The sequence below is a fragment of the Callospermophilus lateralis genome, chromosome 2, assembly GCF_048772815.1.
Source record: "Callospermophilus lateralis isolate mCalLat2 chromosome 2, mCalLat2.hap1, whole genome shotgun sequence".
NCBI lineage: Eukaryota > Metazoa > Chordata > Mammalia > Rodentia > Sciuridae > Callospermophilus > Callospermophilus lateralis.
In genome coordinates, this window is record NC_135306.1 from 21,673,224 (window position 1) to 21,808,529 (window position 135,306).

At 35.3% G+C, this 135,306-nt stretch overlaps 4 protein-coding genes, 1 non-coding gene and 1 pseudogene across 6 annotated transcripts; 3 read left to right on the plus strand and 3 right to left on the minus strand.

Annotated features, from left to right (window-relative positions):
- The first annotated feature begins 25,887 nt into the window (after positions 1-25,887).
- Positions 25,888-88,446, plus strand: Shoc1 (shortage in chiasmata 1). Its single transcript, XM_076843185.1, has 27 exons — positions 25,888-25,932; positions 28,928-29,048; positions 32,985-33,072; positions 35,656-35,840; positions 45,262-45,427; positions 45,781-45,892; positions 47,416-47,569; positions 51,615-51,716; positions 52,768-52,876; positions 57,091-57,185; positions 58,422-58,664; positions 59,637-60,053; positions 62,481-62,600; positions 63,537-63,710; positions 68,387-68,491; positions 70,930-71,105; positions 72,598-72,670; positions 75,661-75,730; positions 77,557-77,735; positions 78,441-78,558; positions 79,703-79,814; positions 81,264-81,385; positions 83,979-84,072; positions 85,144-85,275; positions 85,478-85,627; positions 86,280-87,243; positions 88,346-88,446. The coding sequence occupies exons 1-27, from the start codon at positions 25,888-25,890 to the stop codon at positions 88,444-88,446; spliced, it is 4,527 nt and encodes a 1,508-aa protein (XP_076699300.1).
- Positions 88,447-92,420: 3,974 nt separating this feature from the next.
- Gng10 (G protein subunit gamma 10) lies at positions 92,421-97,296 on the minus strand. Of its 2 annotated transcripts, XR_013090355.1 has the most exons (4): positions 97,190-97,296; positions 94,328-94,459; positions 93,486-93,642; positions 92,421-93,007 (listed from the first exon to the last, which is right to left on the minus strand). XR_013090355.1 is itself a non-coding variant. In XM_076845682.1 (3 exons), exons 1-2 carry the CDS (start codon positions 97,268-97,270, stop codon positions 94,334-94,336), a joined length of 207 nt encoding a protein of 68 aa, XP_076701797.1. In that variant the 5' UTR covers positions 97,271-97,296; the 3' UTR covers positions 92,421-93,007; positions 94,328-94,333. The 2 variants fall into 2 exon arrangements, 1 of the variants encoding a protein (XP_076701797.1); XM_076845682.1 differs by lacking the exon at positions 93,486-93,642.
- A 5,148-nt stretch (positions 97,297-102,444) lies between these two features.
- Positions 102,445-121,630, minus strand: Dnajc25 (DnaJ heat shock protein family (Hsp40) member C25). The gene is made up of 4 exons (XM_076845681.1): positions 121,243-121,630; positions 107,893-108,045; positions 105,679-106,149; positions 102,445-103,678 (listed from the first exon to the last, which is right to left on the minus strand). Exons 1-4 carry the CDS (start codon positions 121,567-121,569, stop codon positions 103,556-103,558), a joined length of 1,074 nt encoding a protein of 357 aa, XP_076701796.1. The 5' UTR covers positions 121,570-121,630; the 3' UTR covers positions 102,445-103,555.
- Positions 121,631-124,801: 3,171 nt separating this feature from the next.
- Positions 124,802-126,003, minus strand: LOC143390764 (heme oxygenase 2-like). The gene is given in 3 exon segments (XM_076843186.1): positions 124,802-124,991; positions 124,994-125,597; positions 125,800-126,003. Coding segments are annotated over 3 exon segments (951 nt in total). The 5' UTR covers positions 125,958-126,003; the 3' UTR covers position 124,802.
- Positions 126,004-129,586: 3,583 nt separating this feature from the next.
- Positions 129,587-131,146, plus strand: LOC143385497 (cytoskeleton-associated protein 4 pseudogene; annotated as a pseudogene).
- Positions 131,147-132,386: 1,240 nt separating this feature from the next.
- Trnaa-ugc (transfer RNA alanine (anticodon UGC)) lies at positions 132,387-132,462 on the plus strand. The gene has a single exon. It is a non-coding gene; the product is annotated as a tRNA-Ala (tRNA).
- The last annotated feature ends 2,844 nt before the right edge of the window (positions 132,463-135,306 follow it).

The window sequence follows — 135,306 nt, forward strand, 5'->3', positions numbered from 1 at the left end:
CAAATCAGATTTATTTAAGGTCTTAGGAATTGCAATTCACAGGAGATGGGTTCAGATATTTCTGAAACAATATTCTGAGAAAGGCAAGAAAAGTAGGAAATTTTATGGGATATGGAGTGTTGAGTGTTGAGAAGGAATAGGGGCTACATAACTGATAAATGAATGTATAAATAAATTAGAAATGTCTAGAAAGCAATAGTCTATTAACTTCTTGATGTGCCCCTTGAACTTCTGGGCATAATGTAATTGTTCAGTTGTTCCAGTCATTTCAGGCGTCTACAATCTAAAGATGGAGGTGACCAAGGTTCACATTCCTTGGCAGCAGCTGGAATTGTGCATAAGTCCTCTTTCCTGCTGGATAGCTGAGTTAACAGGCAGGCACCACCATGCCTGACTCCTAAGTGCATTTTTTATATGCTCTTTCAATGCTATTTTCATCATAGCGCTCTCTCTCTCTCTCTCTCTCTCTCTCTCTCTCTCTCTCTCTCTCTCTCTCTCCTGTTAGGTATTGGGCATTGCACCCAGGGCCTCAAGCATGGTAGGCCAGTTCTCTACCACTTAACTATCCTCCACTTTTTTTTTTTTAATTTTGTTTGGAGACAGAATATCACTAAATTGCCAAGGCTGGTCTTAAATTTGTGCTCCTCCTGCCTCAGCCTCCAAAGTAGCTGAGATGATATGATATGATGTTTTTGCTTAGTTATCATTTTATTTTCACATTTGCCCCTTTTTATCACAATCTTTTTGATAAGAAATGTTGATGATCAGTCTCTGGGATGTGTGTTGATTTTTATAGGTCTGGTTCTTTGGATCTGGGAAGATTCATTACCAGGAAGTAGTGTCCCACAGAAGACAAAAAGAGGCATTGTGCATTCTACCTGTGACTATAGGTAGAAAGCTTAAAGCCCACATACGAGCAAGAAAGAGATGGTCAGGGAACAGAGCTTAGGCAATATCTTATTTTTTTTCCATTGGAGGGTGCCATGTAAGAATGATCAATTGCCTCAAGTCATTGTGTAATCATTACTTAACCAGTTAAACAGTGAGTTACACAACGTGTCAGGATCTTGTAGAAAATATAGACAACTAGGTTCGATCCTCAGCACTACATACAAAAATAAATAAATAAAACAAAGATATTTTAAAAAGTTAAAAAGATATTAGCAAGTATTCATAATACCATCATTAGTAAAAATTTTAACCAAAAACCACCTGTTTAATTAGTCTCCTAAACCCAGAATAGGATCACTTAAAGAATTAATGTATTTCTTCATATGATTTGCTAGGTGGATGATATTTGATGATTCATTAGGTACACAATATTCCAAAAGAGTAATAGCACAAATGCCACTTGGGAGGTGGTGACATTAAGTGCCATGTAGTTTTGTAAGACTACTTTTTCCACTAAGGACATTTCAGGATTTACCAAACTTAATGCTTGCCAGCTGTCAGTTAATTCTTGTTGGATAAATTGAGTTGATGCTTCTACATTGGTTATTACATTTTTGACCATAAATAAGGGGTGGACACATAAAGTAAATTATCATACCATTGAATCACTGATCTAACCCATCTATCCTTGAAAAATGGAAAACTAGAGGTAGGGCCATATCTAGAGGGGATCAAACATGTCCCTGTTCCTAGAGAAAACCCAAATGAAACATCTTACCCAACCTCGGGTGAGCCAGGACTCAGAGTCATTCAGTTCTATTAGAGGCTACCCAGTAAATGTAAGGTAATTTTGTTCCCAATTAATAGAATAGTCAAAGGTTTTAAAAGTTAATGTAGAGGCACAGGACTCAGATGGCAAGAGCTACCTGGTTAATTCATTTTAGTATAATTACATTACTACCAACAGAAGGGAGCCTTAGAACTCACGTATCCATAGCCAGATATAAATTACATAAATCCAGCTTTTAATTGGAGGATAAGATCACCTTAGGTTGTCTTTCAGTCCTTTTTGTTCTGGTACAGTTAAGGACAGATAAGGTTGCTCTTCTATCAATTGGGGCTCTAGCAACCTATTCCTAATTATTAAACCTCTGTTCCCCCAAAATGGTTTTGTGTTGGGAAAATCCAGTCATTACTTGGAGCAACCTCACTGAAGGTCAAAATTGAAACACATAAGGCAAAACTTGTTGAGAGCCACAGCCAAGTTGGGATGGCGCCTGGCATTTTGCCAGAAGGAGTGGTTGAGAGGTAAAGCCAGCGAGCCATTAAGATGATGATAATTAAGTTAAGCTGTGTATAATTGCTGTGACTGGATGATGCTGGATTGAAATAGGCTGCGTATTCAGCTGTATATAGACCCCTGCTGTCCGGCAATAGGGAGGCTCCTGCTGCCTCGGGCATGCTACTTTTGAGTTCTCGCAGAGTTCCCATTGAGTTCTTGGGGAGCCCGGTTGAGGGCTGAGAGAGTTCCCAGGGAGCGCATGTGGAGTGCCGGTGAGAGTTCGGGCAATAAAGTAGTTCCTGTTTGAACCTACAAGTGCCTCGTGGTTATTTGTGCCCAGCCAGACTGCGGCAAAAGCTGTTTATTAAAGCTCTTCTGTTGGCATTGGATATACACTGTAACTTTTTACAGTCCCTCTTTAAATGCCGAGTTTTTTGGTTTTTTTTTTTTTTGTTGTTGTTGTTGTTGTTAGGATAACAAACACCATTTGGAGAATTTGGTTTAGGAGATGATTGTTTCATCTGAAGCCTCAAGAGTTGAGCAATCTGAATTTGAGAATCCATACTTTTTGGTCATTTTGTTCCCTGTGATTTTTTCTTTAAATATTTGAACAGTAGTTTGGGACAATTGTTCAACTAGAGTAGCTAACTCGTGAAGCCTTTTTGAGTTCACATCAGGAAAAGTTTTTTTTTCTTTTTAAAAAATTTGTTCTAATTAGTTATAAATGACAGTAGACTGCATTTTGACACATTGTATACAAATGGAGCACAACTTCTCATTCCTCTGGTTGTACATGGTACAGAGTCACACCGGTGGTATAATCATACATGTATATGAGGTAATAATGTCCATCTCATTCCACCATGCTTCCCACCTCCACATCCTCTCCCCTCTCCTCACTCCCCCTGCCTAATCCAAAATTCCTCCATTCTTCCCTACCCCTTTCTCCATTATGGATCAGCATCTGCTTATCAGAGAAGACATTCATTATTTAAATTTTGGGGTTTGGCTTATCTTGATTAGCATGATATTCTCCAGCTCCATCCATTTACCTGCAAATGCCATAATTTCATTCCTTTTTATGGCTGAGTAATATTCCATTGTGTGTATATAACATATTTTAAAAATCCATTCATCTGTTGAAGGGTACCTAGGTTGGTTTCATAGTTCAGCTATCGTGAATTGAGCTGTTATAAACATTAATGTAGCTGCATAACTGTAGTTTGCTGATTTTAAGTCCTTTGTGTATAAACCAAGGAATGGGATAGCTGGATCAAATGATGGTTCCATTCCCAGTTTTCTGAGGACTCTCCATACTAGTGGTTGCACCAGTTTGTAGCCCCATCAGCAATGTACCGTTTCCCCCACATCCTTGCCAACACTTATTATTGCTTGTATTCTTGATAATTGCCATTCTGACTGGAGTGGGGGAAAATCTTAAGAGTAGTTTTGATTTGTACTTCTCTAATTGCTAGAGATGTTAAAGATTTTTCTACTAAGAAGTGTCTGTTCAGTTCCTTAGTCCATTTATTGATTTGTTGTTGTTGTTGTTGTTGTTGTTTTGTTTCTTTGGTGTTAAGTTTTTTGAGTTCTTTATATATCCTGAAGATAGTGGTCTATCTGAGGTGAGTGTGGTAAATGTTTTCTTCCATTCTATAGACTCTTCCTTATCTCATTTTTCCTTTGCTGAAAAGAAGCTTTTTAGTTTGAATCCATCTCATTTATTGATTCTTGATTTTACTTCTTGCACTTTATGAGTCTTGTTTGGAAGCAAGTCTTAAGCCAACATGGTGAAGATTTGGGCCTAATTTTTCTTCTATCAGGCACAGGGTCTCTGTTCTAGTGCTAAGTCTTAACTAAAGTGCTTAAATAATCCTGAAGACCAGCTGAGAAACTTGAATTGAACAGACTATTAGTTTTATCTTCCAGGTGTTTCATTCCAGAATTTTGAAAGAAGGTTGTCTCAAACCAGGCATAATAATTATAAATGGATTAATCTGGCAACTGAACACACTATTGGATAATGAGTCAGTCAAAGCATTTGGGAAACAGAGTAGGAATTTATTTATGAAAATCTTGGGTTAGTTTTTGAGCCTCCGCCTGACCTCTTGTACCTATTTTAGAAAAATCTCCAATAAGAGCATTTTAAAAAGGCATTGTACATTCATTCCCTGGCCATGACATCCTCAACAAGTAGGTGGATTAACTGATGTAAATCTAGAAAGGTAGGACAAAGGATTTAGGTAAAGATCAGATTGTCAGGCAAATTTAATAAATTCTTAACATTTGGAAAAATCTTTAGCAATAGCATAAAATTTAACCTTTGTCCAAGGGGTTCAAGAAATAGTTTTAGAATTACCCCCATTAGAGTTTTAAAGGGGTCATTAAAATATTCAAGGAGTCATAATTGGGTTTTTGAGGGGACTCAATTCTAGTACTATTTTAAAAAGGAAACTCAGAAGGATAGCAAAGAGGAAAACAAGTTAGGGGTAGTAATTAAGGAACAAGATAAAGTAGAAGGCAATGGAGAAAAAAAACTCTCAGAAACCTCAGAGAATTTTTACAATTTAGAAATTCTATAAGACAACTGTGAATTTTTTTCTCAAAGCAATAGTAGAATTATTATTATAGGGGCTGGGGATGTGGGCTCAAACTGTAGCGCGCTCGCCTGGCGTGCATGCGGCCCAGGTTCGATCCTCAGCACCACATACAAACAAAGATGTTGTGTCTGCCAAAAACTAAAAAATAAATATTAACCTTCTCTCTCTCTCTCTCTCTCTCTCTTTTAAAAAAAAGAATTATTATTATAGTTAGTGACCTCAAAATATCAACTAAGATATGCTTTTCACTTAAGTCTTTCAGTTTTATAAACTTTCTTCTAATTGAGTATGCAAATAAACTAATCCTGAAATAAAATATCAAAAGAAATATCAAAATATATCAACATAATTTCAAATATTATGAATAATTTTACCTCATCATGACATAAATTTGCAAAAGGAGGAGCCCAGAGGTTTTACCCCCAAAAGAAGCTGGAGTCCCAGTGATAGGTAGTTGTCTACCATTTGCATTCATAGAAAAAGAACTCCCCATCATTGCATGTATTCACAAGGAAAGCTTCTTTTATTCAAAATTGGGTACTCATCTAAATGGGGGATGTCCCTTCTAGGCCACCACCAACAAAAGGATGCTCACATAAAATTTCAGAACTTTGGCCACAGGAAAAGAAAGTTTGGAAATCAAGAGGACTTATCCTGATGACAGAAACTGTGAGGAAGACTATGGAGTACAAAAGAGCTTCCTTTACTTATAGACACCTTTACTTGTGTCCATAGTAGTGGAGGTACAGATCACTTTGAATCCCATAAAGGGACACACTATAATGTTGACCAATCCAAACTCAGAAACTGAATAAATGATTGTAGGTGGGGTGTTAGTAACTGCAGTACAGGAGTCATGGGTTCAGAAGAGACATATCTATCAATCAGTGTTTTGAGGCAGATAGGAAAAGTGGGAGCTAAAATAGACTATTGTATATGAGAGAAAACAGAGATACATAACTCATAGGAGAAAATGAAAAAGAATATATATCCAGGTATGGTGGTGAAGGCCTGCAAACCCAGCAACTTGGGATGTTGGAGCAGAAGGATTGCAAGTTCAAGGCCAGCTAGGCAACTTAGTGAGATCCTGTCTGAAAAAAAAAAAAATAGCTGGGGCTGCAGCTCAGTGGTAGAGCACCCCTGGGTTCAATCCCTGGTAAAGAAAGAGGGGGCGAAGGGAAGAGAGAAAAAGAGAAGTGGAAAGGAGGGAAGGAGAAGAGAGAGGAAGGAAGGAAGGAAGGAAGGAAGGAAGGAAGGAAGGAAGGAAGGAAGGAAGGAAGGAAGGAAGGAAGGAAGGAAGGAAGGATAGAGAAAGAAAAGAAGAGGAAAGAATATATAAACCAAATAGAAATGCAGGTAAACAAAGTGATAACCTCTTGAACCTCTGGGTACAATGTAATTGTTCATTGTTCTGGTTGTTCCTGATGCCTGTGGTCAAAGAGTAGAGGTAACCAAAGTTCACATTCCTAGGCAGAAGCAGGAATCTTTCAGAAGTCCTGTGTCCACAATGGCCTCCTGACTCCATTTTGAGAAGTTCTTTAATTGTTGTTTTCATTGTAATTTTCCATTTATTTTCTCAGTAGTTCACTGTTTGCAAAGAACTTTACTCAATAATATGTGTGTGTGTGTGTGTGTGTAAAATTTTAAAGTATAATTTGCTTTGTTTTTGTTAATTATGTTATACCAAGGAGTAACAATAATAAAGCCCACTTTCGAATCCCACAAGCACAACCACAGTAAAGAACCCTAAAATTACTGAAGGTTGACAAAAGTTTATTGGACAAGGCATTGTGATTTGAGATTTGAAGTTCATTGATTCTAGTCTTTAACCTTGCCCTTTAGCTGTAGCTTTGGCTAGGTCCTATAGTCTCCTGTGTTCATATTCCTTCTTTTGCTTCTATAGCATGTGTGAGGCACTGGGTTTGATCCTTAGCACCACATAAAAACAAATAAATAAAGTGAGGGTAATTTCCACTACACCTAAAAAAAAAAAAAAAAGATTAAAAAAATTAGTTTACCTACAAGGATCAGCCTCAAACTCAAAGCAATTTCCTGGTTTTACTCTAATTAGTAAGTCTTCTAGAATAGACTTATCAACATAAACAATCCACACTCCTTTGGTAATAATCAGAGCTGCGAATGTTGCAAAGTTTGAAGTTTTTGATAAAAGGAAACTATGTAGACACACTCTAAGGAGCACCAGTTCACAAGAAATAAATATGCGACTAAGTTCAGACTTCAGATACCTCTCCATGAAGGTCCTTCCAGGAAAATAAAATCTTAAATCTTAGGACTCTGAAATGTAAGGCAAATTAACTCTTAATGGATACTACATAATAAATAGTCTTTGACATTCTCATTATGTAACCTTTGGCTTTGATGAATCCTATCAAGCTCCTTGTTCCCACACTTCTCAATTTTGTAGAAAGCAGGTCATACAAAGGGGATTACTTTTTCCCAAACAAAAAGAGGTGCATGTATTCTTAAGGTTGACGAGCAACGGTGGCAAAGTCCCATGTTATATAATGTTAGAATGCCTACCTACTCAATTACCTTCAAACAATCTTCACCAAATATCAACTTGTGTCATCTAAAGCTCATAGAGGGGTTGTAGCTCAGTGGTAGAGTGCTTGCCCTCACATGTGAGGCACTGGGTTTGATCCTCAGCACCACATAAAAATAAATAAATAAAGTGAGGGTAATTTCCATCTTAAAAAGAAAGATTAAAAAACCCCAAAAAACCAAAGCTCATTGAGTGTCCAGCATAAGAGGAATGGGATCATTATGTGCCAATACCCTACTGGTGCTTGTGCATAACTGACCTAATCTATTTCTGCAACAACCCTAAGAGTATTTTACATTTGAAGAAACAATATTAGAGAAGTTTAAGAACCTTCTTCCTCATGACTACATAGCTGTAAAGTCAAAGAACCAGGACTCAGACTCAGGTCTACGTGACTCCAAGCCCAAATTTTCTTGAAATAATATAGAAAAGTACTCATACCAGTCCTTGATCCTTAGTAAATATTAGTAAATGTTGGCTTTAGATCATTATTATTATATTACAGTGTCTCTCGAGAGTGCTCTTTCTTCTGACAGTGATTCCCATGGGTCTGGAACAAATGTGGAGACATTACTTGAATATGACTTCATTCCCAGATCCCTTTTATATAGGAACTTAAGGACAGGTATTTTTCTAAATTGTGGGTAAAAACATGCTATTTTCCACTTTAAAAGTCAGTTTTCAAAAGTTATTTGAAAATATATCTTCCTCCCAACATTTGTCCTCCCTCTCACCTTTCTGTTGAGGGTATTTTCTTGAAGTCCCCCAGAGGGCACTGGACCAATTAAAGATCTGTCTCTTTCCTTAACCTTGTGGAGACATGATTTTGTCTTGTGATGTGCATGGTGTATGCATCTCAAGAATTCAGCATGGATCCACAAATTTATGAATAAGTAGACTTGTTCTACATTTGCTTCAGGGAGACAGGAGAAGCCATGTGAGTGCCACATAGGATAAAGAGGTTTATTGATTGAGAAGCTACCCTGCATAAAACCTCATTCAACTTATAAGTAATCTCCTAACACTTCTGACTTTAAACTCTAGAAAGGGGGCATAAAGTTCCTTCTCTAAAAGAAAATAGGGAATGCAGATAATATCTTTTACATAAATGCTGTACTTCCAGAAGCTATACTGTTAACTGCTCTGGAGTTCCACCAAAAATACACTCATTTTCCTGCCAAGTATAGATAGCAGCTAAAGTTCAAATATGTGTGAAACTAATTTTAGTATTTATTTTTATGTTGAATTCATCCCACATTCTAGTGGATAAAAATGAGGAATAAGTGGCTAAAGATATTGGAGGAGATTAGTAAACTCTAGGGGAATGAGGAAGAAAAGTGAGAAACTAGATGCTGATAAAGAAATTCTCCAGCATCCCTTCTCCTACCACTTAGGAAATCCTTTACTATGTTTTTTACAGGAAAGTAGGGAGTTGAACCTCCAAACCTTGGTTCTTGTATTCCACCAAAACGAAATTTAAATTCAGATACCAAAAGCCATGTAGGAGAATTTCATTATAGATAAAAATAAAGTAAAAGTGAGGTTTAAGCAGAGAGTGGACTGTCTCTGTGCAGAGAACATCAAAGGAGACAATACTGTTCCCAAATTCTATTTTGGGAACAATACTGTTTGATGTTTACAAGAAGAATTGGAGACCACCTTCTCTACTCTGCCAATTAGGTGTTCAAATCCTCCTTCATGTCTGGTGGTGAAGTTTTTGACCTTATTTGCTCCTTTCTGGAACTGTCATGGTGGCCATGGGGGCAAGGCTTCATCTATAAGTCAATCTCATGTTAATGTGAGTACTGAGGCTGATAACTAGTCAGAAGTTCCCATAGTGCACCTGCGCTGCTAAAGGAATCTTCCTTTCCAGACAATTGGAGACACTAATAGCTGTGATTCCTAGCTTTACATCAACCTCAGTGGAGTCTGTCAAGAGTTAGTCCCATTAATTCTTTTCTCTTGACGTGATTTCCAATTAGCTCCCTTGCTTCTGTTGATTTTCTACAAATTAAGTATCACCCTTTGCTTTCTTATCTACTTTGGAGGTTGCTTAAAGAAGACCTTAAAGTAATTTAAAGAACATTTGTGACCTTGCCTGCATTTTACTGCTCATTGCTAGCTACTACCTAACATGTTTACACAAACTTTCTGGATTTCAACTAGGGTAATTGTCCCCTGATTGGTCTGGGTCAGCCTCAGTTTATTCCTGCTTCTCTGGTGTGATTATTAATTTGCTTCCTTTATTCTCAAAAGTGCCAGTTACATAATTACCTAATTAATAATCTATTAACCCCCAAATTCTGGCTTCATGTCAATGTACTATTTTTTAACTATCAAATATTACATTTTATAAGTCAAAATTTTCATTTATACCAAAACTTCCTCACACCTAGGTGACAAGAGAAATATTGTTGACACTACTCTAAGTAGGTTCTGACAAGCATTCCAAAATTAACTTGAAAACTAAATAGAGTAGATTTTTTGAGATCATGTGCTGTTCCATCATGTAAAATGCTATGTTCTCTTAGCTTGTGATATGAAATTCAAAATCAGATTGTGAGGAGAGTTATTCCAAGAACTCCTAGCCTTGAGGATCTGGGTTGAGAGATCAGCTGAGATACAGATTGGTTTCCCTCTAAATGTTACCTCTCATTTTTTTCTGGAAGCCTTTAAAATTCTATCCTTTAATCCATGTTAGGCATTCTGCCTGATTCTTAATAATCTGTGTACCCAGGTGTTTGCACCTATGCATTAAAAGGAGTAACATCTCTTCCTATCTTTACAAACTGGTTTAGGCAGGTAAAGACATTTGGATCTTCAGGCAGACGGAATTGCCTCTGGGATCACAGTCAAGTGTGGGAGGAGCTAGGTCATGTGGTTACTGTTGGATCTACAGTGGTGCCTATGGCTGGAAGGCCTATTACTAGGACTCAAACAAGCATGAATCCTATCTGGTCCCGGGGTGGACAGGACTGCCTCCAGAACCTTGTTCAGAAGAGCTTCTACTATGAACAAGGGTCTGCTTTTGTATTTACAAGAAGGATTGCAGAAGATGAGACTTCTGCTGAGTCTCTAAAAGAGCTCATCTCAGGTCACTGAGTGGCTGATGTCACTCCTCACTAAACAACCAACTTTGTGTTTCATTTGTTTTCTCCATTGTTTTCCTTTTCTGTTTCATCAATTTCAGTTTTATTTCTTCTACTGCCTGATTTAGGTTTAGTCATTCTTCATTACCCAGTGTCTTGAAGTGGAAGGTTATTGGTTTGAGATTTTTTTAAATTGGCATTTTCAACTATAAAATTCCCTCAAAGTACTTGATATTTAAGGTACTTTTTAATTTTTCATTTTAAGATAAGATCTTCCTAGTTGCTTAGGGCCTCACTAAGTTGCTGAGGTTGGCATTGAACTTACAGTTCTCCTGCCTCAGCCTTTAGCAGTCTCTTTTTCCTGGCTTGCATTGGTTAACAAAAGGGCCTATTGTTTGGCTTTTTGCTCTAATGGAGCTACCAGTCTTCCCTTAATTGCTTACCATAAAAATATCCATTATTTTTGGGAGCATTTTTAGGCTTATACTTCTTACAATCAGTTTCAAAGAAGACAGTTCATTTGAAGAGAGCTTAATAGCTGTGCTCTTTGTTTTCCTAGGCAAAATCTCTGAGCCCCTGAGCTAGATATACAGATAAGAATCATGTCCTGGAGATGACATCCCTGCTTTTATGGATCTGAGTCCTGGGTGGAAGTGGCAGCCTTGAATCTCTGCAAATGGAATTTCTACCCTATGAGCAAGGTGGGGTAAGAGTAATCAGGATCCCAACTGAAATCTTTGCCTGCCGTGCTTGTGGTAGAGCCTCTACATGATGAATAGAAGCTTGGTGGAGGATAGGAACCACTAATATCTTGGCACATTTGCCAGAAATTTAGCCTGTACAACTCAAAACTTGGCAGGTGGGGAGAGGAGGCTGAAAAATGTTAGTTGCCTTCTCCTCATGATAATACTGTATCTCTTGATTGGGGGCTTTAGGAGAGGCAGCCCTATTTTTAAAAGTAGCCATAGACAATATATAAATAAATGGGCGTGATTGTGTTTTAGGAAAATTTTCATTATAAAAACTTATAAAAAACAAACAAAAAAATATACCTAGATTTGGCCCATGGGACATAGATTGCCAACTCTTGACTTAGATTAATAGAAGAAAATATAGATGGCAATGTTGATTTTAATACTATAATTATCAATGTTGCTCAAAGAAAACAAGATGTATAAATATTATATAATAATTTACTATTACACAAGTCTTTATTTTATTGTTCATCCAAATATCACTGGTCCAAAATAGAACACAGATGTATGCATTAATAATTAAGTTCAGCCATCTCTTATGTTATTGTTTGTCAGTTAAATAAAGTTCATAATTCCACCTATGTTTTCATTGTCATGATAAAGATATATTTTGACCTGATCTATTAAGAATATTTCTTAAGTGCCATATAATCTTTCTCTTTAATCCTCCCAGACTCTATAAAATTATTCACATTTAATCTATAAAAGGTGAATTATTTGTTTAAAAGCTACTTTGAAAGATTAAAGACAGCTTAGAGTAAAAGCACAGTTACTGTTAAGGACAAAGGCCATATTAATAGGGTTGGTCATCCAACCATTTATTAAAGCACACTATTGTGTGTGCAAGGCATCGAGAAAACAAATAAATTGAATCTTATCTCAAAGAGCTCAAAGTCTGGTGGGAGAACAAAACAAGTTAACTAGCAGTTACAAAACAATATGATAAGTGTTGTAATAAAGGTAAGCAAAAGGTACTATGGGCACTGAGAAGAGTAGCAAAAAAAATTCTCAGCCCCAACTGGAGAGGGGTCAGATAAGACCTAGAGCTGACACTTGATTACTCAGAGGTTACATGTTTTTTGAGTCATTTAAGGAGTTTGTTGGATGCATGAAAAAAGTAAAATGTGTTCTAGGCAGAGATGATTAAAGAAGCAATGTAAGCTAATATTAGGAGAAAAAATGATATAAAATGTTTAGATATCACTTAGCTACAAATCACAAGCAACTCTTAAAACACTGGATTATCTTTGTACTTCTGGAATAAAATCTATTTGTTCATGATGCATTAAATTTTTAAACTGTTATTGTATTTAATTTGCTAATGTTTTTGAATCTTTCCATTTATTTTCATTACTAAAATTGGTCTAAGGTTGTTTTCTTCTTGTATTTCTAATTTGTTTTCATGCTCATGTCTGCATTATAGAATGTTTTATAAAGTTTTCCACCTTTTTTAATGTTCTGTGAATAAAATTATCCTTAAAATTTTTCATAAAAATCAATGTTTCAAAGCATCTAGACCTGGTACTTTTTTCAGAGGTAGAATTTCAATAGCATTTCCCATTTCTTCTTCAGGTTTTTTTGCAGTTCCTATCAATATTCATATTTTAGATATAATATTTCATCAAAATTTCATATATTTTGTTAGTATTTTAAACTTTGAATATTATTTTTTATTTTGAATATTCTTATAAACTTAAAATTTTCTCCTTAGATGCTACATTCTTCTGTTGATTTAAATTTTTTCTTTTTTTTCTTTTTTTTTTTTTTTTTGCAGTTTTCACTTGTTTTTCATCAGTTTTGCAAGAGAACTGGTTGTTGGACCAGCTTTTGATTTTACTCATCATGTTTGACCTTTCAACAGCATCAGATACTCATTTTCCTTTTTATCATTTGGCTCTAAATAATAAAGGTCGTCTCCTCCTTCTTTTTCTTCTTCAGGGGGCTTTTAAAGATGTGATTCAAAGGCTACATTCCACATATTCTCTGTTGGAGTTATAATTCACTTGTTAATTTGGGAGATAGTTTCTAAATGATAAAATTCTTAGAAGAAAAAAAACAGTGGAAAGACAGTATTTCATGGGAATGGGGAGCCCTCTGGAGGCTAAAATATCAGTTTAGTTTTACTGAGATTATACTTCATAACAAGAGTCAATATAATAACAAACAATAATAGGAAAAATTTCATTTGTTAAAACAGCAAATAAGCCATTTAGAAATAATAAATTCTTGTGAAATGTGGAACATACATATGACATACACACATATAACAACAGGTAGTATATGTATGGCACTTACTATGTGCTACAGTTTTATAAACTGTTTTATAAACTTCACATAAATTAACTCATTTAGTCTTCACAGTAACTCTAGGAGGCACTACTATTTTCATCTCTCATATTACAGGAGGGAAAAATTGAAGCACTCAAAGGTGAAAGAACAAGATCACAGAGCAAGTAAATGGCAAGGCTGGGTTTAGACCCAGGTAGTTTGACTTTAGTATATACGTTCTATAACACTCTGCTAAAGTGTGCATACTTACACACACAAATACAAACATACATACACAGAAAACTGAAAAACTCCTGGGAGAAATGAGAAAAGAACTGAATAAATAGGCATCATATCAGGTCTTTTGATTTTGAAAACTCTATATTAAAATATGTCAATTCTCCAAATAAATCTATAACTTTTATTCCATCTCAATCAGAATAGCAGCAAAACAAATGTGGATGCTGACAAAGTATTTATGTATATTTTTAAGAATAAATCTTAGTAGTAGCCAGAAATTTTTTTAAAAGAAGTGAATGAGATTGCTGTACTAGAAACTAAAGTTTTAATAATATATAGTAGTATTAGCTCAGGAATAAACCATCAACAGAGCAAATTAAAAATCTGGAAATAGGGCTGGGGATGTGGCTCAAGCAGTAGCGTGCTTGCCTGGCATGCGTGCGGTCCAGGTTCGATCCTCAGCACCATATACAAAGAAAGATGTTGTGTCCGCCGAGAACTAAAAAAATAAATATTTTTAAAAAATTCTCTCTCTCTCTCTTAAAAAAAAAATCTGGAAATACACATGTACATATATTTGTGAATTTAGCATATGAGAGTATATGACAAAGATGTAATTTAAAATCAGGAGGAGAAATTAATAGTGTTAGGATAATTCACTAAACTAATATAAAAATTAAATTATAAATATATTCTATACTTTGTGCATGCGTGTGTGCACGTGCATGCACGCGCGCACACACACATTATCCTCATGGTTCTAGACATAAAAGATAACATGATTGAAACAGAAGAAAATATATTTGAATATTTATATAGTCTTTGGGATGGACATGTTTTTCCTGAACATGGCCCTAAAAGCAGAAACAGTAAGGAAGACAATGACTAATATATTTTTTTAGTTTTATTGATTTTATTTTTTTCTATACATGACAGTGGAATGTATTACAATTCTTATTACACTATAGAGTTCAATTTTTCATATTTTTGTATATAGAGTATGTTCACACCAATTCATGCCTTTATATATGTACTTTGGGTTTTTTTTGCATTACAATTCTTATTACATATATATACCACAATTTTTCATATATCTGTTTGTATGTAAAGTATGTAAGAATGGTGGAATGTGATGTACATCATTATCCAAAGTACATATATGAAGACTCAAATTGGATGTCAACATGCTAATTTTTTTAAAAAAACATTTTTTTAGTTGTAGGTGGACACAATACCTTTATTTTTTATTATTCATAAGTGGTGCTGAGGATCGAATCCAGCACCTCATGCACACTAGGCATGCACTCTATCGCTGAGCCACAACCCCAGTCCCAACAATGATTAATTTTACTACATAAAAATGAGAAATGAAAAATAGAAAAGTAGTCTTTCAACTTTCTTACTACCTACTGATTTAAATTGTTTGTTAAAGGTGTGTTCTTAAATGAATAATATAGACTTCAATATAATGTTGTTTAAGATATTTTATCATAATGGGAGGGTTTGTTTTCCTTCTCTCTAAATGAACAATAACTATTATGTGTAAGGATGAGTCATATCCTAGAGTACTCTTATTTTTGGTGACCAATAAATTTCTCATGATCTCAACCTGAAAGAATATATTCTTAACATACATTTAGTCACCAGTTCAATACTTATTCAATAACTACTAAGATCAAGATAAAGAGCTAGGATATGTGGGGGCGGGGGAGAGGGACAAAGCTCTGAAACCATAGGTAATATAACAGAAAGTATCTCAACTGAAGATAGAACTTGGAGTTTGGGTCAACTTGGAACAGTTGTGTCCCTGGGCAGGTCACTTAACTTCTTTGAGCCTCAGTTTCCTTATCTGTTAGTAAAGTATAATAATATCTTAGAGAGTTGTTATGAAGATTAGAACCAAGCAAGCAAACAAATACTTTTTGCCAGGTTCTAAACATATATGAAAGAGTGCAAAGTGCTATAAAAATGTTATTGTTGCATAGCAATTTTACTATTTTAAAGGAGGTAAGAGTGGAGGAAGAGCATAAAAGCATACATACATTTGAAAGTGAGAAAAGTCTGCCAGGAAAAAAAAATATGAAAGGATCAGAGAAAATCAGGGAATTCAGTTAATAAAATTGAGCTGAGTTTTGGAAGATAGGTTTTGAACTTATGTAGAAATGTGTGAAAAGGATCAATCATGTAGACAGAGTAATACATGAGAGGAATCAAAGAGAAGAAAAGAAAGCAAATAATGTACAGAGAAAACAACAATAATCTTATAAGAATGTGAGTTGAATGAAGTCAGAAGTAGCTGAAAAATTTGGAGCCAGATCACAATGCATTGTGAAGGGCAAGCTCAGGAGTGTGAGTTGGTTCCTTAAGGAATGAAGAGTTTTGTAACATGTATGATTTTTTGCATATGACTGATTCATGTTTGAATTCTGAATCCTCACTTCCTAGCTATACAGTTCTCAGTAAGTCACTTAAACCTGTTTTCTATAAACTGGACGTACTAGTACTAACTGAAGTACCAAATTTAGTAATTTGTAAATTAAAGATGCTTAATGTATCATAGCTATTATGCATATATTGGTTAACTACTAAAGTAATCTGAGAATAGTAGTAGACATTATCTAAATTCTACAGCACTAAGAAGACTAGATTAGAGGCTAGAAGAACAGCTCAGAGAAATTACAGTAGTATAGGCAAGGAGCAAAAGGATCAAAATGAGAGTTTTAGAGACTACTTTGGAATAGAATACAATAAAACACTTTTTAGGCACAGAGAAAAGCTGTTACTGCATATGGGAGAGAATCTGAAGATGTACATAAGAATAACTGATGACTAAATTGTGGAAGAGGTAAGTGGGGATGAGTCATTGAACTCAAGGGAGATGTACTCTTCGCTTGCTTCCTTACGTATATTTAGTACATAGTGGTGTTATATTATGGGGTTTATGGCCCAAACAGCTATATTTCCCCATAAGTGTCATTAATCTGGCAAAGTATGAATTATCTAATCAACTATTCTTTGGTATCTCTACAACTTATCTGTTAAAGTAACAAAGCATTATTTCCCCTCTTTATATTTCCATGACATTAACTTCCTCAGGAAGCATAGCTATAAAAGTCTTATTTTCCCTAACACATTGACAGAGTAGAATCCATTTGCTCTTCCCAACTGGTTTGTTCCTTGCACGTGATATTGTGCTTTTAAAAACTGATGAATAAGGGGCTGTGGTTGAGGCTCAGTGGTGAAACACTTGCCTAGCACGCGTGAGGCACTGGATTGAATCTTCAGCACCACATAAAAATAAATAAAATAAAGGTATTGTGTCCATATACAACTAAAAAAAAAATTTTTTTTTTAAACTGATGAATAGGCTGGTCACAGTGGAACATGCCTGTAATCCCAGTAACTCAGGAGGCCGAAGCAGGAGGATCACAAGCTTAAGGCCAGCCTGGGCAACTTAGAGCGACTCTGTCTCAAAATTTAAAATAAAGGGCTGTGGATTTAGTTCAGTGGTAGAGCATCCCTGGGTTCAATCCCCATACTACCATTAAAAAAAAAAATCAGTTTATGAATGACTATACTGGGTATTAGTCAAAAGACCTGAGTTCTAGATCTGCCTAGGTAATTTTGAGCAAATTACTTAACTTCACTGGACTATAAAATATGAGAGGTTTTAGGGTAAGTGTTATCCAGGGAAATGCTAAAATGTACAGTTAACCTTTTCATTTTCCAAAGAAAATGGTGATCCAATTATCATTACTTATTCCAACAATGGGCTCTTCTGAGTTATACAGTTAAGTGCAAACATGGGTAAAGTTTTTATCCTGGTCAGCATCTTAGTTTGTGTGAATTTCTCTATGTGTGTAAAAGACACCATACTGTGTGAGATGGCTTCTAATCAGAAAAATGTTGGGGAGCTGAACATGTAAAAGAAAATGAGTGTTTGCAGAGGCAAATGCTATAAAAATAGGATATAATGACATTTAGTTTCTTGCATTAAAAAAAAAAAAGGTAAATTACATGAATAGGAAATGTTAAAGTTTTCTTCTACACTTGCAAAATTTCTTTACATGCTGATGCTACCACAGCTCTTTGCCAGGGGCAATTACCAAGTTTAATTAGATTGAATATATTGTGCTGAAATGTTTGTTCTCAACACACTGATGCAAAACAAAACAATCCCTTCACAATGATCAGAAGATAGTATATGAAGCTACACCTACAAATTAGTACCCACAAGACAACAAATTACTTATGCAACACATTTGTGCAATACTGTTTTCATTCCATATATCTAGATTTTCTGCATGATCTGGCTTGAGCTAACCTGCAATTCTCAAGTTGATTATCTACTACACTTATGCCATGATCACTTTGGCATGCACATGTGCATGTTTGTGTAGTATTTTATAAGCATTGCTGTCCCTGCAAAAAAACAATGAAAACATACAATAGAAAAACGCAGGGGCTGGGGATGTGGCTCAAGTGGTAGTGCGCTCGCCTGGCAGGCGTGCAGCCGGGTTCGATCCTCAACATCACATACAAACAAAGATGTTGTGTTCGCCGAAAACTAAAAGATAAATATTAAAAAATTCTCTCTCTCTTTAAAAAAAAAAAGTAGTACTTCAAAATGACCTAGTGCCAGATTTTAAGAATATAATTAAAATAAATATTCATTTCAGTGCTTACTCTGAAGCACAATAATAAGGCATTGTGCTAGTTACTAAAGTACATAAAGATAATTAAGACGTGGTCCAAAGCCCATGACCTCAAGAAGATTAGAGTTTGGTAGGTAGGTAAGGCAGATGAGAATAAAACAATTATTGTGCAAAGTAAGAAAACTGGCCACAGCGGGATATTGAGAAAAACAGTGGGAATGACAACCAAGAACAATTAATTCTTATCAAAAGTATCAATAGGTGAAAACATTTAAATTGAATTTTATACAATAAAGTTTCAACGTATGATTGGAGTATAAAATAGCAGGAACAAAGACTTGGGAATGGGGGCTGGGGTTGTGGCTCAGTGGAAGAGGGCTTGCCTAGCATGTGGGAGGCCCTGGGTTTGATCCTCAGCACCACATAAAGATAAATAAGTAAAGGTATTGTGTCCAACTACAAATAAAAAAAAAAAAAAAGAGTTGGGAATGGGAGAATCAGAAATATTCAAAGAAAGGCCAATGGTACAGGGTTTCATGCTTTAGGGATATTCCATGCTAAGCATTTCTGATTTTATGCTTTAGGTGGTAAAGGGCTGAAAGAGTCTGAGCCAAGAAATTATATTTCCAATTACTTGTTTTTAAAATATTGTAGCAATAATGTTTAGAATTGTCTAAAGGGATGAAAAAGGAAAGCAACTTCAGACAAGAAGGTATGTGCCTCTTAAGAGTGAAGACTTATTTTCCTTATTTTTTTGCATCCTCTGTGCCTAGTATTGTATCTGTCACAAAATATATTCTCAGTAACATTAAACATTATCTTTGTGGCCTCAATAGCACATCATGTGAATATAACAATGAAGCCTAGTATCATTTTAAGAGATTTCCACAAATGCAAGGAATAGGTCTCGACAGTAGAGGGACTCCCTCCCTTTAATTATGTTTGCTCAGCTTTGTTTATACTCAAGTAATCTAAACTTGTTTAATTTCTATTTAGATTCAAAGTAACAATGGTATAAATAACGTGCATTAAAACTTACAGGGAAAATGAACTATTCTAAGATTCTCTTCATATGTAAAATTTTATAAATAATGATGCAGAAAAAGGATAATTTGGATATGGTAAAATTCCCTTTAGATATACAAAGAAAACTACCTTTAGAAACTTACAAAGACAAATAGGGAGAAAAATATTTGCAAAGTATATGGCAGATCAAAAGCAATATTCCTTTCAAAGAGTGTATGGCCTGGTTCAGAGTTTGGGCTCTAAGTCAAACTGCCTGTGTTTGCAATTCTGTCTCATACTCTCTACAAAATCTTGGGCAAGAGTTCTCAATGTCCCAGTTTTCTCATCATAAACTGGGCTTGTAATATCTGTAAACTGATCTAGTTTATAAGTTGTTGCAAAGTGTTTAGAATAGCATTTGGCACATGGTAAATGTTAAATAAAATTTAGCTTTTAGCAAAGTATTATCCTTGAGTTGGCGATGTTGCTTAATGGTAGAGTGCTTGCCTAGCATGATCAAGGTCCTGAGTTCAATCCTTAGCACCATGAAAATAAAAAATACAAACAGAAAAAATGAATTTTTTTAAAGTATTATCTTTAATGTGAGAGATTGCAATATATTTTGCAACATGTGTTCTTTTTTTTCTTATATTAGTAGAATCTTCAAGTTGTAACCATGCACATAATTGTTCAGAATAAACACTGCATCTTCTAGCCTTTATTGCAGCCATGCATGGCCATGTCACCAGGGATTGTCCAATGAGATGTAAGCAGAAGTATTATATGGGAGCTAATTCAAACTTTCCCTAAGAGACAACTGGACACCTACTGGACACCAAAATTTAAAAGTATTAAATTACTAAGGGTTGGTGAGGAGAAATAGCAATAGGAACTCTTAAACATTGGTGGTGGGAGTACAAATTGGTATAATCACTTTGGAAAGCAGTTTGGCATTTATTGAACAAATGCAAATATTTGCATATTCAATAATCCAAAAATTTTCCTAAATTTATGTTCTAGAGAGATATATATGGGTGTAATAGCCCCAAATTGTAATAATCTTAAGATCCATAGTGTCAGTCAGTTTTTTTATGACTTGAGCCATAAAACCAAAAACAAATCTATGCCATACAGATTATTTGAAAACAAATACCCAAGACAATAAACTTATAAAGAGGAAAGGTTTATTTTGGCCCATAGTTTTGGAGGTTTCAATCATTGGTTAGCCCAGTTGCTTTCGGACATATAGTGAGGTTCATAAACATCTAAAACATCATTGTGGGGAGCATGTGGTAGAGCAAAGTTCTTCACATTATAGCTGGGTACAAAAGAGAAAAGGAAGGGGTTACAATCCCAATATCTCCTTCAAGGGCAGACCCCCAATGACCTAACTTTCTCACATTAGGACCTACCTGTTGAACATTCCCCCATCTCCCAAGATATGCCATAGGTTGGGGGAACCAATACTATAACATGTGGGCCTTTGGGGATACTTCAGATTCAAACTATAGTATCCATCAACAGTAGAATAGATAAATATATTGAGGTATATTTATATAATAGAATACATTCAGCAATGAAATTGAAATATATATATATGTGTGTGTTTTTTTGTGTATATATATATATATATATATGTATATATGTGTGTGCATATATATCTTGCTTCTTCTATTGATAGGATGTTGAGATATATATGTATGTACATACATATACACACAATATATACATATACACATATATGTCTGTGTGTGTATATATATATATATATACACACACACACATCCACTGAATACAACAAGCAAGAACACAAACACAAAAATTCAAAAATAGGCAAACTAGGCAAACTGTGTCATTTAGAAACGCATACTTGGGTGGAACTCTTTACATAAAAGCAAGGCAATGATTACTATAAAGTCAGGATTATAGTAATCTCTAGGTCTAGAGGGAGATTTCCTCTAGGGAGAGTTGTGATTAGAAAAGGAATCACAGGGCTTCTGCAATTTTGCAATGTTCTGCTTTTTTACTGTAATGGAGGTTCCATAAGGATTTTTTAAAATAATTTTTAGAACTACACATTGACTTTATGCACTTTTCTATATGAACATTATATTTCATAATTTAAATTGCAGATACACAGAGAGACATAATACCTTTTAGTCTCTCCTCTTTTTCATCTTTTCCTCTATCTTGATGCTTGAAACATTCACCTAAGACTATAATAACAGAAGAAATGTTAGACTAATGATTTGGAAGGAAGATAAGTCCCTGAGAGTTCTGTGGGGTCAAGCTACCATATCAGTCCTGAACTTCTTACCTCTCAACTTTATTTACTTGAAAAAAAATAAATTTTACATTATTTTGAAGTGTTCTGTTACTTATACAGTCAAATCTGACATTAATGGATATGCCTATGTACAAAATTTTCAAAAAGACAACTCACCCAATAGAAAAACTGCCTGATCTTATAGACATAAATATACATAAATACATATATTTCTCCACATTCAAATGCACATATGTAAATAGGCAATTCATGGAAGAAGAAATCTAAAAAACTCATAAACATCTAAAACATTTAAGCAATAATCAGAGGAATAGATGTTAGAATGAAATAGTTTAATCAATATATTGGATCAGCAAAAATTTCTGAGAAGCAATATATTCAGTACTGTTGTATATTCAAGAAAATGATCCTGCTCATCATTATTAATGTAAACTGCTATACATTTCTGGAAAGTAAATTGGCAATATCTATTAAATTTGAGATGCTCTTATAACTTGATCCAGCAAACCAAAACCAAATCTATGCCATAAAGATTATTCAAAAACAAATATCCAAGAATTGTATGTGATATCTGTCAAGGTAAAAATCTGGAGATAATCTGTTAATTATTCATAGTGGAATATTTAGATAAATTATGGCACTTACTATGTGTGAAGTATTGTGTTATATTTAAAAAATGGGTTAGATCTATATAATCAGATAGTTGTTTAGTGAGGAAAGTAAGTTACTCATTTGAATATCACTGGCCAACTCTGTGTATGCCTATTTATACACGGGAGAAAATGTGAAAAGATATGAACATATAAGAAAGCATGAAAAAATACAAGTCAAATTATTAATATTGGTTACCTGGGAGTCAGGGTGGAAATAGAGATTACTTTTTCTGTATAAGTCTTTGGATGGTTTTATTGGTTACAGTGAGTATGTTACTTTTATAACTTTTACAAAATTGCTTATAATTAATAAAATATGTACATGTATATTTATGAATACAAAATAATTAATGTGTGTCAATGGCAGGTGAACATCTGTAAAACTGATTACTGCCAAATCAATACTAAGCAAACCTGTACAAAATAGAATGAAGTAGGCGACTTAAGAAAATAATGTGATTTCTGTGAATAACGTGATAACTGTAAATAGTAATGTTTTACAGTATTTCAGTGATCAACTAGAAAGGCAACTATTTGCTAGTAAAATAAATACATGCTACTTCCTGGGAAAGAACTCAATGCCAAGCCATGTCACGGAAAAGAAGTCAGGAATTAAAAAATACAGAGAAAAGGGCGGTTCTTCCTTGGCTAGGTCTAGTGACTTTAAATAAAGAGAATGTACGGTGAGGGTGGAGGGGTGGCTGCCTGTCAATCAAGGTGTAAAATCCACCTGTCCCAATTCAAACTTACTGTCTTTCTGTCCTTCCTTAAATGTTCTTCCGCCGTTAAGGCACAATCACCTAGCTAGATACCTTAAGCAAGCTGGCCTCCTCCCTTTTGCTCTCCTTTTCCCTGAATCCATTTTATTGCTAAATCCTCTCAATAATGCCCTTGGAAAGCTTCTGCCCTTGCCCTCCCTCTGGCCCTGCTGCGTTTAGCCAGGACTATTAATAACAAGCCGGGACTCTTGGGTCTTCTCGACTCTTCACACTAGGGTCCCTAGACTTTTCCAGCGTCACACTGGGCCTCCTGCCGTCAAGGTTTTCTCATTCACTAAGACGTTGGTAACAAGCGGAGGTTCCAATATCCTGTGAGCCCTAGCCTGTGGGCCTCCGCCGGAAGTCGAGAGGTGGGCTGCATCAGGGGCGGGGCCTGGCTTGGCCAATGGAAGCGCTGAGTTCAGCGCCAGAAGTCCTGTTCTGAGTGGCGGGAACTTTCCCTGGGGGAGAAAACCGTAGGAAGAGCTTTTACTTCAGGTAAAAGCCCTGAGTGACTGGTTTAGGAACAGGCCTGGCAGGGAAGATACTCCCTAGCCCAGAGTAAGAGGAGATCAGGACGGAGCTAAAAGAGGGCAGCCCAGAAATTTCTGGAAAACAAATTTGTGAGGCCTGGCTGATGTGGCCATGTGAGGACAAGAGACCAGAACCAGCGTCCACTTAAACTGTTTAGGCAAAGAAAGGGGGGTACAAAGGGCACTGCCAGAAAAGGCCAGTGGAATTTCAACCCACCGGCTAGAGGTTGCTTGGGTTAAACAACATGAGTAAGGAAATGAACCTCGCCTCTGTGATCTTACATTGTTAAATTGTGGTTTTTATGTGAGGGAGGAAGGGGAGAAAGTTGGAGATGCCTTAGAACGGTGGGAGTAGGAGAAAAGCCAGCTCGAAGATTCACTCGCCTCTATGTGATTGTAATTAATATTGGGAAAACTTACCTCCCCGGCCTTGAGCCTAAGAACCCAACCTAATTGTTGTATGCGTTTTCCATTTGGGCCCAGTAGAAACCAGTCAGCAGGTAGCACAAGAGAAAGCAAATCTTTAGGAATAGATAAGCCAAAAAAAAAAAAAAGGTGGGGGGTTATTGCTGCAATTCAATCGTTGATCATTTAAATGTACCTTCTCTCTAACCATGATTTTGCTTGTTTACTTCTTTGGTTTTAGAAAATAAGAACAATTTATGTTCTTCCCATTCACCCACTACTATAAGATAGGATCAAATATCTATAATTCAATGAAACACACTTAACAAATGAAATTCTAAGAATGCATGTAAGGTGTGATACCTTAAGAACTACATATTTAGCATGAATGTGAATGACTTCAATACAAACTTTTTTAAGGCAGTTGATGAGAGTGTTGAGTATGAAGTTGATAGAGATCATTGGCTTCACAAATCAGATGTAAATGCTAACATGAACTGAAAGGGTAAACTAATACTTATTTTTATTTTTTGAAACGACTTCTAGAATGGAACAATCAGATAAATTTTTGAGACAGTGTCATATCAAGTACTGGAAATTCTAGAATCAATATATATTTTGCTGATCAGTGATACACTGTATAGAAAAAGGCATAGAAAAGTGATGATGGGAAATATTCTCAGAGGTAATCAGTAATAAGATGTCATATTGGCATTGGTTAAGTAATGGTAACACTTATTGTCCCACACTAGCTCATACCACAGAATCTAACAGTATTAAAGTAATATTATAATATATTAATAATAAGTAACCTAGATAACTTACTGGACTCGGTTTAATTGGAAAGCTTTGTAATATCAAAAAATTACAAAAAATTTTGAGTCACTAATCAAATAATTGTGTTCTAGATTATTTTAGTTTATTCTTAGTTTTATAAATAACAATTGCATAATTTAAAATATTCACTTGATAATAACTGAAAACAGGTGTAGATTCCTTTAATATGAATGGTGCCTTCAGATCTTTTGGTTCAGTACATTTGCCACAGGTAAGGAAATAGATAATACCAAACACATTTAAAAATAATAGTGAAAGTAAAGCAAGACCATTTGAATTAAAATGACTATTTCATTAAATAAAATCTTCTGACAAACTACCATGTAGAAACTTTTTACTTACATTTGACTTACCCTAGACATTTTAAATTAACCAAATACTAAGAACTATTTGATAAAATGGCCTCTTTCATAGATTAAGTTGTAAGTGTAATTCCGTGAGTATTCACATAAATGAGAACCAGCCTGGACTAACTCTGACTAAATTTTACTTATTGCTTCATTAGATGTACTTGCTGATATACCACTAATGACCTATTGACCTTGTTGCCTTGCTGTATTATAGTTGCTTTATTACAAATAAGCTGTCTATTAAGGAATGCTAGCTTTAGGCTTTTCATTTTCTAAGTAAGAGCATGGAAATAATTTCCCAAATACTACTTTAGCCCTTCAGCACAGAGTTCGGCTGTTGGTTATGCAATTTCAAGACCTCTTGAAAAACATGGTTATCTTGAGAAAACTGCTCTGCCAGTCTTTGAAACTCCAGTCTCTTCTGCAACAAAATGATCACATTAACTGTATTTCAACCTATAAACAGCTATATGGTTAAGCAATATAGAAAAATGTATAAATAAGTTTATGGATATACACAATATTTTCATATTAGATTTAAAATCAATAATAAATGTTATTTTATAATTAACTTTTATCATCAGAACCATTTCTTTAATTGAGTGAAACAAAGTCTTGTGATTAAGAGAGATTTTCTCCTCTTGGCTTTGCTACTTACCAACATTTAATTTTGTATTTCCAGATGTTAAATTTGTATTGCTTTATCGAAACAAGATATGTTTCCAGCTTTGAAATATTGTGCAATAGACTATTTATATGAGGTAATGTTACTGGCTTACTATCTATTTACTAGGAATTATGTTCTAAAAATATTATCTACATTCAGTATATGATGGGTTACAGTAATCCTTACATTAATCCTCACTCTAATTATTTTTACTTTCATTTAAAATTACTTTCCACTTTAAACTTGTGCTTAAAATTCCATCTTGGAAGGAAATTGCTACATTAAAATAATTAAACAATTAAAATGAATTTAAAATTATTGGAAGAAAAAACAAAACTTGGCAAGTTGGGAGGATCTGTTAACACTCTACAGTTGAAAAATCAATCCTAGTTATCTTTATTATAAGATAATAGTAACAGCATGTATTAACCACTTATGATGGGCCAGATACTTTGCTCTTCTGTGAATTATATTCTTTGATCATTATAATTACTCCAACAGGTTTTACAATTTTACAGGTTAGGAAAGTGCTTTCCAGAGAAATTAAATAGTTTGTACAAATGTTGAAGGTGAGATTCAGTCCCAGGCACATTGTTTTTTATTGTTGTTTTGGTTTTATTTTGTTTTTTTGTTTGTTTGTTTTGTTTTGTTTTTTGGTACCAGGGATTGAACTCAGGGGCACTTAACCACATCTCTAGCCCTTTTTATATTTTATTTAGAGACTGGGTCTCGCTAAATTATTTGGGACTTTGCTAAGTTGCTGAAGCTGGCTTTTAACTCTCAATCCTCCTTCCTGCCTCAGCCTTCTTAGCCGCTGAGATTACAGCATGCTCCACTGCCCTCAGCCTCAGGCACATTATTAAGAAATTATTGGAGAAGTTGTCATACAACAGTTCATTGTTCTAATGATCTTAATTGACAAGTTAAATTTTCATTTCATTGAGCCTATCTGGCAGGGCAGAAATAAAATTACTCTAGTTAAACTAAAATTGTGCTATGTTTTACATGAAATAAGACATATAGCCATCTTCAGGCTTTATTATTTCCTCATAACTGAGGGAAGCAAATATGTAGTGTTATGAGATATACATGATAGGGAGTCAGATATCTTAACAACTTTATGAATATAGATCACTTGCAAAAGTAGTGTGTACTCAAACATCCTCAAACTTATCCTTGCCCATGGAATCTTAGTTTCTTGCTGGTATATTACACTCCCATGATATAATGCAAATATGAAACTAATCAATGGCAGAGGTTGTAAAAGATGCAAGACCTTGAAAAGTTTATTAAGACAATATTTAAGAACCAATTAAATAACAAATAAGACTATTATCAAATGAAGATCTTGCAAACTAGATCAGTACACAGACAAGAAGAAGAGAATGATTTGAACTATCCAAGGAATCAGAGATGCCTTGCCCCCTCAATTTTTTCTTTTGGAACTGGGGATTTAACCCAGGGAAGCTTAACTACTGAGCCACATCCATAGCCCTTTTTATTTTATTTTACTTACAAAAAGGGTCTCACTAAGTTGCTTAGGGCCTTAATAAATTACTGAGGCTGGCTTTGAACTAGTAATCCTTCTGCTTCAGTCTCCTAAGTCATTGAGATTACAAGCCTGTGCCACTGTGCCCACCTGCTCAAATATTTTCTAAAAATATCTTTTTTATGATCAAAGGTAAAGCAATGGTTAACATCATGCACATCATAATATTGTGAGAATATTATGATAGAAAGCAATTATAGGCTAGTTATAAACAAAATTTTGTTAAAGTTACCTTTTATAATTTCTTTTTTAGATAAAATGTTAAGCATTTTTCCTACTTACTATGAATCTTTGGTCTTCATTTTATAGAAATTAAGTTATATCTTCTCTATACCATTTATTCTTACATAATAATAACTTCCCATTTAACATAAAACCTTTGGCACACATAAAAATCTTTTGAAAATAATGTAAGAAAGTATCATTTGTCTAAATATGTAGAAAAATGAATTCTGTGTGAGGTTAGTACTGCTCACAATCTCAGCCCCCAGAAAGTAGTTTCAAAAGTGAGGGCAGGATGGGCAAGCTGACCAGATGGGTCCAGCTTCTAACACACAAAGGAGCCCGCATCTGTTTTATTTATATCTGAGAACATCAAAGACTTTCCATAGTTCTCCACCCAAAATAGGATAAAGGTGGGGGCAGTTGGCTACTCAGTTCCTAACAGGTTATGCACTTCTCTGATACTACTGCAAGGGACCTTTCTAACAGAGTGGAGGGAAAGGTCATGTACATTGGGCGGTCTGTCTCCGAGGGAGAACCATGGGAAGTTCCCAATGCCAGACCTATGCCCTTCCTGACTTCAATGCCAAGAATAGGTCCTCTTGCATTTCGTGGATGGCTTCCCACAAGTTAGAGTTACTAAGGGAAGGCTTCATAAAGGAGATATTATTTAAGATGGTCCTTGAAAGATGAGTAGGATTTTGATAGTGATAGTAGGGCACTCTTGGAAGCACACTGTAGACTGTTGTGTTGATGAGGGAGTAACTACTGAATGGCAAGGATAGGTAGAGAAGGAACTGGTCTATTAGGGAAAACAAGTAGAGTAATGGGAATTAATGTTGAAAAGTAAAGGTAAATCTAAATTAGAAATCTGATTGATTTACCAGTTTATTCAATTGTTTGAATATCCCTTTCAAAGAACAGTTTTAATTTTCTTCATTAGATATATTTTTTTAAATTAGAAACTAATTTTTTTAATTAGAAACATATTTGCTGGTTATAACAAATGAAAAAAAAGGACAGCTGCATTATACTAGTTAGTGATATATAAATTATATGATCCCATTTTTTGTCACACATACACACACACACACACACACATTTTAGCCTAATCTAGGGAAAAAAAACTTTGACAATACACAAACTATAAATGACTAGGGACTTTAACTTTCTCAATTATGTGGTTCTTTTTTATATATTTTACAACAAGCATGTATTACTTTTAAAGAAAAAATATGTTTAAAACAATAGAGATTTTACTATTCTGAATATTGATAGTGTGTGTTAAAAGATTTTATAATCTTACCTTCTTATACAGAGTGTAGTTAGAAAGAAGTTTTCCAGAGATGCTTTATTGCTTCGAATCCCTTCATGTTTCTCTCAAGGTGAAAATTATGCACGACTTACTGATGATAAATATAGGCGGCCATGGACAAGAGGTATGTTTTAAAAATTATTCAGTTTAGTGCAGTGGATTATTAAGAAAATGATATGACCAGGCATGGTGGTACTCACCTATAATCACAATTATTCAGGAGGCTGAGACAGAAGAATCACAATTCTAGGCCAGCCTGGGTGACCCAGGGAGATGCTGTCTCAAAATAAAATAAAAAGGGGTAGGGGATATAGCTCAGTGGTAGAGAGTTGACCTAGCATGAAGCATGTGAAAACCCCTCGATTCAATCCCTAACACCCCTCCACACACACACACCAAGAACATGCTGTGCTTTATTCAGTAAAAACTCGTTGTGAGAGATCTTGGGGAATGAAATTGGCCAAATTGTTACATGCATGTACAGATATATTACAGTGAATTCCTCTATTATGTGTTAATTATAATGCACCCCAAAACTCATTTCACTTACATCAAAATTCCCAGTAGTTTATAAGTTGATTTTTTAATTACAGAATTTATAAGTATAGAATTAAAAAGCTTATACTAACTATGATAAAACAAAAAGATAGATGATGAAGTCTTCAAATATGCTAAGATTATAAATATATGTTTTATTATAAGATTTTTCTGTCCCAAGAATGACTATAAATTGTAATTATACACTGAATATAGAATTACTCTAAAATGTATTTGTATGAAATATTGTATCTATCAAGTCAGAGGCTAAGAAATAGGTAACTTCCTTGGAATCCAGTTTGTCCCCTTTCTCACTGGTAGTTCTTAAGAATAACTATAAAATAGCTGAGCTCAGTGGTGTATGCCTATAATCTCATCATTTCAGGAGGCTGAGACACAAGAATCATAAGTTCGAGGCCAACCCTAGCAAATTAGTGAAAGCAATGTAGTAAGACCTGGTCTCAACATAAATAATAAAAAAGACTGGGGATGTAGCTCTGGGTTCAACCCTCAGTATCAAAAAAAAAAAAAAAAAGAATGATTATAAAATGTTTTGGGAAATATAACATCCTGAAATAGAGGGAAATTGGCTGAAACGACTCAGTCTCTGTTCAGAAACAGGATTTATTTAATGCTTTAACCCAGTGTGGGGTGTTTTCTGGGATCCCTCAGTTGCTACACAAGTGGGGCCCATGAAAACAAGATTCCATCCACCCTGGGTAACTTTTCTGAGTCTTGAGAAACCAGCTCACAATGAATCCTAGGCTTCTGTTGTCCGGTACTGCTTATCTGTAAGTAATAAATTTATTTCATATTTCTTTTTATATGTCTCACTGCACTCAGAAAAGTTGGTAACCAGTGCATAGTGAACCTGCTTCATAACCTGGAGTTTCAAATTAGAGTTATCAAAATGTATATTGCACATAAACTAATGAAAATTGGAGGAAACACCAACAGCATGAGTATAGATAGACCAGAGAGCTTAGGGCAGACCCTGGAACACTCCAGGTAACATCAGTAATTAAAAATCTATGTAGTGGTGGTGGGGGGGGGGTGCTGGGATTGTGGCTCAGTGGTAGAGTGCTTTCCTAGCACACGTGAAGCCCTGGGTTCACTCCTCAGCACCACATAAAACTGAAATAAAGATATTGTGTCCACTTACAACTAAAAAATAAATATTTTTTTAAAAATCTATGTATGGGGCTGGGGTTGTGGCTCAATGGTAGAGCGCTTGCCTAGTACATGCGAGGCCCTGGGTTCGATCCTCAGCAGCACATAAAATAAAATAAATGTAAAAAAAAATATCCATGTAGAAGGAGAAACCAGCTGAGAATTGAGATAGAAAAACCATGAGTATGGTATTGTAGAATTCTAAAGAAAAAAAGTACTTAAAGAAGGAAGTCATTGATAACTTTGCTATAAGTGTCTTCCCTGGAATATTGGTTACAAATTTGATTAGAATATGGTTGGAATGTGATTGAAGTATACTGAGAAGAGAATGAGGAGTGGGGAAGTAAGGTAGCAAGTTTGGACAACTCTTTTGAGGACATTATATGAAGGAAAATTTTTAAATGAAGCACTAGCTGAAGGGAGAATGAGGTAAAGAGAATTATTCTTTTTTTTGTTTGTTTTGGATGTGTGATTTTTAAAAATATGTATAATAAGGAGAAACTCTAAAATGCTTATTTGCCAATGGAAATAATCTTGGTAAAAAGAGAATATGATGATGCAGGAAAGAAAAAGGAAACTTGGGAGTAAAGGGGGATAGGATAAGGAGCAGAATCATGGAAGTTGGTACCCAATAGGTACCAGAATGATTATTCCATTGTATATATTAGCAATATAGAGTTTGTAGGTGCCTATGCCAGGAGATTGTTAGAATTGGTGGTTAAAGATGAGGTAGTTCCTCTTTGTTTATATCAATTTTGTATGTGAATGCAGAATCATAGATAGGTATCAGGATCAGGGGGATGAGCATTGAAAACTTGAGGGGAAAATATGTGAAATGACTGTATTCAAGAGCAAGAAAGTCATTGTATTAGGGAATATACTATTATCATCTGTCAATGTTGGATGGCCATTTAAAATTTATGATTATAACTTGAAACGAGATCATTCAGCATAGCTGGATGATTTTTCCCCCATACTTTTCAGTTGTTCTATAGTACATACCCAGAAAGTTGAGAAGGTATTTTCCTCCATTAATACAAGGAAAGAGTAGCAAGGGAATCCAGAGTCTTTGTAAAGCAGTGACCTTGGAATTACAATGTAAGTTACAACAACACTATGAAACAGCTACAACTATTCCTAATTTGTTCATAAGGAAACTGAGGTACGTAAGTAGTGTAACGTGGAGGGTAGATGGGTGGGTTCTTGGTTTTGTGAATTCAAAGAATGAAATCTATGGATACAAGGGTGAGATCAAGGTAATAGGATTTATTAGAATAACAGAAAGAAAGCAGAGCTCCCAAAGAAGGAGGTGTCCAAGAGAGAGATGCCAACAGGTGTCTATTGTGTAGGAGTTTTGAAAGGTATATTGGTGGGGTGAGGGATGTTAACAAGCCAATCAACATGTGTAATTTCAATCCCTTATTTACATAATTAAGAGGACAAGTCAGAAATTGTGGTTTAACACGTCTGTTGGGGAGAGGAAGGGATCTACTTTGTGGTCAGCCATTGTTAGGGATAGGGGTAGGAGCAGCTAAGGAGGAGGCATTGTGGTTGAAACTGTCAGCAGCAGTGACAGGATGTCCCCTAGTCCTGATGTCTCCTCTTCTAGGAAGGCAAAACCTTATTCCCTCTTTTCCTTCAAGGCCTTTGTCCTATCTGCTTATGGGAATTCTCCTTTCCTGCCTCATTCTCTTAGTAGTAGCATAAGGATTACAATCTAGGCAGAGTGATTTCAGAACCTGTACATTTACTCACTGAACTTTCATATTTTTTCAGTAAGGTATAGACTTATATGTAAGGTGATTTGTGAGAGGTATCAAAACTAGTCAGACATAATACTGATGGACTCTGATTTTACTGGTGGTAGAATATTTCATTTGTATATTCTGACACTAGCATATGACATGGTCCATCTCCTTTAGGAACCAAGGAGACAATTTGGGTGACAAGCTTAAATACATAAAATCTTAAATATGCAACTGCATATGATTAAGTACCAGATTGTTTCTGTCAATATTAAGGACTTTCAAGGGGAGTACATGAGAGTGAGATGGAATGGTTAGTGAAGGCCTTATTAATTATAGCATGAGCTGTTAAAGAGAAGCTGTGAAACAGGATGATGTTTGATGATATTCTGTGGTTGAATTTTGGTGGAGGCAGGTTGTAACAATGAGAATGATTACCTAAATGTTTGGAATTAGATATCACTTTGGGAAAAAATACATTTGTGAAAAATAAAGATAATGCTTTATTTATAAACAAATGAAAGATTCACCATGTAAAAATTTTGGTTTCCTTCTATTAAATTTAAAAGAAAGTTTTAGAAGCTAATGTTTACTGTTCTTTTTCCTAGTCTCAGCAGTTTCAGTTTGGGGAATGACAGACAGCTCAATCTTGGATCAATGGAAAGCAGGTTTCTTTGTGGAAGATTTCCTTGAGAAGTATGTGTTATTAACCTGAAATTTCCTTTTACATCTAGGAAATGATAAGCATTAAGTTCTCCAGACACTTGAAAAGAAAAAAAATTTTCACCTCCCCACATGTTTTCTTCTTTTTATAAAAAAGAGAGAGAAAAGAAAAGAAAGAGCCCTAATTTGAACCACACAGAGGCTAACTGGAAATTATTTATTTCCCCCATTTAACATTTATCATCCTAATCTTTCTGTTTTTCTTAGAATATGCCAATCTTGTTTCCTTCTTTAGGCCTTTGTATGGCTCTCTCCCTACCATTATGCCAGCTCCTCAGTGGGCTCTTCACTAACTATATTCTCTAAAATATATGTCTTACCAACCCACTGGCTGTTATTTGATGTTCACTCATCTTGTTTTATTCCATTAATAACAGTTTTTTACCATCATTATTTATTTATTTATCTGTCTTTCCTTTAACAGATCATCTTCGTGAGGGCAAGAATATTGCTTTGTTTACCTATCTATTCCCAGCACCTAGAATGGTATTAGCGTGTTATAGGAACTCAATAAATATTTTCTTAAAGAATTAGAGAATGACAGTTGATAGAACTACACAAAAAAGAATGATAGCAAAAAAAAAAAAAAAAAAGCTGATCTAGGTTGGAAATCTCAAAAACAGCAGTATTTTCAGGGTTAGGAAAAGGAGAGGCACCAATGAAAAAAGAACGAATAACTGAAACCCTATGACAGGAAATAAGGTGAAGGCCAGGAAACATGGAATGATCTTCATAGATCCTTGTATGGGGAAAAGAATTGGCCATGTGTTCTCAAAATCATAGTACCAAGTATTATTACAAATGACAACTCTGTCAGCAACATTTATTTTGTAAAAAAAAAAAACAAAAAACCACCAGCTATGTAAGTACTAAAGTACTAAAGTCAAAAGTCTATAAAGATCCACATATGAATCATATGTTCTTAATCCGTCATATGAATATGACAGAATGGAAATATTTCTTCCTGTAACCATGTTTTCTTCAAGAGTAAAGGAGAAATTCAAGAGATTTTTTTTCCTACCTATAATTTTAAGATACAGCATATTCATTATTTTTATTATTTATTTTTACATTAGGAAGTTATATTGATTTGGTTCTTTCAGTCAGTACAAGAGAATTATATGGGCTAAAACATTTAGGATGTCAGAAAAAAATGGTATATTAGCATGTATGACAAAACCATTCATGATGTGTTTATCTGCTGGAAGATCTCTTATAATGCCAATATCTTAATAGTATAGACAATGGAACATACACCTGTATTATTTGGGAAGGAGATATTGGCAAGGTTAAGGGAACCAAAAAACATTCCCCAGAACTGGGAACATCAGGAAGTTTTTATTCCACCTAAGTAAGAAATAACATAGGAAATTAATAGTTACCAACATAGTAAGAACTACACCTACAGGAGATGGGCTATCCAGTAAGAGATGTAACCTTTGGTGGAAGAGTACAGTCACTTCCAAATTATAGCCCAGCAGAAAAGGGACCGGGAGGAATAATATTCCAACCTGTTTCTCTCACCTTTGTTCTCCTGCCAGTGTTTCCTGAACCCAACTAGAAGCTAGAAGGTACAAAAGCTTGGTTTGGCCATAGAGGTCAGCTTCCCAGGTTGCAGAACAGAATATAAAAGTTTAGATAATGACATTGATGAGCAGGCATTGAATGTTCAGCACAAGGGCAGTTTGGCAATGCATGGCAAAACTTTAAAAATCTGTATATCTTTAACCTCAACAGTCCCACTTTTAGGAAATGTATATTGGAAAATTATTAGATAAGTACACAAAGATGTGCCTTACAATGTTGCTCATAATAGAAAACAATTAAAAGAAACTTAAATTTCTAATAATAGGGAACTGGTTGAATAAATTCTGATTTTCTGATTATGTAAGTCAGCTTTCTGACATTTTAACAAAATATATAAAGTAATAAACTTAGAAAAGATTTATTGGCTCGGGAGGTTCCAGTCCATGATCCTTTGATTGGTTCCAAGAGATCATTGGGCCTGTGATGAGGCAGCATCTCATGGAGGGAGCACATGGCAGAAATAAACTGCTTACCTCATGGACCAGAAGTAAAAAAAAGGAAGAGGAAGGTGGTGAGGTCCCATTGTCCCCTTCAAAGGCATAACTCCCATGATCTATAGACTTCCCACTAGACCCCACCTCTTGAATCCACCACTACTACCCAATAGTATACTCTGGGGACCAAGTCTTTCCTTTGGGGAACATGTAAGATCTAAACTATAGCACTGATTCAGTGAGATTCTTTTCATTTAAAAATGAAATGAATATAAATATGCTCATGCTTTATTGTTAAACTAAAAAAGAACAGATTACAGAAAACTTATACACATGAATCCATTTTGTCTTAAAATATTTTTTAAAATAAAAATTTTTCATAATTTTTGTATTCATCTTGAGTGGTAGGGCTATGGATGATTTTTCTTTGTATATGTTGGAATTTGATATTTTTTCCACAATGAACATATACTATTTATTAATAAAACTTTTTAAATAGGACATAGACAAAAATAATAATTTTATAATATTATAGAAAGACAGTTACAGGAATGGTATGCCAAGTAAATGGTGAATTTGAAGAAATTGTTCCAAGTTCAAATCCAAACTCCCAAACTGAAGTAGAAGAAGAAAGTTTCTATTCTCATAAGGATTACAATGAAGTCTTTACACCTGTTAAGTGTTCAGAAAAATGTCCAGCACTTCAGGCACAGAACCAAGGTACAGCATTTGTCATTTCAATTGTTATAAAATATGGCTTACTAACATGCATATTTTCACTTTAGTGCATTTCTATTTAATTGAATTTTAAAATTTTTATTTTTACTAAAGATAACTATGTGCATACTTATTGTTTAAACTTTGCCATATTAGGAAAATATTTCCTCTTTCATAGTAATCCCCTTTCTGTAAATTGGAATTTTGTTGTTTTCTATTGTTTTGTTTTATTTTTTGGAGTGTAAGTTTGCTGAGCCTTAAAATAACTTACAGAGATTTTATCATAGGTACTCACAGCATTTGCTACAATGATATTGGCATCTGTGTACAGATCTTATGACATAGCAATCTAGTGTACCATTAAATCACTATTATTAAGTTATGTTTGTATGTTATTTTTCAAAACATGCTAAAGATTTTCTGTTTTCTCTAATTTATGTGAAACTAAAGCTCAAAATCTTGAATATTAAGATAAAGTTGAGTGTATAATGTAGTAGAAAGAGTCAGAATTTGAAGTCAGAAGATTTGAAATTCTAGTCCAAATCCAGTTAAGAAGTGGTACAATTTTTGACAAAATTCCACACCCCTTCATGAGAAAAGCCTAAAAAACTAGATAGAGAAGGATGTTACCTCTACATAATAAAGTCTATATTTGAAAAACTCATAGTATCATACTGAATATGAAAATATTTCCAAGCAAATATATAGGAAAAAATGAAAGCATTTCCTCTAAAATCAGCATGTCCACTCTTGCCACTCCTATTCACTGTAGTATTTAATGGGAGCAAGTAGGCGAGACAGAGAAATAAAAAGGATGCAAACAAGGAAAAAAAGTCAAATTATCCCTGTTTGTGGACCCTAAAGACTCCACCAGAATACTTCAAAGTATTGGAATATAAAATTAACAAGCAAAAATCAACAGATTTCCTGTACATTAATGTTGAACCCATTGAGAAAGAAATCAAGAAAACAATTCCATTCACAATGGCTCTTTAAAAAATATTGTTTAGTTGTTGATGGACCTTTATTTTACTTATTTGTATGTGGTGCTGAGAATCGAACCCAGTGCCTCACACATGCTAGGCAAGCGCTCTACCACAACCACTACCCAATAGTACACTGAGCCACAACCCCAGCCCTACAATGGCTTTTTAAAATGCCTAGAATAAACCTAACCAGGGAGGTGAACAATTTTTACAGTGAAAATTATAGAACATTGAAGAAATTGAAGAAGACGCAAGAAGACAGAAAGACCTACATGTTCATGGATCAGCAAAATAAATATTGTTGAAATGGTAATGTTATCAAATACAATCTATAGATTCAATATCGTCTCCATCAAAATACCAATGATATTCTTCATAGAACAAGAAAAAAATCCTAAAATTCATATGGAGACACAAAAAAACCTGAATAGCTAAAACAAACCTGAGTAAAAGGAGCAACATTGGAAATATCACAATACCCAGTTTCAAAATACACTACATAACCATAGGTAACAAAATATAAGGTATTGGCATAAAAAAAGACATAGACCAATGGAATAGAATAGAGAATTCAGAGACAAACCCATGCCACTCCAGTCATCTGATTCTTGACAAAGGAGCCAAAAATACAGCCTCTTTAACAAATGTCGCTAGGAAAACTGAATATCCACAAGTAAAAGACAGAAACTAGATCCCTATCTCTTACTATGTATAAAAGTCAACTCAGAATGAATCAAAGACCTATATGTAACTGCTGAAACTGAAATTTCTGAATAGGACTCTAATAGCTCAGGAAATAACAAGAATTAGCAAATGGGACTATATCAGATTAAAATGCTTGAGCAAAGCAAAGTTACAATTAACAGAGTGAAGAGGCAGACTACAGAATGAGAAAAATTTTTGTCAGCTACCTTCTAGCAAAGGATTAGTATCCAGAATATATAAGGAACTAAAAAACTTAACACTAAAACCACAAATAACCAGATCAATTAATGGATAAATGAACTGTACAAACATTTTAAAATAAGTATGAATAGCTAATAATTATATGAAAAAAATTTCAACATCTTTGACCTTGGAGAAATGCAAATCAAAACTTCATTGAGCCAGGTGCATTTGTGCTTGTCTGTAATCCTAGCAAGTCAGGAGGCTGAGGCAGGAGGATCACAAGTTCAAAGTCAGCTTTGGTAACTTAGTGAGACCCTGTCTCCAAAAAAGAAAAAAGAAAGAACTACAGTGAGATCTTAGCTCAACTATCATCAAGAATAAATCAAGGGCTGGGGATGTGGCTCAAGCGATAGCGCGCTTGCCTGGCATGTGTGTGGCCCAGGTTCGATCCTCAGCACCACATACAAAGATGTTGTGTCGAATAGAGGACACAGAAACCAATCCACAAAATTACAACTATCTTATATTTGATAAAGGGGCTAAAAGTATGCAATGGAGGAAGGACAGCATCTTCAACAAATGGTGCTGGGAAAACTGGAAATCCATATGCAACAAAATGAAACTGAATCCCTTTCTCTCGCCATGCACAAAAGTTAACTCAAAGTGGATCAAGGAACTTGATATCAAATCAGAGACATGACGTCTGATAGAAGAAAAAGTTGGCTATGATCTACATACTGTGGGGTCGGGCTCCAAATTCCTCAATAGGACACCCATAGCACAAGTGTTAATAACTAGAATCAACAAATGGGACTTACTCAAACTAAAAAGTTTTTTCTCAGCAAAAGAAACAATAAGAGAGGTAAATAGGGAGCCTACGTCCTGGGAACAAATCTTTACTCCTCACACTTCAGACAGAGCCCTAATATCCAGAATATACAAAGAACTAAAAAAATTAGACAATAAGATAACAAATAACCCAATCAACAAATGGGCCAAGGACCTGAACAGACATTTCTCAGAGGAGGACATACAATCAATCAACAAGTACATGAAAAAATGCTCACCATCTCTAGCAGTCAGAGAAATGCAAATCAAAACCACCCTAAGATACCATCTCACTCCAGTAAGATTGGCAGCCATTAGGAAGTCAAACAACAACAAGTGCTGGCGAGGATGTGGGGAAAAGGGTACTCTTGTACATTGCTGGTGGGACTGCAAATTGGTGCGGCCAATTTGGAAAGCAGTATGGAGATTTCTTGGAAAGCTCGGAATGGAACCACCATTTGATCCAGCTATTCCCCTACTCGGTCTATTCCCTAAAGACCTAAAAAGAGCACACTATAGGGACACTGCTACATCCATGTTCATAGCAGCACAATTCACAATAGCAAGACTGTGGAACCAACCTAGATGCCCTTCAATAGACGAATGGATAAAAAAAATGTGGCATTTATACACAATGGAGTATTACTCTGCATTAAGAAATGACAAAATCATAGAATTTGGAGGGAAATGGATGGCATTAGAGCAGATTATGCTAAGTGAAGCTAGCCAATCCCTTAAAAACAAATGCCAAATGTCTTCTTTGATATAAGGAGAGTAACTAAGAACAGAGTAGGGACGAAGAGCATGAGAAGAAGATTAACATTAAACAGGGATGAAAGGTGGGAGGGAAAGGGAGAGAGAAGGGAAATTGCATGTAAATGGAAGGAGACCCTCAGGGGTATACAAAATTGCATACAAGAGGAAGTGAGGGGAAAGGGGGAAAAATATAAGGGGGAGAAATGAATTACAGTAGAGGGGGTAGAGAGAGAAGAGGGGAGGGAAGGGGGGAGGGGGGATAGTAGAAGATAGGAAAGGCAGCAGAATACAACAGACACCAGAATGGCAATATGTAAATCAATGGTTGTGCAACTGATGTGATTCTGCAATCTGTATACGGGTAAAAATGGGAGTTCATATCCCACTTGAATCAAAGTGTGAAATATGATATATCAAGAACTATGTAATGTTTTGAACAATCAACAATAAAAATTAATTAAAAAAAAAAGATGTTGTGTCCACCAAAAACTGAAAAATAAATATTAAAATTCTCTCTCTTTTTTTAAAAAAAGAAGAAATCAATAAATAAAAGCTGTTGAGGATGCAGCTCAGACATCCAAGCTTGGTGAATACTCTAATTAAAATCCACATAATATAGAGATACCTACTTACTCATGTTTATTGTGACACAATTCACAATAGCCAAGTTATAGAATCAGCCTAGGAGCCTGTCAACAGATGTGGTGTATATACACAATGGAGCATTATTCAGCCATAAGTATAATGAAATCATGTTATTTGCAAGAAAATGGATGCAACTGGAAATCATCATGTTAAGCAAAATAAGCCATATTCAGAAATACAAGTATCACATGACTTGTGAAATCTAGGAAGAATGAAAGATATGAAAATAGAAGGGAGATTATTAGAGAAGAGAAAGGATAAGGGGGTGGGGGTGCACATTAAGGAAGGGTAAGGGGGTAGACGTAATCAAAGTATATTATGTACATGTTTGAAGATGTCACAGTGAAACCTACTGTTCTGTATAATTAAAATTCACTAATAAAAAACAAAGTGTCCTTTGAGATTTGGGGGAAAATGTTATGGTTTTAATATTCATCTATAATTCCTTTCTCTTAATTTATTCGTCTAATTATAAAACTTTGTGAGGATAATATAATAAAAAAATAATGTATAATGTGTATATATGTATAAAGGAATACATATATACATGGTTTGTGAAAAATAGTAGGTTACATAAATGTAGGATTATTATTAAGGTGACAAATTAGAAGTCACTATTGGTTAGAATCAACTATTTATTGAAACAAAAATGCTTTAATTTCCCAAATAATTATATATTGTTCATATCCTGTATTTCCTAAGAGGTCCTGTGTCATTCAGCATCATTTTATAAATTTAGATTTGCAATATCATTTATTTTCTTTGTATTCATATTGATTGCTTCTAGATTTATAGGTAAGTTGGTCTTACTATCTAAATCAAAAGGAACTTATTATACTTTGAATTGCAATTAATACTATATATTAGCTGGATCTTATAATAAAGATAGAAAATCCTTAGTTATAAGATTATTTCAAAAATTTTAAAAAAGTTTTAATTGTAGATGGACAAATTATCTTTATTGATTTTTTTATGAGGTGCTGAGAATCGAACCCAGTGCCTCACACATGATAGGCAAGCACTCTACCACTGAGCCACAACCTCAGCCCTATTTCAAAACACTTTTAAGACAAAAACAATAGCTGCTTTTCTTTTACTTTTTACTGGTTTGTTGATATTTGTTAATTTTCCAATATATATAATCATTTTTCTGGGTATCCTTCAGGACATCCTAGAAATACACAAACAAATGCAAATATATCTTTTATTTTTATACTTATAAATAAAGTTGTGCATGCATAAAGTTGAGTCAATAGTTGACTGATGCTTGTCATAAAAAGCATCAATTCCCTGGCTTCATCAACCACTCTCATTTTTTCACTTCCCTGAGGCAACTTCTTGCAACTCTTTGATACAGTTTCAAAAGAAACTCTATACCTTTGCCATTTATACTATTTATATGTCTATTTATACTACTATTTATATTTATAAATATTTATAAATGACATATTTATACTGCTATTTCTTGATTTGGGGGGAACTTTATATTTTGAACTTCTACCACACAAACAAAGATAGAACTGTCTCTTTCTACTCCTTTACCACCACATACCCTCATGCTACCTATTGTTCACTCTTCCACTGTAGTTATAACTTTAGTTAGTTCAATAGTTAATATTTATAGAATTTTGATTGTATAAAATACAATGTATATATGCTACCCCTTGGCATTTACCTGAAGAATTAATATCATCATAGTAGAGTAGTTCATACATACCCATGTTTATAGTAGCACAATTCATAATAGCCAAATTATGGAACCAGCCTTTGTGGCCATCAACAGATGAATGGATAAAGAAAAAGTGGTATTTATACATGGTGAAGTTTTATTCACTCATAAAGAAGAATGAAAGTATGTCATTTGCAAGAAAATGGATAGAACTTGAGAACATTGTATTAAGCAAAATAAGCCAAACTTAGAAAGTCAAGAATCATGTGTTTTTCTTATATGTGGAAGCTAGAGAGGAAAAGGGAAAAGAAAGGGGCGGGGATGGAGGAATCTCATGAAAATCAAAGGGAGACCACCAGTAGAGTAGAGGAAAAGAACCAGGGGGAGGTAGTATAAAGAGGAAGTATTGAAGAATGATATTGGCCAAATTCTGTTGTTATATCATGTATAGGTACAAATATGTAACGATGAATCTCATCATTATGAATAATTATAATACACCAATAAAAATGGGAAAATAACAATGTATAAAATAGTATTGTGGTGGTCAATGATTTCTTGTACTCTATGAAATTAATACTTGTTTTCTTAGTTTTCTATGAGTTTAGTTCTAATTCTGAAACCCTCGTATAGTTGTCTAAAATAGTTGAATGTTGTATAGTTGAATGTTTCTTAATACATTCAAACATAAAGTTTAGTAATAGTTTTATCTATGGGACTTTAGTTCTAGAAGCAGTCATTATCACCATCATTCTTGGGCATTCTGATCATTCATGTCTTGTATTGGGTTCTCTGTTTCTTCAGCCTTACGATAGCTGGGTTTATTCCCTCATTTCCACTAGCATAGCATAAGAATACCCTGTTAATGCCAGCTTTTTCATTGAGTATATTATTACTGATTTAAACCTTGTGATAAGTAAAAAAGTATATTTTATTCATTTTTAAAATCATTGGTGTTTATTTGCAATGCAAATAATTTTCTTTTGTAAAGTGATTCTCACTTTTGTTTCTTTCTTGTTCATGTATATTATCTTTATATATAAGGTATCAGTAACTCCAAATATATTTACTTTGAACCTAACCAGTTCTGTTAATGTTTTCCATTATAGTTTCTTTCATTGCTTTTGTACTTAGAAAATTCTTCCACAATTAGATAACTATTTACTTGTATTTTCTTTAAGATTTTGTATAGTTTTATTCTGGATTTTGATATATGTTTAAAAGTATGGAATTTTTTTTCCTAAATGTTTGGCAGCTATCTCAATATAATTTTCCACTGATGAGAAATGCCACTTGCATCATATACCAAATTCCTGCCCTCATTAGACTTTGTTTCTGGACTCTCTATTGTGTTCTATTGTTTTGCCTAGTAGCATGTCAGTACATTAATAATATACAATTATAGCATGTATTAATGGTCTCTTCTTTTTGTTATTTTTCCATACTTATAAATCTTTATTACTCTAAATTTCCTTTGTAATCACTTCTCCAAGTTCCAAAACAGACCTTGTGGGAAATTGAAATGGTGTTGAGATCCTTTAAAATTTACCATTTTTTTAAAAATTATTATTATTTAGGAATATGATTTGTCTTGTCTTTTCTTCAAGTTTTTTTTAATTCTCAGTAAAGTTTTTTTATTTGTTAGCAAATCAGTCATTTAATAATTTTGATCAGACACCTAAGTTAACTTTTTTTTTTTAACTTAATTATTTGGAGTGTTTTAGGTAAACAGAAGTATCTTCTGCAAAGAACAAACCCTTCCTCTTTCCTATGAATAGGCCTCTTTTTTCTGCTTCTTTTCACAATTAACTAGACAAAATTTTGTTTCCTGGTGACAATTTAACACTCCCCTATGATAGATGGAAACAGTCTCTATCTGTGAAGCACACATTGTAGTTGTTATAAAGTAAGAACTCTGGGGAATGCTACATAGCTATGAGAGTTTAAAAGCAGCACCCTTGGTAAAAACAGCCTTTGTAGAATTTATAGAACATTGGCTGTGGTGAGATGCTGCCATCAAGTGGTTGCATCAATAAAAAGGCTGGTTGGAAAACAAGGCCTCATAAACTGACATGAGATGTCCCTATGTAATTACTCCTAGAAATATCAGAATGTATCTCCAGGTTGGGAAGACATTTGGAGGGTCTGTGTTTGGAAGAGGAAAGTGGAGATGGTGATATAAATAAACGCTGGTTTTACTATTAATATGACCACATTCATATTTTCAACATGGACTATATTGATAAACCATTTTAACTTTCTCAAATACAGCATCCTTGGGCCTGGAATTGATATACTAGCTCTCTTTTGTGTGTCATGAAAATTTTTGTTTATGAGATTATCAGGAGCTTAGGTTCAGATAAAAAATCTCTTAGGAGGCTAGTTTATATCACAAGTTCTTGCCTGACACGCTGTAATTCCAGCGGCTCAGGAGACTGACAAGAGAATCAATAGTTCAAAGCCAGCTTCATCAACTTAGTAAGGCCCTAGGTAACTCAACAAGAGCCTGTCTCTACAGAAAAGGGCTGTGATGTGACTCAATGGTTAGGTGACCCTGGATTCACTCCCTAGTATGATGATGATGATGATGATGATAATTATAATTATTATTATTATTATTATTTCTCTTTTCACAAAGCCATTTTGTACTAGAGATGTTCCCTGACAGCTTGACTTACACCACATATTTGTGTATTTATTAAGCATATATGGTACCACTTGTGTAGTTGGCTAGGAGAGATTTCACTGCCTGAAAACTCCATACTATTATTCCTTTCTCATGACATTCTGTCATCACTCAACTGAAAGGCCACTGCACCGAACAGGAGACCACTGCTTTCCCTCCAGATGTTTTTAACATTGGGGAGTTTGACTTTCCAAGTAGTTTCTCATCTGTGCATATGTTTTCCTTTTTATCTTTCCATGCAGGAGCTTATTGGAAAGTTTTATGTTCAGAAATTGGCTCTAAAACTCCCAAGGCTCAGAAACTGTTGAGCTCTCAGTTAGCCAAGATTCTAAAGTAACCAAAACTCAACAGGGTGCAGATAGAGAGGAAAGATTTATTCCAGCAATTAACCATTAGCAGTAGTGTTTGTTAATATGTAAGATATATCACATTCTCAAGTAGATACTTTTATGTATAATTTTCATTGTAATTAACTTTATAGTAACTAGGCACGAGTAATTTTAAAATGGTATAATCAGAATTGGTTTCATTTGTAGGCTTTGTAGAACTATCTTTCTTCCCCACATGTCAGAGTCTCTGGGGGATGAATTGAAGACCTTACAAGTTAAAATCATACAGAGATGAGAAGTTCAGAGTCAGCCAAAGTTAAATACTTTTATTTCTTTAAATTTTTGCTGGCTTGGAAGCACAAGATCTTTTTACCAGTATTATAGTACAGATCTTTTGGAACATTTGGCTACTCCTTGGTTTACTAAATAATATTAAAATGTATTGAGTTTTACCTAATGTTCTAGTTGCTACATGTTTTATATTTGTAATCCATTGAAGAACTAAAGAATTTTAAATGTGTTTGAAAAGCCCAATTATATCTAATGCTTGATTACAGTAGCTTTCAGATCCCTTTGTATAACTTTCACAATTTTTTATTATTTTTATTATTCCTTTATTTTTCTAATTTCTTTTCAGATTTATTTATTGATGATGAAGAATTAATTTTTATAAATGATTTGGCGACCCTTAAAAGTCAACTACCAACTTTAAAGACTCTCTTGAGTAGACTAAAACTCTTTATGATAAAGGACCCTCTTTTAGATTTCAAAGAGCAGATTTTCAAAGAAGCTAATCTTTTCAGGTATTTGTCAGTGCTATAAATATTTTTATAGGAGAAAATATTCTCCTATATTTCTTTGTACAGTCACAAGTTGAGATGATGTCAATGATATTTTACCCTTGCTTTATTTAAACTTTAATTGTAGTCATTGTATACTTTGGTTAACTACATTTCTTATATAATTTGCTTTTAATAAACACTGACTAATGTGTTTTGTTGTTGCTGTTGTTTAGTTGTAGTTAGATGCAGTACCTTTATTTATTTTTATGTGGTGCTGAGGATCAAACCCAGGGCCCCGCATGTACTAGATGAGCGCTCTGCCGCTGAGCTACAACCCCAGTCCCTGATTAATGTTTTATTGTTCTTATTTTAAGGAAATATTTCTCTTTTCAAGAAGATTTGGAAGTTTGTGTGAAAGAAGATTTTTATATGGATAAAGAAAACTTTTGTCAGGAGAAACTAGATGATGAAGTAGGTTTAAATGAGGTTGTAACACTTGGCTATCAATAATATTTTTATAAAAGTAATAAAGCACACTTATAAATTTTTAGTAATATATATTGACTATTTGCATTTATCATATCTAAAAGATTTGATAATGAGTTGAATGTGTATAAATTAAGGAGTCAAATTTACTTCTAAATACTGTTTCTCAGTCTTGGCTGTACCGTGGAATTACTTGAAGAGTTAATTTTTAAAAATGGTTAAAGCCTGGGTCCTACCCAGATATATTCTGATTTAATTGATCTGCTATTTATCCCAGGTATAGAGAATTTTAAAATGTCTTTCGATAATTCTAATTAATATACCTGATAGAAAAAATTGAGAAGTAATGTCTAATTTAAAAATTGGAAGCTGGGGCTATAAATATTGATTTATAAGTTATGCACAAAGCAGATAGTACCCAAACTATATGGGAGGTGATCTCATTAAGGGAGTAAGAATACAGATTGTTCAAGACTGAATTTGAAGTGCTACCAATATATAATAAGGAAAATAGCATCTTTGGGGGGACTGGGGTTGTGACTCAGTGGTAGAGCACTTGCCTAGCATTGTGAGGCACTGGGTTTAATTCTCAGCACTGCATATAAAAATAAAGTAAATAAAGATCCATCAACAACATATATATGTGTGTGTGTGTGTGTGTGTGTGTGTATCATAGGTAAAACTTCTCAAAGATAGCCTTCTTTTTAAGCATACAATTCCAATAGCTCACTGAATTGTTATTATAATATAGTATGGAAAGAATCCTAGTTGAGACTGTAAATAACTTGTAAACAATTTGACAAGCCAAAACGTTAGATCCATATAGATTAGATACATTCACTAAGTTACTTAAAAATTTTTTTTAGGACAACTGAAAATATTTTATATTTTGGGGTTTTCTTAATATATTCAAAGGACATACATATAATGTTTGTATGTATGACATTTAATTGGCTTCCTTACAGTTAAAAATGTAACATGATGGTAAAAATAATCATTGTCTATTGGCTCCTTCCCTCCAGTGCCCCATCTCCTCTTTCATTTGAGAGTTGTACACATAGTCAGTTTCACTTGTTGAAGAAGCCAGTTCAGTAGGAATGAAAGAGAACATTTTCTATGGAGTGCAGTAAAGATTTATTCCACACCATCAAATCTTTTCACTTTTCTCCATTTACCACTTTTCATTTGCTGCCGTGCTTGTTTTTAATTTAGAATTTTGAAATTTTGCTAAATTTGCTAATTTTGCATAAAGAATATGCTTCTGCATCTAGGAATAATGTACATCACTAATATAATGAGTGATTATAAAAGATATTACTCAGAGAATAATATTTGAATATTCTTGTAATAGAATATACTTTTGGCTGCCATACTTCTATTTTTTCAAAGTATGTATATTTAAAAATCAACTATGGCTTTAGTTTAAAATATGCCATTTAATATGCAAACTACACATTTATAAATTAAAAAATATTTACTTGGGAAACCTCCTAAAAGCTTCTTTTAACTGTATATTATTTCAGCCACCAACTTTTCCTTCTGAGTTTGAATCCTTAATATCTTCAAGCTTCAAACAAGAAATTGATATTCAACCACCCTCAGAACTGAAGGAGTCATTAACCATAATACCAGAAATAAAAAATTGTATAGATGAAAATGAAAAAAAAATTAAAAGAGGTAAGAATTAATTTTAAAATATATTTCTTATAAAATAATATTACCTTGGTTCCTTATTAAAATATGTTCTGAACCTCCGGATTTTGTAAAAAATGTTGTACAAGGCCAGGTGTGGTGGTACACTCCTGTAATCCCAGTGGCTTGGAAGACTGAGGCAGGAGGATCATGAATTAGTTCAAAGCCAGATTCAGCAAAAGCAAGATGCTAAGCAACTCAATGAGACCCTGTCTCTAAATAAAATATAAAATAGTGCTGGGGATGTAGCTCAGTGGTTGAGTGCCCCTGAGTTCAATCCCTGGTACAAAAAAAAAAAAATGTTGTACAAGTTACATGTTGAAATCTCAAAATTATTATTAATAAGACTCTTTTCTCACTGTCAATCTTTTTCTTTCTTTCTTTCTTATTTTTTTTTTTTGGTGGGGGAGGGTCAGTGCTAGAGATTGAACTTAGAGTCTTGAGCATGCAAGTGCTTGCCACTGGGTACATCTCCAGCCCATTATTCTCTTTGTATTTTCTATGCTGAAATTTCTCTGAAATTAATTTAATTATTTCAAAATAATTATACAAATAAAGCTAATAAACCTATATGGGTTTATAAAGATTTGTCTACTTACACACAATGAAAGCACTATCGATTGCTTCTATATTATTTTTAGTGAGCTACAGTAGCAGCTCATAGTTAAGGCATTCACAATAAGTATTCATGGAATCAGATGACTGGGAGAAGCATAACCTAGAATTTAGATGATTTCTCCCCAGTTAGTCTTAGTAAATATTATTGAGTTATTTTTAAGGACAATTTGAGTCATATATGTAACTACTCTCTCATAAATTCCATTTGAAATGGTCAAAGATATATAGCATTATGGAAGGATGAAAGGGGGATCTTTAACATCCATTGAGAAGAGCAATACTTACCACCCACAGATCATAGACTTGAAGGAATTCTTACACATAATACTAAATCAAGGGAATTACTGATAAGCCTACAAGTCAAAGCAAGGGATTAAAAAGCCAACTGAGCAAGTGGATCAAATTCATACTGGAACTTGAAAGTATATCAGAGTTCAAAGCTACAAGGTGGACTGTGAACTTTTTAGCAGGATGCAAATCTCAACTCCATAAATGCTGATAGAAAGAACAAGTGAGTTTACTGTGATTACACTGTTAAACTCCCACACTTCACTTGAATGCTATATTAATCAGAATATGGAGGTTATTACTATGCTGTTATTACTGTTTTAAAATTTCTGTATATTAATTTTTAAATCTGAGTCATCTCATGGGTTAGTGTCCATTGACATATTTTTGTTGAGTATGAATCACATTTTCCTGTTTTCTTCATTTTGCTAAACATGTTTGGATTGTGTCCATAATGCTATCATACCTGATTGTCTACAGAAACTGTATTTTACTATGTTCCTTGAATCAAGTTGATTTTTTTTTTTTAGTATGCTGTTAACTTGGATGAACTCAAGCATTAAACTTAATCTCCCTTATGGTGGGAAAAAGCTGAACTCTCTACTAAATATATTTAGCCTTAATTACTGTGCTTGGAGTCTGCCCCATAAGTGTATATATATTTCAGAGATTTAGGCACCGTTTATATATGTTTGGGGCTTTTCCTTTGTTGGCTCTCTCCTTTTCTGAATTTTTCCCTGTCACTTTTCAGCTGCTGTGGTAACTGTGAACTCTAGTTCAGGAAGAACTGTCCATAATTCTTTAAGACAATAAGATTGCAAGTTATTATTCAAGTTCTAGTTGCCCCACGCAACACCAACTACATCCTCCCTTCAAGTGAAAACCTGAAGAAATGGGAAATTCATTCAGCTGCAATTCCCTTCAGTTTCTGCCTGCTTTAGACTGTAGAACCTTCTGGTAGTCATTTTATACATTTTATTTGGAATTATAGATGTTATTTACAAAAGAAAAGGAACAATTGTCAGAAGCAAAACTCTTCATTCTCTTTTACATATTAATTCTTTTTTTGGGGGGTGGGTACCAGAGATTGAACTCAGGGGCACTCAACAACTGAGCTATATCCCCAGCCCCGTTTTGTATTTTATTTAGAGACAGGGTCTCACTGAGTTGCTTACCACCTCGCCATTGCTGAGGCTAGCTTTGAACTCTTTATCCTCCTGTCTAAGCCTCCCAAGCCACTGGTATTACAAGAGTGCACTATTATGGCCAGCCTACAAATGCTTTTTCATCTACTTTTTCTCTCCTACAATTCTATTAACTCTGGTCCACAAATGAATTTCCCTTCCTTTCTCCTATACTTCACTTTTGTGTATGTTTACTGCGATTCTAGTAGGATTTGGGAGGAAAAACTACTGGTATGTTTTATGCTATACTGAAGCAGAAGCCAGAAATATAATCTTGAAAGAAATTAATTATAACCTCTGATATCCTGGAGAAAGGGAGAAACTTTTTTTTAATATTTAGTTTTTAGGGCTGGGGATGTGGCTCAAGTGGTAGCATGCTCGCCTGGCATGCGTGCAGCCCGGGTTCGATTCTCAGCACCACATACAAACAAAGATGTTGTGTCCACCGAGAACTGAAAAATAAATTTATATATATATATATATATATATATATATATATATATATATATATATATATTTTTTTTTTTTTTTAAATATAGATGGACACAATATCTTTATTTTATTTTTATGTGGTGCTGAGGATCGAATCCAATGCCTCACGCATGCTAGGCGAGCACTCTACCTCTGAGCCACAACCCCAGCCTGGGAGAAACTTTTAGTAGAAAAATATGCTGAATGTAAATCAATGGATGTGTAACCGATGTGATGCTGCAATCTGTATACGGGGTAAAAATGGGAGTTCATAACCCACTTGAATCAAAGTGTGAAATATGATATATCAAGAACTATGTAATGTTTTGAACAACCAACAATAAAAATTTTAAAAAATAAAATAAAATAAAAATATGCTGAGTTCCTAATGTTAATAAGGGAATTGAGATTCTGCTTTTTTTTCAATTAATAGAAAAAAAGTCAAGATAAATTATATTTTTAAAATTAATGATAGATCATGCATTTAAAATAAGATGTATAGTTTCTAAACACATAGAAAAAAAGTCTCTTAGGCAGTAGAATTAATTCTTTGGAAAATAAAACAAAGCAACCAAAAGAAATTAGAAGCATAAAATAAGATTGCAAAAGTACCACCTTTGTTTGAATAACAATAAATGGATTAAACATCTCCATTAAATTAGAGATCAATTCTTAGATTAAAGTTTAAAAGTAAGCCTAATTGCCATATTTCTGCAATTCTAAGACAGATTATCAACTGCTACCATAAGACACATTATTAATTTAATAAACATGTTTAAGGGGAAACATTCAAAGTATAAGTCATTATAAGATGAATCACAATTTCATAAAACGTGAAAAACCATATCTTACAATCAAGGAATTACCACATTTGCTATTTGCAAGAGTTGTGCCTTGAAAGAAATACAAAGGTGAAAAATAAAAGAATTGGCACAATGTGTCATACATCTAGAAAAAAAAAACAGTATTAATATAGACAGGGGCTGGGGTGCAACTGATGATAGAGCACTGCCTAGCATACACAAGTCCCCTGTGTTGAATTCCCAGACCACAAGTAAAATTCCAGCTAAGTGGAGCATAGAAAGTCATTGTATACTGATGAAGATTAGATCTTTCAAAGTTATCTTATTCTTTGAAATTTTATAACTTATGGACTTGTCACCCCATCTTATCTTCCAAGGATTATGTAGATTTTCCCAATTTTATATTTCTTTGTTACTTTTGATTAATAGTAGAGGGGTATGTGTACGTAATTTTGACTGACAGAGAATGGCATATATAGGTAAGTAACTTTCACCTTTAAGTCAGCATTTTCTTCTGAAGTCTAAATCTCCACTTCTTTCTAAAAGGAAAATTGACCTACAGTGAAGCAAGATACTTTAAAAAGGAAAAGACCACTGAACAATGTTACAAAAAAACTAATTTAATAGTACTTTTGTTGATGTAGATTTTCTTCCTTTTCCTTTCAGATCTTACTACCAAACATGGAATTGATATTGATGATATAAAACGTAGCACCACAGAGATTTCAGGCATTCAAAGCCAGAGTGAACCAGAGTGCAATAAACCAGGTAGAAAATTTCAATAATTGATCTTATCAAAGGATACCTATATATAATACAAAAGTACAATGCATTCACATATATCATCTATTCTGAGTCAGTTTCAGTTTTAAAATTTGGTTATTATAATCCTACTTTGTCATGTTTTTCTTCTTCTCTATCACTTTATATTTATTACTACCAGACTCTTATCAACATCAAGAGTGAATTATATATAGAGGAGAGTTACAAAAAAATGAAGAAAAATAATGGAGAAAATAGCATTAATATTAGAAAAAGAAATCTTAAAATATAACTTAGTAAATAAAATTTTATATTTTTCTCAGTATTAGCAATCTTGCTGATCTCTTTTATACTCTTAAAAACTACCTTTTTAATCCCCTCACAACAATCCCATCATTCTCTGCTCTGTCATTATTATATTATTATCTTACCTAATTTGGAACCTCAGGATCATATTTTGTTTTAATGTAATGTCAAACTGTGTTGTTTCTTAACTATATATTGATGATACTGCTACTTAAATTTATAATTGGATCACATTAATCATCTATTTGGAAGAAATTATCATTATCATTATCAAGAAATGAAGATACATTTTTCAAAACCCACTCTATGAATGTATAACTTTGTGTGAGGCCATCGAGAGTCCAGACTCATTAAGATGAAGATTTAGTTTTCATAATACTATTTGCTTAACATCATCAATAATCAGAAAGGTGAGATAGTGCTACCTCCTAAGTACTAACAAAATAAGCTACATAATTAAAACCATTATTATATATAAACCTCTTTGAACTTATCTTACAAAAATAAACTCAGTAAAGTTTAGCTGTTAGTGGATTTCTAAAAGATCACCACTATTGTGGTTGAGATATCAGATAATATGTGTGTGTGTCTATATATATAGATAAATTTAAGTCTGTGTCTCAAGTAACCCAAATTAGTCTTTATTGAAATATTTTTATTGTAATAGAATGATTCAAACATAATAATTGATTATAAAATGTTCTGAATTTTACTTAATTTTATGTAACTTTTTAATTTTCATATATTCTAGGAGAATTAGAAATACCACTAACTCGTGTACACCTAACAAGTCAACTTTCTTCAGTAAATTCATTGTGTACAGGACTTGAGACATTTCCATTTTCTTCTGTTTGTAAAATGTAAGCAAAGATTATATCTAGAACTCAAGCTGTGATTCAGAATAACCAATTTTTAAAATGATCTCTCTATTTAAAGGCAATTTTCAAGACTTCCATGAAAACATGTAAGAGATAATATAGTGCCTATTGTGAGCAACTGAAGGGAATATATGAATATATATATATATATATATATATATATATATATATATATATATACACACACACACACACACACACACACACACATACACACATATATATATACACATTTTATTTTATACAAAGAATATCTTTAGGAAAAAACATGAAAGAAGTTAACATTGGTTGTATCCAAAAGGGAACTGGATAACCTGGCAATATAAGTGGGAGTTTTCTCTCAATACAGACTTTTCTACATTTAGAGTTTTCAATATGAATATATTACTACTAAAAAACAAGTACTTTGAAAATTTTAAGATCCTGATATCAGAACATCATTGCTTTAGATAGTTCCTCTATTGGCACTCACTGCCATAAAAGGTAGTTGTAGGGTATTTGTTTGCTATGGCTTCCATAACAAATACCACAAACTATGTGGTACAAAACAACAGAAATTTATTTCCTCACAGTTCTAGAGGCTGGAAATTCACAACCAAAGTGTCAGCAAGGTTAGTTTCTTTCTAAGGCCTCTACCCTCTGCTTATAGAGGGCCAATAGCTCCTTTTGTATTCATAGGGTCTTTCCTTATCCTTGTCTTTGTCCTATTTGCCTTTTCATATAGGGATACCAGTCCTATAGAATTAGGGTACACTCTAATGACTATTTAACCTATTTACCTCTTGAAAGACCTTGTCTTCAAATACGGTCACATTCTGAGGTGGTACTAAGGATTACAATTTCAACAATGAATGGAGCGAGGTGGGAGCACACTTCCGCTAATAAATAGTTTAAAGCTCTTAAGTAGAGACAGGTTTCCTGATTCTATCACTTAGTAACTCTGACCTTAATTGCTCTGTGCCTCAGTTTCTTTATCTGTTATAGTGGGTAATAATAATGTCTACTTCATAGGGTTGTTATGAGGTCTAAAAGATTTGTCATATATCTCTGACCAGAAATAGCTTAGGATCACAGAATAGTGATAAATAGCATGGATTTTGATCAGTAGATCTATCAATTTATTGCCCTTACCAGTACCAAGGGAGCATATTTTATTTATAACAGAGGACATCTACTGACCTCATTCACCTCCATTAGTGTGATCTCAGTGTTAGAAAAACTGGACATGTAGAACCATAAATCTATTTGATACCCCCATTGTTACTGCACAAAATGGTCTGTAGTCTTAGAACTAACATTTCAGGGCTGGATTATTGTATTCTAATTTGAGCCAAAATTGCATAGCTTACTAGCCCAGCATATTGTACCTTTGACAAAGTCTGAGATAGCTTTGGTTGCTACCTTATAACATTTGGCATATATGTAATTTAATGTTTTATAAGATATATTAATCTGGTATTTTGGAATAAAGTTCCCCATTCCAGGCTGGGGTTGTGGCTCAGAGGTAGAGCCCTTGCCTAGCAGGCATGAGGCCCTGGGTTCGATCCTCAGCACCACATAAATATAAAATAAAGATATTGTGCCCAACTGTAACTAAAAAATAAATATTAAAAAAAAAAAGCTCTCCCATTTCTCTGCTTCTTACTTCAGTTAACACAACTAGGCAGGGTACAGTCCCCTTATTCCAAACTGTAAACCTGCAACTTAATGTATCCTAAAATAATACACTTTCAGGACAATTACAGAAAAGTCTAAAAGTCTCTAATGAATACTCCAGGATTGGAAACTGGGAACTGTATTCTGAGTTTTGAGTTCTTAGTTACTGGAGTTGAGCCTCTGGAACTCATCACTACTTAGGCTGCTTAAGTTTCTATAGTAGTCTCAGGAAGATGTCAAGCCATAAAATGGAGGAGCCAGCACTGAGGTATACAAGTGTTTCTTCATCTTCTTTTTAAGAATTATTTGCATTTGTAGGGTAAATTTGTGCTATACAGAACTTGAACATGAATTAGGACTGTCCATATCATATATGAGCCCTAAAAATAGCATAGGACAATTATGGAAATACTATAACTTGTTTAAATATTTTTAGTCTCTTGGCTAAGTTGAAAGATGCTTATTTGCAGATGTGGAATTTGATGGGAAAGATGTCTTCAGGAATTTCATTAAGAACAACAATAATTGTCTATATTTTGTGAGGTTGGCTAAATATTTCTCCTTCTTTTCGGCTAATAACACTTATCTATTATCTGAAGGATCTAATTGTTAAAGAAACCTTAGTAAGATTCAAGAATTATCCAGATTCTCAAATTTTCTACCACATGACCAGATTTTTGGATTATGTGGGTAAACTGGATAGTGCAAACATGAAACCTAGCTTTCTATTAGCCTAGATTGGGATTTTTAAAATATCTTTTTAGTTGTCAATGGACCTTTATTTTATTTATTTACATGTGGTAGTGAAAATTGAACCCAGTGCCTCACACATGCTAGGAAAGCACTCTACCACTGAGCCACAACCCCAGCCCTAGATTGGGATTTAACTCAATGCTTACATATAGTCCATATAAATAAAATAACAGACTACAATCAATTCTAAGTCACAGGGAATGGAAGATTTGGGGCATAAAGGATTTGTGAATTAATGGAGAAGGTAAAACAGTCAGTCAGGACTTTTTCATAGTTCTGATCCTCAGACACTAAGTGGTCTAGAATTTCTATATAGAATGGTCTTAGGTAGAGCCATTTTGTAAAAGCTGCTATTTGCATGATAAACATAGAAAGTTTGCTTAGATTATATTTTTATTTTTGATGGCTTAGAGGATTGGTGTTGTCAGTTTATGGAGGGGAGAGCTGAACTCTCCTAAGTCAGTCCCTTCTAGCTCCAGATTACATTGAAGAAGGTAAAAATTTACAGGCAAGCAGAAATAACGAAGGAGTTTACAAATGATTAGACCTGCCCAGAGAAGGAATAAATAAGTATTTGAAATGTTGTCCATGGAACACTACTTCAGTTTACACATATAAGATTACACATATAAAATACTTTTATAATTGCACGGAAGATGGAAGGAGACCCTCATTGTTATACAAAATTACATATAAGAGGATGTGAGGGGGAAGGGAAAAAAAAAGAGAGAAAGAGAAATGAGTTACAGTAGATGGGGTAGAGAGAGATGATGGGAGGGGAGGGGAGGGGGAATAGGAAGGGGATAGGAAAGGCACCAGAATACAACAGACACTAGTATGGCAGTATATATAAACATGGTTGTATAACCAATGTAATCCTGCAATCTGTACACGTGGGAAAAATAAGAATTCATACCCCATTTGAATCAAATGTATGATATATGATATGTCAAGATCATTGTAATGTTTTGAGCAACCAATAAAAAAAAGAAAAATACTTTTATTAAAAACAAAATTTTGAGCTAGCCAATCCCTAAAAAACAAATGCCAAATGTCTTCTTTGATATAATGAGAGCAACCAAGCTAGCCAATCCCTAAAAAACAAATGCCAAATGTCTTCTTTGATATAATGAGAGCAACCAAGCTAGCCAATCCCTAAAAAACAAATGCCAAATGTCTTCTTTGATATAATGAGAGCAACCAAGAACAGAGCAGGGAGGAAGAGCAGGAGGAAAAGATTAACATTAAGCAGAGTCATGAAGTGGGAGGGAAAGGGAGAGAAAAGGGAAATTGCTTGGAAATGGAAGGAGACCCTCATTGTTATACAAAATTACATATAAGAGTTTGTGAGGGGAATGGGAAAAAAATAAGGAGAGAAATGAATTACAGTAGATGGGGTAGAAAGAGAAGATGGGAGGGGGGGGGAGGGGGGATAGTAGAGGATAGGAAAGGTAGCAGAATACAACAGTTACTATTATGGTATTATGTAAAAATGTGGATGTGTAACCGATGTGATTCTGAAATCTTTGTAATATTTTGAATAACCAATAAAAAAATTAAAAAAAAAAAAATTTTTGGGCTAGGGATGTGGCTCAAGCGGTAGCACGCTTTCCTGGCATGCGCGGGGTGCTGGGTTCGATCCTCAGCACCACATAAAAATAAAATGAAAGATGTATGAAAATGTTGTGTCCACTGAAAACTAAAAAATAAATAAATATTTTTTTAAAAAATTTATTGTCAAAAAAGATTCAATGTTATTAATGTATTAAACTTTATTTCTTTTTCAGTAGTTTGCTTATTACTGAAGAATCAGCTAATAAATACTGTATGGTGTGGCAATTAGAAAGCTGTAAAAGCTCTTTGAACTCATTTTTGCATACAGGTAAAGAGTAATTGCTATCCAATGACAAGTAGAAAATATAGATGAAAATGTACAATGAATGGAAATGTAGATATCATTTTTCTTTGAGCATTGCTTAACACAGAATACATAACTTGGCACAAAACTAAAATACCTAGGTTTGTGCTAAAAAGTTTATTATGCTAAATGACAAGATCTTGATCTTGCTGATTTTCTGGGTAATTCCTATACATGAAAAAAAAAGAAAAAGAAAAAAATACATTATATGAAATTCTGGAAAATGCAGTTTAATCTGTAGCAGCAAGAAGCAGAACATGGGGCAGGGTGAAGGAGTGGAGTGGATTACAGGGTGGTGTTATAAAGAGGTATGAGGAAACTTGGGAGGGTTAGAGATATGTTCATTATCTTGATTATGATAATGAATTCATGAGTGCATACATATGTCAAAAGTTATCAAGGTTTTTACTCTACTAAATGCAGTTTGATACTTATCAATAACATCTCAATAAAGGTCCTAAAATATTACTTATCTCATAGGATTATTTTAGAAACTATGTAAGAATTATGCATATAAAGCACTTAGCACAATGTCAGGTTTGTTTAGTAACTAGTAATTACTATTTTTAATATTACTATTTGTATTATTATTATCATTACAAAAATAATAATATCATTATAAAAAACACCATTCCAAACTTAGTATTTCAGAATTCATAATCTAATTTTGAATGGATGTACGTTTGACAGAGTCTGAGATAGCAGACAGTGATATTAAGTAGTTGTGATACTTGGTTTCCTCCATGTATGATTTCTTCTATTTAGGCTAAAAAGTAATGAAGTAGTAACCTCTGTACCACAACATCTAAAATGATATATATCATAAAATCTGAAAAATGTGCCTTATTTAGGCTCATTACAATGAAGTAGAATTTCTGACTTAAAAAATCTTACATTCTTCAAAATATTATCAAATATTGAAAATGGTCAAAATGTGGTTCCTTCTTTTACTAAATACAGAATAATTTTAACTTCCTGACATACCCAAAAATTGAAATAAGTCCTTTATGTGAATTCTATTGTTATTATAACGTAGACTTTTACGAATAGTAACATCTTGAGGACAAAATATCAGATAATTTCAGGTTTCACTTTGTTCTAATGAAAGTATATTTCATCAAGAAATCTCTGTGTAGTTCTATTTATTATGTTTTTCTTTATTTTCTTCCTCCTAAACTGTTTTCTTGGTCTTTTTTCAAGCACTAAGAATTAAAGAGCCAAACAGTCAATATTCAAATACAGATTTTAAAAAGATATTTTCCATCAAAGAAGAAAGCCTTGCGATTAATCCTGTAAAGGCAAAATGGTGGAAACCAGCAAAACTAAATCTAGCAATAGGAGAAACTTTGGAACATCTAAATACATATGTGTGTCATGATGATCAATCTTCTAATGATACTAAAATGGAGATATTTTTGCCTAAAAAAGTGCTTCAATTGGAATGTAAGTACATTATAATAAAATATAACTTATGTGAACATTTTCATAATGAGAAAGGTTATATAACTGTGTTTCTTCTCAGTGATTAAGAAAATAAAACCAAATTCAAGTATTCATTATTGGCTCTAGCTGTGGCAGAATTTATTAATTCTGACTTCCCTGGACTTTATAAAAGAGGGAGGGAGGGAGAGAGGGAAGGAAGGAGGGAGGGAGGGAGGGAGGGAGGGAGAGAGAGAGAGAGAGAGAGAAATAGCTAGCTGATCTTGAAATCCTATTCTGTCCTAAAATTCTAATCTCTGTTTTTAAATTTCTAGTCATTTTCAATTGATGTTATTTCCTTTTATAAATGATTGTTAGTATAGTTTACATTTATATCAGCATTTTGCATTAAGTATTTTTGACCTGATAACTAAACTTTGGTTCATATAAATAAAAAATAATTTAATTGTGGCCTTTATGATAATCCTCTTTCACTTAGTATGTTTTTAAGATTCATCCATGTTGCAGAATATACATATCTTATATGAAGAATTGTTAAAATCTTTTGCCAATTTTTAAATTGCGCTGCTTTTTCAATATTGAATTATAGGAGTTATTTGTTCATTTTGGATACAGTCCTTTGTCAGTTATATATATATTGCAAGTATTTTCTTAGTCTGTGGCTTGCCTGGTAACTAAGTTTTTGGCAATTGTTAGCTTCAAAGGTATAACTCATTATAAGCCTATTAGCAGTAGGGCTTTTCTGGAAATCTTTTTCTGCCTGGCAACTTAGCTCCTATAGAAAGAAAAAGAGATATTAAATTTATAACTTTTAAAAATTTTATTTAGACCAAAAATTGATTTTTAAAAAGTAAACAAATACTCCCAAAGATCAAATTGTGTTTAAAGAAACTACAACTAAATTATATCCAATACCCTAACAGAATACTCATTTAGGCATGAAAGTTATTTGGGTTTTTTATGTTCTGTTTTCAGCATGGCTAGACCATAAAAACTGTTCCTCACCAACTGTACTTACTAATGAGAAATCTATAAATGATAATATGTTGCTTCCACAAAAGAGCCCATCCCTGACAAAAGAAGTACCAGATCTGTGTTGGTCTGATGAATATGTCTCTGTTGAAAGACCAAAAAAGGAAGAAAAACTAAAGAATGATCAGGAGCTAGTTGATAGAACAATACAGAAGAAAAAAAATAAAGATCATGTTGAAAGTGACTGCATGGTGCCATCCAATGAATCATCTTCCTCTTCAAGAATTAAGATAGCATCTTTTGAGCCTGGTAAAAAACAGGAGAATGATTTGGACCTTTTGAGCAACTTTATTGTGCTGCGAAATAAATACAAGACTTGCACCTCAAAGCCTGAAGTCATAGACGATGATAAAAAAGATGGTGGGTAATTTAGTAATGTTCTGGCCTAGATATGATAGGTATAAAGCAAAAGTACATAATTCATTATAAAGGCAAAGAAATAACATTCTTTTAGATAAAATTATATTTTTCACAAAGAAAATTGCATTGATTGACGATACTCATATGTAGAGATAGATATGGATATATAAATACAGATTTAAATATAGATGTACATATATATTTCAAAAAAAATTAAAAGTTGCATTTGAATTTGTAACAAAAGTCACTATCTATAAAACTTTTTCTACAACTGGGCCATACAAGTTCATAATATTTCCAACTTTTATTGATCATTCTGCCATTGTTTTTTTCTGTTATCTGACAGCCCTATCTCAATATTTTAACTTATATTTTAATGTATATTTAAGGACTTTTCCCACTTAATTGCTTATTATATTTTATAATGTTACCAAAGAATTTCTGATTCAGTTGTAATTGTCTTGTTTCCTGCTTCTAGCCACATCAAAGGTAGTGAAATGTGTCAAATCTTTTCACTTTGGCTATTTAAAAAAATAGACTTTCTAGAATAATTTTGACATATACTGTCTTGATAAAATAAATACTTATGTGACTTAGAGAATAGTTAGGTCTTACTGTCTATCCTATATACAATTAATAGACACAGGATTTTTAGTTCTTAATGTCATGGTGGTTACATATACTTTTCCAAAAATGTGTTGGCCTTTTGTAGATCTGCCTGGAGTTATATTACTTTGTCAGTCAGACATTTTTTATAGAGAAAAATCTCATAAAAATACAGAATAGAATTTAAATATTTCAGAATTTTGTAATCTTTTATGTTTAGATATATTCACCTTAAAGTTGTCTTTTATGTAATAGTTTGACCAACTTATAACTTACCCTGCTCGGTGACAATTCTACATGTAACTAAGATTATTCTTACCAATGTTTTCACTATAATTCAAGCATACTATCTACATAGAAGAATGAACAAAATATAAAGAATCATGTTATATATATGATTAAAAATGGGAATCATTTAAAAGATTTATTTTCATAATTGTTAATGTTTTCAGAGTCTACTTATATTAGTTAAAAAAGGAATCCACTCCAAAATTAACACTGACATCCCTGTCTGGTTGTCAAATTTAATAGCTTGAAATAGGATATATTAGCAACATAAATGACAAAAATCAGCAAGAAAAGAGAAAAAGATAAAAAATATTTTCTTATAAAAAAGTTAGCCATTAATTTCCTAAACAATTAAAGGAAAATTAGTTGGAAATGCTTCTGTACTTTGATGTTTTCTCAATTAGTATTATGTTCCACCTGCTTTGCTTTTTTATACATTTTTTCCCAGAGTAGGTAGAAAGAAAATCTAAATGATAAATTTGAAAAAAAATAAATTGGATGTAAGCTTGTGGGAATGAATTTGCCAATAAGATAAGGTGTTTTCCTCAGCTTCTCTTACATCATGACTCTTTTCCCTATGAACAATTCTTTCCCAGTCCAGTATACTCTAGGACTAGGTGGGTAACTCTACTTCATTCTATTGTTTAGTTTGCAAGCCCATTTGACTCTCAAATTAAGCACTATTCTCCAACTTTTTAGCCTTTATAGTAATAAATAATATTTTACTTCTTGTTTTATTTTGTAGTTGCTTCAAGGACAAGAAATGTTACAACAATTAATATTACTTGACTATATCTTTTCAAATTATAGATAACTGAAAGTATTACTTGAAATTAATAACAATCTAGTTTAGGATATACTCCATTATTATATTTTTAACCCTGTATTTAAATCTTGTATATTAAAATTTCTCAAGTTGGCAATATATTTCTAAAATTATCTTATAATCATATTATAGATGGATGACATTACTTTCTAGTTAATGTAACTACACACACACACACATATATGTATACATATACATATATATATATATATACATATATATGAACACATACATATATATATATGAGGATTTAGATATATACAATACCTAGGAAAGAGGAAATAAAACTAACATTTATTGAACTCTCTGTGCCAGGCACCAAATCATATATTAGAGAGAAACATGATGTGATTGCTGATCTTGAAAGGCTCACACAGAGTACTTGGTGTTTAATCTTTATAACAATACTTAAAATAGATATTTTTGTCCATATTTTACATATGAGGAAACCAAAGCTCGTGTCAGAACTGATGTTGAAATACTAATTAGATGACAACATTCTTCACAATTTTATAATTTATCTTTCTCTCCAGCATAGTGTTGTCATAGCTCTATTGATATGAAGAGTTTGTTCAATTTAATACTGATGTATTGCAGTGAAGAAGTTTAGCAACTATGATCATATTTTAGAAAAAAGTGTTAAAGCTTAATTAAAGCATGAAGTTTCTCCTGAACAATGCAAATTAATTTTTTGTTATAATTTCAAGAAAAAGAAGAATATTCTTCAACTCTTCAAGAACAAAGTCCTGTTGTTTCCATTAATAAAACTCCAGAGAAAATAAATGAGAAAAGGGAAGTGGATGATGTCCTTGAAGTTCAAGCATCAGGTATGCTACCTTTAAAATACATTCAAAATTATTTGAGAGCCGTTCCCTGTATGTGTAGGACAAATTTTATTTTCCATGTAATTTTCTTTACTTATTTCAGAAATTTCTTCATTCCACTTCTCATTTCAAGTTATTTCCAGTCCTGGCATGCCCTGTTTACTTCCTCTGCCCCTCCTCATTACCCCACTCCAGTCCAATAATTGTTAATTCTTCTTTCATTAAAATTGCTACTGCCTTCCTACATCCATCAAAGTAAAAAAAAATTCCAACTGTCAGCTCTACTGCCCAGTCTGGAAAATGAACTGCAAATGGTTGCTCTCTGTTTTCTTAGTCACTATCAAAGTTATGTAAATTAGTTACTGTTGATTCCTGGGTTGATTAAATTTGTTTTGCTGTAAAGTACAATGTTATTGGACTCCAAAAGCATAACCTGTTTGAGAATACCAAGCTCGTTATTAAAATCAGCAAGGAAACATGACACTAGTTCCCAAATACCTTTCTTTCTTTTGGTTCAGTTTTATTTGTGGCCTTCAGAAGATTATGCCCATCTTTAGTGGTATTCTAGGGAGAACTAGAAATAACTTGTCATTGCTACAAACCTGGCTTGAGTTTGTAATCTTATAATAGAAGAGGGAAAAGAAAAATATTATGTGGGTCTCTTTATACTTGCTATGTTAAATTAGTTACTAAGTAAATCCTTTCTAATAAGTACTATAGCCATAAAATTATATAATTCTATGAGAATTTTTGTGTGTATTTACTATTCTACAGAATAAATATCTTAAAATAAATCTCTATACTGTCTCATGATTTTTAACTCATAAAATAATTTGGATATAAGTTCAGGTTTCTATGAAGTAACATGTTTAGTTATTTTATCTAAAAGAGCATATAATTCTTATAAAAATATTGCTTTTAATGCTTTTATTTTTGCAGATAGCCAATGCCAGGCATACTATTTCCTAGAAGCAGCCGCTGCTCCTATCTTAAAAAAACTTGTATGCCTCTGTGCCCTCTCAGCTAATTGGAAATTTGACACTGTTATTTTTGACCAAACAAGGTTCTTTTTAAAGGAACAAGAAAAAATACTAAGTGATGCCATTCACCAAGGTTAGTATAAATCAAATTTGCATGATTTAGAACAGGAGGAAACTGGAAATCCATATGTAGTAGAATGACACTTAACCCTTATCTCCCTCCCTTCACAAAACTCAACTCAAAGTGGATCAAAGACCTAGGAATTAGGCCAGAGATCTTGTACCTGTTAGAAGAAAATGTAGGCCCACCATTCCAATAAATTGGCTCAGGAACTGACTTCCTTAACAAGACTCCTAAAGAACAGGAGGTAAAATTTAAAAATCAATAAATGAGATGTTATAAAATTAAAGTTTCTTCACTGCAAAGGAAACAATCAAGAGCATGAAGAGAGAGCCTACAAAATGGGAGAAAATCTTTGCTACCTGCATTTCAGATAGAGCATTAATCTCGAGGATATATAAAGAACTCAAAAAACTTAACACGAAAAAAACAAATAACCCAATCAATAAATGGACAAAGGAACTGAACAGAAGAACAAATACAAATGGGCAACAAATATATGAAAAAAATGTTCAACATTACTAGAAATTAGAGAAATTCAAATTAAAACTACACTAAGATTTCATGTCACTCCAGTCAGAATAGCAATTACAAAAACACAAGTAACAACACAGTAAGACTATCATTATATTTAGCCTTTTCTGTTCTACTACAATTGTATTCTAAGCCATAGCTACACCTAACTCTTCTACTAAAATACAAACAACTTAAAAGACCTATGTGAAAAAGTTTTCCTGACTTTTCCTATAAGAATAAAAGGGATTGGCTAAGGAAACAAAACAAAACAAATGTTGGCAAGGATGTGGGGAAAAGGATACACTCATACATTGTTGGTGGGACTGCAAATTGGTGCAGCCACTCTGATAAGCAGTATGGAGATTCCTCAAAAAACTAGGAATGGAACCACCATTTGATCCACGTATCTTACTCCTTGACATATATATAAAGGATTTTAAATCTGCATAGTACAGTGATGCATCAATGTTTAGAGCAGCACAATAGCTAATCTATGGAGCCAACCTAGGTTTCCTTCAATAGATGAGTGGATTTTTTTAAAAAATGGTATATATACACAACAGAGAATTACTCAGCCACAAAGAAGAATGACTTTATAACATTTGTTTGCCAATTGATGGATCTGGAAACTATCATGCTAAGTGAAGTAAGCCAGTCCCCCAAAACCAAAGGTCAAATTTTTCTCTAATTTGTAGAAACTAACCCACAATAAGGGAGGATTTAAAAAAAAAATAGAAGTTCAGTGGAGTAGACAAAGGAGAATGAAAGGAAGGGAAGGAAGGGATGGTAAAAGAAAAACTGGAATGAATCTAACATAACTTTCCTACATACATATGTGAATATACCACAATGAATATTATTATATCAAATTAGTAAAAAATTTATTTTAGAGGATGCAAAAAGTAGACATGGATGAAGGTTTAACTGTAGTTCAGTTTATAGTATCCACCCCGAAACCAAGACTGGAAGATCTGCTAAGTAAGGAGAAAATGGTAAGAAATACCATCTGGTACTACTCAGTGAAGCTCCTGATTGACATGTATTATTTGATAGGTTAGATTGATATAGTTGTATAACTTAGTTTTCTATTGCCAAAACTAAGTTAAACTATTATTGTTACCACCTAAACCAATGAGTCTTCTCCAAAATGGTTAAAAAAATAGATTAAATTCAATCCTGGACTTTTTATTCTGGCCAAGATGGAGTAAGAGGAATTAGATTTTATCCTCCTCCTAGAAATAACAACAGAAAACAAAGACAAAATATATGAAACCAGTTTTTAAGTTGCTGAATATCAAGCAATAAAGGACACTGATTCCTGAAAGAAGGTGAGCACTTCCACTATACTAGCTTATTCTCTTTAACGTGTTATTGGGCAATTATATGGGAAGGGGTACCTGAGATAGAGCCTGGTGGAGAGTCTGAGTTGAAGAAACAGCTGAGATCCCAGGGATACCAAGGCAGCAAGAGTTCAAGAATAGAATATTAAAGAGCAGAGAACTTCACAAACAGAGCTATAGACCTGCTAAGAAACTCCCTCAAGTAAGCAGTAGAATATATCTGAGGAAAAAACCTGAGGTTAAGAAAACAAACCATCTGGGAGGATTAGAGGGAATAGTATGCTGCATTCACATAGAGCAAGGAATAATGTTTGCTCCCATCAGCTGGACTATAAAATTCGTAATTCACGGGGAGTAAGTAGGGTACTCAGAACAGTCTTGTCTCAGTAGTGGGGAATAATTATCCTAGACTTAGCACTGCCCTGCTCCTACTTACCAAATCACAAAAACAAGACCAAAGGATCAAACTATTTCCAAGGAACTTAATTGCATAATAAAGCTTAAGAAGATTTATTTATATGAATACATAAATATCCAGTACTCAACAAGGTAAAATTACAATATCTGGTATCCATTCAGATCACTGTGCATACAAAGAGGCAGGAATACAACTCATAATGAGATCAATCAATCAAAACAAATCCAGAACTGACAAGAATATTGGAATTATCAGAGAAGGACACTGAAAGTTACTATAACTGTCTTCTGTATGTTCAAAAAGTGTTTGGGGCACCTACCTAACAGCGATTAATTATACCATTGCCACTGCTGACCCAAACATTGTGGGGTCCTGGGTCAGGAGAGAATAGGGGAAAGAAAAAAAAAAAAAAAAAAAAAAAAATATATATATATATATATATATATATATATATATAATTTATCAATGGACCTTTATTTTTATTTTTTTAATTTATTTATATATGGTGCTGAGAATTGAACCCAGTGCCTCACACATGCTAGGCAAGTGCTCTACTACTGAGCTACAACCTCAGTCCCTGTAAAACTTTTTTTTTTTTTTAAGAAAAAGAAAAGCAATAAGGACTTTATTGTATTTTCTCTTATCCTTAGGAATCCCCATCTTCACTTCTCTGATCATGGATTGAAGACTTCTCTTAGAGGTCTTTTTATCCCTATGGTGGTATGCAGAGTTTTGGACTGCCTATAGTCCAGGCCAGAAAATACAAAAAAAAAAAAAAAAAAGAAAAGAAATAGAAAAAGTAGGAATATCGACACTTGTTTGATGGCATTTTGAAATATGACCTCCTTCCCTGGTCCCCCTGCTACCACATACTTTTTGGAGTCCACAGTCTATTCCATCTTGTGTGTATAGTTGTATTGAATAGAAGAAACAAGGTGTATTGTGCCTATCACATCTTACTTGAAACTTACTTGATTTTTTTTTCAAAATCAATTTGCAAAATTTGTTAATTTTGGATGTCCTACATATTTTTTAAAAGACCACCTCTTTTTTAAAATAGAAAATAATTAGCATAAAAGACTATAAAAAATCATGTGGGTTTTTTTCATGTAAACACAACCCAATCTTTGGGGGACCAACAGTTTAGTCACCAATACCTTGAGTTCACAGTAGTATAATTTAGCTAGAACACATCATCTGATAGTGTTAACCCATACCTTACTACATGAAAAAACTGTGAGCCACAGGAAGAGCAAAGCAGTGAAAATCAAAGAATTGGATTCATACTTTGGAGAGCTGGCAGTGTAGTCATGATTATACTAAATAGAAAAGAATACAGTAATTGTCAGCAAGCTGATCTCTATGGAAGACAACAAGACTTACACAAAATTTTTTTAAAAACATGACTTCTGAATATACTTTTGAGTTCTGTGATTCTCAGGTTTTAAATCTGTTGAATGTAAATTGAGCTTCTAAAGGCTTTGAACATCATCAAGCAGAATGGTGATTATTATAAAATTTATGGAGTATAATGGAGAATAAACATGAGTTTGGGTTTCCAATTGGAACAATAGTGCTGAAATCCTGAGGAAGTAACTTAATTGCTGCACTTAAAATGCTATCATTGGCCTCAGAATTGAGGTAAAGCTAAATCTACAGGTAATAGATAAACCTAGATTAGAAGACAGACCACTTCCTACTTGTGGTTTTCTAGTCTCTATTTCATTTTCCAAGCATGTTTACATTTCCAGTTCCCTATTTATGTTTTTTTGACGTCTTCTTACTTGTTCTAGGTCATGACTGACTTGTTCCCACAGGTCCTTCCAGGGGCTGGATACATGACCTATAAATGGTGCTCCTGTTGCCTCTTGATTTCCAAAGACTACTACATATTTGCTTCTATCTTTATTGATTAGAATAAACAATTTGTAAACTTTTTAGAAGAACTCTTTGTTCAAATTAATATTTTATGAAATCCCAACATAAAAACAGAGAAAAGTAGAGCTGCTCTAGTTAAAGTTAACCAATCAGCAAATTATGAATTTAATTTTCTTGTTTTATAACTGGAAATCATTTACCCTTTTTTCTAACAAAAGTAGAAATAATTGAATATTCTTTGGAAGTAAAAAAAAAAAAAGCATGAGCTCTAAAGTTAGCTATGAGTTTAAATGCCAGCTCCACCACTTATTCACTAAATGTCTTTGGACAGTTACTTAACCTCACTAAGATTAGTTCCTCATCCATAAAGTGAAAGTCGTAAGAAATTTTCCTATAGAATTTTTATAAAACAACCAGTTTATATACAGCCTGGCATATAGTAAGCACACCATGATAAATTTTAGCTATTATTGTAGAGCGTATTCTGAAATTTTATCATATTGTTCATGTTTTTAAATGTATTTTTGCTTATTTAGGTACAAATGATGAAAGAGAAATGACATACAAGCATGCTGCTCTCTTACACCTTCTGGTAACAATTAGAGATGTCCTTTTAACATGCAGCTTGGACACAGCATTGGGTTGGTAGAAAAAAATTTATTTACCATTTTCTCCTATTAAAATATTTCATTTAAACCAAAAATATATATATATATTCATCTGATATAACTTACTTTTCTCAAAAAGATAGACCTCTTAAGAAATTATGCAGTATTCTTTCACCTCTATTACAATAAGCATATTTATATTGTGACATAATTATAATTAAATGTATATATTGGGGGCATAGTGCTGGGGATCAAACCTATGGCCTCTTGGATGCAAAGCAAGCACTCTACTCCTGAGCCACACCCCCAGTTTCATATATATATATACACACACACTAATTATGTTATTTATGTTAATTATTTTATTTATATATATAAATTCTAATTATGTTCATTAAAAGAAATTGTTTTTAACAAGTATTGTCAACTAGAAAAATAAGTTTAGGATCTTCTAATCTTGGTCTGAATTACAAAGTTCTATTGGCCTTATACAGATTTGATTGCATAATCATTATCATGTATTACTTTTTAATGTGAAGCCTGATATTTTGCCACATATATTGCATGTTTGTGGCTTTGATCTTTGATAGATAAAATATAATTAAACTATCAACAATAAGATTTTTGGTAATTTCTTATGTACTTGTGTGTGTAAATTAGGATATGAATTTCTTAGATAATAAAAATCAAACTATTGAATATATTGAAAATTCTAAAGATTTTTTTCCCCAAAATCATTAAAATGTTTATTGTATTACTGCTTTAGGCTCCTTATTGCAGGATTATTTAGGCTCATGTAGTAATGGTTTGCCTATGGGATTATGTTTTATAACTTAAACATTGTAGAACCCATTTCAAATATATAGTAAAATTAATATTTCTCTGATTTAAGACCCAGACATTTTCTCATATCTGTGACCCAGATAAAAATATTATTTCTCTATTCCAAACTTTTGATAAGTATTGAGCTGAGGTAAATCACAACTGTACTTCTCCGTAGCACTAGGAACTCAGATATTCTAAGTTCTAGATATTTTGCTTTAATATTGTGCATTAATAGTCAGTCTAACTGTAGAACTGAGAAATATAATGAAGAAATATGACAAAACAGAAGGGCATATGACACCCCACCCTTAAACTTGTTCCAGATACTTTAAACTAGGGCTATCGTCCCCAATCCTTACTTGTCTGGGAATGGAGATAAAACAACCCTAATTCAATATCAATGCTCAAGTAGTTTAATTGAAGAAGAAGGAAAAACCACCATGTTGATCTTTCTAAAATATATATAACTTAGTTATAATGCTTAACCAGGCATATAATCTGGCCAAATACAGAATGCTCAGTACTTACCAAAATCTTGGATTAGAGAAATAATATTTATGAAAGATTGCTTGGAGGATATTCATCTTTAAGTGCACTACAATTTACCCTCGGATTAAATGAGACCATTGAGAGCTCTCTGTATTTGGAGCTGTATTATTTTTGCTCCTCAAAGAAATACATTTACTAAATCATGCTTTGACATTACCATTTGGCTACCTTAAGGAATACTATAAAGCAAGATTCTTGTTGGAAAATTAATTTAAGTTCTAGATACAAAGCCATAATGAATATTCTAGCTGCATTGGACATTTTTAATGGAAGATTTTCTCACTCCTCTAAAGCAAAGATTGAGTGTGGGTTGTCTTTCTCTCTCTCTCTCTCTTTTTTTTCTCTCTAGTGGCTGTATTAATCAGCTTCATGTTACTACAATGAAATATCTAAGGCAACTTATTTTGTAAAAAGGGTTATTTAGTTCAGTTTCAGAGATTGAGGCATGGTGCCTACATCACCTTAATTCTTATAAGGGAAGCATATCACCACAAGCATGCATGCAGAAGTGAAATGGTCACATATGGGACTGGAAAGAGAACTGGGCAGGTCCAAACTCAGGTTTTTTATAACAACCATCTTGGAACTACCCTCCAAAGATATGTCCTCAATGACCCAAAGACCTCTCACTAGACCAACTTCCCAAAGACTCTAAAGCACCTCCAACAGCACCACCCTGGGGACCAAGCCTTTACATATGGACCTTTAAGGACACTCATCCAAGCCATAGCAGTACGTGGGAAGAAAAATGAATGGGGATCTGGTTGCCTGTCCTGTGACTCACAAAATTCTATATTTTCTCCCAACTTTCAGTTTTCTACCTCTTCCAACATAGCAAGGTGATACGATGAATTTTACATGTATTGAAATATCACATTGGTAACCCATAAATATGTGCAATTTTCTTGTTTTTATGTATAAGTTTAAATTAAATTTTAAAATGTTTTATTCATCAATATCTTTGTTTAGTCAAAATCAGAATAAAATTAAATGAAATTTTTAGTGGCACACTCATTTCCTCCTAGTATTTTTTTTAACTAGGAAGTTTCTCCAAGAAAAACAGAATTATGCAATTTTTTAAAATTTTGCTTTAACAGGATACTTGTCAAATGCAAAAGATGCCTACAAAAGCATTTTAGGTTCCTATTTGGAAGACATTTGGAGACAGCTGAAGATTATACAGATTATTAGGGGGAAAAAACCTGAAGCAAATTATAAAATACAAGAACTGCAATGCCAGATACAAAGTTGGATGCAAAATCAGCAAATTAAGGTTAAGTACTGGAATGAAGCAAATAAAAGGAATAAGTTTAAATAAGAATTGGGTGTAATAATTTTTTGCATTAAATTTGGAATTATGAAATAGATTATACTATTTGGCCCTTTGACAGTTTTCTTCTTATAGTAACAGAACAAAATCAGCCTCAGAGAAAGGATGATTTGAATCATTATTTATACGTCTTGAATTTTAAAATACTTTAATATTAATTATAAGCACTTTTCCATGGATTGTTTCTCCAGTTGCCAAAAGTCCATGAATATGTGTGTGTGTATTAGAACTACTTTATTTTTAAGACATTGAGCCATAATTTCATTTGATATAGTTGTACACAAATAAAACATTTAGTGCATTTTCTTATATCGAAAATTATTTGCTTACCCTACATTAATCATGTGAAGGCCACATTAACAAAGACTTAAGACAAGATGATCTTTTAAATTTTACCAAGAAGAAAGACATTTCAAATGCTTTACACTAAATCTTACACAAATTTATATGGGTTTCATCTTCTTCCTCCTCTTTGTGTGTATGTATATATTTACATTTTTTTTAATGTGCTGGAGCTTGAACCCAGGACCTCATGCATTACTAGACAAGAACTCTATTACTGAGCTATATCCCCAACCTTCCCCCTTTATCTTTATCCTCAACTTTATTGTTTCTTGAATAACTTTCTTTTTAAAAAAAAATATTTATTTTTTTGTAGCTGTACACAATAACTATTATTTATTTTTATGTGGTGCTGAGGATCGAACCCAGGGCCTTACACATGCAAGGCAAGCGCTCTACTGCTGGGCCATAACCCCAGTCCCTCTCGAATAACTTTCTTAAGTTATTAAACTAAATCAAAAGTTAGAAATTTAAAATTGAACTAATTTGCTGTTCTCCCTCCAAAAAAGAAACTATAATGTTAAATAGGAAAATAAACCAATCAATTGTTGATTTTCTCCAATAAAGTCTAATGTGTCTGGATTGAATTTTAACACTAATAAAATAGGCAAAGACAACCTATGAATAGATAGTCATACATGTGGGAATACTTGAGGAATGCTAATAATAGCAGGGGGCAGCAGTGCATGACTGTAATCCCAGCGGCTTGGGAGGCTGAGACAGGAGAATTGAAAGTTCAGAGCCAGCCTCAGCAATGGCGAGGAGCCAAGCAACTCAGTGAGACCCTGTCTCTAAATAAAATACAAAATAGGGCTGGGGATGTGACTCAGTGGTTCAATCCCCAGTACCTAAATAATAATACTACTACCTACCCTAAAATATTTTCCTTATTGATGTTTGATGTAGAATTTATTATTTTATAATAAATTTATTAGAATTTATTCCTTTGCATTTAAGCATTGACATCTTCTACAACACAAATATTTACTTTGTAGTCTCATTGTCATTAGTTTCATGAAACCAGTTATGTTTGTTATTTTGTCACAGTAGTAAAATCATTCAAAGACACAGTGAACTTCTTTTTTTTGACTAGGTGCTGATTATACTAAGAATGGATTCAGATGGTGAAAAACATTCACTCATTAAAATGCTTAACAAAATAGAAGGTAAGAGCTTTTAAATTATGCTCTGTTTAACAACAAATGCTTGAACATACAAAGATTGTTGATCAAACCAGCTTTTTAAATGAAAATATAACTGGGTTGGGGTTGTGGCTCAGTGGTAGAGTGCTTGCCTAGCATGAATGAGGCACTGGATTCTATCCTTAGCACCACATAAAAATAAAATAAAGATATTGAGTCCACCTAAAACTAAATAAATAAATATTTAAAAAATAAAATATAACTAACACATTATAAAATTCATCCCTTAAAAGTACACAATTCAGTGGAAGCCTATCCAGTTTTTTTTTCTTTTTTTTTTCCTATTCAGTTTTTAAATTAATCAAGACTATAAGTCTGCAATACAAAAATACTACAGTATACTTATATCATTTGTTATTATTAATAATTGATACCTTTTACTCATTACCTTCTAGTTGCTAAATAATACTGCTTACAAGAGCTCTCTGAATAGTTTTTTTTTAATTAGAGCATCATTTATACATGGTAATTGAGTTCATATTGACAAAATTGTACATTCAAGGAATTTGATTTTGAGACCCATTTCCATCACTCACTTTTCCTCCCATCCTCCCTCCTGTATTCTATTGAACTTCCTTTCTTCTACACATATATAAAAGTGAAATTCCCTTTGGTATATGAGTAAGTTTTATTAACTCAGTTTTATAAATAAAAAAACAGGCTCATAAAGGTGATATAGCATGCCAAATCTCACAAGTAATAGTGAGAGATTAGAATTTTAACCTAGTTTTCTCGTTTCAGTGTCATTCTTCAACTCTTTACCCTTCACTAACAATTCTGTCAACCCTTCCTACTTTGCTCAGTGAAACCCATTGCTTACATGCAAACTCTTCTTTATCTCCCTTAACTGAAACCCAATCTTTCCCACATGATACTGTTTCCCTTATGTCCCTCTGATTGAAGTGATTTTTTTAATCTGTACTTCATGGGAATGAGAAGGTTGTTTCTTGATTTCTATTATCATTTCCTCCATTGTCTGAGGCTGAGCCACATTGCTATATCATTCTCTACCACTGCTAATTATCATCATCTACTAACCACCTGATCATATACCCGGCTCATAGAATTCTCTACACTTCTAATACTGCCATTATCCTAGGTGTTTTAAATGTCTTTAATGTGACATTCAAAACCCAGGCTTTATAGATTCATTACTCCACAACAAAAATTATATTCATCTTCAATGCTGGGAATATGGGTTCATATTCACCAAATTCATAAGATTCTTTTTAATAACAACATGTTAGAGCAAGAGTTAACCCTTGTCTAGAATCAGGGTAATTGGAAACACTTTAAAAAAATCAGAAAAATTTTTGATCAGCGTTAGCCTCATAAAACCAGGGATTTGAGTAAATAAAGGAATGTTTTCTGTGAAGAAGCTGAGTACAACTTCCTGCTCCACTGAAAAACATACTTAAAACTACTATGGATCAGCTTCTCTCCTTTGGAGTCACTTAAGATGTTGACAGATTATTAATATATATCTTTTTTATCTAGGCTTCACGATGAACACCTTCATTTGGTAGTTGGGAATTATACCACAACCATTTTGCTATCTTCATTTCAACAATGTCTATTGACACAAAAATCTTGAATCTATAAACTGAAAAATGATTTTACTGTCTTCAAACTAACACACATCCAGGTTTCTAGGACCTAAGCTTTTTATTTATTTATTTATTTATTTATTTATTTATTTATTTATTTATTTTTAGTTGTAATTGGACACAATACCTTTATTTTTTAATTTATTTTTATGTGGTGCTGAGGATTGAACCCAGGGCCTCACGCATGCTAGGAGAGTGCTCTATGCTGAGCCACTACCCCAGCCCAGGTCCTGGGCTTTTTTATTTTTTTTTTCCTATCTAGTTTTAGGGGAAAAAAATGTGATTTCATTTTCCACGTGTTTGCAAAATCTAATAATACAGTTACTGAGTAATTTAAGGATAATACCTAATATAAATCATTTAAGCAGATTAGGTTTTAAATAATATGAATCACCTTATGAATTGTAAAAGAGAATACTCATTCCTACCACTATCAAAATTATTGTCATGTCAAGTAAAGTTACATATAATTATTAGCCATTACTCTGTCATTACATGACACCTTTGTGAACCTTAAGTTTAACAAAAGTACACTCAAAGGGAGTAAAATTAATTTGAACTAGATTTAGCTATTCTGAAATTAGTTGTCTACCAAAAATAAATTGAATGTGAGGTTACAGAATATTTTTATGTTTACATATTTTTAATCCTAGTAAAATAAACTAGTTAAATTATAATTAAAGGGGTGAATCTAACAAACAGGTAGTTTCCAATAAGTCTTCTGCTTCTTATGCAGCTAGTAGAAAGTGGGAGAGCATTTATATCACATTGAAATATAGCCCCTTGCTATTTAGTCATACTTAAATTCTTGGCTAGAGAAAAAAAAATCTAGGGGCTTGAGGTGTGGCTCAGTGGTAGAGTGTTTGCCTAGCACATGTGAGTCACTGGGTTTGATCTTCAGCATCACATAAAAATAAAGAAACAAAATAAAGGTATTATGTTCATCTATGATTAAAAAAATACATATTTAAAAATTCTTTTTAAATTCTTGGCTAGAGAAAAATTTATGATTTTTAGCTAATAAGATTAACTGTATAATTAATGAGTTTTAATTTGGTTACTTTAAAATTATGATCAACTTTATTATTTCATATAAGAAATCTAGACTTTCCATGCACTCACTCACTCACTCCATAAACACACACACACACACACACACACACACGAAATAATTACTTAAGGTTTGAACTTTCTTATGTTAAACTTCAAAAATAATGCAGTAAAGTATATTTTAAGCAATTTCCTTGTTTATAAATGTTTATTTTTATGATGATGAAATATCTGACACCCTAAAAAATGTTTATGAACAAAACTCTGGTTAAAAAAAACTCTTTTTTTCCTCAACAGGTTTAATATTGACTATCTCTCATTCAAATAAAAGAAGAGATTTTCTGGAATCTAAAGATATTTTAAATGGGTAAAAATGTATTTCTTTGCCTATGGGGAGAAAACATAGAAATAATTTATTTCCATGAGAAAAGCAAAATTTCTCCTAGAATTTGGGCTGGGGATGTACCTCAGTAGCAGCTCACTTGCCTAGAATGCAGAAGGCCTTGGGTTCAACCTCCAGCAGTAAGAGAAAAAAATCACCTAGAAGTATAATGAAATCTGAAATCGGTCAATGTCTCTGCCCTTTTCCTGAAAAACTCAGATCATAGTATTATGTGTTATATGTAATTAGCGTCCAAAATATTTTAGCATCCCCAGTTACCATTATTATTGCTCTTAGTACAGAATTAACTATTTATTTTTTCCACATTTTTATTGGTGCATTATAGTTGTACATATTGATGAGATTTGTTGTTATGTATTAGTATGTGCACACAATAAACAATACAGTTTGGCCAATATCACTCCCTAGCACTTACCCGCTCCTTTGCTGCCTCCCACTCTGTGGTCCCTTTCCTGCACTAATCTCTGCTTGATTCTTATAAAACCCACCCCACCTTTGTTTTCCTTTTTCCTCTCTAAATTCCACATATGAGAGAAAACATACAACCCTTAACCTTCTGAGTTTGACTTATTTTACTTAACATGATGGTCTCTGGTTCTATCCATTTTCCTGAAAATGCCAAAATTTTGTTTTTATTTATGGCTGAATAAAACTCCATATATACCACATTTTCTTTATCCATTCATCCATTTATGGATACCTAGGCTGGTACCATAGTTAGGCTATTGTGAATTGTGATACTATAAACATGGGTATGCATGTATCACTGTAGTATGGAGACTTTAATTCTTCAGGATAAATGCCAAGAAGTACTATAGTTGGCTCATATGGTGGTTCCATGCTTAGTCTTTTGAGGAGCCAGAGGTTACCTATTTAAACTTACCCTTCTTTTTACCAATTTCTTAGTTCAGTGTTGGTTTTTTTGACATCTCCTTCCTTTCTTTTGGGTTCTTCTTTCTCAAATTCTTAAGTGAAGGCCTGCTAATAATAAAACTGACTTTTAAAATGTCTTTACTTTGCCTTATTTAACATAGAAATTCTTTATTTCTAATATTTGGAACCAAATAATTAAAAGAGATACAAATCAAATAGAAACTCATAAAAACTGGACATAAATTTTTTTTTAACTTCTAGGTTGCTCTAAACAGAAAGCAGTAGTAGACAATTTTAATTAAGTAGATGCTGATATATGAACTTTGAAGATGCAAAAGCTAAACTTGTGATATTTAAGTGTCTATATTTTTGTTGTTAAAACATTTATGAAGCCAATTGAGAAAAAATCCCCATTTCAGAGTTGTTAAAATATTATGTAGATTTTCAAAGATTAAAACCTTACTTTTGGGGCTGGGGTTGTAGTTCAGTGGTAGAGCACTTGCCTAGAATGTGTGAGGCACTGGGTTCGATCCTCAGCACCACATAAAAATAAATAAATAAAGGTATTATGTTCATTTACAACTAAAAATATGTTTAAAAACTTACTTTTGATTGAAAATGAGATCAATTTCTCATATTGATTTCTGAGATTGATTTTCATGTTGATAGTACCAAGGAATAAAATCAGGATCATGTTTTAGGTGGGAAATAATCTATAGTTTTATGTATTCTGGCATAAGAAGTATGATCAACAAAAGAAAAATAAGAGATTAATATAACTAAAGAAGAAATGAACAGAAAATGCCTATCTTGAGTAGGTATAGATTAGAAGATAGCCAGAAAATAATCATTTTTAGCATTCCTCTTAAATAATGATACAGTATAATCTCATTTTCTTGGCTTTCTTTTGTCTTCAGTGCAAGTTCCTGTGTGATTGTACATAATAAAAATATTGGAGCAAATTTTCCCTGGAGCAATTTCTCAGTTGTGATGGAATACAATTATGTAGAACACTCTTGTTGGTCTAAACACTGCAAAATATTGAATATTCCTTATATGGCCTTTAAAGTGATTCTTCCAGAAACAGTTTTAAAGAGTAAGAATATAAATCAATATCCTTTTTTGCTCCATTAGAATGGAAACTTTCTGTTTTCTGTTTATAACCTATGGAAAGAAAATAAGCTGGCAGAAAATATTTTATAGTTATGTAAATTTAAAAGCCTTTGATTACTTCTCTTTTTATATGTGAGTTGATCTTATCTAGACATTCTTTTATTAATTTCCCATTTAAGTCCTTTGCCCATTTATCTTTAGGGTATATCTATAGGTTTGTAAAATGTTTTTCCTATGTTTATTGTACATAATCTAAAAATTTGATATAAACCACCATATACTTATACAGTAAATGTCCAACATATACTTACGTGAATAGTGAAGGTTTTGGCATTTCAGATAGACAATCAGCCAATTTTTCCTTGTTTTTTTTAATCGAGTATACTTGTATGAGTATAGGCAAATAAATACATAGAGAAACATCTAGAAATATATACTAAATTATTTTTAGTATATAATAGTTTTAGTAAACTAGCTCTACTAACTCTTATTCCTAGGTAGAAGGATAACATTGTCTTTTATTTTCTTCTTCAGATCTTTATTCAGATTTCTTATAGTTTATGATGAATATTATTTTTATAGTACTCCTTATACATAAAATTCATTATTTTAATATTCAGAAAAAATAGAAAGAGCTGGGGTATGAGAAGGCAAAAAAAGAAATACATATGCATTTTCTCTTATTTAGGAAGCATCTTGCCAGATAGATTTGGTGGTTTTCTTCTTGAAATCCAGATTCCATATGTGTTTTTTGCATCTGAAGGAATTCTTAATACTCCAGAACTACTTCAGCTGCTAGAATCTAAGTAAGTTCATAACTTAAGCAAACGTGTATGTGTTTATATTGATAGGCCAATTATTATGCTCTATATGTAGCTCTATATCTGATCTAAACCTGGAATTATATCATATAAGAATAGTTTTTCAGAGTTTATTTATATATCTGCTCTAAGACTATACCCTCTAATTATTGAATATTGTCTTTTTTGGTAATATTTACCAATTTTGTTGACAAAAAGTAAAATTTAATTGTTACTTAAATTTACATTTGAAAGATGATATATCATGAGTTTTGTAATGTTTTGAACAACCAATTTAAAAAAAAAATATTTGGAGAAAAAAATAAATAAATAAATAAATAAATTTACATTTTACTCTTATTTCTTTTATTACCAGCAAATATAAACATATTATTATTCTGTGAATGGGATGTTCAGATCTTTGGGTCATTGACAACATTAAGAAAGTATTCTTGTCTGGGGAATTTAAGTACTACCTGGGAAACAGGCTATGAAGTTCTAAATAAATTTTTTTTTAGATCTTCAATTCTATCACAGCACAGAAGTTGTCATAGAAATGTTGAACCTTGGGCTGCATATCAAGGAAAGATAATTGAGTTATTTAAAATATAGATCAATGTTCCATGCTTTTGTTTTGATATCTTAGGCTGTTGGGTATTCATAGAACAGCATAAACTTATAAAAGGTAGTTAAAGTGTAGGTAATAGCTGGGGATATAACTCAGAAGTAGAGCCATGCTTAACATATATGAGGCCCTGGGTTCAATAATAGCAGCCACCTACCCTAAAAATGTAGGCCAGTTTAAAGGAAAAATAAAAGAACATTCTGATAAATGGAAAATGTTTTAGTCTCACAACATAAGAGTTTCATTTCATGAATTATTACCTAAAGAGCTAGACTAACTTGTTCAAGACATTTGTAATAGTATTGTGTGCCATAAATATCTAAGGCAGAATGTATCTCAACTAATTTGTTTTATATGCTGAATAAATCATAATTTCCTTCCTAAAATTTATCAAGTAAAATAAATTGATGTGTGAAACAAAAAGCACAGTAATTTAAATAATGTAATATGCAAGAGGACAATAAAAACTTCTCTTGAAGAATTTTTCTTAGCCATTTCTTCACCAAAGAATACTGTATTTTATAGCTACAATATCACACTCATGGAGAGACCTTGCAGTGAGTCATTGAAACTCTTTGGAACCAAAGAAAGTTATGTAGTGGTGACAATTGATGAACAGACTGCCATAATTTTACAGGTAAAAGTATGCAGTAAATAACACAAACCATGTAAAAAAATACTAAGATACATATAACTGTGCAGTTTATTATTATATTTTATAGGAAAAAACTCTTAATCTATTAGTGATTTCTTCTACATTTTGCAAATGGGCCACAAGTGCTAAATTATTACTATAGAAATTTACTATTACCAAACTTCTTCAATACTTTATAATTTTTAATATAAATTTAAGAAAAAAGTAAATATAAAATCTTTAATATCATATATTGACCTGTTTTTAAATACATTTAAGATAATTATAGCATAGGAAGCTTTAAAAAAGAAATCCTAGCCACTGTGATTCTTACAAGAGGGTAGTATATTAATTGATTATTGGTAACATGGCATTTCCTCTGGAAAATAGGGATTGCCTCTAAGCAAGTTGTTTTTTAAAGAGAAATTTTCTTCAAACATACATATAGTTTGGAATTTAAGATGTATAAATCATTGGCTGACTCTCACTTTATGTGTGCTTGACTGGAATACCAATTGGAAAGAAATTGATTTAATAGGGTAGGGGTGTGGAACAGAAGTCAGGTTTGATGGACAGTATAATTTCATTGGCAAATACATTAAGGTACAGTCTTGATGAGGAAAGATTACAATATAAGAATTATATGATAGAAAAACAATTCTGTTAGATTTTTAAAAGATATTGTGTCATGTATATTTAAATTCTTAAACAATTACTTTTCCATCTGGCAAAACTGTTTGAATTCACAGTTGAATATTGTCTGAAGGACAATTTCTGAATTACTCACCCTCTCAAAAATTACTCATGTTAAAGGAAAAGGGAATTCCAGACCCTTAGATAAGAATTCCTAGGAAGTCTATTAACTGCTGCCTTCTCATTTCCCTTGAGTAAGTATGCAGTGCAGTTATCTCATAGTTTTTAAACATATTGTCCATTATCTTTAGAGTGCCCAGATCTCAGTCCACAAAAGATATTTCTAATACAACGGCCCTCTATATGCTTCTTTCTTCATAACTACGACCTTGGCAGATTCATGAACCTTTCTTGCTGAAACTCTCATTAGTTATTTTATGTCAACTACAACTATCCCTGCTACTTTCAGTGTGATTTTAATTTTTCCATGAAATGGGAGCCCATAGCTGTGCCTCTTTTTGAGTTACATTTATATATCATATGTTCTACCAGGGATTAAACTCAGGGGCACTCCGTCTCTGAGCCACATTCTCAGCCCTATTTTGTATTTTATTTAGAGACAGGTTTTCACTTGAGTTGCTTAGTGCCTTGCTTTTGCTGAGGCTAGCTTTGAACTGATGATCCTCCTGTCTCAGCCTCTGGAGCTGCTGGGATTACATGTGTGCGCTACCAGGCCCAGCTATATCATATGTTCTTGAAATATGACAACACCAATTTTGTAACAACTATTCAACCTAATGAATCTTTATTTTCTGATAGAACCTAGAAGAATTGAATTACGAGAAGGCATCAGACAATATCATTATGAGATTGATGGCATTATCGTTCCAGTACAGCTATTGTTGGATCATATTATATACCAAAGAAATATTAAATTCAGAGTAAGTAAACATTTCATCCAAAAATCATGTTTATATTTCTTATTACTCAATCTTTTTTTTTTTTTTTAATCTGAGAATTGAACTCAAGGACACTTAACCTCTGAGGCGCATCCCCAGCGGTCTCCCCACCCCCACACCACCCCCTCCTTTTTTACCCAGCCCTTTTTTGTATTTAATTTAGAGACAGGGTCTCAATGAGTTTCTTAGGCCCTCACTGAATTGCTGAGGCTAGCTTTGAACTCATAATCTTCCTGCCTTAGCCTCCTGAGCCATTGGGATTACAGGCAGTCATTTTCTTTTAATAGAGATAGCTATGCAAATCTTGCTCACCTTGTTAGTACAAAAAAAGAACAGGAGGAACACAAACTAAACAAATCAGCTCAGCGCTTTATTCAGGAAGGAAGTTTCACACAGCAGCATGGGATGCAGGAACTGAAATGACACGGTGGTGGGACCCACTTTCCTGGTGGAAAATGAGCCCCTTAACAAAGAAAGGGCCTGGGCTTGCATAGATTATTCTGAGAGGTGGTCTAGTGAGCATATCAATTTTCTTTGGGCACCCAGAAATTTGGAGTTTGTTCTATCAATCAGTGAAGGGATCAGTTTTCGTGTGAAATGGGAGGGAGTCTAGAGTCAGTGGTCAGTTTCTGGGATTTATCTTACTGGATCTGATGGAGGACCTGGGGTTAGTGGTTGGTATCTGGAAAGGATTTGTTTACAGAAGGATTAATGCTTTGGCCTCTTCCCAGAGACTGCCTTTCCAGGTTTGATAGACACCTCTTCCCCAGGGTTCGTTTTATCACTGGGAAAGAATCTATTGGGAAAGAATCAATGATCTCAGTGTATGGCTTTCCTTTTCACTCACCTTTTCCCAGGTTTCACTACTTTTAGGATTTGTCATTTTCCATATCTAATACATCTAGTTTGCTTTAAGTCAGGAATTCTCAAGATGGAGAATCAGAGGAAAACAAATTTGAATTTTGGAGATGATACATGCTAGATATACTGTGTAAATTATCCTCTCCTTCCCACATGTCACTAATAAATCCTGCAATTATGTGATCTTCTAAGATAGCTTGATATTCACAATATAAAGAGTTATAATTTATTCACAATGATGTATTATTATAAAATGTAATTATTTCTCAAGCTTCTAGATAGATATCTCAGTTCTATATTTTTAGCTGATTGGAACATTTAGGAAATGTCTTAATCAACTGACCAAATGAGGGAAAATGAAAATACAGTAGAAATGGTTTGGATTATTTTAGTAGTTCATGCTATCAGTTCCTGTTTGAGGAAGAGTCAGGGGTATATTTGAGAACACCCAAGGTTTGATGGTTTGCTATGAGTATGATTATATGATGTTATAATTTATTGTAGTACAAGCTTACAAAGCCTCATAATGCAAAATAAGCAAGAAAAGTTCAGAGGGCACAATCTAAAGAAATCTTCTCCTAGTTTTCTCATATGTGCTTGATTTCCTCAACAAAAAGTTATGACAACCATAACCTTTTGTCTAGCAGAAAAGACAATGTGCCCAGGGTTTTGACATGTCAAAGCTCCAGATTCTAAAAAGGAAAGAGAAATCAAACTGTTTGTACAAAGATTAGGTACAGTGAGCCAGTCTTTCTATGATGTTTCCAGACATGCTTATATTGTGCATTGATCACTGCCACACTCACTTTCACCTTTTGTCTTCCTCTTTTATAGACCCCTCCCCCAACTCCCTTCTTAGGCCCTAGTTCCTCTTCTGCTTTTTTTTTTCTTTTTCTTTTTTTTAGTTTCTGTAGTAGAGAGAAAACATGCAATACTTGTCTTTCTATGTCTGACTTATTTTTGCTCAACATGATGTCCTCCAGTTCCATCCATTTTCCTGCAGATGAGAGAATTTCAATTCTTTATGACTGAATAAAATCATATTTTCTTTATTCACTCATCTCTTGACGGGCTCCTGGTTCCATACCTTAGCTATTGTGAGTAAAATTATGATAAACACAGGATGCAGGTATCTCTTTTGTATGTGGACTTCATTTCCTTCAGAAATATACCCAAGAGTGATATAGCTGGATCATATGGTAGTTCTACTTTTAGTTTTTTGAGGAACCTCCATATTGTTCTCCATAGTGACTGTACTAATTTACAGTGTATCCTTTTTTTTTTCACATCCTTGCTTTGTTATTATTTTTTAAATTTTTTAATTATTTTTTTAATAATAGCCATTCTAATTGGGGGTGTTGGGGGAGATGGAATCTCAATGTGGTTTTGACTTGCATTTCCCTAAGGGCTAAACTTGTTGGGCATTTTTTTATATATTTGTTGACCATTTGTAGTTCTTCATTTGAGAAGTGCCCATTCAAGTCATTTGCCCATTTTTTAAATATTTGGAGCCAATAAATGGATGAGTTAGATTTCTTCCTTCACCCCAGACTTCTCCTCCCAACACATATCCTCAGCATCCCCACAAGTCTGTCACACTAGTAATGGCCTAGCCAGGTTATTCTATTAAAACTATGTAATGTGGAAAACAGAATTTTTGAAAAACACATCAGATGTCAAATGAGCAGAAGTATAGTAATATAATTATTTTTAGGTACCATCTTACAGAAAAGACACTTCATCACCTAGCACTGATTTATGCAGCTTTGGTTTCCTCTGGGCTTAAATCTGAAGAACTGGATGTAAAGGTATTATATTCCTATATTTTTGCTCATAAGCATTTTTCATAAACAAAACTTGAACTCAACTTGAACTCAAGTGACTATAAATAGGCAAATTAAAAGCTGCTTAAAAGTAAAAAAAAAAAAAAAAACCAGCTTCCAATTTATAGGTTTATCACCTAAACTTCTGTTTTAAAAACAGTTAGTTTAGTGAACTTAAAATCAAATCATATTTCATTTCTTAATTGCTATTTAGATTTCTCTTAAAACTTGGCATGATATGAAGAACAATATTGCTTGATCAAAAATGTCTATATGTTGTGTAATGGATATCTTTATAACGTATGAATAGGATAATACATTGATGGACACAATACCTTTATTTATTTTTATGTGGTGCTGAGGATGGAACCCAGAGCCTCACACTTGCAAGACAAATGCTCCACCACTGAGCTACAACCCCAGCCCCCATTTATAAGTATCTTTATTTTTAACTTTGGTTTTTAACAAATACTGCACTCTATTTTAAAAATTCTTTCTTATATATATTCTTTTTCCATATTTTATTGGTGCATTATAATTATATATAATGGTGGAATTTGTTATTACAAATTTGCACATGCACATGAAATAACAATGTAATTTGGTCAATATCATTCCCTTATATTTTCCCTTTTCCTTTCCTCCTCTTTTATGTTTAAAATTCTTGTTTTTAGTTGAGAACTATTAGGTTTACTTTTAAAAAAGCAAAATATCAAATATTTCTAGTGATATTCAAATTTCTCTTTTTGCAATAAAGATGAAACATAACACTAAACATGTTTTTAAAGACTTTATTAATGGAAGTGAAAAGCAATTTTATTCCAAAAATTAGAAAATACCAGGAAATGATATTTAAGGAAGGAAAGAAAATTGACCCTCCTCACAAATTAAATGACCTGGACTGCACAGATATATTAATAAAGTATATCTAAAATGGTATTAAAATTAAGAATCTACTGTTTGAAAAATTCTCTTTTAATCACAAATTATTTGTGGATGGTGCATTTTGATTCCTAGTATTTCCTATAATCTAACACATTAAAAATATATTTCTAGCTTATAATTGCCCCAGGAGTAGAAGAGACTGCATTAATAATTCGACAAATTGCTGACCACAGTTTGATGACCTCAAAGAAAGATCCTTGTGAATGGTTGGATAAATCCTGGCTTGAAGTTTCACCATCTAAGGTTTATTTTTATGGCTTACACATTTGCAAAGCAAAATATAAATACATGTTACCTGAATTTCCTTCTTGATACCTTTTTTTCCCAGGTGTCTCAAATTCAGTAGTACATTCAATAACAAAATTTTAATCTGCTGGAGTGAGTAGAATAAAATGGGTCACTTTCAAAAGATTGCTGGCTAATCGTGCCTTAAATTCTTTCTTAGGAAGAAATGTACTTACTTGATTTTCCATGTATTAACCCATTGGTGGCTCAGCTTATGTTAAATAAAGGGCCTTCACTGCATTGGTTATTATTAGCAACTGCATGTCAACTTCAGGACCTCCTACCCGAAGTTCCAGAAAAAGTGTTAAAGGTTAGTTATTTGAGATGCATATTCTTATATGAGTTTATTTCCTTTCCACATAAGTATCTATTTTTACCACAGGAGTTTTAAAATTAAGGTATCTGACTTTGTTTTGAACTTCACATAGCAAAGAAATAATTTATTTAACTTTCATATAGATTTTCATTAGCTATTAATCACATCATAAGACTTTTATAATACTTCAATAATTTATCACATTATTTCATTTTGAAATAGCATTAGGTCCACAAATATTCAATTACTTATATATTTATATTACCTCTTCCAAAAATCATGACATCCTTCATTATAGCAGTAAAGAGAACTTGAGCCTTATTGGTAATATTTTAAAAGTCTTACCAAGAAAATAGTATTCATGTATAACTTGTGTAACTAAAAATTCTATTGTTGCTGTGAACCTAAAACTTCTCTAGAAAATAGTCTATTAAAAAATTTTAAGTGATTAGAAAATGAATGCAAATTTTGTTTTCTTTTAATGAAGCCTAATTAATGTATGTTCCTGATAGCAAGGATCAATGAAGTATCTATGAATATAATAATTATATTTTTCCTTCTCTACACAGAGATTAGAATTGTTATTTATGTTTACTAGGATGATGTTTATATTACGTTGTATTGATTATTTTTTAAAATATTTTAGCATTTTTGTAGCATTACTTCCTTATTCAAGATTAGTTCTTCCTCCACAACAAAATCACCTCAAATTTCATCACCTCTGGAAGAGAGTCATCAGACTAGTACCTTTATTCCTCAGAGTTCATCTTTGGTCTCTTCAGACTCTGTAATTCAAGAATATAATGAATATTACCCATATACAGACTTAAGAGAGAGAGTGCAAGAAGACACAAATACCACTTCAAATTATAACTCTTCTCTTATGGAACTAAGAGAAATGCCAGATATTTTGCCATCTGTGACTTCTTACAATCAGACCAACTATTGGAAAGGCTCCAGTTGTAGCCCCAACATAGTGCAGAATAATCCTTGTCCAGATAATATAGAATCAAATAAAACAGCTCTTTACTCCTTTCCAAACCAGAAAGATTCCAAGTCAGATGTCTTTTCTTTGGGCCTAACACAAATAAATTGTGAAACTACAATATCACCAATTGATACTCAGAGACAAGTTGCCCCTAATTTTATAAATTACCAAAAAAAGGGAGCACGTGAAGTCAAAGGAACCTCATATAAAGAAGTATCTGCTCCAGTCCTTTCACTGGAGGACTCTCAACTGTCTCCTCGTTGGAACTTACAGAGAAATGTATATGAAAAACAGAATCACTCATTCAACTTAAAATATGGAGCAGAGCAGACTACCCATGACAAATGGTATACTCAGAAAGATAATTTATTCACTAATCAGCAAAAATGTCTATCAGATGAATTAGAAGGCTTCACATGTGAAAGTTCAAATGCTGTGACTAAAAAGACTTTATGGAGAGAATCACCACCTGTTTCCAGTTTTGATTTATTCTGTGCTTCTGATTCTAATGTGAATAAAGAATTTAATAGCCTTTATTTCTACCAAAGAGCTGGAAAATCTTTAGGACAGAAAAGGCAACTTGAATCTTCATCTTATGTAGAAGTCAAGGATACTTTAGCAGGTAACACTATCCAATAGTTGATAAAACCACTCTTATTTAATTAAAAAGATAAAACCATATCCAAATTTTAATAATTTTCTTATTTTAATTACTACATTGAAATTCTCCAGTAACTTTTGAGTCAAAGAGAAAATTAAAACTTTTGATCATAGAAAATAAATACATAGCTGGGATTGTGGCTCAGCAGTAGAACGCTCACCTAGCGTGTGCGAGACCCTGGGTTCAATCCTCAGCACCACATAAAAAATTAAAATAAAGGTATTGTGTCCAACTACAACTAAAAAAATACATTTTTTTAAAAAAAGAAAAGAAATACAAAGAAGGTATGTCAAATTCTTGTTTTAAATGAACTACACATTAATTATAATACAGATAGATTCTCTCAAGGTACACAGAGACCAGGGTACATCTTTATTTAAGGTTCAGAGTCCATCAGGGTAAACTTATAAGTAGTTTTCTAATTCATGGGAACATACTGGAAACCTTCAGGAATTAGAGTACCCTTCCTGAGCTCCTTCCAAAATCATTTCGGATTAGATTTTACTTAAAAATATTAGAACCAGGGCTGGGGATGTGGCTTAATAGTAGAGTGTTTGCCTAGCAGTGCACAAGACCCTGAGTTCAATCCCCAGCACTGCAAATAAATAAATAGATAAATAAATAAATAAATTAGGAACCAGCAGAGACCTTAGAGATCATAGATAGTATAATTTCAGAGAAGAAGACATTGAAATTCAAGGAGTTCTATCTGCACAAGGAATATGCATACTAATTTTTGATACTGAGCCATTAGGTAGGTGTATGTATATTAAAATGTAATTTTAAAAAAAATTAGTTATAGATGGACATAATATCTTTATTTTATTTATTTATTTATTTGTGGTGCTGAGGATTCAACCTAGTGCTTCACAAGTGCTCTGCCACTGAGATACAACCCCAGCTCCTAAAATGTAATTTTTAATTGTTATTATTTTCCCCATTTGGAAATTGTTAACAGTGTAGATAGATGACAGACAGGGATCCACTTGTGCTGCTGGAAAAAAAATAGCTACACTTTACTATTATATGCAATAAAATAGTTTTCATTTTCCTCTTTTAACAGGTTTAATGTGCTCACAACCATCACCACTCAAAAAACGACGTCTAATGTATGAAAAAGTCCCTGGAAGAATGGATGGGCAAACCCGGCTGAAGTTTTTTTGAAAGAGGGAAAGAACAGTGTTATATCCCATATTCTGTGACAATTCTGACAATTCTGTAACGAAACTAGTTAGATTTGCTTATACACTAAAGACAATTTACTTATTTTTAGATGTTCTCAGTGTTTGTGTATTAAATTTTCATAACATATATTCTTTCTTATAGTTTGCATCTTTGTAAGTAAATGTCTTCCAGATTCACTTAACCATCATGAACCTTTTAATAAGTCCCTATCACAGTCTTACCCTTTGGATCAAGAAGAGAAGTTCATGTTTTAGTAAGTTTTTTGCTGGTGTGACTAAATCACCTGACAAGAACAATTTTAGAGGAAGAAAAGTTTATCTAGGGGCCCAGAGGTCTTAGTTCATAGACAACCAGCTGCATTCCTCAGGGCTGGAGGTGAGGCAGATCATCAGGCAGAATGTTGTGCAACTCCATTTTTTTTTTTTTTAAAGATATCTTTAGAAATTCAAATTTGTTCCAAAATGATAGATACATTAGGGAACAATTTGAGTATACACAAATATCAAATTTTCTGATGCATGATTTTGTTCACCAAAAAACACTAGGGAACTCAAATATTATACCCAGCTGAGCTAGGTGGGAATACAAAAATGTTCACATCACACACTCTATAAGGTCATTGAGCCACACCAAAAGTAGCTCAGTGCCACATCTGGTGCTTCAACTTTGACTAGATAACCCTCTTTCTACCACCTCACAATAACACAGATTTATAACTTGGCTGGGCAGCCCCACACCCTCCCTTTCTTCACCTCTCTCCTTTCCTCTCAGTTCTTTACTATTTCTCTCTTCCTGTTTCTACACACACACACACATTTCGTTCTTTTCCTTGAGCAGAAAGGGTTGTAGGCATAGGAGATAGGCATGCTAGCCAGGAGGAGAGTGGGACCCACAGGTCCACAAACAACATCAGTTTTTTCCCAAGACAAAGAGTCATATTTATTACAATTATGTTTTCCTTAACCATTAACACATAAAACTGAGCTATTATTTTGACTGGATTCCTATCTTTTTTGTCACTGATGAAATTTTGAGTGCTCCATTTTCCCATAAGCCCTGATTTTTGTGATTTCACATAACTTGCTGAATTTTTGGAATGTATATTTCATGTTCTGGCAGCTCTGACTATATGTATATCCTTCTTAGCAACTGCTTTATATATCATGCCCCAATATATTTAAGCATTCTCTCACAAATGGCCTTTTATGTTGACTTCAGTTTGGGCACCAAAAAATATATGAAGAGATATCAAACTTTTAACAGTGGGCATTAGGATGAGAATAAATACAAAGTCTGTCATTCTGTATACAGGTGGGTATATTCTGCAGGTATAGCTGCTAGTTTAGATATATGACATAAGAGAGAGGACTCAGGGATACACCAAGGTTTTTGGCCTGAGAAGCTAGAATGATACTGTCATTTACAGACATTGGGGAGACTATGAGAGTATGATTTAGAGAGAAGATCAGGAGCTGATTTGGGGGCAAATTAAATTTGAAATACTTACTAGACTTCCAAGTGGAAGGCATTTGAATTATAAAAGTCTCAAGTTCAATAGGATATATAAATGTGGGAAGTAAAAATTTGAAAGATATCAGGTATAGGTAGTAATGAAAACTACAAAACTGAATCACATTACCAAGGCAGTAAATTCTATTTTTAAATTTTTAAAAATAGAAAAAGTTCAAGGGCAAAGACCTGTGATGATATTTGAGAAAAATGGAGGGAAGATGAAGGAAGATTGAAAAGGAGCAACCAGTGAAGTAGGAGGAAAATTCAGGAGATTGTGATGTCATGGAAGCCAAATGAAGATGTTTCCAGATGGAACCATGGATTGTGTCAATTGCTACTGACAGATCAAATGAGAGGAGGAAAGAGAATTAACCACTGGATTTCTAGCATGAATTCCCTTCTTTATACTGTTCATGAAATGAATTACATTGATAGATTTCCTTATATAACTAGCCTTGTCAGTGCTATATTTTTTGATAGATTACTAATTTGATTAATTTATATTTAGGACATTTTCATCTATATCCATAAGTGAGATGTATATAGCATCAAGTTTTTGCTGAAGGGGAAAGCAGAATCAAAGACAGAATTTTATTTTGATGGAGATTTTTCTATTCTGTAAAGACAGAGAGTAGAACATGTTTAAATAATGATAGGAAGGATGAAATAGTTAAAGATGAAGGAGAGAAAGGGAAATTAATAGTATTAAATTTTAAAGATATAGAGAAAAACTAGGGGTTATCTGAAAAACCAAGGGATATCTGAATTATGATGCAATGGAAGGGATTCAGGTCACTCAGATCTGGAAGTTTAGTGGCTAAAAGTTAAGGGAGATCCCATCTAATGGCTTCTACTTTCACTACTGTAACACTACCTATTCTCAAAGATATTTCCACTTATTTATTTATTGGTTTATACATAGTTATTTCAAAGAGCAAATGTTGTAAGTAATTATTTTTCTAACTCTACATCATGTACAACCAGAAGAATGAGAAGTTATACTCCTTTTATATATGAGGTGTCAAACTGCATTCTGTCATGTATAACTAATTAGAACAAATGAAAAAAAAATTTTAAAAATCTGTAATTAAAAAATATATTTAAAAAAGAACAAAACCATAGCATTTGCAGGAAAATGGATGGCATTGGAGAAGATAATGCTAAGTGAAGTCAGCCAATCCCCCAAAAAACAAATACCTAATATTTTCTCTGATATAAGGAGGCTGACTCATAGTGGGGTAGGGAGGGGGAGCATGAGAGGAATAGATGAATTCTAGATAGGGCAGAGGGGTGGGAGGGAAAAGGAGGGGGCAGGGGATTAGCAAGGATGGTAGAATATGATAGACATCATTATCCAAAGTACATGTATGAAGACACGAATTGGGTGTCAACATACTTTATATACAAACAGATATAAAAAATTGTGGTATATATGTATATTAAGTATTGTATTGAAAAAAAAAAAAAGAATAGCATTACCTTAGACTAGGTAGAGGGAAGTGAAAGGAGGGGAAGGCAGGGGATGTGGGGATAAGAATGATAGTAGAATGAGGGCTGGGGATGTGACTCAAGCGGTAGCGCGCTCGCCTGGCATGCATGCGGCCTAGGTTCGATCCTCAGCACCACATACAAAAACAAAGATGTTGTGTCCACAGAGAAAACTAAAAAATAAATATTAAAATTCTCTTTCACTCTCTCTCTCTCTCAAAAAAAAAAAATGATAGTAGAATGAAGCAGACATTATTACTTTATGTATATATGTGACTGTATGACCAATGATTCTACAATATGTATACTCAGAAAAATAAGAAATAATACCCCATCTATGTGCGATATATCAAAGTATATACGTGCATAATACAGTCATGTATAACTAATTAAAACAAATAAAAAATTTTAAAAAAGAATAATGCTGGTTAAAAAAAAAAAAAGATTTTTTTATATATACATATACACTTTTTAGAATGTTTATAAAATTCTACAAGGACTTACAAAATTTTTACCTCCCACTTAAAGCACTATTCTCACAAGCAAATAGAAATCCATGACTAAAAGAAAAATATCAGACACAAATGTTGCTGTCATAGAAAATGATGAATTATAGAGAATTTATTTCCAAGATCTTCAAAGATTATTACAAATACTAAGTATCCTTCTAAAAGTATCCCAAATTAAATCAAAGGCACATCATCAAAGTCAAACACTTGTGACATGAAGAATTCTTTTAGGTCATAATATTTTCACATTACTTTGTTTTTAATCATTTGCAATGTTCTGTATGTAGGTCCTACTTTAAACATTTTTTTAAAGGCATGAAATAATGTAGTATCTTTTTAAAAGTGCAACCACAACTATAAAGTAAAGGAACTTAAAAAGAGATCAAATCTGCTTCATACATAAAATGGGACAACCTAATATATATCATAACATGAATCTTTCTAAACAACACCTCTTGTGTTAAATAAAACAATCTTCTTATTTAGAAAAAAATCAAGGCATCATTTGATTAGTAAAGTCTATTCTTCCCCCACAATTTTATACTTTCTTGTCTTCATTTAGTAATTGTAAATTTATGATAGAACAAAATTTATTATAGTATAAAAATCTTAGGAACAACAAATTACAAATACTCCATTTTTTTTTTTAATAAACAAAAGTGTTTTCCTTCCTAAAATGTAAACATCCAGTTAATAAAACACACATGATATTCTAGGTATAGCAACACCAGTAACTCACTTATTAAAGAGGTGTATTTTGGTATATTTGGTGGTAAGGTTTTTAATCTTAATACAAAGCACTTCTTCAGGAGAACCAAGCCATTATTACTTAAAACAATTCTATTTCTTCTCTCAGTTTCCTTGTTTGAGTAGAAAATCATTAATTTCTGTAGAATTTTGGCTGTAAGATCAGGACACTGGAAAGGTCTGAAATATCTCAGTCATCTGGCTAAAGAAAAGTGTTTTCTTGAGACTTGGAGTCAGTCATTCATAACTTTGTGCTCGAAGGCATTTCTCAACAAACTTCTTCCCTATTAGAAAAAGAGTTTGATTGGTTTTCACTTTAGTAAGGTTTATTTATAACTATTCATCATTTCATAGGGCAATTTAGTATTCACAAAGTAGAAAGTAACAGGTAAACACAATCAACATCCTAACCACATCACTGGATAAATAATAGCTATACAAGTACTTTGTCAAAAGAAAAATACTATGCTAACACAAGACAGCTATTTTAATATCCTGAATATGTATATTTTCCATTAAGAGGTACAAGGATCCTGATAATAGAATTACTTCCTTCTTTTATATATATGTATATTTTTTCAGTTATAGATGGACACAATAACTTTATTTATTTATTTTATTTATATGTGTTGCTGAGGATCAAACCTAGTGCCTCACATATGCTAGGCAAGTGCTCTACCACCCCAGCCCCTACTTCCTTCTTTTACATGTGAACAATTCCTTTTACAAATTTACAAAAAAGAACTTAAGATCATTACTTACAGTATAAACATCATGTAGAACATATCATTTGAAATATGTTAGCCCCAAAAGACTAAATCTAGGTCCTTTTCCTCTTAAAAAATAATAATGAAGGAGCTGGAGTCGCGGTTCAGTGGTAGAGTGCTTGCCTGGCATGTGTGAGGCCCTGGGTTCGATCCTTAGCACCACATATAAATAAATAAAGTAAAAAATCCATTAACATCTAAAAAATATTTAAAAAGAAAATAATAATAATGAAAATGTGAATAAGACCTCAATACAAAGAATTCAAACTCATGAAATCTCTAATATGCTACCAGAGAGATGTTTTCATTTCACTCTCGATTTTTAAAGCTCTCTTAACCCTATTCACACTTTACCCCAGTAACTATCTTTCTTCCTTCCATTAAAACACAAAGATATGAGAGTTTTCAGGAAAGAGATCATAGCTCATGGTAGGAACAAGTCTCTCCATCTGAGGAGTCCTTAGTTCCAAGAATTGTAAGTCTATAAAGTAGCAATCACAACTCTGAGGATGATGTAAGGTTAGAGGGTGGAGATTAAGGTCAAGAAATCACTACTAGTCAACTCATTTAAAGAACTTAATTATATAAGGATACTGGCATCTCATGAGTTAGTGCCAAAGAAAGAATTGAGTTTGTCTTAATTAGATAGAGTCTACAGGCAGACTCACTCTAGTCTACAAACTAGAGTCACTCTTCATGGAAATTTGTACATTCTCCTGGTCTTTTATGTTAATTCCCCCAAGAATAGTAGATATTCAAACCCTAGTTGCCCAAATCCTTTGGGAAGCCTAGTGATAATGTCGTAGCCCCAAGATGGCATGGTGTATCATTACTTACAAGTCTTCAGAGTAAAATGCAGGATCTGGGCTCTCGGAAGGGGTTGCTTCCGGCTGGAACTCCGACCAGCAGAGCATCCTTACAGGCATTCTGCATGCAGTACTGCTGAAGCTCTGCCGCAGCCTGAGAGACCTGAAACCAAGGCACAGCAACATGATGCACTGCTCACAGCCAGATGCGGTCCAATGTCATCTGATATCCTGAATATGATCACCAAAGCTGATAAAGGTCAAGCTTTTTGCAATCTCCAAGTGTCTTTTTCGCTGATTCCAATAACCCAATTCCAAAGAGGAAAGGTCGAAATTTCTAAAAACTTTAATTTAGGATATTTTTTACTTAGTTGCTTATCCAGCAAAGGTAAGAAAAAGCTGTAGCCGAAGGTTCATTTAGAAATCTAATTCTGGGGCTGGGGATGTGGCTCAAGCGGTAGTGCACTCGCCTGGCATGTGTGCAGCCCGGGTTGGATCCTCAGCACCACATACAAACAATGATGTTGTGTCCGCCGAAAACTAAAAAATAAATATTAAAAAAAAAAGAATACCTTTTAAAAAAATAGAAATCTAATTCTATTCTTTTTTTAATATTTATTTTTGTTTTAGGTGGACATAATATCTTTATTTTACATTTATGTGGTGCTGAGGATCGAACCCAGTGCCTCGTGCATGCTAGGCGAGCACTCTACCACAGAGCCACAACCCCAGCCCCTAATTCTATTCTTAACAGAGACTGAATTGGCAAAGAAATAGCTCTCTAGTGTTCCTTGTATGAATTTTCATTATGTAAAGCATATATATGATATATTCAAGTTTGCCATGACAGCAAATTAATGTTTGCAAAGCTGGACTCTTACCCAGTCTACTCCAGAAAAGTGAGTCTCTACTGAGGCTATCAAAATGGCGCTGGTTCAAACATATCCATAGGTCTAATGAAGAAGGTTGCCAAACACACAACAGACGTTCTTAACCAACAAAACATTGCACAAGTACTAATGCTACATGTTTGAAAATCCCTTTCTTGCTTTCTCTTGCTTCCTCCTCAATTGTCCACTAGACTTTTAGGGGAAATATACGTTATTGGTTAAGAATTCAATCTCTAGAACCAGACGTCTGGGCTCAAATTCAGCCCTATCACTTACACATGTGATCTTGGGTAAGTTACTTAATTTTTCAGTTCCAATTTTCTCCTTTGTGAAATATATTTAGCAACAGTAACCCACTTCCCTTAGGTTGATGTGATGGTTAAGTAAAGCACTTAGAGTAGTGCAAACAATTAGTAATACATTTGTAGCAAATACCAAACACTCTCACAATAATTTACAGCTCCTTCCACAATCAGCAAGAATCTACTTACCCTTAAATCTAGGCTGGGCTTATGATTTGCTTTGACCAACATGTAACAGAAATAATTGGCAAGCTCCAAATCAACTCTTTAAGAATATTTGCAGCTACCGCTTTTGCCATAGTTGAGCCCCTGAGACCACCCTCACCCTGAATGGGCCCAACCTAGCCTTGTTAGAAGTCTTGGGGAAGAGAACCACCAGGTGGCCCCACCGGCCCACCTCAGGACAAGTGAATAAGGCCACCCAAGTTTATGCAGACAGGGGCCAACTCTCCATCTGACTGCAGATACATGAGAGAGTCCAGCCAAGATAAGTAGTACCATATGGTTGAACCAAGCTCAGATTTATTTTCAAGTAGACTTATTATCTGAAATCATTTTATGTACTAATGTTTATTATCATCCCCACTACAATCACTCTATTCCCTGGAATAGCCCATGTCCAGGTGCAGGGAACTGAGTCTATCAAAATAGCAAATACCAAACACTCTTGGAGCTTGCCAATTATTTCTGTTACATGTTGGTCAAAGCAAATCATAAGCCCAGCCTAGATTTAAGGTTAAGTAGATTCTTGCTGATTGTGGATGGAGCTGTAAATTATTGTGAGAGTGTTTGGTATTTGCTGGTTCAAACATATCCATAGGTCTAACGAAGAAGGTTGCCAAACACAACAGACGCTTCTTAGCCAATGAAACATTGCACAAGTAACTAGTGCCACATGTTTGAAAATCCCTTTCTTGCTTTCTCTTGCTTCTTCCTCAATTGTCTGTTTGGACCTTGGTCGCACTCCCTGGTCACTGCTCTTCATGCAATGCATTTTTTTTTTCTCACTCCTACACATTTTAATGACCTCTTTCAGCCTTGCGCTCTGAGCTTCAGTCCACAACTGAACACCTCATGGATATCCCCGCAAAGTCCGCTTATCCAAAACGGAATTCGTTTCTTCCAAACTCCTTCCCCCTCCTCTCCACCTCAGCCAAGGCAGCTCCATCCATCCATCCCGTCACCGCATCAGAAACCTGAGCACCCTTTCCCCTCCCTCACGCTCTCATCCTATCCAAGCATCACTAGGTCCTATTCATTCCGCGCCTCCCCATCGCCAGACTCCATCTTCCTTCACCAGCCGAGTCCAGGCCGCCAACGTGTCGCCCGCATCGTGGGTCCCCGCCAAGTCGCTTTCCACGCTGCAAGGACCAGGGCTAGCCTTCCAGATTGGAAGCGCCCACGGGGAACCCCAGAGCCGTGCCACGCCCGCGGGGCCAAGCCCGTGTCGCGGGGCCGCCACGGACCCGGCCTCCTCCCCAGGTCGCTGGGTCCTGCAGGGCCCTGCGCGCACTCCCGGCCCGCAGCCCCGCGTCTCCCGAGCCCTCCGCCGCCCCCAGCGCCCGCCCTGCTGGCGCCTGGGCCCGGGTCAGCAGCCATTTCCGCCGCGGCCTCAGGCCGCCCCCTCTCACGCCCCTCGGTGGAGGACTGGAGCCCGGGTCTCCGGGCGCCGAGGGGAGCGCGCCTCTGGGCGGGCCGCACCTTGATCCTCTCCACGCTGGCCTCCAGCTTGAGCTGCTCCACCAGGCGCTGCAGGGCGCTCACGCTGGCCCCGGAAGACATGGCGGCGGCGGCGCTGGCTCCGAGGGCGGCTGAGCCAGACTGGGCTGAGCCGCGGGCCCCAGTCAGGCGCCGCCCCGGGGCGGGGAAGCAGCTGCGCCCGCCCCGCCCCGCCGCCCGGCTTCGACAGCCCGGGGTCCCGCAGCCGCAGGCGAGGAGCAGTTAATGGTGCCGGCTGGCTGCCGGTGCTCTGAACCCCTCCTGCAATGAAAACCTACGTGGCACCTGCGTCTCGTCTGTGCCTGGGACCTGGGCTGGGACCGGAGGCCCGTGGCAGGGCGCGCAGAGCAGCGCCCATCTCCGCAGCGAAGCTAGGGCTCCTAGAGGGAGCGAGAGTCGCGTGGGTGTGCACTCCTCAAGGGGCAAAGGTTCCTGGTGAGCTGATTCCCCGCGTCTGGAGCCACGGTGTGAAATGAATTGGAGAAATAAGGGGCCATGAGAAGACTATCCCGAGGGAAGTGGGCGACAATTTGTAGGATTCCATGAAATAGTGACAGGCTAACCTATAAACCTGTTCCTGCCTCATGGAAAACCTACCAGCCGGTCTAAGGGTCAAGGAAGTAGGGTAAAACTGTCTCAGCCCCCGCTGTCTTCGTGAAATATATTGAATAAAATTAAATTAGTTTCCCTCGCTATTTACTTATGACCAGTTTCTGTTTTCCTGCATTTTCTTTAATGTGCACGTTCTAAGACTGGGATCACTACTATATGTAAATTTGGAGGTTTTTTTTCACCTAATGTATTATGAATATCATTATTCTTGGATACCATTAATTACATTTGTCAGAACCCACAAATTGAGTAATGCAAAATGTAATATTTTGGCTTCTATAATTGAAAGGTTCATGGACTTTAAACTGGTGGATTTAATTACCTAAACAATAGCTTCAGACTCTTCTCCATCTCTTGGCTTTGCTTTCTCTGCGCCTTGGCTTTATTTTCTTCAGTGGTAGATAGGCTGTCAGTGCTGTGAAGGCAAGCTTCATGCTTTCATTAGCCAAGCCTAAGGAGCGCAGTAGCAAGTATAGCTCTTCCTACTGGTTTCAGCAAAAGTCCCCACAGTGGATCTTACTGGCTGGTAGTGAGTGATGGGCTCAAACCCTGAGCCAGTTACTATTAGAAGGGAGGGATTCGTTGGAATGGTCAGATTTGCTGCCTGGGCCAAGAGCAGGATGAAGATCTGAGTTAGTCTTACATGTAGTGGGCAAGATACACCACCCCAGTTCCTGTTTCAGTACTGAGGCACTCATTCCTCCAGTGGCTGGAAGTGGTGGCAGTAGATGATTCTTAGCTGAGTCTGATCTGTGAACTGCAGAAAACATGTAGGCCAGAGAACACCTAGGCCAAGGTCACAACCCTTCCAGTGTTAACCCTCTTCCATTGGTTGATGGAAGGAAGATATCTATATATACATACACTCACATACACATATATACATATCCATATATATGCATTTTTACATAGGAAAGAAAAACATAACTATAAATATATATGTATACACATACTTATGTGTAACGCAGACATATATATGTGTATAAATATATGTCATCAGTAAGCTCTTTTGAAACCAACCAGGGCACTGCAGTCTAGAGTAGAAGATGTGATTTCCCTGCAACTCCAAGATCCACTCCTAGGTGAGAATGCTGTGGAAGCCTTTGCAGGTGTGCACAGGGGCTCAGGCAAGAATCTCATAATTTGCCATCTGCTATAGGATATCTAGCACAACCATTGGCCTCAAGTTACACTGATAGATCATCCCAGCTCTGGAGCACCTAAAGGGATCATCTCAAGTCTTCATGAAGCACAGGCCAACTCCTCCTTCTGCCCAATCCTCACTTTCTGAATCCTCTGCCAAGTGTTGGTTTTAAGGCACCCTCCAATAAATTTTCAATGTGGAAATTTTCATCACAGGGTATTTCTTTTAGGAACTCAAACACATGGACCAAGATGGGGGAAGAGCGGTTTCCCAAAGGAAAATCAGGTTGTTGATGTCAGAAGAGGGGAAAGGATAGAGAGAAGAAAAAAACTACAGCTACTTTTAATGACTGTATGATATTCCATTGTACAATTGGATAACAGTTTATTACTGCCCTATTATTTAACACCATCACCATAAACATATATCTCTGTTCAGATATTTCCTTAGGATGCACTCCTGGAAGAACCAATGGGTCAAAGAAAATACTTAAAACTTTGCTACTTTATCTTCTTGAAGGTGATAACAACTAGTTTTCCCACTAGATGATGATGAGACTGCCTATTTCTGTGCCATCATATTGAATAACTACACACTGTAATTCTTAACCAATCTAATAGGTGAAAAAATATATCAGAACTTTTTAAATACCTTCACTATTAAGACTGAACACTTCTTTTATACATTTTGTGTGCTATGCATGGTCTATTGTTGTTCTTGTTTTGTTTTCCAATTTTATCCATGATCTTTGGAGTGATAAAATCCAACCTAGTAACAGGAGCATATTTGCATATTTGAAAGCCTTCTCTCTTAGTAAGTTTCTTTGCCTCAAAAAAACATTCCAGTAGAGATGGAAGCATTACTACACTGATGAATGGGACAGAATAGAATGTATTTAAAAAACATGGCATTGGCTAAGAACTCAGCACAAAGATATAGACTGGAGGAATGAAAGGCTCCTCACAAAGCTGCTAAGAATGAGAGTCATGGGAAACCTAAAAACAACCAAAAAGACAAGTTTTGTCTTTTCGGTGGGAAGAACAGCCCTGGCTAGGACTGCAAGGGTAGGAAGGTGGAGAGAAACATCAAAAGACTCCATCCAGGTGGTTATGAAATGCAAAGGAAAAGGGGACAGGGTTCTGAAGTGGAGTAGGCCAGAACTGATGCCAATAATGTGCAGTTTGGTTTAGGAGAAACTAAGCCCCTTTGGTTAAACATGTCCTCTAGGCTGTTAAAAATGCTCAGTAGTCAAGATGTTAATGATGTCTGCACAGTAATGACAGCTGAATTATAAGATTATCTTAAAATAATTACACATGAAGGTTTTGGATCTGCCCAGAGGGACACACAGTATACTTGTGTCAGCCGTGAGGTAGCAAAAAATCTGGGGGTGTGGCCCATCTCTCTGCTTCATACCCACACACACCTACTGCCCTTGCCCACCTCAGTGTTCCTTTGTGCTACTCTTCAAGAGGAATGCTTGGATGTGAAATTGCCTGGTTTTGGCACACAGCACCTAGACTGATCCATGGACCAGCAGGCCAAGTGCCACTTATACTTGAGGAGGACTGGCCATCTGTGTGATGTTTTTTACTTTACCAAAATTGTTTCCCATCCATGACTTTTCCATCATGGAACTTCTGAGCTGAGAGGAACAATCAGATAGTGCAGCACATCTCTGACTTTAGAGAGGAAGAAAATAACACCTTCCAAGGAACGTGAAGTCACCGATCCATTGTCACAGAAAATGGGAGTGGGGACAAGAATTTCCATCTTAACTTTCAAGAGAAGTCACCACCCACCTGGAGGATGAGGAGCCCTTCCCACATGTACAATGACTTCCAGAACTCTGAACAGAGGTGAGGCATGGGGACATTCCTTCTCTCTGCAGTTAAAAATGCATAGGTCACCAGTATTTTTTTTAAATGTTGTTACTTTTTTTTCCCCTCTTGGTTAAGCTAAAAACTTTAAAATCCCCAATTTCCAAGAATGTCAGTATTTTTTAGAAATGTCAATGCCCTTATAAAGACAAGTGCTTCATTTGTTTCTGCTCTGATCTGCGGTTCTCCACTCTTCATAGTGACTTATTTTTGCAGAAAAGGAAAGGTCTATGAATCATTCTTCTCCATAAAAATGATACAGTGGGAAGGTACTTCCTTCTGCCAATGTTATCCCAAAATTGCATCTGTAGCTTCCTAAAGTAATAATAGTGGACTATATTCAGCTGGGCGCAGTGGCACACATCTATAGTGCCAGCTACTCAGGAGGCTGAGGCAAGAGGGTCTCTTCAGCCACGAGTCCAGGGCCAGCCTGGGTGGCATACTGAGGCCCTGTTCCCTCAAAACAAAACAATTTAAAAAGTTCACTTCCTTTACCTATTGTACTTTTAGAACCTTAGATTGAATGAATGAATCAGGAGCTGAAAGAATCTGCAGATGTCCACAGGCATTTTGGTCTTTGGGAGGTAGTGGAACTTACAGCTACCACATCTTCTTGAACAACTGTTCTGCTGCTCATTTTCTCAAGTGTCCCTTCACTAAATACAGAACTAGCCTATGGCAGGGCGATTCACTGTCATCATCTCTGAAAGTTCTCCTTCCTCTCCTCTGTTGTCAGCTGCTTCATGTTGCACCCCAGAGTCAACAAGGGCAGGCAGCTGCTTTTAAAATAGCCAATTCCCACGCTAAGGACTTCACTTTTTCACTCTAGCTCTGTAACCTGCACAAGGTAAGAAATTCTAATACTTATTAAAAGAAAAAAGAAACAAGTTTGTACTAGAACACTCTCCTACCATGAATTTTAATAAATGAGACTTCCTCTTTCCTGCTATGAAGGCAAGGGAACACACATTTACTGAGCACTTAATATATGCCACAGTATTCTCACAAGAATTGTGTGAAATAGTTAGGATCCTCATACTAAAGAAAAGGAGATTCAGAGGTCAGAAAAATGGCCCCATAGACAACCTTAGTGTATTTGATTACAAAGTCAGAGTTACTCTACTCTACCTTGCTCTTATTAAAAGAGGAACCTCTAATTAGAAATCTGTATGACAGTGATCTGAGACCATATGATCCATTCCATACACAATTTCTGAAGATATCCCAAATCCTTTAAAAATTAAGGCATCTTTGGGCTGGGGTTGTGGCTCAACGGTAGAGCGCTCACCTGGCATGCGCAAGGCCCTCGGTTCAATCCTCAATACCATATAAAAATAAATAAACAAAATAAAGGTATTGTGTTCAACTAAAAAATAAATATTAAAAAAAATTAAGACATCTTCAACTAATTATGTAGCCTTTTTTACTTAAATACTCATAACATTTCTTGATCACAGATAATCTATCTACTTTAGTCCTATATGAATTAGGCAGGTTCTAATTATGGAATTTTAAGTCTCCTATGCTACACTAATATTTTTAAAATTATATAATACAAAACCAGTGTATTAATCTTTTAAATGTCATATGAACAAACATGATATATTGCAACCATTTTATTAATATGAAGCAATGGCATAAATCCTTCAACAGGAATATTGATTCACTATTGTAAATATGTTTTGATACTCTGGTATAGTATCATGCTTGATTCAGTAAAATTATGTGTCATTTACTTTAGCTTTCACATTATAAAAACATTTATATTTCAGTAGTTGAGAAAACAGTATACAGCCATGCTTATCTTCTTTCTAGTTTAAATGCATGTAAACACTCATGTACAATGGATTTCTCACTGCTCAAGGACTTCATAAACTATGAACAACATTTTAGCGCTATTTGTTCAGCCATTTTGTTTTAATTGAAAAGAAAGAAAGTGAGCGAGCAAACAATGCTGTGGTACAAAAGATCTTCGTACAAGATCCCCTTTTGAAGAAATGTTTGAGAACTGTAGTCCTACAATGAGACTATAATAAAGATCATCCTACAAGGACATGAGGCAGACCCACTCTCCTGGAGAGTTTCCGATCTTATTAAGAGTACTATTATGACTGGGGTGGAGTGGAGATCATAAAGACATTCTGGAAGACTCTCCTAGAGAGATTATTCTGAACATATCTCAATCCTATAATGACTATAATGAAGACAACATGACAGTTGAGTCATTCTGCTGAAGAAATTTGTGTCCATAAAGACACAGTAATATAATTAAGTGATATAATTATATTACAATATAATTAATCTTTTTATGTTCAGTGAAAATATAGAGGCCATGAAAGCAGAAAAATGTGGCACTATGACAAAGAATAAGGAAGCACTCTTAAAGAATAAACACTTAACACAAAAATATTTCACAGGTATCTAATAAATTTTCATGTCAAATCTTTTAACTAAACATATAAAAATTTTAAATGGCAACTAATAAATTTCCATGTCAAATCTTTTAACAAAATCCACAAATAGATTATAAAAATTGAACGATCATGTCTTATGTATAAAGTTTTACGGAAAAGTTGAAATTTCTACATTATTCTGTTTAATCAAATGCTGAAGGAATTTGAGTCACTGTTGAGGAGCAGTTGATACATTTCTGAAATAGTTACGAAAATAATATCACAATTAAGGTTTGGCACAGTAGCATTCCATCAAACTTCAGTCATCTACAAAAGTTAACCGCCCAGGCCCTTCGTTCTTCATCCACCTCCTGTATCTCTTCCATCTTGGGTCATTTGCCAATTTTTTCTTCAATTCTTCCTCTTGTTCTTGTTTGTAAACCTATAAGTATAAATAACACTAACTGACTTTACAATGCAAAGAGAAACATTTGCCATTAGCTTTATTGCATTTTTATACTTTTCAAATATAACTTAGGTAAACGATTCCAAAGAATATATTCACTGATTTGATTTCTGAAGACCATTCATCTACAAATGCTAAGCAATTAAGTATTACAACAGTCAGTGTTAAATAAAAAAAAGAACAAACTGTACAAGAACAACTACTTCTTTGTCACTGAATTCTACAACTTAGAAAAGCATTCTTTTCCATATTGAAATCATACATGAGCCGAGTTTAAATGGCTTAACATTTACTCTCTACAACTAATGTTCCAATATTAAACCATCAATATTTTTTAACATGGTATGTTATAAATTTAACTGATGACTTTCAGATTTGTTGACCTTAACCAAGGAAAAAATTGACTTTAAATATATATTTGCTCAAAACTAAACTTATACCTACTTTTATCTTCAAAGATAATCACTGGTTTTTAAAAAAAATTATTGAAGTCTCCAAAAACTAGATAAGCCATATAGGTTAAGAACAAATGGATGCTAATTGAAACTAAATAGACAAGTTGCCATATCCAATTTCATAGCTACATCAAATTTTAGAAATAAATACTATTTCCATATTTTAGGAAGCAATGACTAAAATAACTTGACATAATAACAAGATAATTCAGCTCTGAACAACATTCTAAGAAAGGCAGTATTATGTCTAAAAGAGAAAACTTTTCAAATAGTTTGAGAGCTAAATAGTATCTTTTTAAAAAAAATATATTTTTATTAGTTATTCATGGACCTTTATTTTATTTACTTATTTATATGCAGTGCTGAGAATCGAACCCAGCACCTCACACATGCTAGACAAGCACTCTACCACTGAGCCACAACCCCAGCCCCCTAAATAGTATCTTAACCTTCCATTTATTTGTAAACAGGCTGAATATATTTACTTGTTTCCAGATGTCTATCTGGAAACTTCCAGTAAGTTAATGGTCACATATAATTTAGACCAACACTTTACTTTCAATAAAATCTACTTAGGACCTCACATAGTTTCGAAACTAAAAAAAAAAAACAAAACACCTAATATCTCTCAAATTTCTTGATAGTTTCAGTGTGTTCTATTTGACATTTAACATATTAATGAATTAACTGTATTCAGAACTTAAAATTTGAGGACAATTATAGTAACAAGAACTGCTTGTCCCTTTGCACTATGGGGAAGAAGGTGATGACTTCAAAGTAACTTTTGTAACTGAGAAGTATAGAATAAAAAACATTTAATAAAATGAATGAAGTTTAATGACATTACAGTAAGTCAACTTAAAAGTAAAATAAAACAAGCACATCTGTAATCCCAGTGGCTCAGGAGGCTGAGGCAGGAGGATTGCAAGTTCAGAGCCAGCCTCAGCAACTCAGCAAGGCCCTAAAAAACTCACCGAGACCCTGTCTCTAAATAAGATATAAAAAAAAGGCTGGGGATGTGGTTCAGAGGTTAAGGGCCCCTGGGCTCAATTCCTGGAACCAAAAATAAAGTAAAATAAAATTTTTCATACATAGATTAGTTACTATGCAGAAGGTTCTGGGGTCAATAATTTTCAAAGAGTATTTCAACAAAATTTCCATCTCTTATTCTCTGTTTTGCTTTTTTAAAAATCTCTGTCAAAGAAAACTTGGGAAGGACCAAATTTTAGTGCAATTAACAGAAAGTTGTTTAACACCCCTGCGAACACACACATCATTACTCTACAGATTAACATAACAAATCTGACCTTTTCTGGGAGTTAGCCGAATTTGAAATTTACCTTATAAAAAGGCAAATTACAGGCTAAAAACCCACAGCCCAATTACAGTCACACTTTTACTAATAAAATAACTTTTTCATTGTTCAACTCTTTGATTTCATACACTTCTGTATCCCACCGTATCCATAATCCAGACTTGGTGAGGGGGCAACACTAAACCCACAGTAGTGTCACTACTCACCTCATAGTTCTCCTTTATCCAGAGCTCCCGTTTAAGAAAGGTTTCTTTCTGATGATCTTCTAGACTATCAAACTGAGACTTTGACATCTTCATAGATTTACGTATGATATATAGTCTCTCTTCCTCCCCATATTCTTTGCCTTTGATGTTAAAATTATAAATCCACCGGCAATACCAGGCTATATATGAGCACAAGTGAAAAGGAGCTAAGATAATTTGAAACAGGAGAAGATCACGTATTTGGGGTTTCTGGTACCCTCCCTTTATATCTATTTTACTTTTTATAATGTTCTTTATGATGTTCTCCTCCTCATCACGAATTTCCTCTTTGGACTTTTTATTTCTGCCTTTTTCTTTGGCTTTCTTGAGCAGTCCCTGCTGCTTTGCAATCTCAGTTGCTTGGATACGGTACTTGGGCACTGTGGCGAGGTAGCTAATTGCCTTATTGTAGCTATTCCACCAGCTGAAAAACTAAGATATTTAACAAAGAAAAATAAGTCACTTTTATTAATAAAATTCATCTATACTAAAGCAATAGTAGAGAGTCTTGGTGAATACCATCATCCAAAAATTCCATTCTGATTAAAATCAGGGATCTCAAAGATCTTACGTCATAAGTGGACATGCATGTGCTTTCTCTCTCGTATTTTTGCAGTACTAAAGTTTAAACCTAGGGCCTTGCGCATGCTGGGCAAGCTGTCTACCCCTCAATTACATTCCCTGCCCCCTCTTTCTCTTTAACTGCAACCACCTACTAGAGGAAAAGTTAAATGGCCAAAACTAGATGGTAAAAAATTAGTTTAAATTCCTGGAGTGTAGCAGAATAGCAACTAGGTTCATTTTTATCCCTTTCCTACACCATCCACATATATCAGAGTGATGCTTATTCAATTCTGAACTGAAAGACTCAAATACATATTAATTCCATGTTTTTGGACAGGAAAACATTTAATTTCGTGAATAAATTTTACCACAAAGGGTTTTATTGTCAGAAAAAGGCTTGTTCCTCAGTACCTCTATACATTTCAAAGTTTCCATTTTACTAAATGCATACAGCAGTGATACTATTAATATTCTGAAAGAGTATACAAATAATCTATTAGAAATAGCAAAGAAAAATCAGTAGGGTATTACAATGTCTAAAACAAAAAAGTAAAATTATCCTTGCTTTCCTCCTCGAAAAGGGGGGGGGTGGGGAGATGATATATTTAAAATGTATCTTCAACAGGGAATTTTAATTTTTATTTGGGTTTTTTTTTCACAATTTTAATAAAATTAGCACTTTTCCTGGATATTCCTGCCCCCTCTTCCCTTGACCAAAGAGTAACAGGGAATTCTCTTACTACATGAATTGCAGTTGAGAATCATTTCTGGAAATTAATCTGAAGAAGTCATTTTCAAATTAGCAAAATGCTCTATTCTAGTCGAGTCGTCTCACTGTTCTTTTCCATTAAAGGAGCACATGACAGGTGTGGTTAGTGTAACAATAACAACAGGGAAAACTTGCTATAGGCTCAGTTAAATTTTTGGATTATTTTTTTTTTTCAGAGAGAAAGAATTTTAATACTTATTTTTTTTAGCTCTCGGCGGGCACATCTTTGTTTGTATGTGGTGCTGAGGATCGAACCCAGGCCGCACGCATGCCAGGCGAGCGCGCTACCACTTGAGCCACATCCCCAGCCCCTTTTTGTGATATTTTAAAGCAACATAAAAAGTTACTATACCTATTTTAATCTGTCAGTGGTTTTCAACCTGAGCAGAAGCACCTGTAGGGGGACATGTGGAATGATGCAGGACATTTCTAACTATTACAATGGTGAGTTCTACTGGCATTGGTGGATGGGAACCAGGACTTGCTATGCCATAATTAGAAGCTCTTATTTCTCCCAAGTTCATGGGAAATCACTGAATAGTTCTAGAGAGGCAAATGATATAATGTAGTTGTTATGTGGCAAATACATGAGAAATGATTTGTATTCTGTGGGGGTTTTATAGTTACATAACTACATTTATCATCAGTTACTTAGATTTCCCACTGACAAAGATTCTAACACTGTTGGTTGCTAGAACAAATGGATAGTAGTTTTCTAGACTCAAAACTTAATCTCAAAAATTTTAATCTCAACTAGAAGTCAAATATTACAAAAAGGTACTTGAGCTGTTTTAAGAGTAGGCAATGTGCACCCACATTGAAAGATATCCACAGATACACACCTGAAACACTGAAATAGCACACACACTGACCAAAATCACTATCCTAACGTCCACTTTTGGGGTTAAGCGTCTGCTGTAGTAATGGTAGTAATGGCTGTAGTATTCTTCTGGATGATCCAGCATATAGTCATAATCTTTTCGTGTTTCTTCATCCTGCAAAAATGACAAGATTTCCAATTGCATAGGACATTTCATTAAATGGTCTAAGTTTATAATGTAAGTCAAACCTAGAAGTTTATAATTATGAACGATTATTCCAAACAAAAGTTAAATTTCAAAATAAAAAAAACTTCCCAATGCATAAATAAATTTGTTTCCAGAACTTTAATATTAGTTATAAAATAACTTTAATATAAAAATATTCCAAATTTTTATTATTAGTCTTCCTGGAAAACATACACACACTTTAACAACAATTAACCATGACTTTTTAGCTAATGCTGTGGTGCTAATAAGCACCATGTTCCTATAATGTAAGAGAATATTGACACCTATTCAACTACTGTTGATAGAAAAAATGTTTATCTCTTACATATATTCATATTCACATTCCAGCCTTGTATAGGAAGTCTTATGTTGACAGCAAGGATTAAGATCAAAAAATGGATGAAGCCAATCTGGGTCTACAAAACTATGCTTATCTCAAAAAACATTGAGACATCAATGTAGTATAAGGGTCAAAGTTTAGCTTTGTGAACCTAGGTAAAATATTAAGCCTCTGAGAGCCTCATTCTTCATTTGTAAAAGGAGATAATACTGCCTGCCCTAATATTTTTACATGATTGTTTTAAATATCAAATGACATACATGGTACATAAACATGTTACAAATATATAGTGCTTTACTATTATAATACATTGTCACAGCCCAGTTCACAAACAAACTCACTGAACTAGTGCATTCTGAAAAGCTGTCCTAAATATTCACAAATAAAACATTTCCTAAAATATATAATTCTAACCTATTTCTAACAGAGATAAATGCCAGTGTTTACTGAGCTACCCAAGTTAAGGAGCTACTAAAGTAGGTTACAATTTGCTTTGTATCCCACAAGAAACCTGTTTTTCAACTTGTCCCATTTAAAAGAAAAATGCCAAAGGGCTAAGACCAAAATGAGTTCTTTAAGCTCTATACATGAGTAGAATAGAAACCATTACAAAAGCAAAAATCTTTTTTAAGTTAGAAGATTTCCTTGTTGGTTAAACTATTCATTAATAAAGCTGCACGTTCTGAGCTGAAGGCATTTCAACAATTAATCTAGTGCCTTGTCACTGCAGACAGATTCTCTGGAGGTTAAGTTCCTGTTGACAACTTTAAAATACACCTAAAATACTACCCAGACAAAAAGGAATGCTAGTTAAAATTTTTAAATTTCATTTTACACTTGAGATTTGAATTTGTATCAACCAGCTATGAAAAAAATAATTTGTCTGAGTAAAAGGGATGGAACCCAGGGATACTTTACCACTGAGCCACATTCCCAGCCCTTTGTATTTTTTATTTGAGACAGGGTCTTGCTGAGTTGCTTAAGGTCTCACTAAGTTGTTGAGACTGGCTTTGAACTTGCAATCCTCCTGCCTCAGCCTCCTGAATAACTGGGATTACAGGCGTGTGCCGCCAAGTTCAAAGAGCCAATCCATAGAGGTCGCACAGTCCTAAAAACTAAAGCCCATATGTCTTGTTGTGTCTCATTTTTGAGTACTTTAAAGTGTCCTTTCAGAATTTTTCCATTCTCCCTTCAGTTTTTGCTTTTTTAGGCTAACTTTATAGAAATGCCCTGCTTGAAATTCTTGATTTTCAATTCAGCCTTTCAATCCCAGCAGATGCCTTTTGAAATGTTTTACTTCAAGCATGATTCTTCTTGCTTCAACTAGATCACATGTACTTTGAAACTTAACACCAGACTTGAGATGGAATTCCTGAGTTTCCAGCAGCCCTGTCTACACAAAGCCATTTACCCAGCTTGGGTGGCTTACTCCATTATACACACAGCAAGGATTTCAAGTGTCACTGAAACCCAGTAGTGGAAGGCATGTGTCCTGTGGCTGTCCTCCCTTCTTTGTTCTCTTCATGAAGGTCACATTCCATATATGCAGATGCCATCCCTCTTCAAGCATGTCACCCAGATTGTCCCCCATGGTCACAGTCTTCTCACTGTTTTCAGATTTGTGACTTCACCAAGCCCCGAGCTCCTCCTACAGGAAGGTTAACTAATGCTCCAGACCAGCAACTCCAAAATCTATACCTTGTGATTAGCTTTCTACTGCAAGCAGAGTCCGTGGGATCTATTCAGGGCCCACAGTTCTCAAGCTACCTAATTGCTATAAAGGTTTTCAGGATCAAGTCTGACTTCTCTTAGAATATTTTATTACTTCAGGTGGGAGGAAAATAAATTTATGAGCCTGTTTTGGTCACGACTAAGAAACTAGAAAGTTGGCCACCTCTTTGTAATAGCATTTATTCAAACTTATTTAATTTTCACTTAAAGTTTTCTCTCCAAAATGAAGAAAACGATCTTTAATCTGAGGTATGCATACAATTTAGAAGGTATTCCAAGTTGACACAAATTGATAAAAGTTAGTAGATCTCAACAGCCTAAGTCAAAATTCTATTCTTTAGTAACCTATAAAATTTAGAACACAAGAATACCAGGAATGGAAGAAAGAAAAGAAAAAAAAGACAATAAGAACATCTTTCTTTTTGGGACCCAATTAGAGAGCTAAGGTACAATCTTACTATAACACCACAGTTTTTTTCTCCGACCCATCTTAGAGCTAAGGTAGTCCCACATTTTTTGTTATTTATCTCCAATGCTTCCCACCAGTTATAGTTTAAAACTTCCTTGGTAAGTAAGAAATCCTCCACAATTGGCCCAAATTTACCTCCTAGCAAACATCTCTTATCATTCTCCCCTTCTTCTACCCACAGCAAACATTCAGATAGCAATTTCTGGCATTTTACATGTTCTTCCAGTACAACTTCCTTTCTCAGACCTATGTCTTGGAACATATAAATCTCTCTAACTTGAAGCCCATCCTTTCAACTTCATGAATTCCTGTTAATCATTTAGGACATGCCTCAGACAGAGTAGGGCCTCCCCCTTCCACACATCCCCTCTTTTTTTTCCCTTTTTGCAGTGCTGGAAGTCAAACCCAGGGCCTTACACATGCTATGCAAGCACTCTACCACTAAGCTACCCCCTAACCCATGGACCACTCTCATTATACTTAGTATATATTTATTATAGCACTTATCACATCGTAAGCATCAGTTTTTTCTGTTCTTTGAATAAAAATTTCTAGGAAGTAGATAGGGTAACTCATTAATCTCTGTATATCTAAGACCTACCACAGTGCCTGGCATTCAGTAACTGTCATTTCAAAAATGAGTGAAATGTTATAAAAGTTTCCCCTTCACTATATACATCTCTCCAGCCACACAGGTCTCTCTCCATCTAACCAGCAAGGCTGGAGGGGTAATTATGTCACAAAAACTTTAGCTTGGCAGAAATGACTGCTTGAATTCACTGCTTACAAAAATTTGCTAATGTGCCTAAAATAGCTTAAACCTTAAAACAGTTTAATATCTTACCTTTCAATAAGGTAGTACTTTTTCTTTCAGCAATTTTGTGGATCTTAAGGTCCCAGAGTCAGGAGGTTCCAACTTCTTTCCAAAACCAAAAACTTTATACTTGTATCTTCCTCCTCTCTGTCCTGAGCCTTGATAAGCAGGGTAATAAACTCCTTGTTTCTAATCTCTACAGGAATAAATGGTGCTTCTGCTGGTGTCCATCCACTCCCAATCCTCTTGGGCATATGCAGGAGGACTGGAACATAACCACCAATATCTAGATCAAAAGTGAACAAGAGGAAACCCACAAGCAAAGAAAGCACTGAATCCTTCCTTTTCTTATGAAAACAATCATCCCTTCCCCAGAGGCCAAACAAGATGTTCCTGCCCTTCCAAGAAATGTGTAGCTTGATCTTAATAAATGTAAGTTGCAATAACATAATTATTGCAGCCAGTTTTACATTAAAATTTTCTATTATACAGAGTGTTGAAATCATGTGGGGATGGTAAATGCTAGGAATCAATAATATATAAAAACAATCATTTTACGAGCTCTTAAAAATATATATTAATTTTAAAAGAATCTCACTCTCTCTTTCACAAACACACACATGATATTTAGGAAATATAATCTATGTTGAATTTTTTTTTAAGCCATTACATCCTACTGAAGAGGAAGAAAATTAACTATCAGTTTCATTTACTTTCTTGTTCCCTAGCCAACAGTCACTAGCACAACTATCTTCTCATTCTCAATGACTTCCATGATTTGGATCATTACCAATATTCTAGTGAGTATCTGGTTTTCCTGCCTCCTTTCAACTATGTCCTGAATATTTTCTAAACATAATATAAATACCTACAATTTAACATGCTCAAAAATCAAATTTGTTTCCCTGTTTCCGATAATATCACCATCTACTTGGTCACCTGAACTTTCAAAAACCTTTGTCATTTCAATTCAGCAAATAATGACACAGGTTATCAGCCTTGTGTTAAAAACAAACGAAGACAAAAACACAAAGACAAGGTCTTGGCCTTAAGAACCTTCCCATTGAGCTGGGGATGTGGCTCAAGCAATAGTGCTCTCCTGGCATGCGTGCAGCCCGGGTTCAATCCTCAGCACCACATACAAACAAAGATGTTGTGTCTGCCGAAAACTAAAAATAAATATTGAAATTCTCTCTCTCTCTCTCTCTCTCTTTTTTTTTTTTTAAAAAAAGAACCTTCCCATCTAGAAGAAGAATCTAGCAAGCAATAAAAGCGCAATTTGATTTGCTATGGAATAAAGGACCAACCAACTGCCTGGGACCACAGGCAATGGGATTGACAGAAGAGATGAGAGGAGAGCTGGATCCTAAATCAAGTAAGATATGAAACTTGTTACAAGCAAAGGGAACAGCAAGTATTGGAGCACCAAGGAACATAAGTATTCAGTGAAAGCTTGAGCACTAAGGAAATCCAGAAAAGACTAGTACACTTATCTAGAAAGGTAAGTATGGTTCTTACCATAGAGGATTTTATACGTATGCCAGAGTTAGGGTGTTGTCATTTGTGATATTCAAAATGAAATGTTTGAAAGTATGAGAACAAATGTATTGACTAGAAGGATGTACTCTTGAAAGACAATTCCAGTATCATTATTAAAAATGGAATAAGGGAGGGTTGGGGATGTGGCTCAAGCGGTAGCGCGCTCACCTGGCATGTGCAGGGCGCTGGGTTCGATCCTCAGCACCACATAAAAATAAAAATAGAGATGTTGTGTCCACCGAAAACTAAAAAATAAATATTAAAAAAAATTAAAAGAAATGTGTCATAGTAGATTGGGTAGAAAGAGGTGATGGGGGTGGGATAGGAAGGGTAGCAGAATACAATAGACACTAGTATGGCCCTATGTACAAACGTGGCTATATAACCAATGTGATCCTGCAATGTGATCATTGTAATGTTTTGAGCAACTAATAAAAAAATTTTTAAAAAAGAAGTAAAAATAGGTCAAATAGGTCAAAATTAATAAAAATATTTCACAAATCCTCAAAAAAATTCTCTCGCTAAAAAAAAGTGGAATAAGAGAGAAATACTTTTTTAAATTTTAATTTGTTATATATGACAACAGAATGCATTACAATTCATATTACACATATAGAGCACAATTTTTCATATCTCTGGCTGGGGAAATGGTTTTTAATAGTTAAGAGGTAGAATAAATAAGATAATTAAAGGGGCACACAAGACTCAAAGGAGATGTTGAGCATGATACTGAAGTTTCCAATTACAATTACCATATGGATCATGTTACTGGCTAAGATAAACAATGGAGGAAGAGGACAGCAAGTGTAGAGAAGTTGTGGGGGGAAATTTTGAAATGGGGGAGTGAAAACTGACTAGATACCCTTTCAATCTCTGGAGCCTCCAAAGATTATCTTTGTCTATGATTAACCTACTTTAATTCTGTTAAGAAGTAACTTATAGAAAACTGGAAATAATGCAAATAACACCTGTTCTCAGGAAGGCAAACTCTGTCCAATAGAATGCAGCTGATTACTGCCTTGTAGTTATTAGTCAGTTTTACAGGTATTCCAAAATTCCCTATGACTACAAATGTGGAACACTTTTTCTTTTAAACTAGTTTTAATACCTTACTGGTTTCCTCATTAATTAATGAGTTAAAAAAAAATCTCTGCTATTTATTCATTTTGTTTTTGTATGAGAGTCATGACTATAACCTCTTTTAAAGTTTACATTTAACATGGGGCTGGCATTGTAGCTCAGTGCTAAAGTGCCTGCCTGGCATGTGTAAGGCACTGGGTTCGATCGTCAGCACCACATAAAAATAAATAAAAATAAAGCAAAGATATTGTGCACATCTACAACTAAAAAAAAAAAAAATTTAAGTTTACATTTATTGATTGATGAGTGATTGATTTCAGACATATGATAACTGTGCTACAGATAAGAGACAGCTAGAAACATGAGTCTGGAGAGCATGCAGGTTTTACAGTGGTCAGCTTAAGAGCAGTGACTGAAGTCAAAGATGTAGAGTTTTGTCAGGAAAAGCTTAGAAAATAGAAAATACACAGAGGACAGAACTCCAAGGAAAAGCAATGTTTATGGATCAGGCAGAAAAAAAGACTTTAAAGACTAAAAAGAGAGCTGAGAATGTAATTCTCAGGTAGAGTGCTTGCCTAGCATGGGCAAAGCCCTATCTGCAGCATCACAAAATAAAAATAATAGTAAATTACATCACGAAAGTCAAGACAGGACACCTTGAACTTAATTGTCAACAACACTAAATGCCACAAAAAGTTCCAGCAAGAAGAAGAAATGAAGAGCAGCCATCAGATCTGATAATCAGAGTGCCATTTTCCACCTGTTAAAAGAATAGTTCCAGTATGTGTGCTGGTACATGTTAGTCTGATAGCTTAAATAAAAGAGAGATGAAGTAAATACAATGAATAGTAAAGAAAGAAGAAAAATGCACATGTAGCTTTACAAGAAACAAAATTAAGTGAATAGAGTAAGAAATGAATCAACTAAGAGATTCTCAAGTTATAAAAGAGGAAAGATGAGATTCCAAAGGAAGAATACAGAAATAAAATGAGTTCAATCAAGAATACCTTCTTGCTCTCCTCAGCCCATTCTCAACATTACTCTCAGAATTTTCTTTCTGTAACAAACTTAAGATTGTGTCATTTTGTCACTTTAAAACCTCTGGTAACTACTCAAAACGTAAAATTCAAATTCCTGAAAAGAAATTATGGGTCAATCATATCTGATCTCAAACTACGCTCCAATCTCCTAAAACTGTCTCTCGCACACAGTTCACAGGCTTCCAACCTAGAAACAGAAGACACATGAAAAGAAGTCTATAAAGTTATGCACTTGAAATGTTCCATTTATCCACGGTAAATCTATAAAAGCTAAATTAAAATGCCAACTACTCAGTTCCTGGCTAGAATCATACCACCTCAATAGTTTTCAAGTTGATCTGATTGATTGATTAGTTGCAGATGACATCAGATGTCACGTAGTCAACACCAGAATTCAACACATCTGATACATAATCAACCTCAGCCATAAGTAGGAATCATTAAAAAAATAAACAACACTTATGGTTTCACAGCTGAATGTAAATGTTACACATGCTACCACAGCATTCTGGGCCATGGGAGAAATCACTATCTAATGTATTACTCCTTCCTGCTAAACCCAGAAAGGTCTCAAGTGTTCCAAAGAGTCATGCCCAATCAGAGTAAACATGTAAAATAAAAACTATCTGCAGTCTATAATCTGTAAACTTTCTCAATCTAGTTGTTTACCAGCGTCAAAACTATACTAGAATTTACATATTATAATATTTTTAAGAATATAGCCATTCTTGTTATTTGCTGGGGACTGGTCCTAAGACCACCATGGATACCAAAATTCTCACATGCTCAAATCCCTTAAATCTTGGTAATCTTCAATCTTGGTAACTTTTTTCTAGATTCATCCAGCTCTAAGAGTGCATTCTTCTCTAATCCTCTAAGAATAAATAATTGCTTCCTCTCCATGGCACAATATAATCTGCACATACTTTTATTATATAACTTAAATAAATAATAACCAAACAATAAGTAGTATAGTGTTTGTATATAACCTATGCATATCCACCCCTAGGTATATTTTAAATCACTGGTAGATTACTTATAATACTGATACATAGTATATGCTATGTAAAAGGTGTCATATTGTATTGTTAGAGAATAAAGCCCCCAAAAAGTCTGTATGTGTTCAGTGCAGACATAATTGTTTTTCAAGTATTTTCCACTTGCAATTGGTTGAATAGAATAGAACTCCTAATGAGTGCAGCTAACATTTTCCCCAAAACATTAAACGAAGTATCCCTGTGAGAAAAATAATAAAAGGAATCCTTGGTGGAGAAAATTCTCATTCCTATACCTCCCAAACTATATCTCCTTCCTGAAACAAGCCTTTAACACTCATCACTTCACACTTCTGCTGTTTTCCTCAATCAGAAATGTCCCATCACCTTCAATCTTGGTAACTTTTTTCTAGATTCATCCAGCTCTAAGAGTGCATTCTTCTCTAATCCCCTAAGAAAATAATTGCTTCCTCTCCATGGCACAATATAATCTGCACATACTTTTATTATATAATTTAAATAAATAATAACCAAACAATACATATATCTGCCTCTGTTAAGGAGGTTAACCCATTAAGTCCCAAGTTTTCAATTCTTCGAACATAACAAATACTTTAATAGTATTTCAAAGTTACCATAAGTGGTATATTTATTGCTCAATATAGGTCTTTTTAGGTGTTCCACATCTGGAGCAATGGGACAAAGTGGGTTAAAAGTTTAAAGTCAGGAACTGCACTTTTTCTATCCACTGTTATGGTCTCCTCCTCAGCACCCATGTCAGTGCTGGTTAGAAAAAAGGGTTGAGTAAAAGAATGTACTAAGGTATAACAATAACACAGCAGGGGAGGAAGTTCAGAATCCTCTTTTTGCTAAATTCTTAGGGGTTAAAGCACTGTCACATCAGATTGATTAAAAAAAAAAAAAACTGAAGTGCCCTTGTGAAATCTCCCTCCTTTCAAAGTCAAGGCTGGAGTAGAAGGTGTTCTGCATATCCTTTCAACTTACAGATAACCTTCATGCCAGCAATACTCCCAAGAATTATTCTGTGTTCTCCTCTTATGATCTTGCAAACTACTGTCCAATTCTACTACTTTCCCATTTCCTATCAGTTTTTTCTAGGTATCCTTTCTAGCTATTTCTGCATCTGCTAATTTTTATGCAATTTTTCATGTTTCATCCATTTCATCCAATTTTTAACTACATTCAAAAATGATTTTTAAGGCCGGGAGTGGGGGCACTCACCTGTCTGTAATCCTAGTGGCTGGGGAGGCTGAGGCAGGAGGATAACTAGTTCAAAGTCAGCCACAGCAATTTAGTGAGGTGCTAAGCAACCCTGTCTCTAAATAAAACACAAAATAGGGCTAGGAATATGGCTTGGTAGTCAAGTGCCCCTAAGTTCAATCCCCAGTAACCCCCCTCCAAAAAAAAAAGATTTTTATAAAATGATTATAGTTCTCACTGAAAAACCACCCAGAGCATTAAAAGAAGAAATGCAATTTTTCTCTCATCCAGGAAATTTTTCATTCATAACATCTATGCCACTCTTTAACATTACAATTAATGTGGGTGGAACTGCAAAATAGATTGCACATAACAATATCAAATGCCCAAAATTCACTTTCAATTTCCATTCTATTTGAATCTGCTTCCAGATGTGGGTTAAATGAGTAATATTTATTATCTGATGTGCCAGACACTGTGCTAGACTCTATGGATATACACACAAAAATCAAGGAGGCCAGGTTTAGCGGAGAGGAGAAGGGCTACTCAATATTTACGGTGCAGTGTGATAAGTGCTATAGTGGCAAAAGAACAAGAAAGCAGTAAGCGGGATTAGAGTGTTCCACCTGGTAAGATTCAATGTTGACATAGTGAGAGTTTACTTAACTTCCAAAGTCCATGAATTCCCTGAACCCTGATAGTCAAATATGCTAAGTATTATTGCATTATCTTAACTTACACAACAGTGTATGAAATCATTATGGTCTGAAATCTTGCTGAGATCTGGAATTGTAAATTATTTGGAATGGGAATGAAGCATGACTGGGCGAAAGCATCTTTCCATTATTACTTATTTTTCTTTTTCAGATTTTTCCCAACCTCTCCCTGCATGAGCTCAATCTTTGGTTGCTGATATAGTAATAACTGAGTGTCATATTTTCTTGTCTTAGCAACTATACTTATATCATGTTAGTATATTTATTATTCAATAACCACCATCTAAAAAAATCTCTAGAGCCAAGCACAGTGGTGCATGCCTATAATGCCAGCAACTCAGGTAGCTGAAGCAGGAGGATCTCAATTTCAAACCAGCCCCAGCAACTTAAGAAGACTCAGTCTCAAAATAAAAAAAATAAACGGGGTTATGTCTCAGTGGTATACAACATCCCTGGGTTCAATCTCTAGTACTGGGAGAAAAAATCTCTTTCTCAAAAGAGCTTTTATTTGACCAAAACAAGTTCAGAGTCATAAATCCACCAACGCCTTATATAAACAGTTGCCATTTTAGTGATAGCATTTATTATCAACAGAGACAGGCTTATAAATGCCATTTTTATTCTGGAGCCAGTAGGGCTCAATTTCTCCCACTATTCTCCCTAACCTGCTCCTAGCAAAAGTCATCAGGAACTCCTATCCCTCAAAAACCCTTTTGCCAGCTTGAGGAGACCATTTCAAGCAAAATAGTGATTGCATCACCCGAGCATCAACGGGATAACTTAAAACCTGAGGTCCTCCAAATTGGATGACCCGAATTTATTAAATCTTTGCATGACCCAGAAATGATATTCTCTGGCAACTTTTTCACAATTCTCCATTATGACAGAAATTAAATCAGGCCACCTTGTTTGTTTTCAATAGCTTCTCCCATACACAGCAAAGTCCTTTTCCTTATCTCCTCATCTGCAATGAGGAAAACAGATCTTGGGAGGGACTCCAATTGGAAGCTGAATCTATGTTCATCTTTACAAATTCTACATAGGAGTTTTAACAGTTATGCTGGGTCTGATTTTCAAAGGTCCAAACTACTCAAGACACTCCCTTTCTTTCACAAATAATTTCTATCTTCTTGCAATAAGAAAGTGTGTGTGTGGAGGGGGTGGTGCCACAGTTGGGGAGCTACAGAACACCTCCAGGCTTCTCTCCTCCAGCAGTACAACTTCATTTTTGTTGGAAGGGTTTGTAACTACCACAAACATCCTGTCAAAGTCCAGAAATGTTTTCCTCCAGAAATACTAGTTTTAACTGCCTAAACATTTCTTGTTATTGAGTGGACAAATTATTTTATCTAGATTTTTATTAGCTAACACTTTAGAGGTTTCTTCCCCTATAAAAGCAACCACATAGATTCACCAGATCAGTCCTCTGAAACTGGCTTTTTAAGAAAATGGCAAGAATATTAAGAGTCCTGGGGGACCTCCTGGTACAAATTTCTCCTCCCTAACTATGGCACTTGTTTTCAATATTCTTAGCAATATGCTCACCATTCTCAAGCCAAACTTACCCATCTCCAACCCCTCAAAACCCAGCAGAAGACAACAGCTGCCCTCTCTTTTGGAAATTCTCCATCTGTCCAGAGCTCCCCCTGCACTACCAGAGCTTTGGAGCTTCACCAGTGGCTGTCTGTCTGCACTAATGTCTTACCTCTATAAAAACAAGATGACGCTTCAACATGTTGGGTTACCCCAGTGGAAAGACTTCCTTTCTTTTCTGAAGTCTGTCATCAATCACTTTTTACCCTAAATAATGGGAAACTAAGCCCTCTGACCTAAGCACTTTCCTAACTCTTCACCTACTCCTGTTAATTGCCAATAAAAGTTACAAACCAAGGCTATCGAGAATTTAGTGAACCAAGCACACTTTTTTTTTTTTTAATTCCAAATTACCCAAACTGTACTGGACAGAGTTTCTAACTCTCAGTATTTTCAACTCCATAAACCTAATTTGGAGAAATGATCCATGGTTACATTACAATATATCCAGTCAAAATAGTCATTAAAAGCAGACTGTAAGCTAGGCATGGCCGAGCACCCCAGTAATACCAGCTACATGGGAGGCTAAGGAAGGAGGATAGCAAGTTTGAGGACAGACTAGGCAATTTAGCCAGACCCTGCCTCAAAATAAACTTTTTAAAAAAGGGGTGAAGATGTAGCTCATTGACATAGTACTTGGCTAGCACAGGAGAGACTCTTTGTTCAATCCCCAGTACTCGCTCACCAAAAAAGCAGACTAAAGGAGGGACACTGAAGACGGTCTTAAAATAATACCTCACAACTATAATTGCTGTTGAATTAGCAGATGGGCCCTTGAAGCAGTAATAGCTCCATCAAATGTGACTTATACTTGGTGATTTCTCCTATGGTCTGATCTTTGCAGTAACAGAAAAAAAAAAAAACGGTGTCAGGGTAAATCTCCCCCACCCTCATTCCCATAGTACACAAGAAAACCTTTGTCAAATAAAAACACATACGAAAAATATTTCTTGCTAGAAATTCTCAGTCTTGTAGCCCAAGTCATTAAGCATCTATTTAGGGGTCCTACCTGGGGGATTTCTCGTGCTTGTCAATAAATCCCCGTAATAACTCTGTGAGGAGTTATCATGCCTGGCCTTTATTGTGGTATGAAGAAATAGCTATCCAAGGTCACGAAGGGGTATCAGAGCCAAGACTCAAATATCTGGCCTCTGACAGATTGTTCATTGTCCTTCTTTTAGTTCCTTAAACCTAAACTAAGTGTCATCATTAATACCATCCCTAGAAACCAACCTTCTATCATATCAAATTGGCATGAGCAGTGTCGCTTTGTCATATCAAGTTGGCATGATCGGTGTCAATATGCTGAGCAGCATATTACCAGCATGTTTTCATGAAATGATAAAATGTCCAGCAGTGCTTTCCATAACAAGGACTGTTTAAAAAGGGGAAGGGGCCGGCTATCCTCCCCAGGACCGGAGGAGTTTCCTATTTCCCACCCTGGTCAGTGGGCCAAGCTCACTTTCACAGGGCCACGTGGCAAATGTGAGCCTCCTAGAAGTCGAGGTGGCGGCCGCTCCCGAGGCCGAGGTCACACAGGACCCCGCCACGAGGGCGGAAGGGCCAGACCACCGGCTCCCCGCGGCCGGTCCTCACAGGCCTCACCTTGAGAGTCTCATAGGCGGTTGCCACCAGCAGGAAAGCCTCCTCGGCGCTCCGCGGGCTCTGGCCCTCGTCGCCGGGCTCTGGCCGGTAGCGGTCCGGGTGGTAGCGCCGGGCCAGCTGGCGGTAGGCCCGCGCGATCTCCGCCTTGCTGGCCGAGCGGCTCACGCCCAGCACGGCGTAGCAGTCCCGCGTGCCGCAGTAGAGCCCCTCCACCAGGGCCTCCGCGGGCCGCGCCAGAAGCGGCACCAGCAGCAGAGGCGACAGCAGCACCAACCGGCGCCGGCCGGCAGCCCCGGCTCCCCAGCGCCGAGTTTGCGACGCTGCCATCCCGGCCTCGCTCGCGGCTCCGCCACGCCAGCTGCTCCCGCACTCCGCGACGCACCCGGCTCCGACGACCCGGCCCTGACGTGTCTGCAGGCGGTGCCTCCGCGCAGGCGCACACGCTGCAGCTGCTGCCTCCACTTCCTTCACGACCGGTTGCTAGGGGAGAGGACGCCTCAGCCGCCAGGCCGATTCCGGCCTGTTACCCAACGCCCTTCCTAGCCTCTGCGGGCTGAGGGTCTGATCTCGGCCGAACCTGGATAACGTCTCTGTGTCCCAAGCGCACGTAGCTAGTGGGTGCAGAGCGCTCTGCAGTCCACGATGCTCAGCAGCCCTCATGTGCAACCTTTTCCACATCGTGATTCACAAGCTGCAGCAGGAGCTAGGGTTCTTTGCATCGCCTTAGCGTCAAGAAGATACGTGAGTGATACTGGCCAACTTATATTGTTATAATGTGTGCATGTACGAATATGTACAATAAATCCCAAAATAGTGCACCAATTTAAAAAAATTGGAAAAAAAATTTAAAAAAAAGAAGAAGAGAGAAAAAGAAATGTACATGGAGGAAAGAGAAGGAGGAAAAGAAAGAGGACGAAGAAGAAATGTGCATTGCGTTTTAAAGCCAGGTCTCCAGTTCCGAACACCTTTTTTCTCTAATCCCTTTCCAAAATAAAAGATGAACTTAGAAAATCCTGGGCGCTGCCTACCAAGAACCCCATTACCTTCTAATTCTCTTCCCATTATTGACATTTTGGATCGAATAATTCTTCGCCTTGGGAGGGCTGTCCTAGTTATTGTAAGATGTTAAGCATCATCCCTGGCCTCGACACTAGATGTCAGTAAGTAGTACCACCACCCCAGTCATGACAATCAAAATATCTCTGGATCTTGCCAAACGTATCCTGGGGGAAGGATTACAAGAAAAAACACAGAATGCTCCATTAAATTTTAATTTCAGATTAACAGCAAATAATTTTTAGTATAAACATGTCCCAAATATTGCATGGGACTATATAACAATAATAACTTGTGATTAGCAACTTGATCACAGCTATATTAGGATTCTAGGAATTGGGATTGGTCAGTGCAGGCATTAGTAAATTGTGATAAACAGTGTTAGAAACATATGGAATACATAAAACTTTCTAGTATCAAAAGTGGACTCAAGATTTCCATAAACATAAACTTAACCTTAATTATTTCATTTGATGTTAATTTGAGATGGGTCAAGCACAAATACTTATTCCAAAATAGAATTCTATTAATAGTCACATTTGCAAATTTGCAAGTACAGGCACAATTAATTCACATACATTGGAAGAAGTTTTACAATTAAAAACTTTCCCTTCAAAGTGGAGAAGTGTTTCAATGCACATATACTTAAAAACATATATTTTTAAAAAGCTATCTCAAAATCAGCTTTGTACTTAAACTTCCCTTTGGTCCCGTTTACAGATTTGTTCATCTTAGTGCAAGTAGACTGCCAGCCCACAAGTCTGCTAGTGTGAGGTAGGTGGTGATGGTGCTGGAACTTCACCAATTTTATGGCCAACTTCACCAATTTCTTGGTCAAGCTTGTATGAATATAACTTCTCTTTTGCCTTCTCAATATATGTCTACTGTTCAAAAATAATTAATACCTCTTATCTCTCCTGAAATCAATTCACTTTAAAAATGGGGGGGGAATTTTTTTTTTAATATTTATTTTTTAGTTGTAGTTGGACACAATACCTTTATTTTATTTGTTTATTTATTTTTTTAAAGAGAGAGAGAGAGAATTTCAATATTTATTTTTCAGTTTTTGTCGGACACATCTTTTGTTTTGTATGTGGTGCTGAGGATCGAACCCAGGCCGCACGCAAGCCAGGCGAGCCCGCTACCCCTTGAGACACATCTTCAGTCGGGGGGGGTGGGGGGGGGAATTTTGCCTGTACTAGCTCCAGTTTTTCTCGCTGCCCTTCACTATTCACTTCTTTCAGTCACTTCTGAAAAGAAACTCACTTTTCAATTTTCACACTCTTCCAGCATTCTAATTTGGGGCAAGCAGAAAAATCACACAGCTCACACAACCGAATCCTTGTGGGTTTATATCCTGGACCTGCTAGGTCATTAGGGATAAAGAAGCCAGGTGTTTACTTACTGACCACTAGACAGGGAAGAAAATTACTGATGAGGAGAGATTTGGGGAGAGGACTCACCTTTCTTGAGTCTCACCAACGGTCCCATCAGAGACTATGCTCGTCCCAACATTGTCCACTAGAGGGTGCTACTCACTCCTGCACTGTCTGTTGCAGATATCTGGATTCCAGAATTCATAATGGTATATATTTTCCCTAACCTTCCTCAGAATTCACGAAAGAAACACTTTAAAACCAAGCATCTTTGGGCTGGGGTTGTGGCTCATCAGTAGAGTGCTTGCGTAGCACGTTCGAGACCCTGGGTTCAATCCTCAGCAACACATGAAAATTTAAAAAATAAAACTATTGTATCCAACTAAAAAATAAATATTAAAAAAGCATCTTTAATAAAACAAATCTATAGGATTGGATGTGTAAACAAAAGAGGAATGCTAAAAAACAGTTCCAATAATCACTCCTCTGCACTGTTCCTATCAGGATCAAGTCAAACCCTTGCAGTTGACTCCTTATTTTTTTTAAAATATTCTTTTAGTTGTCAATGGACCTTTATTTTATTTATTCATTTATAAATGGTGCTGAGAATCGAACCCAGTGCCTCACATGTGCTATGCAATCACTCTTCCATTGAGTTACAGCCCTAGCCTCGTAGTTGACTCTTTTTAAGGGAGAAAAAAAGGATTTTCAAAGAAAGATCTCTAATGTGCAGGCTGACACCTATTTACATTTTGTCCAAATGAGTATGAAATTAGGCAAACAGTCATTTTTGAAATATGGTAAGATTTTACATGGGAAGCATAGGGAGATGAGCATTTACTAATTAGCATGATACCAAAGCAGTGGCTGGCTTCTCCCTGAGTGTGAATCACTGTATCCCACTGAAACAAAATGAAAGTCAACATTTAAAAAGAGATGTGAACCCTTAAGAAAATTTTTTTTTTTTTTTTTTTTTTTTTTTTTTTTTTTAGCATCTAGCTTTTATTGGTTGCTTATTTTCTCAAACCCAGCATTTAAAAGAAGTCACCTGAGGCGGTAGTTTAGTGGGGTAGAATGGGGTAGGACAGAGGTCACTTGGGAGCACTCCAGCATGGCATGATGGGTCCTTCATATGTAGTACCAGGCCAAGAGTCCAGCAGCCAGGGCCACACCAGCAGCCAGAATGAACTGGAGACTGGGCTTCCTCAGCACAGCCATGGCTGTCTGGAAGGGGCAACTGCTGCCCTCCAGGCCACCTTTGTCTTGCTGAGCAGCATAGAAGGGGCATTTACGTACATCTCCCTTTCGGTCGTGTGCCCAGGGAGCCCATCCTCCAGGGTCTCTCTGGCCAAAGCAGAGCCAGCCTGGTCCAGTTCATTGAATATCTGCATGTTGTACTCAAAGGCCTTGTTGGCCTCCTCCACAATCCTCTCTTTGGTCTTCAAATTCAGGTCCAGGGCATTCATCCTGGACCGGTAGAACTGTTTGAACTGCTGGGCATTGTCCACATGCTCAAACAGGTAGAACTGGGTCCTGTCCCCCGTGCTGGGGAGTTTCAGTGCCCGCTGGGCCACCTTCTTCAGCACCTGGCCTCCTGAGAGGTCCCCCCTGTAGCGGGTGTATGCATGGGCCACCAGCAGCTCTGGCTCGTTCTGCCCTATATAGTGGATCAGCTCTACGTACTTCTGGGCAGCCTCAGAGCACTTCACCAGCTCCTCCCAGTTTTCACCAAAGAAGTACTCCATGTCCTTGGTCAGCGCCTCCTTCGGGTGCAGCTCCGTGGGGAAGTACAAGGGGGCAAAGGCTGGGTGGTCCTTGTTGCGGTCCATTTCCTCCTCAAGGGCTGAGTATGTGAAGTGAAGTGCAGTTGTAGCCAGCTTAAATAGCTCCTTCTTAATGTTGCCTTTCAAGAAATCCCCGACAGGGGCTGGGGATGTGGCTCAAGCGGTAGCGCTCTCGCCTGGCATGCGTGCGGCCCGGGTTCGATCCTCAGCACCACATACAAACAAAGATGTTGTGTCTCACCGAGAAGTGAAAAATAAACGTTGAAAAATTCTCTCTCTCACTCTCTTCAAAAAAAAAAAATTATTAAAAAAGAAGAAAGAAAGAAAAGAAATCCTTGTCAAACTGGGTGTTTTCTGCCCGGTCATGTGCTTCCTTGGTCCCTTCCTGGAGAAGCTCAGAGAGGTCAGCCATTCTGGTATGGTTTTCCTTTTCTGGGGCCACAGAGTTCTTTTTCTCAGATTCATCTACTCCCTCAGAGGTCTCCACTTCTGCTGACATTGTTGCTGAGCAGTTCTTGATGCCCTGACAATGGTTCTGCCGCGGGTCTACTTCTTAAGAAAAATTTTGATACAGAGAAGGATTTGTAAGTTGAGAAATGCTAAAATATTCCAAAACTGATTACATGAAACTTAAGAGTATGTATTAAAATCCACAATATTAAAGAACAAATAACTAATTGGAGGCAGATACAGAAAAATATGATAAAGGATTAGTATCTTATATAAAAACCATACAAATTATTTAAAAAGTTTAAAGACACTATTTAAAATTTAAAAACAACAATCTGAATTGACTGCTGCCTGCACCGCTGCCACCATTGCTGCTGCCTCTGATTCCCCCGCTGCCAGACTGGAATGGCCTGAAGGTCTTCTTTCTGGGTGCTGCTGCCGAAGAAGAAACCAAAACTGCTATCCCAGATGCACCTGCAGTGGACACTGCTGCTGACTCCCAGAGATCGCCTGGTGATGCTGCCCCCACAGCTGCAGTTGCAGCTGCTGCTGACACGCAGCCTGCTGCCGACAACCACCTCCACTACCTCTGCTACAGGGGCTTGGAGGCTTGGTTCAGGAGAGACTCTGGTTTGGTTGCACATGGCTGCACTCTTTTAGGAAACCAGCCAGGGCCTGGAGCCTGGGTGCCAGCACAGAAGCTTCTGTCTGGGGACTCCAGCTGGGACCTGCAGGTCCAGTGTGGGGGTGTCTACAGGTTTGGAGGAGCCTGGGGTCTTTCTGCTGGGGGTGCTAGTGGCCCTTATCTTGCTGCTGCATCTCAGGGTTGCTCTTTCGCATGAGTGTGTCTCTCTGCAAGTAGGAGCAGCATTGAGATCTTGAGACTGCAGCATGGCCCAGCCTGGGGTATCTGGAGCCCAGATCGGTGGGATAGAGACTGGGTTTATGAGGGCTGATCTGGGTTTGGTACAGAGCAATGTCAGTGACAGGGCTGAGAAACTGTTGAACACAAACAGAGACAGTCTGACTTTCCAGCAAGATTTATTTTATTTTTCAATTCACTGATCTCTCTAGCATATTTGGAATAGGGTGTTTTTTGTGCATCTGTGTGGAGGACAATAATATATGAATGATGTTTTGCATTTTTGTTGTATTCTTATGTCTTTAATTTTTGTTTCTCTTTGTTCGTACTCTTCCTCTCTCTTGTCTATTTTCTTGGATTTTCTTTCCAACTTTTCTCCAACCAATAGCTGGTCTCTGTCAGCTCCTCTTCCACTCTTCCTGTGAATTTTTACTACTGGCTTCTCTCTTCCTCCCTCATGAATATTGTATACTGCACTGCCTCTGTTCCCTCATCCACCATTTGAGATTGTAAATCTTTTTGACAGGTATTCTGTTTGTACTATAGATAGTTATTGAACTTGTCATTTTGGTTTAGTGCGAGAAAGCAGTGGACAACTTGGTGGGAGCTATTGGGTTTAGGGTTGTATATTGTGTACACTGGGTACTGTTGATTTTGGTCTCACTAGTGAAGGCAAGGTGCTGGAAACCTTTGGGGACACTGTGGGTCTACAGATTAGAATTTGTACTGCCTTGGATCCATATTTCTGGATGGGGAAACACATAAACAGCGTGAAAGAACGGGGGAGTGAAACGCCCAAAACAAACCAACGTGCTTCAACAATGGAAGCCACTGAAAATACGGTAGAGAAGGTGTCTTAGAAGGAGTTCAGATTGTATGTGGTTAGATGGATATATGAAATAAAGGATGGTGTAGAGAATGAGGTCAAGGAGGGAATATGGGAAGTGAAAGACCACTTCAATAAAGAGAGATCATGAAAAAAAAAAAAAAAGCAGAAATCCTTGAAATGAAGGAATCAGTGGACCAAATTATAAATTTGTACCACTTAGAGGACAGAGCCTCAGACAATGAAGACAGGATTTCTAATTTTGAAAGTGGAATTGAACATGCAGAAAGGATGGTGAGAAACCATGGGAAGAACATCCAGGAATTGTTGGATGGCATGAAAGGATCAAATTTGGGAGTTGTTGAAGTGGATGGAGGAGCAGAAATACAGGCTGGGGAAGTGCACCATCTTTTCAATAATATGGTAGCAGAGAATTTCCCAAACCTAGAGAACGGAATGGAAAATCAATTACAAGAGGCTAACAGGACCCCAAATATACAAAGTTGCAGCAGACCCCCACCAAGAAACATTATAATGAGAATGACTGACACACAGAATAGAAATAAAATCTTGAAGGCTGTGAGAGAAAAAAATCAAATTATGTATAAGGGGAAGCCAATTTGGATCTCAATTGATTTCTCGACCCAGACTCTTAAGGCTAGGAGGACCTGGGGTAGTATGTTTTGGGCTCTGAAAGAAAATGAATGCCAACCGAGAATTTTATATCCATCAAAATTAAGTTTCAGATTTAAGGATGAAATTAAAACATTCCATGATAAACAAAAATTAAAGGAATTCACAACTGGAGAGCCTACACTACAGAACGTTCTCAACAAAATATTCCATGAAGATGAAGTGAAAAAGAGAGGTAAAGGTCAGCAAAGGGAAGATCTACACTGGGGGTTCCTTCCACCCGGTGAGGGACTGGGAGGGATCAGGAATCAGGGAGGGGATCAAGATGGTGGGGAGTGCAGATCATGTCTCAGTGGTAATCTTGAATATTGGTGGCCTGGGCTTGTTGTTGGAGGACATAGACTGGCAGATCGGATTAAAGAGCGGGACCCAACGATAGGCTGTCTTCAAGGTCACTCACCTAATGGGCAGAGACGTCCACAGGCTGAAGGTGAAAGGATGGGAACAAAACTTATCACTCATGGGGACTGCATAATCGAGCATGGGTTTCCATTCTCATTTCAGAAAAAGTAGACTTCAAGCCAAGGTTAATCAGAAGAGACAAAGAAGGACATTTCATCCTTCTCAAGGGAAGTATATATAAGCAGGACATAATAAATATAAATATTTATGCCCCCAGCAATGGAGCATCATGTATATCAAACAAACCCATCTCAATTTCAAGAGTCAAATAGACCACGATATAATAATACTGTATAGTGATTTTGGCACACCTCCCTCACTACTGGACAGCTCTTCCAAACAAAGACTAAATAAGGAAACTATAGAACTGGACAATACAATCAATAACTTAGACTGAACATATATAGAGAGAATATTTCATCCATCAATGAGCAAATAAACTTTCTTCTCAGCAGCACACAGCTCCTTCTCTAAAACAGACTATATCTTTTGCCACAAAGCAGCTCTTAATAAGTACAGAAAAAAGAAATAATACCCTGCATTCTATCAGACCACAATGGAATGAAATTAGAAATCAATGATAAAATAAAAATAGAAGCTACTGTAACAAATGGAGACCAAATAATACACAATTGAATGATGAATGGATAGTAAATGAAATTAAAAAAAATTAGAGGTAAATGAGAACACTGATACAACATATCAAAATTTCTGGGACAGGGGCTGGGGATGTGGCTCGCCTGGCATGCGTGCAGCCCGGGTTCGAACCTCAGCACCACAAACAAACAAAGATGTTGTGTCCGCGGAGAAATAAAAAATAAATATTAAAAAATTCTCTCTCTCTCTCTCCTTTAAAATAAATAAATAAATAGATAAAAGAGAGGAATTCATTATCATGTCAATTGAAGATGACCTGTTTGGAAAATTTGCCTGTTACCTCTGTCTTCTGGTTTCTGGGACGGGCGGGCTCAACTTTCTCTTCTACCTCGCCCTGGTGGCGGCGGCCGCCTTCTCGGGCTGGTGTGTCCACCACGTCCTGGAGGAGGTCCGGCGCAGCCACCAGGACTTCTCGCAGCAGCGGGAGGAGCTGGGCCAGGGCTTGCAGAACGTCGAGCAGAAGGTACAGTCTCTGCAAACCACGTTTGGGGCTTTCGAGTCCATCCTGAGAAGCTCCCAACATAAGCAAGACCTCACAGAGAGAGCAGTGAGACAGGGGGAGAGTGGGATCAGCAGGATCAGTGAAGTTCTGCAAAAACTCCAGAACGAGATCCTCAAAGACCTCTCTGACGGCATTCACGTGGTGAAGGATGCGCGCCAGCGGGACTTCACGTCCCTGGAGAACACAGTGGAGGAAAGGCTGACGGAGCTCACCAAGTCCATCAATGACAACATCGCCATCTTCACTGGGGTCCAGAAGAGGAGCCAGAAGGAAATAAATGACGTGGAGGCGAAGGTCGCCTCTCTGGAGAATCCGAGGGGTTCTTCCAGAGAGCAGGACCTGAGAGCCCTGAAGGATGCGGTGAAAGAGATACAGACCTCTGCGGAGTCCAGGGAGAGGGGCACAGAGGCCCTGAGAAGCTCCCTGCAGACCATGGAGTCTGATGTCTACACCGAGGTCCGGGAGCTGGTGAGCCTCCAGCAGGAGCAGCAGGCGTTCAAGGAGGCGGCGGACTCGGAGCGCCTGGCCCTGCAGGCCCTCACCCAGAAGCTCCAGCAGTCGGAGGAGTCGACCTCCCGCCTCCAGGAGGAGATCCGGAGGCTGGAGGAGGAGCTCCGCCAGCTGAAGGCCGAGTCCCACAGGCCGGAGGAAGACGGGTCCTCCAGAACCCCCGACGCCTTAGATGCGCTCCAGAAAGAGAGTCGGGGTCTGGACTCCAGGCTCCAGAACTTAGAGGATGAAATCCAATCCGTGCAAGTGGCTTCTGCACGCCAGACCGATAGCCTGGAGTCGCTCCTGACCAAGAGCCAGGAGTACGAGCAGCGCCTGGCTGCGCTGCAGGAGCACCTGAAAGACCTGGGGTCCTCGACGGAGGCAGACAAGGACAGCCTGGCTGGCACCGTGAGGAGCCTGGGGGAGGCCCAGCTGGCGCTCTACCGAAACGTGGAGGAGCTGAAGAGAAGCGTGGGCGAGCTCCCCAGCACCGTGGAATCGCTGCAGAAGGTGCAAGAGCAGGTGCACGCGCTGCTCAGTCAGGACCGAGCCCAGGCCGCGCGTCTGCCCCCTCAGGACTTCCTGGACAGACTCTCTTCTCTAGACAACCTGAAATCCTCAGTGAGCCAGGTGGAGTCGGACCTGAAAATGCTCAGGACTGCTGTGGACAGTTTGGTAGCCTACTCGGTCAAAATCGAAACCAAGGAGAACAACTTGGAATCAGCCAAGGGTCCACTAGATGACCTGAGAAATGATCTGGGTAGGTTGTTTGTGAAAGTTGAAAAGATTCACGAAAAAATCTAAGTGAATTGTGTGTCCAGGGAGCGGATTTATAGTCCATTTTCTCATGACTAAAAAATTGTGTTGTTTCCTCCCATGTGCCCTCCCCGCAAGTTTTGCCCCCCCCACCCCCACCCCAGAGCAGTGGACACCACCTGAACACCAAGGCATTGCATTTCTGTGCCCGGTTAATTTATTTGCAATTCTTACCACACACCATTGGTTTCTTAAGTTCTCTGCTTCTGCTTTCCGTTGTTTCCTGAAGGCCCAGCCCCGGTGTACAAGAGGTGGCTTTTAAAAGGGATGTGTCTAGTGTCAGAAAAATGACAGTGGCTTCAATTGAGGATTAACAGAAGCAGATTAACCTTCAAATACCCTGTCTGGCTGGCAGATTTCAAGTTACCAAAAAAAAAAAAAAAAAAAAAAAAAAAAAAAGCGGGGGTGGGGCACGTTTCTTTCTAATTGTCTTTTAAGAAAAATTACTTTTTTTATACTTCTGGCTAAAGTTTTCATGAGATATCTCTTACTTGTCTTCCACCTAAAGCTGGTTAGGACTCATAGATGAAATCTCTGAGTCAGGAGAGGGCAACGCCTTGTCTTCATTTTAAAAGAATCAGTTACTTGAGGGTTGCCTTTCTAGCGTGGGTGTCTTTTCCATTCCTGAACCATCTAATGATATCAAAGGTAACTATGCAAAGAATCAGATGGTTCTGATTGCTTAAGCACACCACCCAGAGTCCTGGTGCCTGTCTGTCTCTGGTGGCCCACCTGCATCCACACTTGGGCAGGTTACCGAATAATGCATAGGTTTAGAGTTCCAGAAAAGTGTCTTGGGGTCTTTCAGGAAATGTGTTGAGAGCAGTCCACACAGCGGTGGGGTGTCTTCCTGGGGGATGTAGGCCAGGTTTTTTTGTTTTAACAGGATGTCCTTGAGGAGGTCTGCTGTGGGAGCAGACCCCATCTGTCAGTGGGGAGCGTGTGCACTGCATTTCTGTAATTGTTTGCTGTACCCCTTCCCCTTTGAGCTGTATTGTTCTTAAATGGCTGTCTTGCCCTTCCAAAAGGAAAAAAAAAAAAAGAAAGAAAGAAAGGGAAAAAAAAAAAAAGCCGAAAAGTAAAAGTTAAAAAAAAAAAAAAAAAAAAAAACGTTTGTTTAGTTTACTGTGAAATGAACTGTATGGCTTCTTTGCAGTATTTTTAATTCTTAATAAACACTTGAGCTTTGTTAAAAAAAAAAAAAGAAGAAGAAGAAGAAGAAAAAGGGGCTGGGGATGTAGCTCAGTTGGTAGAGTGCTTGCCTTGCATGCACAAGGCCCTGGGTTCAATCCCCAGCACCAACAAAAAAATAAACAAATAAAAAAGAAGAAGAAGAAGAAAAAAAAAAAAGTCAACAAATAAATGGCCTAAAACTGTATCTCAAAGCTCTAGAAAAAGAACAACAACACCAAAATCAGTTGAAGACAGGAAATAATTAAAATCAGAGCTGAAATAAATGAAATTGAAACAAAAGAAACAATTGAAAAAATTTACAAAGCAGAAAGTTGGATCTTTGAAAAAATAAATTAAATAGATAAACCCTTGGCCATGCTAATGAAGAGAAAAATAGAGAAAACTCAAATTTCTAAAATACAAGATGAAGAAGGAAATGTCACAAGGGACATGTCTAAAATATAGAAGATAATTAGAAATTATTCTGAAAATTTATACTCTGATGAAATAGAAAATATCAAAGAAATCAACAAATTTCTAGAGACATATGACCTACCCAAACTGAATGAGGAGGTCATACATGATTTAAACAGATCAATTTCAAGTAATTAAATAGAAAATGCAATCAAAAGCCTACCAACCAAGAAAAGCCCAGGACCAGATGGATCCTCAGCCAAGTTCTAAAAGACTTTCACAGAAGAATTAACACCAATACTCCTCAAAGTATTCCATGAAATAGAAAAGGAAGGAACATCTCCAAACTCATTCTATGAGGCTAATATCATCTGATACAAAACTAGACAAAGACACATCAAGGAAAGAAAAATTTAGACCAATATCCCTGATGAATAAATAAATAAAATTCTGGCAAATCACAAAAACATATTTAAAAGATAATGCACCAGGATCAAGTGGGATTCATCCCAGGGATGCAGGGTTGGTTCAACATACAGAAATCAATAAATGTAATTCATCATATTAATAGACTTAAAAACAAGAATCATATGATCATCTCAATAGATGCAGAAAAAGCATTTGACAAAATTCAGCATAACTTCATGTTCAAAACACTAGAAAAACTAGGGGTAATAGGAACATACCTCAACATTGTAAAAGCTATATATGATAAACCCAAGGCCAGCATCATTCTAAATGGAGAAAAATTGAAAGCATTCCCTCTAAAAACTGGAACAATCTTTTTTCACCACTTCTATTCAACATCATCCTTGTCTAGCCAGAGCAATTAGACAAAAGAAAGAAATTAAAGGGATACAAATAGGTAAAGAAGAACTCAAACTATCACTATTTACTAATGACATGATTCTATTCCTAGAAGATCCAAAAAATTCCACCAGAAAGCTTCTAGAACTAATAAATGAATTCAGCAAAGTAGCCGGTTATAAAATCAACACTCATAAATCAAATGCATTTCTATATATCAGTGATGAATCCACTAAAGGATAAATTAGGACACTATTCCATTCACAATAGCTGGTTTACAAATAAAATACCTGGGAATCAATCTAACAAAAGAGGTGAAAGACCTCTATAATGAAAACTACAGAACACTAATGAAAGAAATTGAAGAAAATCTCAGAAGATAGAAAGATCTCCCATACTCCTGGATAGGCAGAATTAATATTGTCAAAATGGTCATACTACCAAAAGTGTTATACAGATTTAATGCAATTCCTACTAAAATCCCAATGACATTCTTCATAGAAATAGAAAAAGTAATCCCAAAATTTATTTGGAAAAATAAGAGACCTAGAATAGCTAAAGCAATCCTTAGCAAGAAAAGTGAAGCAGGAGGCATCACAATACCAGACCTATTTTGTTACTACATAGCTATAGTAACAAAAATGACATAATATTGGCACCAAAATAGACTTGTAGACCAATGATACAGAATAGAGGACAAAAGAGACAAACTCACATAAATACAGTTATCTCATACTAGACAAGGGTGCCAAAAACATTCACGGGAGAAAAGATAGCCTATTCAACAAATGGTGCTGGCAAAACTGGAAATCCATATGTAGCAAAATGAAATGAAACCTCTCTCTCTCACCCTGAACAAAAATCAACTCAAAGTGGATCAAAGACTTAGGCACTAGAACAGAGACCCTGCGGTTAATAGAAGAAAAAATAGGCCCAAATCTTCACTATGTCAGCTAGGATCTGACTTCCTTAACAAGACTCCTAAAGCACAAGAAGTAAAATCAAGAGTCAATAAATGGGATGGATTCAAACTTAAAAGCTTCTTCTCAGCAAAGGAAATAATAATGTGAGGAGAGAGCCTACAGCCTGGGAGAAAATATTTACCACATGCACCTTCAATAAAGTATTCATCTCTAGGATTTATAAAGAACTCAAAACACACACACACACACACACACACAAAAAAAAAAAAAAAAAAAAAAAACAATAAATGGGCTAAGGAACTGAACAGACACTTCACAGAAGAAGAAATACAATTGATCAACAAATATATGAAAAAGTGTTCAACAGCTCTAGTGATTAGAGAAATGCAAGTCAAAACTACTCCAAGATTTCATCTCACTCTAGTCAGAATGGCAATCATCAAGAATACAGGCAACAGGGGCTGGGGATGTGGCTCAAGCGGTAGCGCGCTCGCCTGGCATGCGTGCGGCCCGGGTTCGATCCTCAGCACCACATACAAACAAAGATGTTGTGTCTGCCGAAAAACTAAAAAATAAATATTAAAAAATTCTCTCTCTCTCTCTCTCTCTCTCTCTCTCTCTCCATTCTCTCTTAAAAAAAAAAAAAAAAAAAAAAAAAAAAAGAATACAGGCAACAATAAATGTTGTCCAGGATGTGTGAAAAGGTACACTTACACATTGATGGTGGGACTACAAATTGGTGCAACCACTATGGAAAGCAATATGGAGATTCCTCAGAAAATTGGGAATGGAACCACCATTTGACCCAGCTATCCCACTCCTTGGTTTATA

Coding starts and splice junctions, on each gene's coding strand:
- Shoc1 (XM_076843185.1), top strand. CDS start 25,888: ATGTTTCCAGCTTTGAAATATTGTGCAATAGACTATTTATATGAG. Junction 45,428..45,780: donor AAAGAAGCTAATCTTTTCAG/GTATTTGTCAGT, acceptor TCTTATTTTAAG/GAAATATTTCTCTTTTCAAG. Junction 85,628..86,279: donor TTCCAGAAAAAGTGTTAAAG/GTTAGTTATTTG, acceptor AAAATATTTTAG/CATTTTTGTAGCATTACTTC.
- Dnajc25 (XM_076845681.1), bottom strand. CDS start 121,569: ATGGCAGCGTCGCAAACTCGGCGCTGGGGAGCCGGGGCTGCCGGCCGG. Junction 108,046..121,242: donor CCGCCTATGAGACTCTCAAG/GTGAGGCCTGTG, acceptor TCATTTTTGCAG/GATGAAGAAACACGAAAAGA. Junction 103,679..105,678: donor GGATAAAGGAGAACTATGAG/GTGAGTAGTGAC, acceptor TTATACTTATAG/GTTTACAAACAAGAACAAGA.
- Gng10 (XM_076845682.1), bottom strand. CDS start 97,270: ATGTCTTCCGGGGCCAGCGTGAGCGCCCTGCAGCGCCTGGTGGAGCAG. Junction 94,460..97,189: donor CCAGCGTGGAGAGGATCAAG/GTGCGGCCCGCC, acceptor CCTTGGTTTCAG/GTCTCTCAGGCTGCGGCAGA.